The sequence below is a fragment of the Copidosoma floridanum genome, unplaced genomic scaffold (genome assembly GCF_036245765.1).
Source record: "Copidosoma floridanum isolate Cflo_tuat_1 unplaced genomic scaffold, Cflo_Japanese_pri ptg000020l, whole genome shotgun sequence".
Classification (NCBI taxonomy): Eukaryota; Metazoa; Arthropoda; class Insecta; order Hymenoptera; family Encyrtidae; genus Copidosoma; species Copidosoma floridanum.
In genome coordinates, this window is record NW_028321897.1 from 9,181,097 (window position 1) to 9,325,275 (window position 144,179).

Here is a 144,179-nt window from a genome sequence, read left to right on the forward strand (position 1 = left end):
ACTTTGTGTATGACGTTCAAAGATACTGTTTTGTACTTGTATATCAACAAAATTAAACTCAGTAATATTGGGTTTTTACTTGTATTGTATACGAACGTCACATAAAGTATATTAGTATAGTTCTCTTACATTTTAGTTGACTAAACACGTAGCAAATCATTAACGTACTTGATATTAAGATTGTATAAAGTCATAAGTTAATATTAAATACTTTTATTATAATTTTTTACAAGTATAAGGCAGCATTATACTTTATTTAATATACAAAAAATAAATGTTCAGTGACGATTTTCGTAAATAAATACAATTTTTATTTTATTTTTTTTAATTTTTTTTATTCTCTTTTACAATGACAAAATTTTCAGACTCCTAAATGAGTCATACATAACGAGAATCATCACCTTACAAAGCTGATTGTGCACTTTGTGTCCTTTAGAAGTGTTAAATGACAACTAAAGTGAGCTACACACCCTAAACACATGAAGGCAACAAGTACCGCCCCCATCGTGTGTAAGACCATGAAGTTCTGACAAAAGCTTCTCGCAAGGTACATTTCTAAATACGGCGTTTTAGTTAGCAGTTATTTATCGCTCATTAAGTGTTAACAAGTTGATTTCTTTAATTTTTGTAAGATGGGTCACTTACTAGTTCATCTATACTCATTTATCATATTTAATGGAATTTTATTTTATTTTAGAAAAAAATTTCTTACTATATTTTTGTTTTGTTTAGCTGATTTATTTTACAAAAATATTTTGCTAGGGCCTAGCCATAATACATATATAAAAGAAAGCAAATTCGATGTATACATACATGAATAATATCTATAACCATGTATTTGTCACGCTACACACAATTAACAATGCGTAATAGAGAGAATTTTTTTCTTATTTGCGTGCGTAAATACTTGTTTGACGCATGCATGTATAATGAAATTGTAGTTTCCTTTATACGTGAACGCCTGTCGATAAAATGGTCCGTTTACTACGTGTAATATCCAAAAACCAAGATAAGAGAATGCAATCAAGCGTGCATATATAGTACAGACTGCTTTACACTAGGTAAAGAGTATACGGTGCAGGGATTTTTAACGTAGCATGTGTGGCTATATATCTAAGTTTCTAGGCAAGCATCGTCTAAAGTGTGGTGTATAATTAAAGGCTTTATTGCACAGGGAGAGAGAGAGAGATAAAGAGAGAGAGAGAGAGAGAGAAAGAGAATCTTTAATCTATAATTTGGTTCTTTCTTTTCATATTTTGAAGAAGCACAATTATCTGTGCTTACATACTGTAATAATAACTTTCATGTATTTTTGTATTTGTTGAATTGAATTTCAGAATCATTTCACTTCTGCTTAACCCCAAATTCTGAATCGTAACCTTCATTTTTCTGAATCGTACATACTACTTGTATTTACAATTTACTATTTTCTTTTTAATTAGGGTTTGTTTTACAAGAATAATTATAATACTATAATTAGTTACAATTAGAATCGAGCTTTGTTTAGAAAAACTTTCTTTGCTAATAATATTTGTAAGAAAAGTTTTTTGCTACTTTTTTTGATTTTCTTGCTATTCGTCCACGTAAGAAGAATTATGTGCTGATATGATTAGTACTCCAAATCTTCACTTATACTTTTTTCTTTATTTATTCTCTGTATTATAATATTTTTGTTAACTGAGAAAGAATCGCTTCGGTTAGCAGGTCTTGCTTTATTGAAGCAGGACTAAGAACAGAAATCGCTTGGTTGAGCAGATTTAGGATATGAATAGACAGACCGTTTAAGTTAGGAGACCTGAAGTCAAAGTGTATCTGTATGTGTAGTATAAGACATCTGTAATTTTTATGTCTCACTATTATTTAATTCATAATGTTATTTTATTTTTAACTAATAATTTTGATAAGACGGTGAGTGTTTTCTATTCATCTTATGGTATATTTATCAAAGCTTATAACTTTATTCTTACTTTCTTCATATTATAACAAAATACTGCTAATAGTTCCTCCATGCAAAGGAACATTAGATACACGAGTGTACACACTATACCATATGGGGTATTACACGTCATCCTTTAACATGCTTCTTTGAATGGTGTTTATTATTTTTTCAAAAACAGTTATAATAAAACATGTAACAAAAAAACAAATAGTCATTAACTTAATGATCTTTTGCTACAATTTTTGTTAAACAACTACGACTGTCATTTCTTCCTACCTTGGGCTTGGAACAAAAATTTGTGGAACGTAGCCTCACGCTTTTTTACAGGCTCTGAGACTAGGAGACAGTCTAACTATTTGTTTGCTTAATATTAAAGAGAGATGTTAAAGAGAAGTAAGAACAGGGACGATGTAAATATGTCAGTATTAGAAAATATCGTATTGATTTACCCTATTTTTTCCTGGCTTGTAGATTATGTACTCTTCAAGGAACTTATGTAAGCTTTTTATTTTTAAATATCTTTATTCAGATTTTACTGCAAAGAATGTTTGGCCACATATGATAAACTGGTAAGTGACACCTCTTACCAAATCTAAAAAAAAAACAACTTGTTAACACTCTATGAGCGGTGAATAGCTACTAACTAAAACACCGTGAGTAGGAATGTACCTTGTGAAAAGCTTTAGTCAGAATTTATTGGTCTCACATAATATGGGGCCAGTCCTGGCTGACTACGTATTTAGAGTTTGTGGCTCACTTTGGTTGTCACTTAACACTTCTGACAGTCAGGAAGTGCACAGTCAGCTTTGTGAGGTGACAACTTTGGTTAAGTATAACATTTTTAAGAGTCTTAAAATTTTATCATGGTGAAAGGAAAGAAAAAAAAATTAAATAAAAAATGTATTAGTCACTCAACACTTTTTTTTTGTGTAACAGATATGGTATCATACTGCCTTGTACTTGTGAAAAATTACAATCAAATTATTTAATATTGACTTTTGACTTTATATAAACTATATATTAAGTACGTTATTGATTTGCCACATTATGAGTCAACTAAAATATACCTATATATTCAATGTATGCTTCGTTTACAAAACTAGTTAAAACCCAAAATTACTGAGTTTAATTTTGTTAATATGCAAGTACAAAACAGTATACCTTGAACGTCGTACACATCGTGAGCTGCAAAAAAAAAAAAAAATGAGAAAAGAATGACAATTTTTTGACTTTTGTTTTACAACTTTGCTTAGTATAACAATACCTTGTAAAGCTATAATTTTTTTTTTTAATAAAAAGTACTTTTATCGGCTATTAAGATTACACGTGACGTCAGATTAATTGTTACAAATAGTATAAAAAGTATTTATTATATTTTGGTACAATAATGCTTAAGCAGTATGTTATATTTTAAATCCTATCACAAATCACTTTTTTTAACCAAAAAAACTAAAATGTCATATTCTGAGTTTATTTTTGTAGTTACTTATATTTCTTACACAAAAAAATTGTTGCTTATGTTTCCAAGTTCATCAAAGTTTTTTGTAGTATTTTTAGAATTTGATAATACATAAAAGACTTAAATTAGTTTTAAAACACAAAAATAAAGAGATAAACTTTAGTTTAATTTTAGATTCATCAATGTCTGATTATAAAGATATAAACAAAATATAAAGTGATATTAACCTGGAACTATGATCCAGCACGTGTAATGTTTTGATGTGACAAGGCTATTAGCTCACCCAGAGTAATTTGTATTGGTTCCTTATGTTGATAATTAAATCCATAGTTCTAATAATTTTCTAGATAACTAGAAGAGAGAAAAAAAGATGGGGTTGACCTGCTCTTAGTACTTGCAGTGCAAGCATCAATAACTGTGGAGTATCGGAACAGTGAAATAGCGTTTTTTCCATTCGCACGACTTACTTTAGTTTCTACCGTGAATTCGACCTAATTTTTTCTTACTGGCTCTTCTGGACGATAATCTCTGTGATAATCATATTTAACGGTGAAATTGGTTGATGGTTTATTATCCTTAGGTGCAAATGAGTTGCTAATTTATATCACTAAATAAAGGTACAAGGAAATGTGATCAGAGATGCATTTTTAAATGTTTGGAATTGAAGCCTGTTTTTACGACAATCGCACTTGTCAATACTTTAAGTCAGTTAAAATTAATTATAAATCGAAATCATATTTAAATTATTTTATTTACTTAGCACAAAGTTGTTAAAAATGTCTAACGTATACTATTAATCTCGATGAAAATTTTAAATCTCATAATTAATAACTGGCTTTTGGCAGAGTCGCAGAGGATGGACTAAGGGAGTTGGAATCAGAGCTTAACCACCCAGTGCTACAGTTACACTGGTACCACCGTGCTCTATCAACGCTCGTTCTCTTGGCTTTTTTTGGCCGCTTATTCAGCTCTTTCCCTTTCTTAGAAATAGTGGGGAAAATACACTACCCTTCTATGTAAACGCATCAACGTTCAAACGAAAAGTTCTTATATACTATAATAATAAAAACTATTGTAGAAAACACAAGTTTATCTTTTTAGTTTTCATGATAACTATTTTTTAAGCTTAAATGACGTACTTTCTTGTCTAAAATGACAACATTTTTTTACATGACTGAAAATTTATCTTTTGTATCTGCCAGTTGGAGGATAACTCGTCCTACCGTGTTAAAAAAATTTGCTTATATTGTTCACTAATACAGGTGTTTTTCACTTATACCAAGTAAGTTACATCACAAAAACTACTCTAGAAAATTTTATATTTTGCTTGTGTAGCTTAAGGTCGCAAATTTTTATCAACTGTAAAACATAAATGTTGTTATTTGTTATTTCTGAGTTTTAACAAGTATAATTTACGTCAGTTTTTTAAACTTTCTTATTAGTTTATCTTTAATTCTTAAAAAATGTTAATATGTTTAATGATGTACGTGCAAGTAATTATGTATATGTAAATTTTCTCACCACAAGCCGTTGATACGTGTATCGTAAGAAAAATAACGCATAGGCATTGTCCCAATGGTATGAGTCCATTTAGAAGACCAGATATCCAGAACAATATGCCTGTGAATAGAACAGGTTCTATAATTAAGCCAGGAATCTAAAAATAAGATAATAGATTACTTTATTGTTTTAAGACACCAACTTGTTCATCAAAAAAGTATATAGCACTTGAGATGTTATAATTTTAGAGACAAAAAGGGTTAGCAACAACTGCAAATTATATTCATACCGTCAAAATTTCAAAAAATTTTTTTCATTCTGAGGAACAACAGCAAGTACATTAAAAATAACAGTAAGAGTACCAAAAAAATTATTTAATGTCATGGTATTAGTTGCCTTTGGTCTAACATAATATACCGAAGTAGAATTGTAACACATACCACAAAAACTTACGATTAATGCAAGTCTACCATCTGAAATGTGTATGTACGTACGAACTTTAACAAAAAAGTGTTACATTCTGTTCGTGTGCAAATTGTATAACATAACCGTGTGTTAATTCAACAATTTTAGCGTATAATATGTAACTAGTCATTAGAGTTATGATCAGTTCTTTTCGCATTATGTTAACCATTTTCGTTAGAATTCAATAAACTTTTTTTTTTCCTGATCATTTCAATCTTAATAATTTTGTAATAATTACAGGTTCACATTTTTTTTACGCATGTTCAAGCTCAGGTAAGTTATACAAAATGCTGAACTACGCCACAAGAGCTCAGGGATTCAACACCTCACTCCGACATTTATTAATTTTTTTCTGTTTTAGTCATAATATATGTATTTTATTAGTTACATAAATAATCGAAAGCGAATTTTGTAACTAATAGTTTCTTTTGTATTTATATTTATTATAATAATATCATATATATTATTATCATATGTATTTATGACAATTTTTAATTATTAGTGAAAGAATTTATGCATTTCAGATATTAATAACTGATTTTAATGCACAATAAATAAAAAAACACTTTTAACACTATAGATTTACTGCTATTAACACTAAAAACAAATAAAACTTTTTTTATAAATAAATTAATATCATTATGCAATAAATGTTTTTCAACTACTGTAGAAATGGTAATTACTTATCTATAATAATGCTGAAATAATTCATAAAATTTTTTAATAGTTTTCTACACATCGTCCTTAAAATTACACCATTTTATTGACATTCTACTCGTAAACTACTTAATAAATTTAATTCGTGTATTATTAGACTTCAGAAACGTTTATAAAATTTTCCTGAAATATATTGTTAGTAAATTTAATACACATTTTTTTATATTTCATTTAGTGTACTGAAATTATATATACCTTGTTTCTATCAAGAGTTCTACGTTCTCTGTATTGACTTAGATATTCTGAAACACTCTGACAGCGGTAACTAGCGTACACAGCATCGTAATCTAAGTCATAACCGGTTACTAAACAATGTTTTTCATAATTTGTTTTTGAATAAAACTTACAAAGCTTTCGAGACTGTTAAATAATGCCTCTTTAAAATCGATTATCTGGTAACAAGATTTTTGTTATTTTGTATCCCAGAAGTATGAATGTAGCGATCAAAAGACATTATACTTAAGTTATTGCAAAGGATGCAGTTACAGATACATACAAATAAAATCTTTTGTTAGTTACTTACCTTTTATAAGCTTATTAATATTATTACCGTTGCAGTGTAATCCTTGATTTTAATACCACATAAACACATAAAACATGTTATTGTACACCTACTATAAAATACTTTTACATTAAGCAACCACAGCATTTTAGAATTTTCTTGAATGTTAACTTATCAGAAAATTTTAATTTAACAGGAAACAAGTTTTTGATATAATTATAGTTGTCGTTAACAAATATTTAAAAGAACCACAAGCTTTCCGCAAGGGTCTCGTTAATTGGCAGTATATACTTTCAATATTTTGCTGCATATACTTTAGAAAATAATGGTTATGAATTAATTATTAATTTGTGGCTTAGAACACTACTATAAAGCTGCTTTTATCATCAACAGAAGTATAATGTTTACCATACAAAACTTTTTTGATAAGTTCTGCCAGTCCGTACAAGACAAAGAAAAATAAAATCAAGAAATGGTGGAACATAATGATATAGCGATGGCAACATTGGAAAATTTTAAAAAATTTTGAGAAGAATAGATTATTTTAAAGAGTGGTGCGTGTTAGACTAAACGTGTATATTACAATCTTTTTTTCAAAATTTTTTTATATCTTGTTTAGTTGTATTGCTCTGCAGATCCACATTTAAGTTTTTCTTCAAGTTACTTTTTAAGTTTTTTTTTAAGCTCCATATTTTCAACTTCTTTTTTATCATAGATCTTTTCTAATTCATCAGCAGTAAAGAACTTTAGAGGTTATTATTTCATACATTTTAATTGTTGCAAACTAATTAGCATTAAGTACATTAAACTTGCCTTTGTATAAGAAATTACCTCTGTTGCAGAGTATTGTTTATTACCACTAACACTTTCACAGGAACTGCACCTCTCAGAAATGATTCAAAATCCTCTTTTTTTTACAGGAGATCTCAAGTTCTACATTATTGCAGGAAGATAATGCATCTAAAAATATACGATTACAAAATAAATGTATATGCACCTTTCTGTTATAATGAGGATAGCAAAAGAGCTTTCATTGGGGAAAGGATAATGCTGTGAGATGAAAAAACCTCACGTATAGAATGGGCCTTGGAACAGCCTTCTTTACCTCATTCAGTTTCTAAACCAGTAAAACATAACACAAAAAAAAAATTTAAGAGCAAAAGTTGTAAGTTTCATACTATGTATTATACTTTTAACAAATTTTTAATAATAATGAAGTAGGATAAAGGAGAAAAGTTAAGAGAAGAACGCATTAGTAGTTGTTCTTTACGAGTAAGGGCGTTGGTCACGGCCCTTACTACGTATTTTTGTTCATACAATTATTAACGAAAAATTTTTTATCTACTATTTACCCCAATATTAAAGAAAAAAGGATCAGATTAAAATAAAAATATAAGATAATTGAGAAAAAAAAATTCTAAAGTAAAAATAGAAGATAGTTTAATGGAATGGTATTGTAGGCTAAGGTCTAGATGTATATAAATTTATTATAAAACAGTTTTTATTTTTTATCACATTATTTATTTATTGAGAATACATAATAAAATCATTTATAAAAATCAGTAGTATCTGTACTTCCACTTCAGAAAGTAGAAGCAATCAGAAGATCACAAACAAATTTTTTTAGTGTCTTTTCATCAACAAATAAGTCTTACTGATCATCATAATCACCATTACCGTCATGGTTATCATCATCACCGTCATCATCATCATCATTAGTAGTCATTAGTACTATTATCAGTACTTCTCTTATTTTCATTTTTTTTTAATCATTTTTATCATAGTTACAAATACATTTCTTATTGCCATTATTATTGTCATCGTCACTGTTGTTATAAACATCATCATGATAATTTGAATTATTAAAATTAACATCTTAATCATAACTATCATTAATCTTATTTCTATCCTTAGTCTTAATATCATTATCCTTAAAACCATTTTTTTAACAACGTTATGGACAGCATTATTATGAACATTGTCATTATGATTGTCAGTATTGTTGTTATTCATTTAGTAGGTTATACCGTAATTATTATTGTCATTTAGGTTTTTATTTAAATTATTTTAACAAATATTATGTGTATTGTCTGTTTTATGTTTATTATTATTATTATTAGCACCAATATTATTCTTATCATCAATATAATAATCGTCATTATCATTGCAAGCCTTTATGTATTATGATTGTCAGTATTATAGTCATGTCCATTGTTATCATTATCGTTATTGTTATTATTATGATCATCATATTTATCTTTGTCATTACTATTGGCATTTTCTTATTATTATCCTTGTCGTTAGAATTATCGTCAGCATTTTTTTTAATGCCATCATACTACTAATTTTATTATTTTCACCTTTTATATTGTTGTCGTCATTAGCATTTATATTATTATCATTAAAATTTTCACTAATGTTATTATTATCAGCATTATAATTATTATCGTCATAATCATTTTCAACAACATTATTATTGTTACTATTATTATCCTTACCAATATTAGTATGGTTATTTATTTTCTTATGAATATCATGATTATCTTATGATTATTATGATTATCTTGATCGTTACTATTATCTCCATTGATATTATCGCTATCGTTAAAACCATCATTGTTATTGTAATAATTACTGTTAACAGTGACATTATTGGTGTCATCATCATCGTCATTGCTATCGTTTTATTATCATTATAATAAATAGATCGATTATTATCATTACTAATAATATTATCAACATTGTAAGTATTATCATTATAATAAATATCAACACTATCAATATCATCGATATGATCATTATTATTACTATCATCATTATTTTTATCATCATCATCATTATTATTAATATCTTAGAAAATCATATTAACATCATCATATTATCATTATTATTGTTAAAATTATTATTGTATCTAAATCATCATTACCATTACCAATGTTGTCATTTTTCTTGTCATTGTCATCGTTAGCATACTAGTTATTGTCACTACTGGTATCAAATTTAGAACTATTGTTATCTTTACTGCTTGTACCTTTGTTATGATAATAATTTTTTTTTTCGTCACCGTAATCAGTACAATTATCAATTATTAGAGTTATAATATAAGAGAATAATTTTTTAGACATTAACATTATTAAAAATATTATTATCATTATAAAAATTATTATAATCACTATCAATATTACGATCATTAATAATATCATCTTGAGTGTTACTTTTATCTTCCTTGTTGTCGTAATTATTGGTCATTTTTACCGTCATTATCAAAGTTTATTATGACTCTCGTTGTCATAAACACATTTATCATGATTATTATACTGATAATGATAATTACATTTACATTGTTATGATTATTTTTAACTTTATCATTGTCATCATTATAATTTCCATTATTATTACAGCCACTACTATCGCTACTACCATATTTTTGTTATTATTATTATTATTTTTATTATTATCTTAATAATTATTATTATCATTAATACAAGCATCAATAATATATTCATTATTATTAGTTTTTATGTTACTATCATTACTATCATGAACACTTTTTTTGTAATTATAAGCGTTATTTTTTACACGATTTCTGTTATTTTTTGTTCTATTACTAATTTTATCATTTATTATTAATAGCATAAAAAAAAGTATCATTATTATTATTGTCGTCACAATCATTATCATTTTTTTTTAAATCAAAAGTATTGACACTGCTGCTGTTGGCATCAGTGTCATCATTAACGTTATTATTACTTTCATCATCTTCGGTAACGTAATCGTCAATAGCATCGTTATTATTTAAAGTTTTTTTAATGAAAATAACTTTCATCATTATTTTTTTTATTATTATTATTAATTTTAATTATTTGTATCATAATTTTTTTTATTATTGTCTTTATCCACAACTCTATTATCATGTTTATCTTCAATATAATTATCGTCATTATTATCGTTAGCCACTTTTTTTATCATTGTCACTATTATTAATAATATAATTAACATAATTATGATCATAGTCAATATAATCATAATCGTAATCATCATCGTCATCACGATCGAGATTTTTTTGTCCTTATCATCGTTGTAAATCTTTTTGCTCGCATCATCATGATAACCAATATATCAGTAATCTTATAATCATCATTATATGCATTGTTATTGTCACAATTATTAAAAATATAATTATGCTTAATATTATTACTGTTATCATTATCATCATTGTCATAATTATCGTTGTCATAACTGTACCCGTCATTATCATGATGAATATAATTTTTATTTTTATACTTATTATCATCATCATCTGTATTATCATTATTAATACTTTTAATATTGGAAACGTCGTTACTGTCGTCATTGTCATCGTTATCATGTTTATTATCATTACTTAAGCATTATAAACATCATCATAGTCAACGTTTATAACAGTGTCATTATCATTAACATAGTAATCGTCATTATTACTCACGTAGCCAATGTTATTTATATTGCAATTATTATATCTTAACTAACATTTGTTATTATTATTATTATTATTATTATTATCATTAACACTATCTTGACTATAATTATTATCCTCCCTTACATCATAATTATAATAATCTAGGTTTTGGATATCACAAGTGTCATTATCCTAATTATTATTATTATTGTTGTAAACATTATAGTTGTGACCATGAATGTCATTTTTATTGTTATTATTAACATTACTTTTATCGTCTTTATTATCGTCATTATGGTTATTATTATTGTTAACATTATTATTAATACAATCGTTATCATTGTCTCATATATATACATTATTACCGTCATGACTATTATAATTTGTATTATCATTATTCTCATTATCAATTTTATCATCGTTACTATCATGATCATCATCATCATCATCATTATCATCATCATCATCATCATCGTCATCATCATTACAATCATTAGTATTATTTTTTCTATTATCATTATGATTATTAGCATTTTTATTATTATTATAATTATTATTATGATCTAATGATCTGATAATATTAATAATTTATTATTATCACCAGCATCGTCATTTTTCTTCTTATTGTCATCGTCATGTTACAAGTTTTTGTAAATATCAGTATCAATAAATTCATAATTATCGTAATCTTTACTGTTGTCATCGTTGTCATAATCATTTTTTTATTCTGTCATAATTATTGTCCTCATAATTGTCATCAGTATGATTGTAAGTCACAAGACTTTTATCATTCATAATGTTATGTTTAATGTTATACGCATTACCATTGTTATGAATTTTATTATTATTTTCATTTATATTATTACCATATTCCGTTATTATACTTACCTGATTATTGTTATTGTTATTATTATTGTCATTATAAACTATTATTGTTGTTATCAACCCATTTACTATAATAATTGTTGTAAAAGTAACTATTATCAATTACATCGTTATCGTTATTTTTGTCGTTATCATTGACATCATTATCATAACCATTATTATATCAGATATTTCTTTCGCCTGACCATATGGTCGTCATCTTTATAATTATTATTTCTAACATTATAAATAATATAATGGCAGGCATTAACAACATTATTATCATTATTATTATTTATTTTGTTATTTTAACTATCCTTATCACTATGTTTGTATTATCAAACATGATTTTTATTTCTTAATTGTAATAATTAATCCTAGAAATACCATCATCACTCTTAATATCGTCATAATTATGAAAACAACAATTATTCTTCTAATAATTATACTTACTTTTGTTATTATTATAGTAAATAATATCGTCATTATCTTTCTTATTGACTATCTTATGATTTTTATTTTAATGAGAATCATGTATATTATTATTTTTTTTTAATAACCGTTATCAGCATTAATTTTATGTGAATTACCTTAATTTAAAGCGTCATTATTATTGTCGTTAGCTACATTTTTATCATGACTGTCTCCATCATCGTTATTATAATTGTCATCATTATCGTCATTGTCATAGTTATCATTAACATTATAATAATCGTCATTACCAGTGTCATTTTTTTAACATAATTATCGTCAATATCATTGTAAGCATTCTCACTATCGCCATTATATCAACATCCTTATTATTATTATTATCTTTAATGTTATCGTTATTACTATGTAAATAATCGTTATCATTATTATTACAATTATCAATATAATTACCATCGTTATTATTGTCGTCGTCAGAATTATACTCGTCATCATCATTATAATTAAAGTTCTTATTTTAATTTATATTACAACTGTTTGTATCCGTATCATTATCGTCGTCATTGATATTATTTATGTCTTTATCACCGTCATTATCATTGTTATCATTATTAACTTTCTTATAATTATCATCTTTGTGATTATTATTGTCAGCATCATCATCAGTATTACAGTCAATGGTTTTAAGAATGTCATCATCATCGAAATTTTTACCGTCGTCAATATGTTTCTCACCATGGTAATTTTTACTATCATTATTATCTATTGAACGATTATTTTCCTTTTCATTGGTAATATTACTATAATTGTTAACGAAATTGTTATAATAATTACTATCGCAATCATTATCATTATCATCGTCGTCTCAAGCATGGTCGTCATGATAGTGTTCATCAACATCGTGATTAATATTTTTTATTTTTACTATTACTTTTGTCATTTCTTTTATTATTGTCATCATCGTCAATATTTTAGTCGTCACAATTATTGTTGTCGTTATTGTTATCATTATCTTCACTTCTATTGTTTTTATTATCGTTAATATGTTCATAATTGTTATCCACTTTTCGATTATCTATGTAACAACTATTATAATTCTTAATAATCCTATTAACAATACTGTTATAACTATTATCATTATGATTATCAAATTCATCATCATCATCATCATTATCAGCATGATCATCATTATCATTATTATTATCATTATCATTATTATTATCATTATTATTATTATTATTATCATTAGTATCATCATTGTTATTATTATTATTATTATCATCATTATCATCATCATTATCGTTGTTATCATTAACAGCACTATCATTATCATCACTATTTTATAATTATCATTATCATTATCACGATCGTCATCATTATCGGAATAATTATTATCCTTATCATTATTATCATCATCATTATTACGTATATTGTCATCATTCTCGATATCGTCATCGTCACCTTTTTAACTATTGTAATTATCAGTAGTATTTAAATTACATTCATCGTTATTTCAACTGCAGTCATCATCGTCATTCTTACCATTCTTGTTCTTGTCATGATCATTGTCATCGTAATCGTCATTGGTTTAATTTTTAGTCACTAGATTTATATTTTAAATCTTAATAATATCGTCGTTGTCACTCTTATTACTATCATTACTACTATCATTAATAATATTGGTTACATTACCAATAATACCAAAATTATTATTATTATTATAATTATTAATATACCTATTATCTTTATATTCATTATTATTTTTATCATTATCATTATCAGCATTATTATTATCATTACTATTATGATCATCTTTATTACTATCACTATTATTGTTATTATTACCTTTTTTTATTATTATTCTTATTATAATTATCATCATAATAGGAATTATAATTATTATTATTAACATTATTATTATTATTATTATTACCATTATGATCATTATCCTTGTTATCGTCATTGTCACCTATTTAGTTATGGTAAGTATCAGTTTCCTTAAAACCATATTTATTGTTATCTCTTCAGTTGTTGTTATTATTATTATCATTTTCCTTGTTTTTGTCATGGTCATTATCGTCATTGATCTTATTATCATTTACAAGATCTTCATTACTATCCCTAACATTATTGTCATTTTTGATAGTATTTTTATTTTTACCACTATTGTCGATAGCATTAATTACATCAGCATTTATAACACAATAATAATATAAATTAACATTATTTTCGTCTTAAACAGTACTATTATAATTATCATAACTATGAATATCATCCTAATTAATATTATTTTGATTGACATTGCCATAATTACGTACGTAATATTTTCAAATATTATTTTGGTCGTCGTAATCATAATATAATGGTTATTATTTCGGTAGTTTAAGTTATTTAAATTGTTATTATTACTGTCATTATTTCTACGATTATAATTATTATTTTTATATTCTCATCATTTTTATTATCAACATTTTTTTCTTTACATTATTATTTACATTATTATTGTTTACTGTTAGTTATCATTATCATCATTATCTTGTCAACTTCATTATTGTTGATATTGATATCTTTTTATTTTTGTCATTTTTAACATCATTATAGTTAATGTCCTAGTAAACACATATATCATTATTATTACGATTATTATCTTCATTTACTTCGTTACAATTATTTTTATCATTATTATTGTCATCTTCACCATTTTTCTCATTATTACAGCCATGACTATCATCATTACCATAGCCACTATAAGTATAACTATGAATTTTATCATTTACATGATTATTATCATTCGTGTTACCATTATTATTTATATAAGTTATAATATTATTTTCAGAATTATTAGTATTAATGTTATAATTACTAAAATTATTATAGATATTGATGTTATTAATTGATGGGTAAGTATTATGTCAAATTATAATACATTGACCTTTTTCCATCCAAATTGCACTATGTAAACGTCGCACTTATTTTTAGAGTGAAACTTGCTGGAGTGCGAAAAACTTTGTCAATTAAAAATTATGAAGCAGTGAAAAAAGTTATCCGCATCGGCCAGAAGTTGAACCTGGGCCTCCTTTTTGCCGGAAAGGTACGTTAACCAACTTCGCCACCAAAGTGTCGGCGGACACTCTTCTCCACTGCTCTGCTTAGGCGTGTCTTTAGGTTCAACGCCGATTTTAAAGATATTAATGTTATTAACTGATGGGTAAGTATTGTGTCAAATTATTATACATTGACCTCTTTCCATCCAAATTGCGCTATGTAAACGTCGCGCTTATTTATAGAGTGAAACTCGCTGGATTGCAAAAAGCTTAGTCAATTAAAAATTACAAAGCAGTGAAAAAAGTTATCTGCTTCGGCCAGGAGTCAAACCTGGGCCTCCTCATCGCCAGGAAGGTACGTTAACCAACTTTGCTGACGAAGCCTCGGCGGACACCCTTCTCCACTGCTCTGCTTAGGCGTGTCTTTAGGCCGAACGCCGATATTATAAATATTGATGTTATTAATAGATGGGTAATTAAATCATGAGAGACTGTTAAAATAGCGACAATGGCTTGTCCTATAAATATTTAGGTCAAGGATGGGAAGGTAAAAGTAATATCGAATTGCTAAGATCTCATGTATAGAGTAGTATGTTTGTTGTTGAATCCTAATCTTTGCCCTCTACGTGCATGGAGGAAACTTATAATTAATAAAAGAAGATTGACTAAATACGTGAATAAAAATTTTTTCGGAATTCAGAGAGCAGGGAGTAAGGTGGGTTTCAGGTAGTAATAACAAAAACAAAATGGTCCTAGATAAAGTAATATGTGACAAGATGCTTGCTGGAAACTTGCTGACACTTACTTAGCTTGCTGATAAAGGCATTTGTATCGATTTAGACAATTCTTAAATAAATACATTGAACCCATTCTGTACCGAGACGTATTTTTCGATGCCATAGACTTTTTATTGCATAGTGAAGCTAGTGAAAGATGGTGAGAGTACAAGCAACAACAAGTAATGTAAAAAAATTGTAGATTGTTAAATAACAGACAGTGTCTCTACGGTAATGGCCGAGAAGGATCAGAAAGTCAGTACCAATTATGGAAAGAGCTGCCCTATAATGTCCAACAATAGATCTGAAAACGATTGTTTGAATACTGCTCAGAAAAATGAGTTTGAGAAAACCATTGTAGATAACAAAATTAATGATAGTAAAGAACTAATAATTGGTGAGATTTCAGAGGCTTAAGATTTTTTTACATGGAGGTATAAAATATATTTAAAAAAAACAGAGCCATGCTTTGATGCAAAAAATTCGGGCATTTATCAGAGGAATATTTTAAGGCATTTTTAAGAAAGGTTATGATCAAGAAAGATTTGAATAAGTCCGTATTCAATAACTTCGTTGCATTTTGCAAGGTCTGTTACATCACTTAGATCTAAAGATTGCCTTTTACACTAGAAAAAAAAAGGATCCAAGCCACTTGAGATAGTTTACGCTGACACAATGAAACCTCGGCAACTTATCCTAAAAAATACAAATTTATCATAGTATACACTGAGGACTCCTTTATGTTGACAATGGCATATCCTGTAGAAGTGAAAAGTTAAGCTAGAAGTTGTATGGATAAATTTGCAACCAGTGCACGAAATATACTGGGCTTTAAAGAAAGGATGTGTTATTAAAAAGTAACCAAGGCTCAGAGTTTGCAGAAGGTTGAACAGTGGAAATTCTCCAGACATTGAGAGCTGAGTTTTAACCTTAGCCCACCAGATATACGAGTAGTACTGGTTAGCTATACTACTATCAGCTACATTTTTCTAAGATAAGAGTATGGAGAATTTTATGAGACTTCGCATAAAAGATATCATAAAAAATCTGTATGTAGAAATATCTGGGAAAAGGACAAAAAAAACTAAAATAATTATAAGATAGACATAAAACAAGATAAATGGTTCATTAAATTTTGCAAAGATAGTATTCAAGTATTATTAAAAATGAAAAAAAAATAAGGAGTCCAGAGAAAACAAGGATGACCAAAGAAGAATAAAAAGCTTTTTCAAGAAAACTTTAGAGCAATTGACACACAATTAGAATTAATGCATAAAAATTAAGTATGAAAGATTGTAGATAGACCAACTATAAATGTTGAAGGAAGCAAGCTGAACATCATAGATTCTAGATTAGTCCTTAAGAAAATGATAAGCAAAGATGCAAGATGTGAAGTACAAAGCAAAATTAATAATTTGTGGGTTTCAAGATAGAAATAAGTATGACTTGCAAGAGCTATATACTACTGTATTTGATTCAGCTTTTGTGAGATCGGTTATATCAATGATTGAATGATTTAATCTGGAAAGTTATCAACTGGATATCAAGACAGCATTTATGAAAGGTTAATTTAAGCAAGAAATATGTATGGAAATGCCTGAAGGTCAGCTTGACGAAGATAAACTTTGGAAAAATAAAGTACGTAATTTAGAAAAAGCCGTTAATAGACTCAAGATTAGATGAAAGCAATGAAACGAGTGTTTTCGCAAGGCTGCATTAAAACTAGTACTACAAACACACACCAGTGAACCAGTTAGATACAACAAAGAAAGAGAAAATGTGCCATGCAGAAAGGCAGTTGTTAGCTTACTGTATTTGGCAAATACAATGAGACAAGACATTACATACTCTGTGAGAGTGCTGAATAGACATTAAATCTCTTGAACTAAAGATGATTAGAAAATGGTCAAGCAAATATTTCAATATCTGCAACACACCAGATCTCTTGAATCAACTGAAAAGGCTATTAAAATTAATTATTAAAAATTACAACGGGTAGATATCTCCTACGGTTCTATGGGGATACAGTTATTTTGGAAGACAAGAAAACAGAATAACGTAGCCAACTCAACCTGTAAAGTTGAATATAAGACAATGCATGATGCACATCAAGGGTTGATTAAACTGGAGCACTCTTTAAGTTTTATAATGTCCCACACTTTGTTGTCCATGAATATGTGGTATGATAATGAGGCTAGTGAAAAATATATAATCAGATTTCATATAAGGAGAAACTGACAGGTATTCACAAAAAATCGCTGCCGTTGAAAATGCATTATACTCAAATTTGAGTCTAAGATAGTCAAAGTCACGAAATAAAAAGTAATGAAATAAATTTCGAATAAACACAAGTAATGAATTAAATGATAGTGAAATATACATCTTAAATAATAAAATTAATGAATTGGAAACAAACAGACGATGAATATGGGTATGTTAATTATTGCTTCTTTTTGTTTGTTATAGATCGTTGCACCTAATCAAATATGTGATCTAGGAGCCAACAGGATCATAATTCTTATCTACTTATTCACTAAAATTAGTTTACGCAAACCAATGTATCCTTAGTCATTTCATTTAATATTAATTTGTTTAATCAACATACGAATGGTTGGGAGTGTGAGATATATATTTGGTGATCATAAATAAATTTCAGCACATGCAAAGATGCTAGGAAATAAGACTCTGCAACGCTGAATTGCAGCATTGAAAAATGTATAGCTGAGTTTATTCTCGCGTAGTCACTCTGTCGATACAGACTCTTTGCTTTCATATATCTTTATTTGATTTAATCTTGCATTGTTTCAGTTTAGCTAACAGTAGTATTTTTTATGGTTAAAACTTATGATAGCGTATACTAAGAATAGTAATCATAAACGTGTTCGTATTTTGTAATGAAAGAGATAGTGTTGTTCATTCTACTGCCCAATCATGAACTCATACAACTATATTGCTAACATCTACATTATTATAATTATGATAAATATTATAATGATGATAATAATGTTTATAATAATAAATATAATTATCATATTTATTATAATTCTAATAATAATCATCATTATCATTTTATAAGCATTTTTATCTTCATAAACTTTATTCATAATATAAAAATAATAATAATAAACACTATTATCATAACAACTATCATTATCAACGTCCTTTTTATGATGGCTATTATAATGATTATTATTATCAGTATAATTATTATCATAATCATTATAAGCAATAGCATCAACAACAGTATCATTATTAGTATTATGATTATCAGCATTATCATTACCCTCATCGATATGATCATAACTATTATCATTATTATTAGCACTATCAGTATCATTATTAACATCATTACCATTGTCAAAATTAATATAATCGTCATTATTACAGCCATTGTAATAGCTATAAGAAAATCGTCCTCTTTAATAATGTTATTTCCAGTATTGATATTATTTTTTTATAATTGTAGTTATTATCACCGTTATTATAACAACTATCATTATAATTATCATTGTCATCATCATCACTAGTTTATTATCATTTTTATTACTATTATCATTATTCGTATTATTAACAACATTCTAATCGTCGTAGTAAACATAATCATTATCAACATTATCATTATTATTAACATCATGAAGATTCACGTAATCATCATAACTCTCATTATAATAAATCTTATTGTCATTAATATTATCGTCATTGTTATTATCCTGATAAATATTTTTACCATAGTTATCATTTTTATTCGCATCATTATTATCATCATTATTTTCATTATAATCATTAATATCATCAATATAATAGTCGTTATCATTATGGTCAGCATCTTTGTTATTATTATCGTGATTGTCAGTGTCTTTGTTACTGTTATCATGTTCGTCATTGTAATCATTAATATCATTATTGTCACTATCATTAACATTATCATCATCATTATCATTATTACTATCATCATTATGATCATTATCATTATCATTATCGTCATCATCATCATCAACAATATTATTATCATTATCAACATCATCATCGTTGGCATCATCATCGTCATCATTATCATTATCATCAGTATCTTAATCATACTTATCATCATTCTCATCATTATTATAATTATTATCAGTATTATCATCATCATCGTAATCATCACTATTATCATTAACATATTTTTATTTGTATTATTATTGTAATAATTTTAGACATTATTATAACTATCATTATAAACGTCATTATCCTTATAAATACTGTCATTATTATTATTACCATCATAACCGTTATGATCACTATCGTTGTTATCCTTACAAGTTTGAATATTAACAACTTTATAACCTTTGTTCTTTTCTATTGTTATCGTCATTGTCATCAGCGTCGTAATCATCTTAGAAATTGTCAACGCTACCATTATTATTATCATTGTTATTGTAATGGTTGTTATTATTATTATTATCACTATTATTATTATTAATATTCTAGTTATTAACATCATAATTATCATGATTGTCATTATCATAACCGTTGTCCTTATTATCCATATAATTCACATTATTATTATTATTTTAACTACAATTATGATTACCATAGTTATGGTCACATTGATGGTTATGATCATCATTATTATTACTATCGTCATTATTATTATTATCGTCTCCATTATTATTATAATATTATTATTATTATATTATTATTATTATTATAATTGACATCAGTATTATTATTAATGTTATCATGTTCATTATTTCTTTCTTTTCATGCTCAACTTGCACGTTCCACTGTACTGACGAATTCTGTTGTTGTTGACATTCTTTATTTATTATGTTGCTATAGCCTCTGACTATTTTCTCTGTATGTACTTCTGCTTTAGCTGTTGCCTCTATGTATTCCTATCCCTCACTGCATGTATCTGGCTTAAGCACCTTGTTGATAGATATATTGGCCTTGATAACATTCTCTTGTCATATGTCAGAAACTTTTACATTTATAACACTGTCATTTTATATTTGTATGGGATGCACTAGAATAAATTTAACTTTTCTTTCTATCTTTTTCTTTATTAGATTTTTTTTTACTTTTGATTTTACAAATTGCACAGTTCTTTGTTCTTTGGGTATTGTATCTATATAGTCTTTAAAATAGCTACAGTTTGCTGACAATGCTCTTAACATAGATCTTATTTTTTCGCCTTTGGTTAATTTTTTTTTACTAGCCTTAAATTTATTTACTGTTCACTTAAACTCAGCAAAAACTCTTCTACATTTCCAAAGTTTTTCAACTTAACTTGTTATATCTTTTTTCGATTAATTATCTGTCGTGCTATGGGCTTAGTCGTATACATTTTTTAAAAATGTTTCACCATCTCATACGACATCTTGATTTTTCTTATATAATAAAGTTGCCTATTCCACACTGTACTTGTGATAATTGCTCATGCTTTGAAGTCACTTTAACTCCATGTGGCTTCAATTTTTGCGTTTTTTCCTCCTCTGGTAGCTTATTGTTTACATTCTATATTTAAGTAACATCAGCAATCTAAATTTCTAGCTGCTACATTTTTCTCCGTTGAAAACGGGAATTGTAATATCGTCGATTTTCGCTCTGTTGTATTCTCGCTCTTTTATCATTAGTATCATTATCGTCATTATTATTCTTATTTAAACCTAGAAAATTAGGATTCATTTTATTATCATTATCAAAATCCTTTTGATTATCATCACTATCTTAAATATGGTCAGCATCATGATCATCATCATCATTATTGTTGTCATCATGAACGATGTCGTAATTATTGTCAATATATATTCATCATTATGATTATTATCATTACTATCATGATAATCACTATCACCATGGCCAGTGACACTATCATCTTTATTATCATTGTCGTTATTATTTATCAATCATCTCCATAGTCATTGTCATTACTATTCTTATTATAACTATTATTATTATTATGATATTAATTATCATAGTTATCGCTGTCACCACTGTCATCACCTTTGTCGTTTCCGTCAATTTTATCATCATCATCATCATCATCATCATCATCGTCATCATCATCATCATCATCATCATCATCATCATCATCATCATCATCATCATCATCATCATCATCATCATCGTCATCGTCATCGTCATCGTCATCGTCATCATCATCGTCATCGTCATTGTCATCGTCATCGTCATCGTCATCGTCATAGTCATCGTCATCGTCATCGTCATCGTCATCGTCATCGTCATCGTCATCGTCATTGTCATCGTCATCGTCATCGTCATCGTCATCGTCATCGTCATCGTCATCGTCATCGTCATCGTCATCGTCATCGTCATCGTCATTATCATCATAGTCACTATTATTATTATTATTATTATTATTATCATTAGAGTTCCTTTTTTTAGTATCATTCATTTAATTATCGTTATAATTATTAGTATCATTATAATCTTTATTATCAACATTATTACAAGTGCTATGGTTGTTATTAAGATAATTTTTATTATTTTTGTTGTTATCTTTGTCATTATTATAGTCATTATTACTTTTATTATCATAGTCATCGTCACTGTCCTAGTTGTTGTTCTTATTATCGTTATTAATATTGTTTTACAAATCGCTATCGTTATTGTCTTAATCATTGTAAACATAGTCATTATCATGATAATTATCATTGTTGTCTTTGTCATTGTCATCGCCGTTATATAATTATTGTCATCCTTATCACTATCATTATTATCACTTTTTACTATCATTATTATCATATTCATCATTATAATTAACGTTTTTGTTGTTGTTTTCGTCGTTGTCATAGCCATGGTCATTGTTTTGATCATTATTTGCATCACTATCTTAAATATTATTATTATTATTATTATTATTATCATTATTATTATTGTGATAATAATCTTAAACGTCATCTTTATTGTTATCGTCATTATTATCATTATTATTATTAGTATCCTTATCATTGTTGTCATTGTTATTTTTACTGTACTCTCTATGATCATCCTTATCATTAATATAATTTTTATTTTTATCGTTTTTTTTTCTTAGAATTGTAAACGTCACTATTTTTTAAATAATTCACATTTCTATTTTTATCATTATTATTTACTTTGTTATTATTATTATCGTTGTTATGATCATTATTATTATTATTATTATTATCATTATCATTATTATTAATAATATTATTACTATTGTTGTTATTTTTACTTTTATAATTATTATGATGATATTATTATTATTTTTATTATTTTTATGATTATTATCATTATTCCTTTTAAAATTAGAATTGTTTCAGTTTTCACTGTCTTAACCATCTTATCTAAAGATTCGATTAATTTTTTTTTCTATTTGTGTGGTAGCTAGCTTGGTTATAGAAGTTTTATGGAGCTTATCAAATATCACTGTCCTACTTTTTTTTCTTTCGTTTTTTGTTTGCATTACAATTTATCGTAGAGGCTTGGTTATTTTTTTTAAATTCTTACTAAGATCTTTTTTGACTTTCTCTTCCTAATTTTTTTAAATTTCCTTTTTTTCGACGGCTTTTCTTGCCCTCACTAGCTTATATATACAGTTTTTTTTTTTTTGGTCTATGTTGTCACTTTGACATCTTAGAGTAGACTTATTAGTTTTTGCCTTATATCATCCATTGTTTGTAGCAAGACCGTTAAAGCTTTCCTGGTTTTGGACATTTATCATCTTCTTTTTTGTCAATTATAACAAAATCTTATTCATCATAAATTTGACAGCCTTAGCTAAGATCTTTAACGTAAGTATAGAACATTTTTAAATTACCGGGATTATTGGACACATGTTTTCAAATAACGTTATCTTAACATTTTAGTGCTAGAAAACTTATTTTTTTTTTTTCACAAGGTACACTTATACTTGTGCATATGACTGACAGAGATAAAAGCTATAAGTAGTATCGTGTCTACTTATACAGTCAAAAGCTTTTTTATTATCTTGTTTTTTGCATGCGTTATTATCTAAAATTATATTAGAGTCTTGTAGGGTATATTCTGGAAACTGCTTAATGTATACTAATGTTAAGTATTGCACATTTTTTATAGGCCTTAAAAGTTCTTTTAAAAACTTATGTGTAAGTTGGTTTGGTGACTTTAAATACAGATAAATGTTTTTAAGTCTTAGTCCATTAAAATATATAATTAGTGCTCATTAAATGTTGGTATTATAGCAGTTACATGAACTACAGAAAACGCCAGGAACACTCTTAGGTAGTAAGTCACCAGGTCAACTAGAGCAGTTTACTTGTTTCACAACATCATTGAAGCGAAAAGCTTATAGTTTTGCGGATTTCTTCTTAAATTTTTAGTCTTTACTGTACAAAGGTTAGACTACGACTGACTTGTTGCGAATCCTTTGTGATTGCACATTTTAAGACCTGCAAAATATAAATTTTTTTTTTTTAAGTTCGGTCATCATCCAACCTCTGAAAATAATGACTACTTGTGACTAGAGAAAAGATTGTCTTCTAAATAAGATTATAAACATTTTATCCGTTAAACTTCCCACACCAGGTTATCAGTACTGTGGGCCAGGTACAAAGCTTGTGAAACGTCATGCCAGAGGTTATCTAGGTATAAATATACTGGACGAAACTTGCAGACAGATTGACATAACTTTTGGATTGACATAACAACTGGAGATTTAATATTTCAAAAAAAGCATTCACTTTAGCTATCGTGAGTACTATAAGGCTTAAAAATAAATTAGGTATGGATGTAAAAAGTAGAAAAAGATCGTCTACTATCTTGCATATAGTCATTAAGGCTGCATCATGAAAAATAAATACAAAAACAAAGATACAGAAAGGTATTTCTTCAGAGCTTTAAAAGGGCATGTAGTGCAGTTAAAAAAGCTAGTAAAAATAAAATTATTACAATACATCATATCAAACCTCTTCCTGCCTGAAATGGTGGTGTACTACCTCCAATACCCTTATTTTCTGGTTCAAGTGCAACAGGTGCGCTAGCGAATGTTGTAGCTGAAATATTTAACAATATAAATGATAGTAAGGCTAATAAACAGTGGTTTTAGAAACGTCAAAGGCACAATAAGACTATCAAGGCTATCGCACTTTGAAAAGGTCTCATACTTCGACCATATTAAACTGAATTATGTGCCAACTTAAAGCGATATGCAGGAAGTGGTTGAAAACAACGAAAATGTCGATTTAAAAGTATCTGATCGAGCTCCAAGCAACAATGATTCACTTATGTATGCTAAAAAACTGAAAGTTCTCTATTTTCCTTGGGTTTTAATGCGAAACAACTTACTTTTAAATATGCCACAGTATCGTAAGACTGCTTTTATAAATCTTGATGATAAGGATTCACATGGAACTTATTGAGTAGCCTACTCAAATTATGCTGATAATGGTACTTACTTTAAAAACTTTCCCGATTTAAAGCAACCTTTATATTTCAGAATGTACTTCGGAATAAGTAAGATCAACTATAACTATCTAAAGTATTAAGACTTTAGTTTATACATTAAAGTTGTATTTTTCTTGAAATAGCCGTCTCCATAACAATGGCTCTCGGACGAATACAAAAGAGAAAACTTATCGTTGGAGCGCTATTTTCTTGGTATACCGTGGGAATCGAGAAATTTTCCGTACAACACTATAGGAACAATTTTTCGAGAACATTTACATAATGCTAAAAAAGTGTATGTCTCATGGAGGGAACAGTAGTTGGAAAGATTCAAATTCATTGTTTATAATATGACTGATGTAGGCTATCCTCTAACTAAACTGTAGACTGTACACAAAGTTTCTTCTAGATTTGCCTGAGACCATTAAATAGATATAAATTGTATTTGCAAGACTCATATAATATACTTCTAATTTTTAAAATATTACGTTTAACAAAAGATTTTAGTGCTGAAATTTTCTTTCTATTCGATTATAAGCATAAATTTTTTTTTTGAACTCGACACCCGAGAGCAGCAAGTTCAGCAGAAAAACTGCTGTTTGACAACTGTACCTACGTGCTGTTTTCTGCTACTGCGCAGTTATGTGAGCAGAGAAGAGTGGATGTACGAGACTGTCTTGGTCAGATGTAGTAGGAACTCCGTCTACGCAGTAACATGCGCGGTAATAAGTGGAAGTAGTAAGGTAATTAGACTCAATATAGTAGCACTCTCTCCCCAGTCACATTGACTCTCATAGCTCTTAGTGAATCATTAAATAAGGGTCTTCACTGTTTTAAACGACTAGAGCAAAATTTTCTAGTAATTTCAAGTCAATAATTTAAAAAAACAGCTAGTATACAAACATTAAACAACCACGTGCACCGCTGGTAAACAACAAGCTGCCACTAGGAGGCAGTAGACGATCTTACCTGACCCACTATCTTGGCCCTAGGTGCCATGGCGTTGTTGTTACCAGCTTTTTACGTACTAATAAAAAGTTTTTTATCTCTCCTGTTTATTGAACGATTAGTTCAAGACCTTCGTATTCATAAGTTTTGTATTAAGTGCACTGACTAGTTGTTATGAAATATTTAATAACAAAGACTATTTTTTAAACTTTAATCATATAATCAACTGTTTAAAGTATTTTACGTACTCATGCCAATGTTCGAATAATTTTAAGCATAAATAATCAAGCAATGCCGATTTATGTTATAAGAACTATTGAATAGAGGTATTTAATAATAATTTTTTAAATTTTTATCTTAAAAAGTGTGAGTTTTAAAAGGAAATTATTGACATAAAAAGGGACACATTTAGTTTTAACAAGACTGAATTTTTTTTTTACTAATCAATTAAGAAACTTTTACAATTTCTCACCTTGCTCGCGAACTTTAATTCTGTTTTGACTGCTCAGCAAGTTATTGAATGGGACTTCTCAATTATGTAAGCAAATATGAAAGTTAAGTGAAATAAAAAAAGTAGAACTCATCTTGCAAACGATTATAATCGTTGAGAAATGGTTCAAAAAAAATGTTTACAATAGCTTCGACTGCATTTGCTATTACTTAATAAAGTCTTTATGTACAACTGTTATTTACACAAATTATAGAAGAAGTCTTGGTATACTAATAGCTCCAAGAAATCGGGAGTAAAATAGTTTAAAAGCTTAAAATAAACCTGTAAGGATTAATGTACATCATTTATATAAAAAAACTGACAGTTTGTAAGGATGTTAACTGTGACGTGTCGTGCAGACAATCAACGGCTCTTTTTTTTTCTTTTACAATCAACCTTTAAAAGAGCTTATCTATGTATTATAGTCTTTAATCAAAAAGTAGACTTTTATAATTCATATAAAAGTCATTTTTTTCTAACTACTGTATGCCCCCTATGCCTAAAAATGTAGGAGTAAAAAGTCGTAAGACTGAAAAAAATAAAAATTTTTTTAACAAATATGAAATCTTAACTACAAACATAATATGAAATATGCTATCAACTTGTATAAATAGTTCTTAACTAGTTTTTGCACGTAAAAGTTTTTTCTCTACTAGTTTTATAATTCTCCTTTTATACAAGCATCCACTAATATTGTTTTTAACATGCCAGTTTTTAAAACAACTGTCAGTTTGAAGCCTAAATGAAGTGTGTTAAAATAAAAATCTATTGAACCCCCTGATTAAAATATTTGGAAATTAATTTTATGTACTTCTTAGTAATCCAGCAACCAATTTAGTTAAATAAAAGTATGAGATAAATGTAAGTATATTGGAATATTAGAAACATCATTAAGAAAAGTTAACAAACTGAGTAAGAATTGATTATTTATGTATCAAGTCCATTACTTCGTAGACAATAAATTTAAGTTATATGCAGTTACTAAATTTTCAAGTTTTAAACAGTTTTTGAGGCTTGGTGTGTGAATCGCACAGGGGGTGAGGCCCCACTAGTATGTATGTATTACACACGTTCCCGCACACACACACACGTGTGCGCACATAGGCGCGCACACACGTGAAGAAGTTCTTAATATCTGTCTATATAATTATACTAGTGAACTTAAACTTGCTCCACGTGCCATCACTCCACTGAAATTTGTAAATCTGTTGCGGATTCAGTTTAAATATGTATTTTTATAGATTAACATGTATTTTGAGAACTATTTAAAGATAAATTTCAGGATTCACATGCAATTAAAAAAAAAAGATACAAAGTTAAAAAACACAATTACAATTATAAGGCCTTTAATAATAACTTTAAGTACAGGTAACGCATCTTTATTGCCATTAAAATACTGTAAGAAATAGAAATTTTATTCTTGAGTAAATTGCTAATTAAATGAATTCATTTTTTATAACAGAAGTTTTTAAATTATGTCACTTTATCACGTAAATAGCTCAAAAATAATTGTATAAGAATCATAGACATAGTTATCTTTATTTTGGTTTATATCAGTGTAACACAATTTTATAAGTATTTTAATATTTATCTGAATAATATAAGATTCTCTGGAAAAAATTATACTCTGATGTGTAATATCACAACACAATACCATTGTTTTTTAAATATTAAATCATTTGACGTTAAATACTTTTTCCTTCAATTAACTTTCTCGAATTTTGTTTCAACAGCGTTATTGGTATTAATAGAAAGATTCTAGAAGTTATATTAAAAAAATCAACTTAAAGTTGAGCTCTTCAGTTCCGTTAGAGTTTATAAATCATATTTTTTTCAATGTACATGAAGCACTGTTTAGGTTGAAGACAGTGTAGTTAGACGGTAGATTGTTGTCTAATCGTGGTACGCAGGGCTATTGGCGAGGACCAACGTTTAAATACTTAGTATAATCACATACTGTTTTTCTTTCTTAGTATGATATATTATACGTGTATAGTATATTGTTACGTAATTTGTTGTTAACACAATTAACAAAAGTATTAAACAAAAAAAAAATTAATTTAACCTGCCATTGCAAAACCTCACGGTGAAGGAAAGTTTGCTAAAATTTTCTATTCATACAGATTATTTATGTTATAACCTAAAAAATTCCATACAACAGAAATATTTTTAAAAGTTAATATAAACTAGGAGACACACACTTGCAAACTTATCTAGAAAAATACTTCAACAAAGATTAAATAGCTTATTTTCAGGTACAATTTCTTTTTCTGCGTTTATTTTTGCAGTTACGACCTAATTGGTTAAATTACTTACCATGAAGTATAATAAAACTATCATGTTATTTTTTTTATAAAATGTAAATTTATTCAGTTATAAAAAAATTAGAAGATAGTAAAAGGGTAACGTATTGCAAGACTCCAAAATCACTATTTGAAGACAAACAAATTCGACCTTATTAGTTGACTTGATTATAATATACTCGGATGGGGTGGACAAAACTACAAGGAAGATCTAAAGGGGGATTGTCTTCAACTTTTAAAAGTTTTCTTTTGTTAAAATAGTTGTGAGGTGAAGCGAATATTTCCTTACTGCGGAAAGGGGGGTAAGAGGAAAAAATTTGACTTGCAGTGTGAAGGGGGGTCGCATGGCCCTCCAAAATTACTTTATTACATGGAATAATATATCTTTCTATACAATATAGTTTTCAAGGTAAATATGTTATTAACCTTTTCCCACTTCCTCTAACTCTCACCACACCAGAAGTGGCTTAAGGGTGGGACGAACTGGGCACTTGCCCAGGGTGTCAGATAGACAGGGGTGCCAAGTAAGCGACAATGCAAAATATTGAAGTATTGTAAGAACAATTTTTTCTAGTTAAAAACAAAAAATGTGAGTATGAAACTTAAGCTATCATAATGAACTTGCTCACCACTTACATTCTTAAATTTAGCTAACCATATTTTTTTGGAATCAGTAATACTTGAGTATCAATGCTAAACGATTATCGAATGAATATGATTAATATTCCACCGAAATATAACTTTATTTATCTATTAATATCTTTCTTAATAAAAATGTGTTGCGCAACAGTCGATTGAGACAAAGACTTTTTTACAACAATATTAATTAGATTACTACTATATGAGATACTTTATTTCTACGTAATTACATACAAACATACACGCAGATAGACATACTTATTAACAAATCTGTGCGTGGGACATTTCACCTGAACTAAAGCAGAAAAATTTTTCCTTTAAGTTTCAGGGATCAGTAGTACTTCATCAGAACGCTATAATGTTATATTCTTGGATTTTTAAGTAACATCTTAACCGTTAGGCACGGTCACAAATATTAAATTTTTTACTTTGACCGCAACCTTGTAAATTTTAGGAGAAAAATTATGCGGGTCAAAAAGAAACAAAAAGTACGTTTTTGTTAACTTTTTTTCCTAAAATACGATAAAATTATTTAAAATTTTTGTAGGTTGGATTTTAAGCATATTACGGTAGTTTTTGACTTTGAAATCAAAGATTAGGAGAATATACAAAATCTCAATAACTTAGTCTTGTTGTTTTTTTATAAAGTACATACCCAATTGAAAATGAATACGTAGTTTTGTTACGTATTTAAGAACGTATCAAAAATACGTCAGATGAATATGTTGTGTTTGTTCGAAACCATTCATCACCTAGTTGTATCACTCATTTTGCAGTCATGAAGCGTATGTCTACGTTAAAAAAGTTTGACAATATGATAATAACGTGCATGAAAATAATCGTAATGCTAATATAAAATTATAAAAAAAAAAATAATTTTAGAATGTTTATTTTTGTCCCTCACGCTAAGTGCTTCGCACCTTAGGGGCTACTTTCCGTCTACTAGTTACTTTCCGCCTACGGGCAGGAAGGAACATTCTGGCCCTGCTGGACTAAAAGTTTGATTCCACCCTAGGGTGCAAAGTAATTAACGGGCCGCAAGTGTGCCTATGGGTGCACCTCGGGCACAAATATACCACAATTGTACTCTTTGAGCGCGTAAGTGCTACTCTTTGCCCTAAGTAAGAAATACACTGTTCTATATAGAAAGTCGCTGTAATATGCTAATAACCCAACCTACAAATTTGAAATAATTTTATTGTATTTTAAAGTTTGCACACTGAGAAAAGTTGTGTTAGAAAAAGAATTATGACTCCAATAGAAATAACTATATTGAATAGGACAGCTGAGACGTACTCGCCATATTATAAAAATCACCATGTTATGATTACATTAGTATATCCTTAAATTTAAACATCAATAGGCGTGCATATCTATAGATGTTGTGCAAACTTAGTTTCGATCATAGTAGTAACATTTATCAGTGTGGTCAAGTTAAAAAAATCGAAATTTGTGACCGTCATAGACGGCGACCATGTTTGTCAAAAAATTAGACAAAATCGCTAAATAATTTAATCATAAAGTACTAACCATTTCCAAAGTTTGTAGGGCCATGTAGAGCGCCAAACTGGTCGGTTGCCCAGGGTACCAGAATGTCTTAAGCGTCCCCTGCACCGCCCAACCTCACAGCCATCTTAGCTTGCCATCAAAAAATGAAGTTATTTTGTAGTTCTTTCGTTAATTTTAACAAAATAACATTTCACTCTTCCAACCTCACCCAATCTTACTCTCTTAAGCCACCCCTTGCTTTTTCACAGCTTCTTCTTCGCGTTGTTTTTACAATTTCGCAGTTATTTTCTTAACTTTTTTATAAAAACCACCTAGTAACGTTAATAAACACGTATTTACGATACTCTTTCGATTATAATTTAAAAACGTATAAAAAATATTATTTAGCCATAAATTGCTGTACGCATAAAATAAAAAGCAGGGGTAATATATTCCTAGTACTGAGAGTTATATTTTGTCTGACATATCCTTATAACGGAGGAGAATGTTCAAATTCACTCTAGAGCAAAATAAATATCTTTAGTTTATCCTTAAATATAAGATTAATTTCATAGAAACTAAAAGTTAATAGTCAAAAAAGCTTTGATGCAGTGGGGCTTAGTGGTAATACCTGTCAGTGTTCAAATCCTATTAAAACGTTAAATTTATAAATATGTAACCAAGCTCGACTTATTAATTGTGTTCATAAGCTTAAAATAAGCTCTATACTTACAAGACATTATGATAACAGACTCATCCGCTTTATTTCACTGTTTACGTGAAGATTAACTACATTACAACTATTGTTAAGTCTGCGATAGTTATAGTCTCTCTTTTCGATAAATTGCCTACTTTACTTTTACATTGAGTCAAAAGTAATACTTTTCTGCCAATAAAAGTGAACTTCATACAAAGTTGAAACTAGTAGAAGATACGCACGTGTGGCCAATTAGCTTGATATGCTGATCGACAGAAATTGCGTTCTCGATCGTTTCAAGATCGACAACAAAATTGGTAGTAGGCTGATCTTTCAACGACAAATTAGTTACAAATTACACAAAAATCCCGTGGAGCTATATGCGTCCTAGTCGGAGATACTCACGTGTGGCCAGCTAGCTTGATATGCCCATCGGCAGAGATCGCGTATTCACTCGTTTCAAGATCGGCAACAAAATCTGCAGTAAGCTGATCTTTTATCGACAAATTAGAAACAAATAAAAATCAAGCTAAAGTTTTTATCGTTATTTCAGAAGGGGAATGAGTGACAAAATTGCTTCTGACGTGATAAATTAGCGACAAATTGTAGAACTCATTTTTACTCGTTTTCTAGTGCGGCATGAGGCTTTCACCAGCTAGTTTGATATACTTTTAGTACTGTGTAGTCAATTTCATGCAGCTTTCATGTCAAAATCTATGTATATAAGTACAATTAAGTTGGCAGTATTTATGACTGTTGGTGGGCTTAGTTACATACTGTATGCACAACAATACTAAAATAATTTAGTAATAGCAAACAAAATATATTGAGAGTACATTGGTATAGGTAAAAACTTCTTTTTAAATAAAAAATAATGATTGGCATTGGCAAAAAAATGTCAAACTATATTAAAGACATGATAAAGTATTATAATAATGTAAAGTAAAGCAATTATTGATTTCACGTCAATTAGTTAAAATATTCAAATAATACTAATAATGATGATGGATTTTTTTAAATACTATTATTATTTTTATTATAATTATTATTATTATTATTATTGTTACTGATGTTGTTATTATTATTATTATAATAATTGTTATTATTGTTACTAATGTTGTTATTATTATTATTATAATAATTACTATTATTATTATTGTTACTGATATTGTTATTATTATTATTATTATTATTATTATTATTTTTGTTGTTGTTATTATTCCTATTATCATTATTATATCTATTATTATTATGAAATCACGTTGGGAAGTGGCAGGGATTTTTACTTCTAAACTTCGGCCATGACGATTAATGTCCCATGGCCAAGACGTGCTTCTGTTCTTAAGAATTAAATGGGGTATGGACAGGTGTTAGCCTACTGCTTCTCTAACGTAGGTGCCTATATTCTTTCTCAAAGGAAATAATCAGGCTCACTGAAAAGAGCGTGCTTCTTTGTGGGTATGAGTATGGTACTGTGACAGTGAAGCAATGGGTCATAACTAATAAAAAACAACAGTTTGACGATGGGTCAGAAATTTATGTGACTAAATAAAAATGTAACACTCCGGAAAATGTAGAAGAACACCTCGTGGGCAAAGTGTGATTAGAGTTAAAGGAATAAATTTATATATTAAAGAAATTACCGTTGTTTTTTCAGCGTTACAACAGAAAGATTATAAGAACATTTAAGACAGTATAATAATGATGGCTTGTTAGTGTTTGGGAAGTAAGAGTACTTGTTGGAAAGAGCCCGCTAAACAGTAGGTTTAATTAAACTCTGTAAATTAAACTTATTTTAAGACAAGATAGCATAAATCTTTAGTATAAAATTTCTATTTCCAGGTTTTATACCAGGATTATGACTTGGGTAGAGGAGAATAGGTTACATAAACATCAAAGCTGTTTTCAAACGTTGAAATTATTATAATGAATCGTCGTTTTGTTATTTTAAATTATATACGAACAAGATGGTTTGAAAACAATTAATAACAATGTTTATTTCTTGCTAAGAGCACATCAGGTATAAATAAATCCACTGGTTTTAAAATTAAAAAATGGAAAATGTTACCTTTATTATTTCAACGAATAAATCGTATTTATAAATACAAATGATCCTGCAGCTGTGTACGCATCAGCGTCAAAATAAAACCACTAATTTTTTGTATAGTAGGACAAGGAAATGTGTCCTTAAGCAAGCAAGCATCAACGATGAGTAAGCTTACTATTTCTTTACTATTACTTATTATTACGTTTTTTATGCCATCACCCATTGCTGACTAGAAACCTAACAGTTTTTTAATTATCATTTGTTAATAAAATATCTACACAGACAAGCAGAAACAAATCCACTCAAATAAAATTGTTATAATACTTAGATTGCTCATTACTGCTGCTCACTTATTAATGGACGTATTATGTTTGCTTCTTATATTTAAAGTAGCGAGGTAGATAATTACTAATGCTTTTTTATCCTAGAGTATAATTTATTGTTTTTTTATTATGAAATACACATAAGAATCAACGTATGTGGGAGAACACAGTAATATTTTTCTTTCAAAGGCTGATGATGCCCCCCATTCCCTAGTGCTTACCTTCTTAAGGGGACTTGCTACCTCTTTAAAGGTACTAGGGAACTCTAGAAGTTTTGTCTACAAGCAACTAAGCTAGACATGCGATGGGTTTGACTTGAAAGATTAAAAATTTCCGTTAGCGTACAAGCTACACCTTTCGTGCAAATTTAAAAGTATATTTTATCGGATTTCTATCAGCAGTATATCTGGAGTCTTGGACGGACACTTTAATTACAACTATCGGTACTTTTGATTGGCCATTCCAAATCCAACTATTTGACAAAAGCTTGTACAATGATCGTGTTAACGGGAACTTCGAGAATGCGTGCCTGGCGCTTTTCACCTGAAACCACATTATTGGTTATGATACGGGACGGGCTCTACTTCCAGACAGCTGAGCCATCCAAGCCATCTTTCACCTTCTTTGACTAGTAGTACTGTTAACTTGGTACTTAGCCTGTGGGAATAATGCTATTCTGCTACGGTTTTTCAATGAATTACCTAACTGAGCAGTTCAACTTACCCGTGCTATACTTAAGGCAACACATTCCATTTACTTGCAGTATTGCAATTTTCATCATTCAACATTGGCCAAAGGTGAGTAAGATAATTCTTTTTTTTTACTTCCAATTCCTTTTAGACATGGTTTTTGAAAGTGGAAAAGCTCGACCAAAGATTAATGTTTTTCAGAAAAAACCTGCCTTTTTGATGGCAGTGTCACTACTGCAAGCTTTTAACTTTGGTTCTCAGCGTTCTGAAATAATGATACCCCAAGTTACCAAGCAGAGTAACATTACTAAATCGTAGTGTTCTTCAAGGTGACATATACTTTTTGACGGCAATATTGCTGTTAGCTGTGTCTTCAAACTTAACCCTGGCCTGCCACATGAGTGTCGACCAGTAATGACCAAAGCTTGCTTGCCTACGGGCACATCTTTTTACTAAAGAATACTAAAAAGCAGTGGGACTTCGTAACGCCGATGGTTGCTTACTCAAGGTTGTATTGTATTAAATTCTTATACTAAATTAATAATATCACTGACACCTGCTCGCCTAAGAAAAAAGGAATAAGTCAATAATACCGAAAAACAGGTACGTGACTCATCACCGAATATGGCTCGACCAAAGATGTATTTTATTTCTTACTTTCGTATGCAAGATAACAGTTGTGTTTCTCATTATCAAAGCTTGTTGGCTTAAGAAAAGATATTATCAATAAATAAATCAATAAAACAGATTGATCAACAACGATGCTTGCTTACCCGATGATATATTTAGTTTTTTTACTATAATAAGAAACAGATTAGCTTATAATTGCCAGTGTTTACTTGCTTGGAAAAAATTGCTTGTTAAATTACTACACTAAATAACAGTTGGGTTGCTTATCACCAAGGCTTACTCGCCTTAAGGTACATTTTATTAAAAAATGAAGCAAGAAACCGTTGGGTTATACATTGCTGATGAATTCTCACCCAAGTATATATATATTTTTGTACTTTATTAAAAAAAAAACTGGTTACTTATCGTGGTCACTTCACTGAAAAACAGAAAGATTGCTCATGGCTGATCCTTGCTTACCCAAGAATACGCTTTTTTCACTATACTTAAAAACAGTTTGGTTCCTAATAAGTGAGGCTTACTTGCCTTAGAAAAACATTTAATAATAAATTATATTAAAAAAAATAGGTTACTCCTTGCTTAACAAATAAGTTACTCCAAGCTTAACCCAGCTTTCACGAACATATTTTTAACATAATTTTTTGTTTCTTTTATCATGAATCAGTTGGATTTCTAATTGCTGATGCATGCTTGCCTAAAAGAAATAAATTAATTCATAATACTGAAAATTTAGTGGCATATTCTAATCGCTAATGCCTGCTTGCCGTAAAGTACATTTTTTTAGTAATAATACTTCAAAACATTTAGGTTTTTCAACAATGTTGCTTGCTCTTCTGAGGTCATACTTTGTTATGTCTCTAATCTAATTAGTCAAGTTGTTAATTTTCTTATATAACTGCTCACTTAAATATAAATTTCGTTGTCTCATAATAATTAAAAACATTCAATTTGCTAATCACTGATGCTTGCTTGGCGTATGAGAAAATCTTTTAATCAATCAAACTGAGAAACTGGTAGGTGGCTTTTTGCTGATACTTGCTTATCTAAGGATGTATTTGGTATTTTTTCAACCGTACAATGCAGTTAAAGTTCTACTCACTAATGTTTTACACAACAGGCATACTTTATTAATTAACAATTCTCAACATCTGTCAGGTTTCTCAACACCAGTGCTTGCTCACTAAAAATTATATTCTGTCAAACTAACAACCTAAAAAACTATTAGATTTTTAATCACCAAATGCATGCTTGGCTGTAATCACTTTTTATCATTGGATAATTTTATACAACAGTTAGTGTGCTCATTGCTCATCTAAGAATACATTATTGTGTTTTATTTTAAGAAAAGATACTTAAGTTACTTATTACTTGTACTTGGCAACTGGTATATTTTATTGTTAATTAATATTTTTTTAAAAGTCAGGGTCGTATCGATGACACTTCCTCAAGTGAAGGAAGATCTGATTAAAAAACAATGCTGGAAAACGTTTGAGTTGCTAACCACCGATGCTTGCTTATCTAGAGACACATGTAATGAATTTACAATAACTCAAGACTGATGGGTAGTTGACAACCAATGCTTGGTTGCCTTAAGGCACATTTGACGAATTACCAATACTCAATACAGCTGTTTTTCTTGTCACTGATGCTCGTTCGTCTAAGGGCTCATTTCATAACTAAACAATTATCACTATTTTAAATTTTATAAGTGTAGTAAGCATTAATTGCCCTCCTTTTAAATCCGAAACTACTTAGCTAACTTATAACTAATGCTTCTTTTGCCAACTATTGAGTTTTATATGCGAGTAATTGAATTTATAAACATTTTCCATCCAAAACGATATTGTCAAGGCAACTCGACTTTTTCAGTTGAAATTACCGTCTGCAAAAAATTTTCATACTTAGCAATTGAAAAAAAGTGCTACCTTAACCAGGACTGTTAAGGAGGTAGCACTTGTTTTCAATTGCTACGTATGACAATTTTCTACAAACGGAAGCCTTCACTAAAAAAGTCGAGTTGCCTTGGTAATATCGTATTGGATGGAAAATGTCTATAAGTTTAATTACTCGCATTTATTACGTACCCATCGATAAATGAGAGTAAATTCTAATACTCTTACATACCATATTGGATTTTATTATTATAATTTTTTTTCTTTTATGTCACTTGACTCATTTTTTATTAATGCTAACGAAAATGAGAGTTGCTAATATTGTTTTAACTTCATTATACGGTTCGGTTTCTTTCTATATTGTAAGCTTTTTGCTGATTGAACTATCTTATTATATACCGAAAGAAATTTAAATTATTACATCTAAACTTCTGAACAAGAATAGGAGCTCGTAGATTCAATCAACAGGCAAATATACGTAGTTTTTATTTATAAAAAACTAGCCGTCGTTGGCCAAAGGCCTTATTTCCTATGACTTACTGCATACTTCTTATTTTAATCATTGACTCAACGTTGTCGTATTAGGTTTAGATGAATGGTACGTATGTAGTAATGTTAATATGTCATACGCCAAGCTATTATTGACCTACTGCTGGAATTTTAATGCAATGTTTAATGCAGTTGTAAATACACTCGATCATCAACCACTACAAGCTCATCATTATTAGAGTTTTTTTTTTCAGCTATACTTAATACTATTTAAGGTACATAAATGTCAACATCTAGATTTTTTAACAAATAACAAACTCTATTGCGTCTTCTTTCAATACACGCACTTTCAATCTTAACCTTTTTCTGCCTACTATTATTTGATTTTTTTTTTAAATGACCAACCGTTACAACTTTAGATGTATCTATACAAGGTTCTTGTATTTTATTGCTAAATATACGTTAGAAAAACCGAGTTATTCAGAACACGATTACTTAGGACGAGACGAAATAAAAAACATAAATTAATTATTATGTAACAAGAACGTAAATAAATTTCAGGTAGACCATGTTTAACAACAACACAAAAAATGATCTAAGAGCACGTCTAACTATAAGCATCATTGTAGGCTTCTGTTTAGTGCGATTAGTGTTTGATTTTTCAAGTTGAGATGGATCTAATTTGAGATACTCATTACAAAAAAATAAAAAAGAATATTAAAAATTTTAGCAACTAAGGTAGCTTTTGTCTAAAAGTAAAAAAAGATACGTTAGCGAAATAGTGAGCAGTAGCAACTATTTGCGTTACATGACTATGCTGATTTTGGATTTCAGCATTTAACAAAATTCTACTAGCATAGTGACAGTTAATGTAAATGGTTGTTATTAAGAAAAAAGTATCTTTAACAAAAATTAATGAAACATTTTTTAAAAACATTAATATGTTTATTTTTTTTTTTTATAAATATTGATGAGGTCATACTTTGCTTATTTATTTTATATCTTCATACGTCTTTATCAGTACAATCTTATTTTATATTAAATTTAAAAATCGGCATATTAGGGTAAGCCAAGCAAGTACTACTACATGTTCATAATCTACCTTATTTTACCAAACTATTCCGCAAGAACACCTGCAGGAAGATCTGCAGAACATCTTGCAGAATTACTGCGCCTATTTCCTCCAGAAAATTCTACATGATTTTTTTCAAGAAATTCCTTACAGAAGTTGTTAAACATTGCCATTTTAAAACATCTTTTTTTTGCGTGTGATGATGCACTCCTAAATAAGTGACCTTCAAAATTTCCATTAAATTCGGAAATTTGTTACTTGCAATGAAGTGTGTATTCTTTATGACTTATAGTTCATTGTGCTACTTATTGTATTTGTACTTCTCTTTGTATGCTTAATATGTCTTCGAAATAAATAACTCTAATATTATATGATTATAGCAAAGTCTTCGAGCGTCACGCACTACGGTAGTGTTTTGTTGATCAATGTAATAGTGTATAAATAACATACAGTAAAGTAACTGTCAATGTAAATAAGTGAATTATTAACATGTATGTGTCATACTTACGTAAGCTCCTATTTAAGGTTATTTTTAAATGATATAAATACGTAGTTATGATACATTCTGTGATTTCTTATTTTTTATTTCTAAAGAATGCATAGTGTTAAAATTCAGAATCAACAGTTTTCAAAAATACCAAAAAATGCTGTTTTCATTTAAAGTTATGTAACGTATCAAAAAGTAAAAGTTCTGCTTTATAAATCAATAATATTATTTTAATTAAAAAAATATTTTGACGCAACAAAAAAAACTGAAATTTTGTACACAAAGAACGCATTAATAAAAATGTAGTGTGAAGACTATCATATATTTCTAATTATTCCTTAGCGTAAAAAAAATTTTTATATTTTTGTTAACAATTCTGTACCTAACAACCCATACTCTTGGAGTACAAAAAAAATTTATGATGTAGATGTTTCTTGATTAATCACATAAATTAATAAAAAAATTAATTAAAAAAAAGAAGTATTGCTTATAATTTTTTGAGGTTATGATGACTAAAGTTAATACGCTGTTCTCGAACAAATTTTATCTTAACTTATTTTTAATTTCGTTCGAACGAATTTCTTTTATAGAAAATCAAAAATTGTTTGTCTGCAGCTTTTTGGAGTATTTGTGTCATTAAACGTAGTAAAAATTTTAAAATACGCACAGTTCATTCTCTTTTATACTAAAAAATACAGATGGGTTAAGCAAAACTAAGATTGTAAACTGAAATAACTTTGATTGGAATTAAAATAAACAAAAAATCAAAACTCCTGATGATTTTTATAACCTCAAGAAATTTTTTTAAGCTTTCTGAACATTTTCATATTATTTTATAGCCTATGACAACAATCTCCAAAAAAAAGTTCTCATTCTGCTATGTTGAGTTTGAGCACAGTTGATTGTTTCACGAAAAATCGAAAATCTCCCACTGTGTAACGTTAAAAGAAATTAACATGTAGATGTAGAAAGGTTGTATATTTTTATATATATTTAAATTAAAAACTGTTGTTAATAAGTGTTTTTACTCAATTGATTAAATGTTTAAGAATATTGTATATTGTTTTTAATAAAAAATATGTTGGACTATTGACTAGAGATACGATAGGTCACTAAGGGGCATTTACTTTGTGGTGTTTTAGCAGACAGTAATTCTTAGCAAAAAAAGTATCCCTGAGGGACAGCAATAGGACGGTAAATTTTGGAAAGAACACTGCCATTATTCAATTTATTCAAAATGAGCGAGTTTCTTTTTTATAGACAAATCAAGTAATTTTTAGAACAATATGCTGGCTTATGCGTCAAAAAATAGTTAGTGCTTTTTTGCGCAATAAGAACTCTTATTAAGCCACACAGTTAAATTACTCTTATCGGCAAAAAAGTAAAAATATGGGAATTTTCATATAAAATAATTTATGTAATTTTTCATTCCTCTGCATATTCACAGTCCTTCCCAGAATAAGTTGGCTTGTGTTTGACTACATTAGGTAGATGCTGTCCCAGCGTTATCGTTCTACCAGTGGAAAATAGTCCTAACTCTCACAAACTCTCGTATACGTTAGGTAATTGAGGAATAATATATATTGTATGCTATGTTGTATTGCTGTGCGTATGTAACCATACTTAAATCTAGGCTAATAAGGCTGATACAAATAGTAAGGAAAATGTTAGTGTATTATACTTAGAAACATAGATACACTAGGTGTTATTATATCTCAAACCTCAGCTACAACGGATGACAGTCACCTAACTTCTCAATTTTTGGAATAGCACAGAAATGATTTACACAATAATGAAGTGATATCTTTTCTGGTAATTTAATAGATATGATAAAGCTGGGAATAACCGACTACTACAAATGATGTACATTATAAATTCTCAAGTTTATATTTACAGTTTTTTAACAGATTATTGTCTTTTCCTCTTTTTAATTAGCTTATTTTTGTAATGGTCAGTTAGCCACTGCTTGCACGTTTGCAGTCACAAAATCTTACAAGGTTGACTCCAAAAATGATTTTAATGTAACACGAAAGTTACCATAGTAATGATAATATGTAGTCCGGGTCGTAATCTGAAATTCGTGGGAGAAATTATTTGGATAGGATTTTTTCGTATGATCTTACGCAAAATGATCACCTAAAAACGAATTTGCATGTTGCCAGGCTTCAAAGTTGTAGGAAAAATGTTTAAACAAAATTTTTTAAGCAAATCAAAAATATTGTTTATTTGGCCCTGAAAAAAACTTTTTAAGCTATTTTAGACAATTCTAAACAAAAAAGATGTCTCGCAAATTTTCTCTAAAATCAATACTTTTCGAAATATTAATTGTACAAAGTTTAAAAAACTGTGAAAATCGCCACTTTCGTGTATGAAAAACAACAATAAAAATTAAAAATTTTGATGTTGCCAAAGTTCTCAAATATTCTTCAAACATCCGTTGACAAAATCCTAAGGCGTTTCCGGATTTTATTTTATTGCAAACCCTTCATTTTTAATTTACAATCAAGCGTGTGCATCGTTACGGTCGGCCGCTGCTGGCCACGGCTCTCATGCTCCGTCTCTTTCCCACTCACAAGGAGTACACGGAATTTACTGGCGCTCATATTTGATTTTAATGGTAAGTATATTATTCTTCTATAGTAATTGTGGGAATCAAAATAATTATACAATCTTTTATATTGATGAAAAATGAGGTTAACCTAACTGTTGCTACATAAACATACATGTATTCAAATAAAAAAAATTATTTTAAGTTAAGCCTGCACACGCTTAATTGTAAATTAAAAATTAAAGTTTTGCAATAAAATAACATCCGGAAACGCCTTAGAATTTTGTCAAGGGATGTTTGAAGAATATTTGAGAATTTTGGCAACATCAAAATTTCTAATTTTTATTGTTGTTTTTCATACTTGAAAGTGGCGATTTTCACAGTTTTTTAAACTTTGTACAATTAATATCTCGAAAAGTGTTGATTTTAGAGAAAATTTTCAGTAAATTTTTTTTGTTTAGAATAGTCCAAAAAAGCTAAAAAAATTTTTTCCAGAACAAAATAAACAATATTTTTGATTTGTTTGAAAAATTTTGTTTAAACATTTTTCCTACAACTTTGAAGCCTGGCAACATGCAAATTCGTTTTTAGGTGATCATTTTGCGTAAGATCATGCAAAAAAATCCTATCCAAATAATTTCTCTCACGAATTCCAGATTATGACCCGGACCATCAGACCTTGACTCGACGGTACTTTAACTCTAGTTGATCTTTTCCTAATTTGTAAGCAAGTCTACAGTGGCCTGGTTTCTTTGGGCTTTTTTTGCAATGCTTAATCACTTAACCAAGTATAACATTTGCTTAGAATACTCGCTCCTTACACGCAGCTTAATTACTAAATTTAGTCACTCATTTACTTCGAACATGTAACAGGACTCGCTTTTCAACCCTTATGTTTATTTTAAATTTCTCAATAAAAAATAAGGTTAATATCGGTACGTTTCGGGAGTTTTTAAACTGTTGCAATTAAAAAAAAACATGTTAGCTTGGGGATCCAAAAGACTTATAATGGCTAAACCTAATAATTACTGGTAATCGACACAAGCACACTCGTGGTGCAGTAATTAAACAGTAATTATAAGTTAAGCTTGCCAATCTCTTTAATTTTACAGATGGTACAAGTTATTATCAAATTTACGTACAATGATTTTTGTGGAATATACGCAGTAAGAAAGGTTTAAATTATCAATTGCTCACATTCTTCGATGTAGTAGTGCAAATTAAACTTGTTACACGATCAGTTTATAAGATTTTTAGAGATTGCATGCAAAATGTAAAGATATCTTCTTTTTTCAGACATACTCATAAATATACGTCATATGTCTGGCACTGGAGTTGTAGTCTCTAGGGGTTCTGTTTTTTGCAGACGTTACATCACTAAAGCAGAGGGAAATTTTGACCAATAGCCGAATGACAAAAATTTGTCAACAATGGTGCCAAATTTTGCGAGTATCTTAAATGTAATATCCTGTTTTGCTTGTAATATAATAATAACCTATATTGCTTGGTTGGTAACAAAAATTTTTTATGTGAAACCTCTTGTTGCGGGCAGTTAACAGCTTCGTGAGGGAAAAATATGCATGGAAAAGCCTGGTCCACTTCTCTGTTTATGTTAATATTGCCGCCCCACTAGTACCGCAGTCCACATTAGTATGTATTTTAACTCTTACTATATTGTCGTGTACATTATATATATATATGTAGTTGTATTGAAAATTATAGATTACATGTGTTAAAAATTGTCTTAAATCTTGCTGACTCTAAGAATTACACCCCAAGACCTTAGACTGGTAGTTAAGTATTCGAGTAATTGACTATTAGAGGCTGAGAGCTTCCTGCGATGGCTGGTGGAGTAGATTGCGTGTTGAGTTAGTAATATATTAGAAGAAATAAAGAGCTCAAGTAAAAAGTTACGGCACTTTTCTTCGTTGGCTCACAAATATTATGAAAATAATTTAAATAACTAGATGGACGCTAAATAATACAACTAACTTAAGTTAATACCAGCTTCTTACTTGTTGGTCAGCGGTTTCTATAGAAAAGAGGACGAGCTCACATGGTGCTGTTCTATTTAAGCCCTTCGTTAAAAATTTGAGGTAGAAACGGTGGTGAGTCAAGGAGTGGAGGTACATTTTATTAACATGTTTTTGGAAAAAAGGAGCAGTTGCAGGTGTAGGCCAGATGTGAAATTTGGTGGGTTTGGAGTTAGGAAGCGGAAATAGTTGGTGAGCACGTGATCGACCAAACGGACGTTGGTATCGATTTATGGGTGCATCTATTAGGCAACAAACACCATGTGGTGTTTGTTACTCACTGAAGGTAAACGTCACTAGATGTGACACGCCCTTCCTAAGTTCTCACTTGCTGGATAAGTTTTTGCCTCGTTAAACCAGCTCACGTTTTACAGATATATGTTTAACACAATTTAAATATAGCTAGGGTAATATTCGCATAAAATACCGTCTTTACATATAAGTATTACATTAGAAATTAATAGATAACAATTATACTTTTTTTTAAAAATACTGTAAGTGACGTGATGTGTTTTGAGGTATTATTATTTTAAATATTTTTGTATGTATTTATTTATTTATTTATCGTTATTATGAGCATTACTACTATTTTTGCTGTTGTAAAATTTTTTTTTTGATATACCAGCTACAACTGTGCTGAAAATTAACATTTAGGTAACAAATTTGGTTAGCTATCGGAAAGCACTTAATTTTTATTATATTTTTACAGTAGATTGAGATGGTATTAGGTTAATGGAGTAAAAAGGCAGTAATAATGACATTTAGATGGGATGGCAGAAGATAAGTGAGGTACTTATTGCTGGACCACGATGTTAAAGTCAAATTTGTTTTAAGTGTACACATAGTAACGGCAAACATCACTATGTGTGATTCAGTGGTGTACTGATTTGGGGCACTCGAACTGTCATCTTACAATATTGTCTTCTTTATGACTTTGGAAATGATGTATTATGCTTGTTTAACAATCTCTTTAGGCTGTAGTATCGAGGAAACAAATTTTATGTTGCTAAGGAGTTACATGCCAATCGTGACCTTTTTCTTTCAATGAAAACCGCTCTAAAAAACCAGCGTATGTTATACCAGCTGTGCTAATCATGGCTTGCTCTCGTTTACAAGTTTCGGCTTAATCCCATTCAGGGTGTTCTATGAACTTTCTTACTTCACGATGCTGAAGGCCGTTTTTTAATTTTTCAAAGGTTACATTTAATCCTCGCGTTGCTTGGTCTTAATTGGTGATTTTGAAAACGAATTTGGGATTGTCCAGTAATACATATATTACCATATTTTCTATAGAGTTCTTCGAGTATCGCTTGCAAGTGCTGTCCAATACACATATTCGCCTTACACTACAGATGTAAACAGCTGCTTTAAATAAGATTTTTCCTGCTTCCAGCTTTTTTGCGATGGTCGGCCTGTTTGCATGTGTGTGAAGCTGGGTGCGTATGGGTTGGTATATGACAAGTGATAATGAGTAGCCCCCTCAAGTTGGGAGAGTCGTCCTGACTTCTCGTATCTTCTTAGTAATGGTTTTAACGTATCTTCTTTACAAATATCCAGCGCTTAGGATTAGTATTATGGTCCATAGGTCCATAGATGCAACGCTAGATGGATCACAAAAGATTAGGTTCAGGGTAAGTGTGCAAATGGTGATATCTGAAAGTGACGTATAAGTTCTTATGAAAAAGAAAGGGATTTTGGATGGGCTCATGTGTTGCATACATTATTATTCATATATAATAATTCTAGTGCTTTCAACGTGTAATATGCATGTGGGTGTGTAACGTCTGGGAGGTGCAATAGTGCTCCGTCATACATTTGTGCGTGTTCCTTTACATTTTTTGTTTTTGTTTTTATTTTGTGTCAGCAGTGTTCTGCGTATCTTTTGTTTTGTATGTATTGCTTTGAACTCTGTTGCTTTCGTGTTTTTGGGCATTGAATTATTTTGTTTATATTTTCTTGTTTATAGATTTTGTATTTGTTGGTTTGTTTTTTTTGTGTTTCTTTTTTTTTGTGTGTTTAGCGTCTAGCAATTTGTCTATTTTGAAGGTTCTGTTTTTTCATGTTTGTGTTATTTCTTGTTTATTCATTCTGTGCTGTTTCGTGTGATATTTCTTTTTCTTGTTTTTTTTTTTTTTTTTTTTTTTTGGAGTATGTCTATTTGTTAAATTATTTATTCTTTTTATGCATGTATTTATTTAACTGTATTATGTTACTTGTCCTGCAAAAAAGAAAGAAAAACATAAACATTATTCTCCTTGAACTTCTAATTCGGGTAAATAGATGATAGTAGCACTGAGCTCTGGGGTTCCGCTACAGTTCCAACAGTATTGTTGGTTTGCCAGCTCTCTTGCATGGTCTTCCTTTGTACATTCAAAAATGCACATTGTTTAAATGTCCTCAAACATATAATTGATGTGGTGATGGTAACACTGCTTGCATAATCGCCAGACTGGCAATCCAGCTCCTCAATTTCGGCGAGTGCCAAAACTAGTTGAATCGGCAAGGCTGGTCTTTCCTCCCAGATTTTCTGTTTCGAGGAAGGCAGCTTAAGTAATTCCGTAATTGTCAGACACTTGTTGAAAAAAAGCTCCTTAGCATCATTCCTCGAATATCCAGATAGTGGTAATATCTTGCTATACGTGAACCTGTAGCTTTGTCCCTGCCGCATTGCTTTCTCTAATGCAAGGTCTCTGCTCGGTCAATCACGTGCTCACCAACTATTCCTGCTTCCTAACTCCAACCCCACCAAATCTCACATCTAATCTACACCTGCAACTACAGCTTTTTTCTAAAAATATGTTAATAAAATGTACTTCCACTCCTTGACTCACCACCGGCCCTACCACAAATTTTTAACTGAAGGTTTAAATAGAACCGCACCATGTGAGCTCGTCCTCTTTTCTGAAGAAACCGTTGACCAACAAGTAAGAAGCTGGTATTTACTTAAGTAAAATGTATTATTCAGCGTCCATCTAGTGATTTAAATTATTTTTATAATATTTGTGAGCCAATAAAGCAAGGTGCCCTAACTTTTTAATTAAGCTTTTCATTTTTTCTCATATATTACTAGCTCAACACGCAATCTACTCCACTAGCCATCACAGGAAACTGTCAGCCTCTAATCGTCGATTACTTATAAAGGTACTAGTTAATTACTCTTAATACTTCAACTTCATTACGAACACTGCTAAATAGAAACTCATTTGCTCTCCACGCGCTGGACACTGCATTTTAATATTCACGCGCTAAAGTTACGTATAAGAGCTACGTCGTAACAAACACAATGAAAATTTAATACAAATTCTAATATTAGTCTTTTATATTATACAAGCGCAAAATAGAAAGAAAATTAATAAAAAAGGCCTACCCTTATAAATGCAAGAGAAAGAAAGCAGACAATCAACAGCTCTCTTCAGTTCCCATACACTTACAAGTAGTGCCCAAATGCCTTCTTTATTTTTTCTCGAAATATTGTGGTTGTCAAAACAAAAGTCCTTGTTGATAGAAAATTTCTCGCTCTACATGCTAGTATTTTTTTTTCTGTATGTCGAATTGTTACAAAATATAAGCAAAACAAACTGCAAAAACCCCCTTTTAATGTTGTTAAACCACTTAAAAATAATTATAACTATTTTATTAAAAATAAGAGAACTTACTTACAAATACCATTTAAAAAAAACATCCGATTGTTAATTAATTTTTTAATTTATGAGTGTCTCAGTAAGTATTCATAAGTAATAAGAACAGCAGTTGAACTGGCTTGATACGTAGCACAATCAATAAAATACTTGACTACCAATCTAAAGACTTGGGAATCGATTCTTAGAGTCAGCAAGATTTAAAAAAATTTTCAACACATGTATTCTATAATTTTTAATACAGCTCTATATATATGTATATATATATGTACACCACAATATTGTTAGGGTTATTATACATACTTATGTTGACTTGGTGTACTAGTGAGGATAAAGTATAAACATAAACAGAGAAGTGGACTAGACATTCAAACGCATATTTCCCCCTTACCAAGCTGTTAACTGCCCGCTACAGGATGTTTTACATAAGAAATTTTTGTTACCAGCCAAGCAATATAGGTTATTACATTTAAGATACTCGCAAAATTTGGCACTATTGTTGACAAATTTTTTTTATTCGGCTATTGGTCAAAATTTCCCTCTGCTTTAGTGATGTAATGTCTGCAAAAAAAAGAACTCCTGAAGACTACAACCCCAGTGCCAGACATAGGACGTATATTTATGAGTATGTCTGAAAAAAAAAGATATCTTTACAATTTGGATGCAATCTCTAAAAATCTTATAAACTGATCGTGTAACAAGTTTAATTTGCACTACTTTTTCTAAGAATGTGAGCCAATTGCTTATTATCAATTATAATTTTAACGTTTCTTACTGCGTATACTCAACAAAAATTATTGTACATAAATTTGACAATAACTTGTACCATGTGCAGAATTAGAGGGATTGGCAAGCTTAACTTATAACTACTGTTTAATTACTGCACCACGAGTGTGCTTGTGTTGATTACCAGTAATTATTAGGTTTAGCCATTATAACTCTTTTAAATCTCCAACCTAACATGTTTTTTTTGAGTGCAACAGTTAAAAAATTCCTGGAACGTACCGATCTTTACCTTTTTTTTTTATTGAGAGATCTACAAGAGTTAAAGTACCGTCGACTTTGGGTCTGACGTTCAATGCAGACTTATTATTATCATTACTATGATAATTTTCATGTAACATTTAAATCATTGTTGGAGTCAACCTTGTAAGATTTTGCGGCTGCATACGTGCAAGCAGTGGCTAACTGACCATTACAAAAATAAGCTAATTAAAAAGAGAAAAAAACAATAATCTGTAAAAAGACTGTAAATATAAACGCGAAAATTTATAATGTACATTATTTGTAGTAGTCGATTATTCCCAGTTTTATCGAATCTATTAAATCATCAGAAAAGATATCACTTTATTATTGTGTAAATCATGTCTGTGCTATTCTCAAAATTGAGAAGTAAGGTAACTGTCATCTGTTGTAGCTGATGTTTGAAATATAATAACACCTGATGTATTGATGTTACTAAGTATAGTACACTAACAATTCCCTTACTATTTGTCTCAGCCTTATGAGGCTGGATTCAAGTATGGTAACATACGCACAGCAATACAACATAGCATACAATATATAATATTACTCATGTACCTGAGGTATACGAGAGTTTGTTAGTGTTACGACTACTTGTCACTGGTAAAACGATAACGCCGGGAAAGCATCTTTCTAACGTAGTCGAACACAAGCCAACTCGTTCTTGAAAGGACTGTAAGTATGGAGAGAAATGAAAAATTTCATAAATTCTTTTATATGAAAATTCCCATATTTCTACTTTTTGCCGATAAGAATAATATAACTGTGTGGCTTAATAAGAGTTCTTATTTTGCAAAAAAGCACTTATTATTTTTTGTCGCATAAGCCAGCATATTGTTCTAAAAATTACTTGATTTGTCTACAAAAGAGAAACTCGCTCATCTTAAATTAACTTAATAATGGCAGTGTTCTTTTCAGAACTTAGTATCCTACTGCTGTCTTTCAGGGATACTACTTTTGCCAAGAATTGTGGTCTGCGAGAACTACACATCTTCTTTCTACATCTCCATGTTAATTTCTTTTAACGTCACACAGTGGGAGATTTTCGATTTTTCGTGAAACAATCAACTGTGCTTGAACTTAACATAGCAGAGTGATAATTTTTTGCGGGAGATAATGGCCATGGGCTATAAAATAGAGAAAAATTATTGAGAAAGCATAAAAAAAAATTTTTTGAGGTTATAAAAACTATACGGATTATTGATTTTTTTTTTAATTTGCATTCTAATTCAAGTCATTTCAGTTTAAGATCTTAGTTTTGTTGAATCCTTTGGTATTTTTAGTATATAAGAGAATAAACTATGCATATTTTAAAATTTTTACTACGTTTTATGACACAAAACCTCAAAAAAGCTGCAAATAAACAATTTTTGATTTTCAATGAAGGAAATTTGTTAGAAAGAAATCAAGAATAAGTTATTTATAAAATTTGTTTGAGAACTGCGTATTAACTTCAGTCATCATGACTTTGAAAAAGACATGAAGAACACTTTTTTTTTGAATTTATTTTCTTATTAATTTATGTGATTGATTAAGAAATACCTTCATTATAAATTTTCTTTAATCTTTAAAAGTATTGGTTGTTAAGTACAGAATTGTTAACAAAAATAATAAAATTTTCTTTTATGCTAAGGAATAATTAGAAATCAGTGATAATCTCTAAACTACATTTCAATCAATGCGTTCTTTTTACACAAAATCTCAGTTTTTTTCGTTGCGTCAAAATATTTTTTCAATTGAAATAATAATTCTGATTTATAAAGCAGAATTTTTACTATTTGATATGTAACATAATTTTAAAGAAAAACAGTATTTTTTCGTTTTTTTTAAAATGTTGTTTCTGAATTGTAACACTATGCATTCTTTAGAAATGAAAAATAGGAGACCACGGAATGTATCATAACTACGTATTTATACCATTTAAAAATAACCTTGATGAGAAGCTTATGTAATCATGACACATACATGTTAATAATTTACTCATTTACATGGACAGTCACTTTATTGTATGTAATTTATATACTATTACATTTATCAACAAAACACTACTGTAGTACGTGACGCTGGAAAACTTTACTACAATTATATAATGCTAGAGTTATTTATTTCAAAGACATATGAAACATACAAAGAGAAGTACAAATACAGTAAGTAGTACAATGAAGTATAAGTCATTAGGAATACACACTACATTGCACGTAACAAATTTTCGAATTTAATGGAAATTTTGAATGTCACTTATGTAGGGATGCACCACCATTCGCAAAAAAATGATGTTTTAACATGTCAATGTTAACACAACTTTTGTAAACAATGTCTCGATGAAAACCATGTAGAATTTTCTGGAGGGAATAGGGGTAGTAACTTTTCAAGATTCTCTGCAAATTTTTCTGCAGGTGTTTTTGCGGAATAGTTTGGTAAAGTAAGGTAGATTATGAACATGTAGTAGTACATGTAGTATGAACATAAACATGTAGTACTTACTTGGGTTACCCTCATATGATGATTTTCAAATTTAATATTTAATAAGAAAAATTGACTAAAATTTAATATCAAACATAGAATAATACTTAATAACAAAAATGGGAATTGCACTTTGTTTGACTTCATCGAAGTATCTCAGCTTGGGCTACTATATGACAGTAGTGCCAAGTCAAAGCGTCGGCCGATACATGGTGTCAGGTGTATAACACACCACGGCTTCGTTCCCATATGTGCGTTTACTGTACAGATGCTACTACAAGAGCGAGTTATTCGTTACTACAGTGGAGTTAACGCATTGTACATGTTGTCCCACTCTTATTGGTAAGAGCAGTAGCAGCCAAAATAATAGCTGTGGTGGCAATGGTAGCAACATAAACAAAAAGTGTTTACCGTAGCAAAGCCCCTTATAAAAAAATGCATGAATTTTACGCGTCTTTCTCTCTCTGTCTCTTTACCTTTTCCACAACTGAATAATACCTTGATGCTTACAGTAACATCATGAAACGTCTTCACAACTGCTTGCGATCGTTTGTGGTCTGCGCAGTTGCGCATGACTACTTGCGAGTGCTAGTATTTCGTAGTATAAGCTTTCATATGCGTACAACTGCACGCAAGCACTCGCATCTCGTGGCCTGCACAGCGTGACTACTAGCAAGCACTTGCGTTGTTAGCATATGCTCGCAAGCGCCAACACCTCGCAGCCTGCACAGCGTGACTACTTGCAAGCGCCAGCATAATTTAGGTGTATGCAGCGCTCCAAGGGCTCTTGGCTCCAGAAAAAACCCATTGTAGTGCTTGATTAACTTTTTATTTTGTATAAGTAAATTATATACAGATAAGAGGGTGGATAGTTCATATTATCACATTATAAAATAATTTATCGCTAGCTCTCTTACGGCTTTGATGGGTTACTTGGTTATGAGGACCCAGTTGGTGCGTTTGGAGCGCATGAAGCAAAAATGCATGCTCAGGCTAGATGTGCAAGGGGAAGGCAGGAGCATGTTAGGCACTGCGCAAATCACCAAAATCTATCCACATAATGTATACTGTGCGGGCAGAGTAAGGACATTCTGAGCATGGGGCAGCATATGCTGGCGATCGCATAGTAGTCTAGATGTGAGCACTTGCGAGCATATGCTCGTGACTCGAGTGCTTGAAAGTAGTCGCGCTGTGCAGGCTGCGAGATGCGAGCGTTTGTGAGCAGGTTGTACGCATATAAGAGCATGCACTACGCGACACTAGCGCTCGCAAGTAGTCGTGCGCAACTGCGCAGGTCACAAACGATCGCAAGCAGTTGTAAAGATGTTTCACGATGTTGCTGAAAATGTCAAGGTATGATCCGATCGTGAAAAAGAGAAAGAGAAAGATTGAGAGAAGGAAAGACGCGCGAAGTTTATGTATTTTTTTTTATAAGGTACATCGCTACGGTAAACACTTTTTGCTCTTGTCACTACCGTTCCTACCACTGCTATCACTTCAGCGGCTACTGCTTTTACCAATGAGAGTGAGACAGCATATACAATGCGTTTACTCTACTGTAGTAACGAATAACTGGCTGTTATAGTAGTGTCTGTACAGTTAACGCTCATATGGTAACAAAGCCGTTGTGTATTATACACCTTTCACTACGTATTGGCAAACGCTTTGACTTGGCACCGTTGTCATGTAGTAGTCCAAGCTGGGATACTCCTGTACAGTTGAACGAAGTGCAATTTTTATTTTTGGGAGAAAACAAACTATGAGCAGGTTTACTCTTACCCCTTTTGATACGTGCCATTGAAGATATACGGGGGATTGTTCAAGTACGCATTGATACATCCCCACTATAAATTAACTATGACGCTGTGTGCATGGTTTTTTTTATCATTGTAGTTCAGTTCTCGTTCTTTAGAAGCTGTTAAAAGTGACCGTTGGGGTTTGACGACTTTGAGTGGGGAAGTGTGGTTGGAAGAGATCGGAGTCACTCTCGAGTGACTCAAGCCATCCCTTTAAGTCGAACAACGATAATGGCACTGCTTCCGATGTTGTTGACGTTGTCGCTCCGTTCGATTCCTCGGAATTCAACTTACCGGAGAGGTGCGGCGATTGAGCGGTAATTCGTAGAGGCCTTGACGAGTTGGTCGCCAGGTTGACTAGTGGGTGTCTAGTTTTTTTATTGTTTTTTTTTTTTTTCTAAGGTTCAAGGGAAATAAAGGTATAAACAACTGTCTTATATTGGTACAGTGATGTTTATTGAATATGTACTTAACTATCACTATTTCAAGTCAAGTGAGTGGCTTAAGAGGTATACATTACACGTATTTGCATATTTCAGATCAAACCCAATCAGTCGTCACACAGTCCATCTTATATACTTTACGTCGCTTTCTTACTTGCGATTTTCGCTAAAAACAAGTGGTCGCCACCTGGTGAGCGATAGGTGGTACTATCAAGTACTAAGTTGGAAGTCAAAGCTGCGCGCGAAATTTCAAAATTGAAATTTATGTAGAAACAATCGAATTTAAGAAAAATAATCATTTTAATATACAATAATTAATAAAATAATGCCCCAGATAGTAACAAATTCCACCGTTTTGGAGAGTTTATAATAATTTTGAGTAAGCAGTGGTAGAGGTACAGGAGTCAGAAAAATTATTACTCTCGATGTAAATTTTAGCGGTCATTCAGTCATCCATTCTCGATTGACAAAGGTCCGCGGTTTCATGCACACTCACACTCCCACTACTTTGTTCAGTGTCTTTTTATTATGAATATATATTTTCACTCCACTTCACTTATGATTTCGTGGATGCAAGTTGTAACGTTGGTTTGGCCCATCAGAGCCTCTGGGTGGTGGTACTGAGACGTCACCTTATTCTTCTGAATTGCTTCGGGATGGTCTAGTGGACTTATCTGCTCTGCTTATCTTGCTAGCATTGGTTGTCGTGATCTCCTGGTTAGATCTTGAAGAAGACTGTGGGTCGGTGGTGTGCTGAGGAGTTGTCGATGCTGGCCGGTTGAAGTGTGCATTCGGACGTTGGTGGCGATCGATGGCCTCCGTGTGGGTGAGTTTGAGTTGAGAAACGTGAAGTTTCGTGGTAGCTCGACCCATAGAGATTAGGTAGATATCCCCTGCCATATGAGCCGTGTTAGGATAGGGACCTTCGCATTTTTGCGTGAAGCTGGCGCAAAACTGTTCTGGAGCCCTCGAGAGTGGGTGGTTACGTATGTAGACCAAGGTACCTGGTGGGTAGATAGAACTGGGTTGACCAGTCGAGTAGTGTGGCCTCTGTTACTGCTCTTGATGCTCTATGGCATCAATATACCCCTTTTGTAGGAGTTGCTCTGCCAATTGACGGGTTCTCCATTCCTCTGGTCGAGAGGTATCATGACCCAACAGCAATTAGGCCGGAGATGCCCCGGTGGTGGCGTTGCGATAATTTTTTAATTGGTATAATACTCTCAGTAAGTGTACGTCTCTCAGTCGTGTAGTTTGTTGCGGGATTGCCCATTCAAATGTAGATAAAGGCCCTTCTTAATCTTCTGGTTTCGGCGCTCCGTAGGGTTGGCTCGAGGATGATAAATGGGAGTAGTCCAATGTTGAATTTCCCAACGCATACAAGCGTCTTGCCAGTATTGACAGATGAATTGTCGACAATTGTCCGTTAGGATGACTCGAAGATATCCCCACCAACCGAAAACTTAATCCTCCAGGAGCTGGGTAAGCCAGGGTGCCTCCGAACAACCCAGAGGAAAGGCCTGACCCATTGACTGAAGAGATCCGTGACAACCAGTATGAAACGTCGTCCCCTAGAGCTCTTTGGATATGGACCCATTAGATCAATGGCTATGATCTCGCATGGGTGTTTGGGCTGATGTGGTCAGATGGTACCTCGAGCAGTGATTGCTCTTTTATAGTATGCGCACAGCCTACGTTCCTGGACATATTTCTTGATTTCGGCGATCATCCCAGGCCAATAGTGGTAACTTTTGATACTGTGAGCTGTTTCCTTCATTCCTGAATGTCCCGCGTGGTGAGTGTCGTGAAACTCATAGAGCACTTGGGGTACCATGCTCTGGGGCACATAGACCTTCCAACTTGAGTCCTTCGTTGTTCACTGCCATATCAAGTCGTCGACGAGTCCATGACAAGCCAAAAACTGGGTATCTGATGGTGAGAGAGTTGGGCTCTCTGCTGCCTGGATAATCTTGTGACCAAATTCAAGGCAATACGCGTGCTGGAGCTGCGCATCTTTAACTTCATTTAGTAATCAAGGTGTTTCGACCATGCAACAGATGGGTATAGTTGGTGTTTCCCGGAATTTGTTGGAGGCAGTATTCGGTCCACATTGTCTAGATTATCCGGCTCCTCTTCTACCGGATTCCATGCGAGAAAGTCCGCTAGCTGGTTTTCTCGGTCTGGACAGTGTTTGATGATGGGATTGTACTCCTTAAGGAGAATAGACCATCACTTCAATTTATCTCGAGTTTCCTTAGCCATGCGTAGCCAAGTGAGGCCCTTGTTATCCGTTCGCAAGGTAAATTGATCCTCCAGAAAGGGTCGATATTTCTTAATAGCCCAAACCATAGCTAAGCACTCTTGCTCATTGCTATGATATTTTGCGTCACATGGATTGAACTTGGCGCCAGCATAACTGATGATACTACGCTGTCCATCGGGTCTGATCTGATATCAGACGGCTCCCATTCCACGAGCGCTAGCGTCTGTCTGCAAGACATATGGCCAACCCTCATGTGGTCGAGCCAATTGTAGAGGATTCGAGAGTTCTTTTTTGAGCCGCTCCATGGCTTCTTGAGCTTCTGGTGTCCATTAGTATGACCGTTTTTTGCTAATGAGATTTAAGAGAGGCGCTGTTATTTCGGAATAACGAGGAACGTATTCCTGGAGCCATCCACTTGTGCCAAGGAAGGACTGCAGCTGTTTTCGAGTTTTTAGTACTGGTAAACTGCATAGCTTCTCGACATGCTTGGGTATGGCTTTGTTCCCCTCGTACGTGACTTGATGTCCTAGGTATGTTAACTTCGAAATCCCGAAGATACGTTTTCTGATGGCTACTGTGAGTCCGTGGATTTGGAACTTCTCTAAGACAAAAGCGATATGTCTGACGTGTTCTTCCTGTGTTTTGGAATAGACACTGATATCGTCCAGGTAGACAAGACAGAGCCTCCCCAGGTATCCAGTACGGACTTCCTGACTCATTAACCCTTAGAAGATTCCAGGTTCTCCTTTCAGCCTGAATGGCATAACTTGGAATTGGTAGCAACCACCAGTGTGTGTGGAAAAAGCTGTATATTGCATAGACTCAGCTGCCATCGCTATTTGCCAGTAGCCGCTTTTGAGATCAAACTTTGAGAACCAGATAGCTCTATCTACATCCTTTATGGCGTGATTTATGTGGGGTATCCGTTGAGAGGTCTCTTCGGTAATTGAATTTAGCCGACTATAATCCACACAGAATCGTATGGTGCCATCTTTTTTGGGTGTCAAGACGACAGGGGAGCTATATAATGAGAAGGATGGCTCGATGATGCCACCAGCTAGCATTTCTTAAACTTGCTTCTCGATGAGTTCCTTGCGCTTGTCTGAGCAAAGATATGGTGCTAACCAGAAAGGTTGGTGTGGTCTGACCTGGATCTCGTGTTGTATGGTGCGACTTTGACGTAACTTTCCCGTCAAAGGTTCAAAGACTTCTGCGTGTCCTTGCAACAGTTTAAAGAGGCCAGAACGTTCTCCTTTAGTTAATCCACGTTGAACCTGATCTAAGTTTAGAGCTGTTTGCTAATTCTCCCGAGATGGGCGTGACACAAATGAGATAATTATTCGTTGGCTACTTCCAAAGTATAGCACTTCTCTTGTCAAATCTAAGATAGATTTCTCCGTGTAGATTGTTGTTAGACCTAGGACCATTTGATGTTGTAGATCTGGTGCTACGAGGAAGCTAAATTTGAATGACTTTCTCTGAATCCGTAGGTGAAGACAAACACTGCCGGAGATCCTGAGAGTTGCATTACCACAGGTAAAGTCACACTGTTGAGTGTAGTGTGTGATCTTCTCCTGTCCCGAAAGTAGTGAGGGATGTACAAAATTGTCGGTAGATGCTTGGTCGACCAGAGCAGCTATTTCTCGCTGACCCAGTCCAACCATAATTTCTTGTAGTAGTTGGCGGGACATGCTGGTGACATTTATTGCCAGCGTCTCTCTGGAGTGCCTGTTGTTAGCTTTCCTGACACTCCAGTTTCGCTTCCTGGGTGAGTTGAGACTCAAACAATTCGAATGGGACAGTCCTTTTGGAGGTGGTAATTGGGACAGAAGTGGTTCTTGGGTAGCCAAGGGTTTGGGTTGGCTCCAGTAGAGGTAGTCACTGGGGTTTGCTTGGCGTCCCTATCAGACCTTTTCCCCCGTGTTTTCGTGAGGTCTTCTTCGACTAATTCTAACTGGACTGCCATAGTGAGAAGATCCACGTAGATCTTGAATGTATGGCTTCGGAGTAACTGACGAATAGATGGACGAATGAGCTCGACGACCATGGTGATTATTACTTCTTTCTTGGCTGCACGATTAATTCTTTTAAACAGAAGGTACTTCTCCCGCAGAAATGTTGCTACTGGTTTCTTTTCGGTTTGATGTTTGGAATATAGATCGGAAAGTAGTTATCTCTGGATCGCCGGACTATCGAAGCGTGCCCGAAAAAGCTCCCCAAATTGTTTAAAAGTGAAAGACAAATATTTATAAAACCTGTAACCATTTTTCGGCATCGCCTTGCAGCCCCTTCGTTGCAACCAAAGTCTGTTGGGTATCCAGGGAGCGATGAACCTTTAAATAGAGTTTACATTGGGCGAGAAAGACCTTCGGGTCTTTATGGTTTCAAGCTCTATATGTAGGTAGCTCGGGTAACTGCTCCTGAGCCCTTTGCAGAAGTTTAGCTAGTAGCTCCTTAAGGCCGGTAGTGTCTGTGGCAGGCATTGTATAGTGTAATTTTTGTTTCTTTGTTTTTTTCTTTTTGTGCGCCTTTAGGTGTTTCTATTCACCTAGAAGGAGCTTTGCTTGATGGCGAGTTAGGCGTTTAACAGTCGACAGCGCTGTTGGACTCGGTGACTCGTGGGCACATTGCTTGTGAGTACCCCTCAGCAGCACCTGAGAGTTCTTGGGGGATGGCTTCACGTCGAGCGCCAAATTGTTAAAAGTGGCCGTTGGGGTTTGACGACTTTAAGTGGGGAAGCGGGGTTGGAAGAGATCAGAGTCACTCCCGAGTGACTCAAGCCGTCCCTTTAAGTCCAATAATGATGGTGGCCCTGCTTCCTATATTGTTGGCGTTGTGGCTCCGTTTGATTTTTCGGAATCCAACTTATCAGAATGGTGGGGTGATTGAGCGGTAATTCGTAGAGGCCTCGATGAGTTGGTCACCAGGTTGACTAGTGGGTGTCTAGTTTCTTTTTTTTTTAAGGTTCGAGGGAAAAGAAGGTATAGACAAGTGTTTTATATTGTAACAGTGATGTTTATTGAATATGTACTTAACTATTACTATTTTAAGTCAAGTGAGTGGCTTAAGAGATGTACATTACACGTATTTGCATATTTTGGATCGATCCCAATCAGTCGTCACACAGTCCGTCTTATATACTTTATGTCGCTTTCTTACTTGCGATTTTGGCTAAAGACTAGTGGTCGCCACCTGGCGAGCGATAGGTGGTAATATTAAGTACTAAGTTGGAAGTCGGAGCTGCGCGCATAATTTCAAAATTGAAATTAATGTAGAAACGATTTTATTTAAGAGAAATAATTATTTTAATTTACTATAATTAATAAAATAATGCCCCAGATGGTGACAAAGCTTTGGCTTAAAGGGCTTCTTTGCAGCAGGAGCCGATGCTTTTACTTGTTTTTTAGCATGTATATTGCTAAGTTTCTTTGGATATGGTCCTTAGCAGCTGTTGCAGCTCTCTTTTTGTGCAGGTGAGTGAAGGTATATCAACATCGATTTGGTTTTGAGATAATGCGTCTGCGTTAACGTCCTGGAAGCCTGCTGTATATATTGTATTGAATTAGAAATAAGCGAGTTTAAGTCACCAGCCTGTAACTTAAGAGCATGGGTCTCTCATCAAATTGAGCCATACAAGGGGCCAATGATTGGTCACTTATATGAACTTTTTTCTGTACGTGTTGACTCTAAATTTCTCTATGCATTATATTAAGGTTTGGGCTTTGTTAACCAACGTACAGTAGTTGCTTTCACTTCTGGAGAAGTTGCGGGTTATGAAAGTGATAAGCTTGTTTTTTTCAATTTTTATTGTAAGAATACCCTCTGTATAGCGTAGCATTAAGTTTTTGTTGTGAGTACAAACATTTTTTTAAGGTTTTGGTTAATTAAAATTGGAGGAAAGCATAATTTATCCGTTAGAAATCTGAATGCTGTTTGAGCTTCCTTGTTGCACACAAACTCCTGATCTTTTTTTAGCAGCATCTCCAAGGGTTTTGCTATTTTGTCGAAGTTAACTACAAATCTACGGTAGTAGCCCACTAACCCTATAATTTGTTGAACGTTTTTTCAATTTTTGAATCAAGAAAATTTTTTAACTGCCTCTATTTTTTTAAAATCAGGTTCTAGTACTTTTCTGCTCACTATGTGACCAAGATAATTTATTTTTTGTTCTAAAATTCACTTTTTCCAAGCTGCAAGACTGAATTTGCTTCTCTTAGTTGCTCCAAACTATAAATGATAATTTTACAGTATTCATCAAATTCTTTGAAGTGAATGCATACATTATCGAAGAAAAAAACTGCTTCTTTCATGTTTAGAACTAAGGCAGCTTCAAGCGCTAAGAATATCGGTGTGCTTGTTTTCAACCAAAAATGGCATCTTTTGAAGTAAAAAATTCCTAGATCGCACATAAAGGCAGTTTTATGACTTTTTTTTCTGTTATTTTGATTTGGTTATAACCAGCTTTCAAATCGAAGACTGTAAAACAATAAGATGCGCCGATTTCCTCTACAATGTCTGCTATGTTGCGTATGGGATGATTGTAGTCGGGTATCACTCATTTAGTTTTCTCAAGTCTATGACGACTCTGTATTTTTTTATCCGTCAGGTCCCAATGTTTTTGGCATGCAGAAAACAGTCACCACGTAGGCTTCTTACGGAAGGCTCAAAAACTTTGTTCTCAAGCATTTCTTTGCGGTAACTGTTTATTTTTTCCCATAGGACTAGAGGTTGCTGGAAAGGCATAATTTTAGTGGGAATACTAGTTATTGCTGGAATGTTTAGCTCCATGAGGACCATAGCAGGTAAATTTTCACCTTTGAGGTAAAATCTGTCAGCATTTTTTCCTACTTTGTTATTAACAAAACCTGAAATAATTTTCTTTGACAGTTGTTGAAGGGTAACACTGAAGAAAAATGGAGACCGAGACTTGCTGTTTTAAGAATTTTTTGAAATCCGCAATTACGCTACAATAGATCTTATCTTTTAAGTGTTGCATCTATAAAAGCTAGCTATTGCATTATTTACAATTAAAATAAAAGACACTTCGTCGTTATAGTTTTGTAATGACGTCAGTTCAATGTGATTGGTCTCTCACACTCTATCTCTCACATAAACATCGTGAAACAACCGTAAAAACCTCCATCAAATAGTTTTATTTAAAGTACAAGCATCATGTTTGTACAGCTACTCTTTAAATATCTTCGAGAGAATCTTATTTTGAATCGATTTGTTCAAATTGTGTGCACCAGAAGATGCTATTTCATGTTGCAGATAAGAATATTGTTTTTTTAGCGTATTCGTTATTGATTTTATAAGCGTAGCCTGTTTTTAACACCACTTGACTTTGCAGTAAATGATTATTCTACGTATTAATTGTTGTAAGACTCAATATAGTGTACTAATTTTTTAAAGGTTATAAAAATTATCGTTTCCAAACATTTCTTTGACTTTGTTAAGGGACTTTATATTACTGGTCCCACCCCCAACAGCGAGCTTGAACTGTAGTGGTACACGATTTGCAAAAGGTTTGTGCTTCCCACGAGCTCCTGAGAAGTGATTATTTACTTCTTTGTATATATAAATTATCGTACCTACACCTTTAAACTTAAAATTATTTTTGCATCCTTTTAAATGTTTTAAAAGAAAAATGGATCTCTGTTGGTACACTTTAGGTACAGTAGTAACAATCGTTTTGTGATTCATTTTGTACTTGTTGGTAGTAGAAATATCTTTAACCTTGTGTTCTGCAATAGGTATTAGCTCACGCCTTTAATCAATAAAGAATTGATGTCTGTGTAAACTTTTTAAGTAATTCTTTAAGTCATTGTACTCATAACTCATATGAATTAGAATCTGAAACTCGTTTTATCGAGTCGTCTAACCAACTTAAGTTATCTCTGACGGTCTGCGGGGTTTGCATAACATTTTAAGTGTAACAATTATTTGCGGCTATAAGGAGTGAGGTCATGGGGTTTACGTCCGTAGTGCTGAGCTGATCTTTAGAAAGTATTATTATTTGTATCCCATTGTAAAATCTAATATTTTTTACAATTTCTTGATAGCACTTTACCTAGAATAAATTATGATATAAAAGGTAAGAAATTGTTACCTTTTTTTGCTATAATTTTCCTTTTTCGTGTCACGAATTAAAGACCTTCCTTTTCACAATGAATTGTCTTAAAGCACTTCCAAGCACTTAAACACCCTTTTTGACTGTTTTTCAGAAAACTACATCTTCAAGAATATTTAAAAGACTGACACCAGCCGTCAATTTACTTTTCATCTTCTTTTCTTATTAATGCAACTTTCTATTCTCTGTTAAGGACGTTCGGTAGTGATTGAATTTTCCAACGAATTTTTCTGAAATTTTGACCAGACGTTTTTATTGTTGTTACAATAAACCAGTCAAAATTTAAAGAGGTTCCTCTGTTTCGTTTTCGAGATATTGAATTTCAAAGTTAAGTCATTTTAACACTGTCGCTTATGGGAGAACTGACTAAATCACAGTTTTAAGCAAATTGGGCCAGTGAATTTGGCCAATTTTTTTATATGTTACAGATAATGTTATTAATTTGATGTATACCAAGTTTTGCGACGATCGTCTGATTCGTTTATAAATAAAAAATTAAATAAAAGCTCGACCGAAACGCAACGGCAACGTCGCAAGTGGCGGGAAATTCAAAATGTTCCAGGATGTTGATCAGTAAATATCTCAATATTATTGTAGATATTTATGCATTCACGCATAAAATACAAGCTTACGTGTGTGCGTGAGTGTATGTACAGAACGCCCACCCCTTCCCATAAAAAACAATAAATGTTAATAACTCGCTATTTATTTTTTTTTTTAATTTCAAATTTATTATTTCTTCTTAAGATACAATTTTTTTGCACATTACAAAATCACATGCTCATAGTTTGAATCACTCATCTTAGAAATCATCCTACTTATCTGACATCCCATGCTGTATGAGACTTGTCAAGTCATTTAAAAATTTAAGTATTTTATTTACACTGGTAGCTCTTTTGATTAAAGGGCTTTGCCCATTTATTAGAAACGATCTTAAACCATCATTACCTTCCATAAATTTATCAACAATAATATTAAAATCTACTTTATTTTGACTTAGATTTTTAATCACTGTTTTGGGAATGATAGACGACATGGGGGAACAAGTCTTTCTAATTACTCATTTATTCATTTTCACTACACTTTTATAATAAATCAGTAACAAATACTTACAGCTTTATCACAAAAACATCGATACACGAACGCTGTCGTAACCGACGCAGCACGCAGCAGACGAGCAGACAGTGTAGAGTGTGCAGAGACACCTGATGCGTGTACATGAACACTCACACATTTAAGACCCGTACGACGTTGCCAAATCTTCATTCATCGCTGGTTTCCCCTCACCGCGCAAATGTTTCCCCCCGCTAACACTACCGAACGTCCTTAAGATGAGTAAGAGCTTCTAAAATTGCAATGTACTTTCTCTCAAACAGAGCGCCACGAGACTTGTTTACGCGATGAGGGGCTTGTTTAAAACGCCTGTTTCTCTATATTAAAAGCTTCAAAGTCAAAAGAAAATTGAGAGCTGAGCGTTACTGCTTACTTATTTATCTGTAAATAAAACCCAGATACGTAAATGCACTCGTAGCATGTTTTAAGTAAAAAGCTACTTCCATGGGTAAATGGAGCAAACAGGTAATGAAAAAATATTACCCGTCTGTGCATCCAACGATGCAAGTGATCGACTCGTATACTTTTTTTACTTACAAGATAGTTATAGTACCTTATCTGGATTCTGCAAGATTCAAGTACCGAATGGCTAAGTTGGTTAAAGGTTTCACTTGTATGAAACTATTAATTTAGTTTTAACTCTTCGGGACTACCATATTATTATGAGAACGAAATTTCTTTTTTTGCGTTATGTGTCCTAGGTGCATGGGGGCTAGACAGAAAAAAGTGTAAAAAGACTGTTCCAACTCCGCTATAGTAATACAGCCATGTCTAAAGCTATATACAATTCCACATACAGCTCTCTCTCTTTGCATGGGCGCGCACCGAAGGACTCGATGGCCCTCTTTGGTTTGGCCTTCTTCGGTTGAACTCGGCCAGTAGCTTCTGCTACCCATGCCGCGTACCGTCGGCACTATACCTACACTTTTACTGGGACCACTATTAGTATATACATATAGCTTGACTCAACGTATAATGTATTAGTCTCTTTCTGCTTCTCACACTCTGCGCTATTCCACATATTGCACTGGCTGTAAAGGTAGTTGTTTAATTCATTGCCCAAAAACGAGGAAAACTAGACAATCTTGTGTTTTTCAATATAAAAAAATTGGTCAATTCTCTTCAAAATTTTCCGAAAGTATTCGTTTGGTCTGAGTTACAACTTTGTTTCGTTTATTTTTTTAAAAATAAAAAGTTAGTTGACAAATATTTATTTAGTTTTTCGCTTCTATCTCCGCTTCTCACACTTTTATTGTAACTTTACAAACGTCAATCTTTTTATCACCAAAATTTCTAACAAATAAAAATCTTAAAATTTATTATTTATTGTTATAACATACTCATGGTAACAGAAGGTAAAAAAAAAATTTTTCAACCAAAAAACTTTCGATTGGCGTAGGAAAAAACACTATCATGTCAACTGAAAAGTAGCACATATATAACGTTGCATGATAAGAAGCTATTTTTAAATTTACAAAATAATTATAAGTCTTTTGTTAATTGTTTTTTTAAAATCATACTTTCAATTGATACATTAAACTTAATTGTTGATTGTTAAGAATATTTGTGCTGTTGTGGTGATACAGTCACAGTTCATATTTTTATTTTTTTCTGATATTGTCAGACATAAGCGATCACTAAGCAAAATTTATTACTTAAATTGAACCTGATACATACTCAAAATCACTGATTTACTTAGTCGAAGACATACAGAAGAAGTAATTAATAATTCTTTAATTTTTATTATCACTGATACCATCCACAAGAACTTGTTAACTAGATGAAGGATGTTGTGAACTTTAATGTCTTAAATTCTAGACAGTGTTAGGATATGCAAGACCATCCTGCAATGCTCCATTTAGATATGAAGTCCTAATGAATAATTTTTTTTACAAACATGCTCCATGCAGTGCACAGAATAACTGTTTATCTTTAAAATGTTTTAGCATGTGTATTAGACATATTGGTAAAGCAAATTTTTTTTTATTTTCAATGCACTATAAGCGACTTTTGAATTTGCGATAAATCATGAACCTCACATTCTAATGTCAATTTTATGAATTTGGCTTCATCACTACCATGTGTATTATTTTTTTCAAGATTTTAATTAAGGATAATAATGTAATATTTTAAATTAGTCATTGTGATATCACCTTCAAACAACTCTATCCTGTTAACTTATAGCAAGCGGTAATTTTATGTTTTTTTACATTATAAGGTTAATCTTTAAGTGAGTGGGGTGGTTTATTTAACCAATAATTAATAATATTTGCTTGTAAGATTATCACTGCGACTTTTTTGGTATAAATTGCCTCTCAGAGTCATAAGACATTATATATCTACAACAAAGTCCATGATGGTGAATCACTTCTATCTCTTGAAACAATTATGTTTGAAAAAGATTTTTAGTTGCTGGAGAATCGATTAGCCATAAACGTTTTTACTGACAAAATAAGCAATTTTTCTCTCTCGTCCTCTCTCTCAAGGAGAGGGGTTTTCTTTTTTATAGTACCCTTTTATTTCTTGCCACTAGCCCATATTATGACATACTGAGTAACAAGCAGGTTGCAATATGCATTTATAATATTGTTATACTGGATGCAGAGACATCTGCCAAATACGTTACAGAAATTTATTAATTGTACAGATATAAGATAAGCTGTGTTAGAATAACTTACATACAAACCTTTTTATGTAACAGCTCCTTCGTATTTTTTTTCTCTCTCTCTCTGTCTTTCTGTCGCTTTCCTTTATCTTAACAAGATCTTAAAAAAATATTTTGAAAATAATTATATAATAAGTAAAAAAGATTTAAAAAAAGTGACTTACCTTTTATAATTATAGCCCTTATCATTTTTTGTTTTACAGAGTTCTTATATAATACGTATATGCTTTGGACTAAAATTTTTATTGATAAAAGTAATAAATCGGAAAAAAAGTAAATGGTTTAAACTTTGATAAGCATAAAACTGATAATTTGAGAATTTTTTACCCAATTTCTTAACATTGTTTAGTTTACAATATGCCAATATATAACATTTAACATCATTTTTAAAATATGTTTAGTTTCTGTCTTTCATATGTGCATTCGAACAGACGCACACCAGTTATTTTGACAGCTCTCAACTTGCATGGCTACTACAAAAAGTCTATTTTTAGTAGACTTACAATCAGCCTATGGATTTTTCTTTCTCTTTACGATGTTCTTAGCAATATTGACTTAACAATCACTAAACTGAGAAGATGTATCTCCTGGAATACTTGACTTAAACTCCGCTTTTACATTAATACTTTGAGCCGGTGCCAGAGAGTGTTGACCATTGACATCGCGTACCATCAAAGTGTGATCACTATTGTGGTTTTGCCTTCTCTCTATTCTGTCTGGTCACCTGCTGTTTTGCGTGAGCATCAAATCTTGTTGCTTCCCCTTGCGGATGGCTCGGGTAAGTTAGGGCAGCTTGGGTCTGCAGTGATCATATAGCTTCCGTCCTCTTTAACTCTATCTGTGTCTTGTAGGCACCTTACTTATGACATCTTTTAGTGACTTACTGAAAGCTTAGCAGCTTTTGCTATTTGCTCCATGTTTGTTTGCTTCTGTTCCACAAGCGAAACATGGGCCTCGTCCTTGCAATATTATTTTCGGTAATTACATCTGCAACATCAAAAGCATAGCTTTAGCTAGTCCTTTTGTTGCAGTTTTGGGCAATGTGTCCTTACCTCAACTGGTAGCATCTGAGTGCATCAACTCATCTCCTTACTTAAATGCTTGTAAAGCCTATTAACAACTTCCTTGTTCCTTCTATAGTTCTTGCATTGGTCTCTTCAGGGTTTACGAGAGTGACTCTGCCCTCTTGAGTTAGCTCGTAGTATCGTCACTGTTTTTATTTATAAAAAGCAACCATGGATCCTGCTTAACACAAATTTAACGCTAACTCTCTCGTTATTCAAATCAAGAATTAAGATTTCAAGTGTCATCCTATCTCCATTTTATTTAAATTATGTCAATAACTTTCGAGGTAAAGAAATATCATAATTGAATTGTCATTGCTTCCTCTATATTAAGTAGTAATTTCACTCGCTATTTATTTGAATAAAATAGTATTCTTTATTTCTAAAGAATATACAAAACACAATTACAAACATCTAGTTATGGTATTAGAGAGAGCAAATACGCTACACTTGTTACGCTGCTAAAAAGCAAGAACATAAAACGGCCAGGCGAAAATTTTTATGAGGCGAGAATTCTTTATAATATTATAAATACGGCGCGTCTACCTTGAAACTGATTTTAAGATACAAACCCGCTTCTTAAGTTTTATAAATATAAATTTTTATAATTTTTATATTAGCTAAACTCGGCAAAGCCGGCACATGCACGCGTCTTTTTTAAATCGAGAACAAAGCTCGCTCGCGAGAAAAACAACTGCCCGTCATAAAGTGATCGCATCGGCAATGCTTCGCAGACTGGAACTCTGGCATCCATGATTTGCATAGTAACGAGAGAATAAAGAAGGGGGAAAGGCCAAAAGACGGCACCGCCGACTTTTTGCCTTCTCCCACCTTTGGTGCAATATACATATAAAGGAATAGATTGACTATTACGTGAAGCGGAGGCCAACGCGGTAAGTCTCTCCATAGTTTTTGCTTTTATAAATTACTGCTGTCTTGCAGTTAGCCAAAAACACGTTTCTCTGAGAAAGCGGGAAGTGTCATTCTCTTTTATTATAATTTTTCAATGCATAGCCCAAAATATTTCATCGCCTGGTTTCGCATATAGCAACAAAATGTTAAATGTTTAAGTTTTGCATCTAACAAATTATCTTAGTCCTTCTGGTCTTAGCTATACTGCAGCCCAAGGGTTTTCCTGTCTTTTACTACTTTCACTTTAAAATTAAAATTACCTTTTTTAGTCACAGTCATTCATATGACAATGCTCTCAGCCTATTTCAGCTTGAAATTAGTTCTCGTCTTTGTTAGGACCTCACCTTAGCTCTGTTCTTCCTTGACGAGAAGTCTCTCCTTCCTTTTTCTGGCAATATTTTTTGCCACTCTCACTGCCGTTGACTCTTGTCAAAGGGATAGGCTATTCATTTTTTCGGGGTCTTTTACCTTTTTTTTTTAATGAAGAATTGAAAGTCTCCTTTGGAGCTTCTAAAATTCTGTTCTGCTTACAAGTCCACACGCTTTTTTCAAATTTAGATAAAATAGAGCGTGTAATTCTTTTTTTTTTTTTTTTATCTGTTTTCATTTTTTATCAGACTATCATCGGTTTGTTCTAGAAAATTTTCCATCTTATTTTTTGTCTCTTAACAGCTATCCTTAAACTTATGCAATAGGTTAAATGCATCTTTTCTACTTTTTTTAACAACATGGCTTGTCCTGTATGTACGTCATTGTTGTTTGTTTCAGCAAGTATTTAATTACTTTTTCAACCTTAACAAAAATGAGATCCCTCTTTTTTTTGCTACGTGGTCAGTTCTGATCTTAAATTTCTAGTATATTTCAGATCCATCTCGGTACTGTTGCAGAAAAAGCTGGAAGCAATAACGTCCCTCGCTAAGCTTTTAGTGCTTAGCAGCCTGTCTTGCCTATAGTTGGAGAGAAATGTGAAGTTTCTCTCTGAGTATTTTTTATCAGAGGTTGTCTCTTAACTTACATTCTGGATGTCTTTGTGGCCTTTTCTAGAATCCATAAGGCCAACACCAGTTACCTGGAATTTCACGAGGTGAAAACTGATGGCAGGTTCTTTCAGAAAGGAAATTGCCTGGGGTACTGACTTTCTATTAGCGTCACCCATTGTAGGTTTTATCTGGAAAACTACCCAAGACTTTCTAAAAGGTTTTCTTCTTGGCTTTTTAGTCTACAAAAAATTAATTTATTTCGTTTTAACCACCCACAGGCACAAGGTCCAATCACCACCGTGAACCAGAACCATACACCCGGAAAGGGTCTCCTCCATCTGCCACTCGAAGAAACGTGCCTTAACGCTGACTACCTTATTCCAGGGACAAAAACATCTGTTACCTTGTTTGTATCTACTATGAATAAAGTATTAGCAATCTTAATATTCTTGAACTCCTAAATTGTATCGTTATTCTCTTTTGAACGTCTATCAAAAGGTTGAAAAGCATACACATTTAGAATACATTTTCTGAAAACGTTAAAATACATTTCTAATTCAATACGTCAAATCCATTGTTTGAAATATATTTTTTTCAGTAAATGGCTCGTTATTACACTGCTCTTCATTAAAATGTCAAACATTATGAAACATAATTCTTGTTTCAAACATAGTCTTGTTTCAAAGTCGTAATAACTTAAACAATTTTTTTAGATAATCCTGTTTGCTTTTTTTCTCAGAAATCGGTTGCGAAGAGCGTTATACTCGTGTACACTTTTTTATTTTTTGTAGGATTTATTTTCGCATTCGTGTTTCTGTTAATCTAAGTTCATAAGTTTATCACATGATTTAAAAATTTTAATAACATAACACATACGCTTTCTCATTTTTTAATAACTTCTTATTTGTGCAAGTAACCTTATTCTATAATGGTTATGATAAAATTGATCTCCGTAAAATCTTCTCCTACAATCCATACACGCTTTGATTACTATATTCTCACTGTTACTACATGTTCGTGACTCTGTTGATTTGCACTTCGCGCCAGCTACCCTCTCGCCCCCTCAGCCGCTTACCTGAGGCACGGCATACTGCCTTGGCTGCTGTTCAACGTTAAGGCTTAAGAGTGAAAGAAAAATCCTAAGTTAAGTGAGCATGGCTGCTATTTTATCTTTGACTCAACAATATTGTCTTCCGGTACTCATTTTTTATTGTAAGCTCTGCTGGACTTAGCAGCCACGCATCAGCATCCTGTATAGATCATTAATTTTTTTCAATAACTAACCAGTAAATCAAACATCGGTCTTTCGAGCTAAATTAAGTTGATCAGAACGTGCAGCTAAAGATAGGTTACTTCGATGCTTCCGTTCACCTAGGGACAGCCAGAACTGCGTCATCTTGTTTGCAATGTAAGTTAGTTGTTTGCATGTGGGACAAAACTTCTGCGTCCGAGAACGCATCAAGAAATTTGAGCCTTTACTATACGTGATACAGTTACACAAGGTCCTGCCACGTAAAGAAAATTGCTAGGTTAGGAGAGAATGTGGCGCTGATTGCAATTAATGCAATCGTAGAGAGCTCCACTAAGTAACGAGCAATGTGATTTCATGTAAGTCCTCGGGTGACGCCCTGAGAGGAAACGATCAGGAAATCTGTCATGCAGTTTGTGTCATAAAACTCAAGCCCAAACGCAATTACCCAGCTTAGACTGTCGTTTGTATAATGTGTGATAAGGCTCTGCTTAGAAGACGAGTGTCAAATCTAACGTGAGATTTCTTTAAGCTTAACAAAGGGTGGTCAGACACTTGCTACGCAGCAAGCTCTTTTCAAGGTGCTCAAACAGATTTGGTCAGACTTAGGGCTGCACGAGAGCAAAACAAAGCAATATTTGTTAAACTATTGTAATAATCTCCAGAAATCTTGTTAGATCACCTTTCAGTTTGGTCTTGACAAGCACTATCTTGGTCTTGTCTTAATCTTGTGTCAAACTCTTGGTTTCAGTTTCACCTCAAGAATAAGTAATAAAAAATAATTTTCACTTTAATTTCAAGATAGTTTTACTGAAATGCCTTGATTTTTAAAATTATTTTAAATTATTAAGTTTCTGATCCAAGAAGCAAATACTATCGTCTTACTAAAAGTATCGCCGTTCTATTAAATTCTGCATACTAACGTATCATTTGTCGTCTCATACAGTTTTTTGCACCATTCTTTGTTCTTTTTATAGAAGAAGGCTCACGTATTACGTTTTCCATACTTGACTATTTTAAAATCCTTCTTTTAATTTTTTGTGCAATCACTCCAATCAAAAGTATTTAAAAAATGTTTTTTGTATGTGAGGAGATATTCTCAGTGTTCTTGCGTGTTATGTACCTGCTAATAACGTTTATTTTCTGAAAGCTCATCAGTTACGACTTATATAAGAACTTCTTTCAAAATCGATAAAATAAAAACACTAGTTCCTTTTAACTTATGGGCTAAAAGTTCTTTTAAGTTTGAAATTTGTCAAATTAATTCATAAAGTGTTAAGCTTTTTATTTAATTATTAATAATTCCGTTTATTTTACTTCTTGGATTTTTTTAAATTATCAATCTCATTATATGAAAATATTTAAGAAATAATTAAGTAACTAATTTTGTCAAAATGTAATGTAACATTATGAATAATTTTATAGAATTAATCATGAACACGTATTCTTTGTACTTATTGATTCTAAAAAAATTAATTTATTTATTAAATGTCCTTATTTTTTCGGTTTAAGCAATTTGTTATTTATTTCATTTCTTGATAGTGTTACGTACGATAGCATATAGCTATGCGTGCGTGTGCGTGCCTCTGCTGGCTTAAGCCTGAAAGGTAGGGAAATAGAGAAGAGAGATAATAGGAGAGGTAGAGAGAAGGGACAGGGGAGATCAGCGAGAGACGCGAGAGGGTAAGGACGAAGTCCACGAAACGATAATACATGCACAACTTACCTCAATGATAAGTAATTCTAATTAAGCATAAGTAACAACAAGTCACGCTTCTATTTATTCCCGCACCGAGAATTCCACGTAACAGCTGGTGTCAGAAGTGGGATACAGATAGAATTTTTACGGTCCATCGCGTGCGCGGAAATCACTTAGTCTCGCGAAACAGAAAAAAAAAAAAAATTTTAATTATTTTTTGTCGACTTAATTAACGTAATAAATAAAAAAAAAAAAAATGAAAAGGATGTATCTCTCGTTGCAAAGAAAAAAAAAACAGTGTCTAAAGTGCCAGACGCCAAATTCAGCGTGTCAAGTGCCACAATATAAGGGAAATTGAAAAAGTAGAGGAGAACAGGAAGATATAATCGGAAAAATCTTCGATACTGCAAGGATACCAGACAAGGAAAAACTGCATATTAAGCCAGTGGACCAACATACCAGGACACTAGAGGCAGCTGCCATTCACTCAACCCGGAAAAATACAGACAAAGAGAAGAAAACATGGTACGCCAAGCCTGGACTACAGCCGCAGAACATGGGATACACGGCCCAGGGGAAGGTAACAACGAGCGAAAGCAGAAGCTGAGCAACTCCAGGAAGGATCAAAGAAGGGACCCATAAGTATGCACGGGATTATCGTCACGCTGACCATCGTCACGGCGATCTGGTAAGTAAATTTTCGTTACTCGTATATACTTTACTCATAACCCCCGAGGGAAATACGCACCAAAAAGAAAAAACCTAAGTATCGATATAATTTCTAAATTGCAATATCCTAAAACCTTAGCAGCAACCCACAATTGCATGCACACGCATATAACCGATACAAACGACAAACACCCCATATAAAATTTTTTAAATTAGTTAATAAATACAAGGAGTAGCCAACCGAAAACAAAAACGAAAAAAAAGACTATCGACTAACACTCGAAAGAGCGCGCGTATCTATCAGGTTAACACAAAGCACACAGAAACGACGGTGTTTGACGATTAGAAAAATATATATACGAACTAGAAAAGCACAAGACGAACTACAGAAAAAAAAGAGACTAAAGAGCAACACTATGATTGACGTAGAAACAAATGATACACTGGGAAGGGGAGTACAGGAAGCCGTGAGGTACACAGATATACACAAAACAGGACCAATTGACACAGATGACGAAGTAATACAAATTAATCTCGAAGATGATCCGGAAACATGGACAGAGTGGCAGAAGGCCAGAAAAAAACAAAAGCTTTTTATGATGAAAATGTTAAGGAAACTAACGCCAAGCATAAAACGCAGACAGTTTTTTCATAGACAGGGAATGAGCGATAACGAAACTGATGCTCCATCCAACACAGAAACACATAGACCCCCCGTATTTAAAAAAATTAACTTCATATACCGAACGTAAAAATGCGACAACTGACATGAATCGACGAGTCCCTAATCCACATAGCGATAAAACACAAGCCAAACACGACATTAATTTACACGATATAATAAGAGAAGCAGCAGCACAAGCGGTGCAATAATATTCAAATCAAATACCTACACCTACACAACCAAAACATCCATTATTACAACAGACATACGGAGAAGTTACACGGCGTCAAGCACAAATGCGAACCCCAGTAGCTCAAGGTGAGCAAGAAATCGGAAACAACGGCATCACCCACAATACAAACCACAACAATAATTATGATAGACAGAACACAGCGGCACCACTTTATTCTGTAGGAGAACACGAGTTAGGTTGGGCAAATAGGAATTACTTAAACGCCCCAGACCGATTTACAGTACCCCCACATTATACAGGAAATCCTAATTACGAACGCCCAATTCAGAATATGCTGTCGTCACTAAGTCACCTAGCCGCAAACATACCGATATTTGAAAGCGATTCTGGTAAACTACCCCTTTTCGAACAAATGGTAAGAGTGGTATCGTGGACAGTAAGCCCCGTATATAAAAATTTTTTTATAGGCTTACTAGTGAATAAGTTGAAAGAAGCAGCCGCTTAGTTTATACTGTGCCTGGCACAGTCTTATCTGTAGATAAATTCTTGGTAGAATTGAAAAATAGATACAGCAGCATCGGAAGCGTCGACACGTTATTAGCAAAATTAAAAGTAGTGAAACAGTACAGAGGGGAATTAGTGGAGGAATACAGCAGGCGTATTCAAAAATCATACTATACAATAATAACCCTATACGATTCAGACACGACACTATCACTTGGGCAACGACACGCATTGAAGAAGAGTGCTGAAAAAGAAGCTATAAAGCAATATACGTACGGGATACAATCACCTTACATTTACAGGGTAACATGCCTTAACCCGAAAACGTTAGGCGAAGCTATAGTAGCCACGCTGAAAATGGAAAGCGACTTAAGCCTACGAGAAATAATGCCAGCACGAATACCGAGCGAGAGCAGAAACAAGAGATACGGACGATCGTGCGAGCAGCCATGAGCAGGCAGAAGTACGTGGCTCAACAGATAAAAATAAAATAACAGGGGACTATCAATATTGCTCATATTGCAATGAATACGGGGAGCATGCCACAAAAGTATGTATGAAATTAGTAGCGGATGCAGCAAATAAGAGAATTCAAAACCAAGACATAGAAGCGAATGATCCACCAGTGCAGGTATCACAAGATAAACAAAACCTAAGGGATAAAAATTGCGCTCACTGCAAGCGCAGGGGGCACTATACAAGCGAATGCCGCACACTAGTAAGAGACGCAGAGAATGGAAGAATAAATTGGAGCGACGGACGCGAACAATTTAACAATGACAACAGGGAAAATACGGAAGAAAATTTTAACTACCAGAATAATTAAAATCCCCCCCCCCTTATACGTATAGCCAAAACTTTAACAACGATTAAAGAAGGAACCCCTATAACAATACAGGCGGCAACAGATATAATAACTACAACAAAAACGCTGATTACTCATGAAATAATAATAACAATTACAACAACCAGTGCGGTAACTACAATAATTATAGAGGAAATTATAATTATAACAGAAATTATAATAGGGATGAAAATTATAACGACAGAGAACCTCTGAATAGAACAAATGATGCACCTGATGAAAAAATATACACGCGTAGCACGGAACATTTAAACTCGCAGGGCGCTCGTCGTGCTCCCCAAGCGCCGAGCGGGTCCCAAGAATAGAGAAGAAGATAGAGCATAAAAACGAAACAGAGTCAGCTAAAGGAGAGGAGCAAGTAGAGTCAAATAAAATACGAATTGGAGGTAAAGATAGCGAAATATCACGCAAAGAAAAGTATACGAAAAATGAAACAATTCAAGTATTGCTAGAAACAGACTCCGAACAGGCTCCTTAAACGGCTGAGAATGCTCACAATAAAAAAAGAATTAATACAGAATTATTAACTAGTAGCCCTTTAGCTTGTTAAGAAAAAAATCCATGAAAGCATGAACCTACCTTTCCACAATGTTAATATATCGAGTACTGGAAGCACACCACCATCACTAATATTAGGCAGCAATCAGTTGTAATCTCATAGCACAAAATTTTACGCGGATACTGGTGCTGAAGTATCAATTATAAAAGAATGCTGTCTCACTACAGACACGCATATAGAGAGCAGAGAAAAATTCCTAATAACTGGCGTCACACACGGAGCACGCTGCACGTTAGGGACAACTTAAATACCTCTTAACGGTATAATAACGAATCTGCACGTAGTCCCCGATACCTTTCCGATAGAAATGGAAGGCATTATTTGCTGGGACGCTTTTAAGTTGTATAATGGGCTCATAAGCGCCAAAAGAAATTATGAATTGAAAGACATCAGAATCCCATTAATAAAACCAGAATATTTTAAAATCCCCGCGAAATCGAGGAAAATAATATTTGCGCGTATAAAAGATGAGAGAAGCCACGTACAAGTCTGCTGGGTCCCTCTACAAAATATAAAGGAGGGAATCTTATTTGGAAATTTTATAGGAGAGAATAAAAACTTAAAGATATATGCAGAAATAATAAGCATAACAGACAAACAAATTGACGTGCCAGTACCAGAAGCAAATGTTTTCAAATGTAAAACCATACAAGGGGCGGGACCATTCAGCATCGCTTGGGACGACGCTAAAGGGTTAAACGAAGCCATGATTGGGCTTTTTAACACTAAAAATTCAGACGGAAAGGTGAAAAACAATGAAATTAAAAAAAAAAAAAATGCCGTAAGCGGTAAAAGTAATGATGATATAAAGAACAACATCGAAAATTTCAAAGATATTAAGAAATCGGATATTGCGGCTCGAGTAAGAAAAATAATGAAAATCGTCGATACATCTGGCTGCAACATGGAAGAATTAAACCACATCCAGAGCCTCATAGAGTACAATCCGTTCGTGTTTGGCCTTGACGGTGAGCCACTAAAGGCTATAAACTTACTTAAGCATCGAATAACAATGGCAACAGAGAAGCCAATAGTGGCCAAAAGGGTACGCTATCCAATCAAACAAAAAGGACAGATGCAAGTAGAAATAGATAGGCTACTCCAGCAACAAATAATTGAGCCATCGACATCCCCATATGACTCAAATATGTGGATTGTCCCGAAAAACGTGGGACCAAACGAAGAAAAACGCTGGAGGGTAGTAACAGATTTCCGGCTATTGAACGAAATAACAGTCAGTACGTGCTATCCACTGCTATTCCAAAATAAAATTTTGGAAAATTTAGCAGCTGCAAAATATATAACCTTGGTAGATCTAAAGAGCGGGTTTTTCCAAGTAGAGATTCACGAGGAGGACGCTTATAAAACTGCATTCTCAGAACCAAACGGACATTACTAATATAAACGAATGCCGATGGGATGCATAGACTCGCCAAGTACATTCATGCGAGTGATAACACTGGCACTAGCAGGCTTACAAGGATGGGAGATAGAGGTATATATGGATGATATCATGGTATTCGCAGAAAACTTGGAACAACACGAGATAATATTCAAAAGGCTCTTAAAATAGCTAGCCGATGCAAACCTCACAATAGAGCCAAAAAAATGCCAATTTCTTCGAAAAGAAGCGAAAGTGCTCGGTCATATTGTAGGCGACGGCCAGATTAAAGCAAATCTGGAAAAAATTGAAGCAGTAAAAAGTTTTCCTAAACCAACAAATGCGAGAAAAATGAAATGATTTCTTGGGTTGGCGGGGTACTATCGACGCTTCATCAAGGATTACGCAAAAATAGCCCAACCTCTCTCAAAGCTTACAAGAAAACAGCCGAATTTAAATGGGAAGAGGAACAAGAACATGCATTTATGAAACTTAATAACGCTCTGTGCAGTAAGCCAGTGCTGAGGGCTCCAGATATAAACGAACCCTCTATCGTAACAACTGACGCATCCGACTACGCTATCGGAGCATTTTTGAGCCAGGGAGAAATAGGCAAGGATCACTCTTGCGAATATGCATCCAGATGCTTGAAGGGCAGTGAATTACGATATCCGATATACGACAAGGAATTATTGGCGATAGTGTACGCCAAGGAGCAGTTCAGGCCATATTTGTTTGGTCGTAAATTTACAGTCATAACTGACCATGAACCACTCTAACATTATCACACATTAAAGTAACCGGACTTAAGATTTACAAGATTGAAGGCAGAACTCCGTAAATATGAGTTCGATATTGTTTATGGACCTGGACAGAAAAATAAAGCACCGGATGCTCTTTCTCGCAATCTAGTACTCAAAGAAGGGGAAGAAAACCCAGAATTACCAAACCGGAAACGAGGGAAAGTATAATAATAACAAAGGTCAAATTACTAATTTAAGGTTAATATTTAATGAATCAACCAATCGATTCCGAGTAAAAGTCTCAATCGACGTTGAGAAGAAAGACATCAAAGGAAAAGAAGGCATAAGAATCAATGTATGGGAAAGTGATAGCACACCGACCGCAATGAATGAAGAAGAGGATGCAAAGATTCGAGTATCGAGGACCCAATGTGCAGAACCTTACAGACAGCTAATAATGATCGATGTCCCTAGAGCCGGAAGTTGTCTGTTCCATTGCCTTAAACTTTTGTACGGATTGACAGAATCAACAGACAAGCTCAAAAAAATTCTACGTGGGTAAGAGTAAATAAATAAATGTAAGGAGCCAAAAGGAATCAAACAAATAATTTATAATAGCTATGGATTTGGTGACCGAGAATGTGCTTTTATTTTTTCACAAGAATATGAAGCAAACATATGTACACACCTCCAAGTATCACCTGATGAGATAGTATACCAACAATTCATGGGGGAAAAGACGCAGAATTTAAACACATGCATCTCAGAAACCAACACTATCAAGCCCTCGTAGAAGGAACTAGCGGCGATCACTCACCCAAATACAATAATGAGAATCAAAACGACGAGTCCGATACCCAGAAACCTCGAGATGACACAGAAGAAAATTTTGAAGGAGATAGCAACGATCAAACCGTTAACAAACAAGACGAAGAGAACGATGAAAAGGACGCGTGAGATACGGAGAACGAGGAAAAGATTAAGAAAGAGGAAGGAGTGTGGGAGCCCAACAAACAGCGCATATACCCCCAATAGTTTGGCATTGAAACCAGCAATAATTTGACAGAAAGGTATCAAGTAAAACCTAAGTGGCGTACCGACACAAGGGCAATAATTGTTTAAGCAACTAAAACAAAGAAAAAAAAAAGCAAAATTAATGAGCGCAGTAAGACCTTGACCCTCGACATCCTTGACACACAAAAAAAAAAAAAAAAAAAAAAAAGTATGAAACTGACAATTATATTAATTTTTATCAAATGCGAGAATAAACTGTTTAATAACCCTGTATAGTGAATATGTACATAAATAATAAGCAAACTGTAATGAAGCGATCATGTAATATAAGTAACTAAGCGAATTCTAGATTAAATTTTTTGTAAAAGGGAAGCGTGCAAATAATAAACAAAAAAATGTATACACATAAAATACAGCGAATTAAACCAATAGAAGAAATAGGGATGGAGCGCTTTTAACCACCCTCTTTGCTCTAACCGGAAAATGCTATACAACACGAACAACATAACACAGACGTACACATCAAAAAGAAAATCGCCGCTGAGGACGTCAGCGTCGCGGCCTTGGACGTGTTGCGTACGATAGCATATAGCTATGCGTGCGTGCGCCTCTGCTGGCTTGGGCCTGAAAGGAAGGGGAATAGAGAAGAGAGGTAATAGGAGCGGTAGAGAGAAGGGACGGGGGAGATCAGCTAGAGACGCGAGAGGGTAAGGACAATGTCTGCGAGACGATAATACACGCACAACTTCCCTCAATGATAAGTAATTCTAATAAAGCATGAGTAACAACAAGTCACACTTCTATTTATTCTCGCATCGAGAATCCCACGTAACAATAGCGTACACAGAAATTAACAAGAATATTGTTAGGACCAATATTCTTGAGAACATAATCTTGGTATTGTCTTGAAATTTCAAATTGTATGTCGTCTTGAATATTGTCTTAGAAAACAAAACAAGATGAGACAATTTCAAGAGTACTCTTAAAATATCATGCAGCCTTAGTCAGACTTTAAACTGAATTATTTCCGAGGAATGTTATGCCTAAAGCGACTCTCAGATCACGCTTCATTGGCTCCAATCGTCAGTGCCCACCTACAACTCGTTTATTGACAATTACGTGGCTCATATCTAATATCTGCTGCCCTCCTACTTGTGAAAACACGTTCTAACTGACTCGAATCCTGTGGACGTAGCATCCCAGAGAATAGACCAGTCCACACTGAAGCATACGTGCATCTAGTCAGACAGCTTACTATAGCTTGCAGGCCCTTCAGACTCACGGTCGGCTGACGTTGCCGAGCCTTCCAGCTTCTCCGGCTTAGACCCCGAAAAGAGTACCCACACCTGTTGTACTATTCAACGAAACGTCTCAGACATCCTGAAGAAGTTCTCGGATCTGGGCCTTCTGCTGCGCTTCGCCGCTTGGTAACGTAGATAAATTCGCTGTCAGCTGCATCAGAATTTGGCTTCCACCCTGATACCCTCGATCACCGCCGAGCTGTGCGACACATACCTTATGTAAGTCCGCCTCAGCGAACTGCGGTCCTACTCTTCCAAGATAGAAACTTTGCAGCAAAAAAAGGCCATTTTACTGAAAAACCTTCACTCCAGACTATTGATCTAATTATTTTCGGCGACGTTATCCGTGTTGGCAGTCAGCTGAGGCATCAGCCTTAAGCTTTAATAATCAATTTTCTTCTATCCTCGACGATCGATGTGATCTGGTTTGATTGATTATTCATTGGGCCTACGCACAAGCACTACACGAAGTCCTCTGTGTCACCAGCGCAAACGCCGTTCGTAAAGCATGGATTGTTGTCAGACGGTGGCGTTTGACGAGTTTTTTTAAAGGGTGCGTTGACTGCGCGCGGCTTTAGGCATGACCTGCCACGCAAGACATGGCACTCTGCTGGCTGCACTTGTCACACCCGCTCTACCCTCATCTTATACCAGTGATAATGATGCAGGCCCGTTTAACATCTTGTTGGCAAAGGGCCAAGGCATCCGCACGAGCAAAGGATACATCGTGGTTTTTGTATGTATACCTATTAAGGCTGTACACCCCGAGTTAGCTGGCAAGTCGTCAACCGAGTAATTTCTGGGAGCCTTCACAAGACTGTGCACGAGACGAGGGTGACCGGCAATGATTTGGAGCAACAACGCCACCTGCTTCTACACCACAGCCCAAAAACTTCGCAACGATTAACAGGACGCTGAGCTGTATTAAAAACACGTTGCTGGTGCTCTTGCTAACCAAGAAATTAAGTAGTAATTCATTCCACCCTGGGCCACTTATTTTGGTGGACTGTATGAGGCTTGCGTAAAGTCTGTAAAGCGTCATCTGCGTCGTGTCATTAGTCCGCGATACTTCACCTACGAAAAGATCTCCACCGTCCTTTCCAGCATCGAGGCAACCTTCAATAGCCATTCCCTTATCTCTTTAACATCCTCACTCCTAGGCATTTTCTTGTCAGCGGTCAACTAAACTTCATCATCGACTCTGCTCCTTGACCTAAGGAGCTGGATCGACGAATTTACTTGAGTCTTGTTCGTAGCATTCAAGATCAGTTTTAAAACTGTTGGAGTCGTAAATACCTGAACACACTCTAGCAATGACCAAAGTAGAAAACCCCACGCCACAATTCTCAGGTTGATAACGTCGTTGCTGTAGTAGACGCTACTCTCCTTTATTTAAGCGGCTCTTGGCCACTGAGTCACATAGTCTCGATCTAGTCTGGGTCCAGTGAGCTTGTTCCATAGCCACCGTTCTGACATATACAGGGAAATATCTTCATGCTATCAGCAAGCTTTTCCTACTGCCAGTTCGCCATTCAAACTGTGACGACGCCGATCCCACGGACTTAAGCGCTGAATGTTTATCTATCCCGGCAGGTGGAAGCTGAAACGGCTGCCACTTTATCTTTAACTCGACAGCATTGTCCCCGTGTATTTATTTCGTGTTGTGAGCTCTGCTTAATTAAGCTGCCTTGCATCAGTGTCCTGTATCGATCATTCTTTCTTTTTAATAAATAACCAGTAAGTTAAACAGATTTATTCTATGCAGGGCAAACCAATTTATAAATATGTTCTCACAATTGTTTGTAATTTTATTTCTCGCTACACATAAAAGTACATTGACCTAACGGCTTTTGAGTTTTAAATAAAATTATTTATCTGCATTTAAGAACAACACATAATGTTCATAAATAATGTGCGATATTATGCTTTATCGACAGTACCGATATGTATCAAAGCTGTATTTTTGCCCAAAAACTCATATTGAAATGCACAATCGGAAATACCGTGCCACTCGTCATATCTTAAGAATCTGAAAAATGTAGACAGAACAAACCTATCCACGTTATTCAAATTCATTTAATACAATCGCATTAACCTTACTACCTAACTTGTTTGTTTTTTATTCTCAGTTCTTATTTTACACCATTCTTATGCGGAGCTATCAAGGAATCTTCTTTTGTTACAACTTTACCGCTTACAAGTTTTTTTGCTAATTAAAGATTATCGTGGTTAATAATACATTAAATCCTTTTTGACCTAATCCATTTAATTCATCTTCTGGTGCATGCTACCTTTCAGGGAGTTTGAGATGCGTAACTTTAACTAAGACAGATGTCATGATTTCGATAATGTATTTACTTTGTTCGTTTTTTTGACACAACCTCCAGATATTTTCAAAACTTATTGAAATAATAAGTTTGTAATAAAGACCCTCTGATTCTTCGGTTAATACGTCTGAGTGCAAGCCTTTCTCTTAAAAATAAATACTAGAGGAGTTTTTTTTTTATAACAGTTATAAGTTTATAAAAAGTATTGTTTACCCTTTTTTATGTGTTTGCCATATTTTTTGGGTAGTAATTTAGAATTTCATTGCACGACAAGTTGCTTTTGACAATTAGAAAATTTTTTCTTACAACTTTTTGAGGTGGTATATTTAGTACCTTATAGTATGTCTGGATTATCCTTGGTCTGTACTGTGACGCTTGCAATGACTTTTTGTCTTGATACTAGTGATAACAAAGATTATGCTTCTGCGATTCTTTAAAAGTAGCCAGTTAATCCTATTAGATCCATTGGATCGATCTACAAAATCAAAAATAGTTGTAGTAAGAATGTAATAGAGAGCTTACGAAAAATATAAACAAAAACCAGTGGACAGTTAGGGCTTGGGCAGCCAAGTAAAAAGTTATACTTTTATAAAATGATATGGCAGACAATATTATTAAAAATACTAATATGTTGTAAGAAACAAGACTGTGTACAAAAGTGGTGCAATTATCGTTAGGAACAGTATGCTTACGTAAGTTGGGTGTGGCTTCAATGAATATTAAATGTCTAATAAGTTAACGATTATAAACAATATATTACGGTACAATACAACAAAAATAATATATAGGCTGACACAGTATAAGACTGTGAGCTTTCATCGAAACTTCCAGTGATTTTAGAACAATTTCCTATTGCTTACGCTGATTTTGTCTGTAACGTCACGCTTACATCTATCACAGACGATCTTACACTTATTTCTCGTTCACATTTAGTACCCAAAATATAACTGTATACAGAAAATGAAGAAAATTATCCTGTAGTATAGCTATCTTAAATAGCGTTGTGTTACATACCAGGGAACATCTCTCCAGTACGTTTATTATACATAGGTTTTTAACAGATATTATTTAAACGGCCAACATTTATAAAAATAGCTTAAAAAATACCCACTAAAATTGCAGCTTGTTTGACTGTGACATTATTTTATATATTTTACATTGAAAAAAATTGACATTTAACATGTAACCTTTTGAAAAAATAACGTTGAAAGGCAGGGCACTATGCACTTGAGCCCATCTACTGATAAGAATGACAGGAAAAAGTGGCAGTTGAGCCCAACTAATTGACAAAATAAGTTGCAATTGAGCCCACCAAAAGATGAAAGTATCTAGATGAATTTGATGTGTAATAATGTAAGTAAACATTAAATATAAAATCATCTATTTATTTGGGTACCCACACTCTTTTGACTAGCTACAATTTCCTTTAAAAAAATACTTTTAATACTGTAATACAATTACATGTGATTATTATATTATTAAATTTATTACAAATTAGAGTCGCTAATGCAATATTAGGCCTTATTTATTTTAATACACAATTTACCAAGAGTCTGGATTTTTCTTGTCCACGATTGCGTGACGTGAAATCGGCATCCTTCTATAGTCACTGCAAGCCATACGTTTCGAGCAGCATTATGTATACTAACTTCTAAATCCAGGAGAATGCGTACGGGATCAAATTACAACTGAAGATACTTGCACTTCTTGATGATGTGATTGAAAGTGGTCTTATACGTGCACTGTTCTTTATCTGGTAATAGACAAAACACTACAGGAATGTATTTGCCGTGCGAGATGACATGTATTGTAAACAGTAGCAGGAAAAACTTCGCAGCGTACTTGAATGTCCCATCCATGTATAAATTTTTCGTTTTCCAATTTGTTTTGTCTAATGCGGTGTGTACTTCTTGTAAATTTTTAGGTAAGGTCGGCAAAAGCGACTGTCGACTTTGCCACATATTATACTTAATATTTTGTAAATCCTCTGGCTCTAACGGCTCTTTAATGGAATCAGGCACTGTTTTACCTCAAATCGCAGATCGAAGAATTTTCGTAGGTCTCGTAGAAATATCATCACACACTTTATTTTTGCACGAATTCGAAAGGAATTGTACATGGAGATTTTTGTCGGGCTCGTGATCATGCGATCCTGACGTTTTGAAAAGTGTTTCACCGGTAACATCTGTGAGTATTGCCATTTTACAAAAGTTTTTTGTGCATTGCCATTTCTGTCCAGTTTTAAGTAGGCATGCTCTTTTAAATTTATACTTATTAAACACTAACAGTGGCTTTCCTTTACTACTTAGCATTATAATCAACGACATGATAGACACAATACGATGTTCATTCACGCGACGTCAATACGCAACTGATTTTATTTACGAACAATGGTAATTTGGTCGCGCATTCGTTCTGTGATTCAACTAAGGTGCGTAACTATTTATTCTCTGTATAACTTTGATTGTACATTCATATATGTACACATGTAGGTATACATTAATCTTAGTAACGGCCCTGATGTAAAACGAGTATCTATAAAAAAGATAATATTACGTTTCGACGGACTCAACTGTAACAATCATCTGGTTTCAAGGGATGTGCAGAAAAGATCGTTATAATGCGCTCAACTACGACATTTTTAATCAGATGAGCTCAAGTGCAATCGGCCCTAATGGCATTTACATGCTTTAAAGGAATCTTCCAATTTTTGGGATACAAAATATTACTTTTAGATGAACCTATCGAATTTTTAGATAGAACCACAAGTTGTCTTTCAATTAAATAAAAAAAAAAGATAAAGTATGCGTAAAATCATGTATGTGAGTACATCCACATGAGTTTTTGAAAATTTTTAAAAAATATTAAAAATTGTGTGAGGAATCATTTATTTATTTAAACAGTAATAAATAATTAACAAGTTAGTAAATGCTTATAATTTTTTGAGACAGGTACTTACAAAATATATTTCATAAAATAAATTATTTGCTTATTAAATTCATAATCATACTAAATAATTAATAAGCAGTAAATAAAAATTTTCATTAAAGAAAAGCAGCGAACTGTACCACAAAATAAAGTCATTGAGATTCTTATGTCAGGCACGCTCATAGCAGAGTCGTTTATTGGTGCAGAAGGTTTTTTTTTTTTTTTTTTCTCTAGAAATTGGTTAAAAGCAAAGCTGAAAAAAATTCCAATTGTGTGGTCTGGTTTGAAGGGATAATGTTGTGTGGTGTGGTGCTATGACATGTGACGTAGTACTGGGGACCGGATGTACGTCAAGAGGGGTGGGGTTGGTTCTCTGCATAATATTTTGAAACACACATTGTTTAAAAGTTAAAATGAATAACACAAAAAAAAAAATTTACGAAGATTTTTTAATTCACCATGAGACATTTTTCTTCTTGTAAAAAAAATCTACTTCCGACGTACAATCATTCAAGGGTTCTTCCTACTTTCTTTTAAGCGTACCGTTAACGTTAAGAAGATATCCAGAAGCTCTTAAACAAGTTTTGGCAACTAAAAAAGTATTTTATTTAATCTCTTTTGATGATGCGAAGTTTTGTAAGTATGAAAAAATTTGTAAGATTATAATGTTCGGCGGAAGACACTCTACCCTTACTTGGCTGGCTGTAGGTCTTTGAATTAGGTATAGAGGGTACAACGTGACCATCTGTACCCCCACTAGGTCAGTGATAGAGAGCTTTTGCAATACTTCTATGAGCTTATTAATAGTCGAGCATACAGGTAGAACATCACTAGCCCCCTTTTCAGTATACACTTTATGCACATCTTCCAAAACGGTAGTCAGGTATCGCGTGCAAGAACAGACAACCACAAACAAAGTTATAATTATGGATTCTGCGATGTTTTTTTTTTTTTTTTTTTACGTGAAGAAAACAAAGGAAAAAGGTGTATTATGTAATTTTAAAATAACATTGTAAACTAGGAATAATATTGTAATAAATTGCTTAAGAGACTAAGTATTAAAAATATAATTTTTTTGACTTGACTTACCAAAAAAAAGTGTTGGCAATATTTATAAATCGAAAGAAAAGTTATGATAAGAAATTAGAACAGAACAATGAATTGTATTAAAGGAAAAAAAAAAAATAAAAAAAATTGGACTCTGATTGGAATTAAACCCCAAATCGCAAAACATTGTTACTAGCGGCATAAGCCATAGCCATCTCAGCTATTTAAACTTCGGTCATTACATAATCCAAAATCACATGGGTTTATAAATAAGAAAGTCCGAAGCTTGCCCCTACAGTTCACAGTGGTTATTATAAGTGGAAAACAAAATTTATATTTAAGGTGTTTATAGTCATACTGTCAATCTTAAGAAGTATTTTGAGCTAAATGGTTTTTCAACGTACTTACTTAAATATACCATACTTTAAAAAAATTCAAAGTACAGTAAGAATCAACAAATGAATGCCTTGAAAGTCTAAGCTTACAATTGTGTAAAGATTTATTTATATGATTTAATTTTCAAAAAGTAATATCGCTAGCCTCTCTCAAACTTTCATGTGTTATGAAGAATTGTAAAATATAAGAATATATTTTTTATCTTATAAATATACGAATAAGTGTAGTGAAAAAGACTCGTTGCTTGCTTTCGCTATGATATATGCGGTAATATAGCTGTATAGCTGTAGTTGGCATTTCCACTTCTCTCTCAGTAGACACATACTTAGTATACCCCTTTCACGTGTCTCCAAGGTATGGGCCAACATGCCTATTTCCACGTGACTCCATAGGCACACACTCGGCATACCCCCTCCTCACTTCTCAAATAATAAAAAGATGTGTGCATGGTTTGGCTTCTTGGCCATAATGGGGCACTCAAAACAGGGCCAAAAAGAAACCTCGCACCGTAGCATTGCAGTTAACAATCTCTCTACTAATCTCTAGCAAAAAAGCTAGTTAACAAAAGTAAGGGGATTATAGTGATTAAATTGACTGTTTTATTAGAAAGTAAGACTCTGGAGAGTAGAATTATGTATTAAATTTCGAAAAGCTGACGAAAGAACTGAGCTCTACGGAAAAATGTTAATGAAAATTTTTAGTATGCAATTTATAATTTCTTTCAAACACAAAATTTTGACATAGAGTTATTCACATACTGTTAATAAATAGCTTTAAATGACACAAATACATTTTCATGTCATTTCACGTCAACTGTCCTAGCGAGATCCACGAGCACCAAAACATATACTTTTTAACTCGCGATTGCGGTATTATAAATTACTGAGAAAAAATAATGAAAACATAGGATCAACATGTTTTTCCCTTAGCTTTTTGGTGATGCAATTGGTTTTTTTAAAAAATGTCGATTTAACCTAGGAAAAATACAAAATGTGTTTTTTCTCAAAAATGGCATTTTTAATATTTTTTTAGCTATTGCCAATCAAAAGAGCAGGATTTTTTACGTCGGTAAGGTAATTTTCAGAGAGTACTTTTTTTATTTTAGCGAGATATTAAATGACAAATTTGGTCGCAACGACCCAGCGGCAGTGGCTGCTTATCTCGCGCGATGGTATGCTATGTACATATTTCGCCACGCGAACATGGTTAGATTGCGTTGTTTTGATTCAACGTTTCGATGAACGGTTGGATCGCATACTTTTCTTGTTAAGTGCATTTGTAAATAAAGTGGTTTCTATTGACACATAAGTTAAGAGGAATCGACGGATTGATAGTTTACTTGAATGGAGCAGTATTTGAGTTGTGTATTATATTTATTGCTTGTTTTTGAGGTTTTCTTAACTGGTAACCAAACACGTTATTATCCATGCAGAAGATGAAATGTGAGCTAATGATTTTACTTGCTGATCGTTACTTCACTGCAACGCTTATGAAGGATATTTTGTAGATAGTTTCTAATATTTTAATTCGATTCTTTTTACGTCGGTGAGGCCTAACTTAGAGTGAAATTGAAGTACGTCGTCGTGTCTACTCAATTGAAGAATTGTATGCTTCTTGCTTGCTTTGACAATGGCTTTCTTGTCTCGGTGCTGTCATCCCTTAGGGTTGTCCAATCACAGCAGTATATTCAAGAATTTGTTAAAGTTTCCAACTAATTTTTGAGAGACATACCCTGCTGTTTGTGATGGATCAAAAATTTGTACAAAGTGCAGATTTTTGATTTACAAATTGAAATCTTAAAATTCTGATTCCCGTCCCAAAAACAAAAAAGCAAAAATTAAAGCAATTTGAGATGAAAGCTACCATAAAACTGGTGTCACCCTAGATCAAATCAAAGGAAAGTTTGCTTTTTCATGTAGTAGAGATGAAAGAATTTTGTTACTTACTCTGTCTCCGAGATTCTGGAGCAGTAATGACATGATTAGGAAATTTAACTGTACAGAACGAGGAGCAAGGCAAGCTACAACTTTATTATCTGAAAACGGCATATTAACAGCTCCCAAAAAAAATTGAGACAAAGTACTTCCTCTCGAAACGGAGAATTTAGTTAAAAATTTTTATGCACGTAATGATGTGAGTCGACTTATGCCTGGCTTTAAGTATTTTATTTCTGTGAAACAAGAAGATGGTAAAAAGATTCACGTACACAAAAGATTGTTATTTGGTGGTTTAAATGATTAATTTCTACAGTTTAAAAAAGAACATGAAAAAATCGAGATCGGTTTTACTAAATTTACTTTGCATCAACCCGTTCACAGCATTCTAGCTGGAAGCAACGGAACGCATACGATTTGTGTTTGCGTACACCATGAAAATGTTAAATTGATGTTGGAAGGGGCTGACGTATCTGAATTAACAAAGCTTAGCAAATTAGAATTAAACAACTACCTTGATTGCATTGCAGCCCTAGTATGTGATAATCCGTCAGATGAATGCTACACGAGAGAGTGTCTTGATTGCCCGAATACAGCTCAACTAAAAAATAATTTAATTCAAGTATTTAATGACAACGATATTTGTAAAGTAAGATTCCAGAACTGCTTTCAAACTGATCGGGGTAATATAGCATCACAAACGCTAAATGCTCACGAATCCACTGCTTTACTCTGTAAACAGTTAATGAAGTTGAAAACCGATGATCATTTCTCAAAAAAACAATCACAGTATTTTTAAAACCTCAAAAGTAACTTGGACGATGGCCAATTTATCGTGTGTTGTGATTTCGCAGAGAACTACGCGTTCTTTGTACAAAACTCGACCCAATCGTTTTATTGGAGCAACAATCAGGCAACTGTATTTACGATAGTTATTTATCATGAAGAAAGAGATGAAGTAAAACATAAAAGTAGTGTCAATTATTTAAAGAAGAACTTTAATCAGAAAAAAATTTTTTACTTCGCCAATGGAGCTAGCCAACATTTTAGAAACAAAAAAAAATTTACAAAATCTTTAATACCAAGAAACAGACTTCGGTATAGCAGCTGAATAGCATTTATTTGCCACTGCACATAGCAAAGGTGCTTGTAATGGCATTGGAGCAAACCTAAAACGAGGCACGAGAAAAGCCAATTTTCAGTTGATGTCAGAAAAGCACATTACTTCTGCTAAAGTTTTATACGATTGGGCAAAAAGTCACTAAAAAAAAACTGAAATTTTTTTTAGTGCAAAATCAGATTATAAAGCAATTTCATTATTTTTAAAAAGTATGCTTAAAAAACGCAAAGCTATCCCAGGGACATTAAATTATCTCGCAATTATTCCCATTGATAGCAAATATTTAATGCAAAAAAATACATCTTTAGCCACAAAATACCAAAATTTCCATAAAGTGAAGAAAGAAGATCCTAAAGCGACGAGTATTGAGAAGGAAAAATGTATATCACCGAAGAAAAAAACCTAATGACTATTATAAACATTATGTGAGAAATATAATTACAAAGTTATCAAACGGTGGAGAAAACTTATTGCAATGTAATTATAAACGATGTAGATGGTTTATTTAATCTCTCTGTCAGTTTTGGATTGATAACTACATTTTCAGTACTTTTGTTTTGTTAAATTCGATTGTGGTTTATTCTTTCTTAATAGCAATTCATAAAAATAACATAATAATTCATTTAATTACTTATTTTGCTGTGTATTAAAAGTCAAATCAGAACAGCGCAACCTAACCATACTCACTTGGCGATATATATACATAGCATACCATCGCGCGAGTTGAGCAGCCACTGCCGCTGGGTCGTTGCGACCAAATTTGTCATTTAATATCTCGCTAAAATAAAAAAAGTTCTCTCTGAAAATTACCTTACCGACGTAAAAAATCCTGCTCTTTTGATTGGCAATAGCTAAAAAAATATTAAAAATGCCATTTTTGAGAAAAAACACATTTTGTATTTTTCCTAGGTTAAATCGACATTTTTTAAAAAAACCAATTGCATCACCAAAAAGCTAAGGGAAAAACATGTTGATCCTATGTTTTCATTATTTTTTCTCAGTAATTTATAATACCGCAATCGCGAGTTAAAAAGTATATGTTTTGGTGCTCGTGGATCTCGCTAGGACAGTTGACGTGAAATGACATGAAAATGTATTTGTGTCATTTAAAGCTATTTATAAACAGTATGTGGTTAACTCTATGTCAAAATTTTGTATTTAAAAGAAATTGTAAATTGCAGACTAAAAATTTTCGTTAACATTTTTCCGTAGAGCTCAGTTCTTTCGTTAGTTTTTGCTAATTTAATACATAATTTAACTCTCCATAATCTTACTTTCTAATAAAACCATCAATTTAATCACTATAATCCCCTTACTTTTGTTAACTAACGCTTCTGCTAAAGATTAGTAGGGAGATTGTTGACTGCATTGCTACGGTGCGAGGTTTCTTTTTGGCCCTGTTTCGAGCGCCTCGTCATGGCCAAGAAGCCAAACCATGCACACAAAATAATATTTTGCAAGCTATTTTAAAAATGTTTAAATGACCTTTAATTCATAGCAATATTGTTTGGTAGTAAAAGTAATACGACTCCTTACCTTTAACCGGCGTCTTGGCTTTGTGAATTGAAAGGTATGAGTTTTGAAATGTCTATTTGCCGTGTGCATCAATTGAAAATTACGCCACCTGTAGGGAAAAAATTGTCGATGCCAACTAGTAAAAATACATAGAATTTAATGGGCAATAATCTTTAACAAGCATTTATTCCAACAGTAATGTATATTTAACAGCTGACGTAATTGTTTGTGTGGGCTGCTTATACTTTAGAGCCAAGAAACACCTGTTAAATTGAAACTTGATGAATGAAGTTATTATTGTATGGGCACGTTATGCGTGGGGGTGAATCAACGATTTTAGATTTTGACCTTGAAAAAAAGTGTGCCGAAAGAGGATTTTGCTTGATTTTCTCCCTTCACCCCGACCCTTGTGACGTATTTCTGGTTCCCTCTACACTACATGATGCCACAATAGATTACCACGCCACACATTTTAAATTTCATAAATTATTACTTCTTTTAACCAATTGTAAAAAAAAAAAAAAAAAACAGTTTTGAAAAAGATTTTAACAACCAACCTCTTATTTTCTGGCCATGGCCCTTACCTACTCTACAATGAGCAAGCCCAACATAGGAATATCAATGACTTCGTAGTATTTTACCGTTTGTAACTCATTTTTCACAGTAATTCTTGTTTGATGTACATCAATTTTTTTGGTTTGGTTATAAACTAAATAAGTAGGCGATTAACTTGATAAAATAATTTTTTATTTAGTGTTTTTTTTTAAGTCTAGGTATTATGTATATTTCATCAGAGCACCCTTATAATTAATTAATAAATATTTATTAGTTCGTATTTTATTTGTTATCTTTATAATAAATGAAAGTTTTTTTATAAAGTTCATTCACATTTTTTTAAAATTTTTAAAAACTGTGAGAAAATGTTTGTACTGTATAAATATAATAATTATATTTTATTCTATTTCGTTCTTTAAAAAATTTTTCATTCATGATTCAAGTAACTTTTTGATACAAGAATGCTCTTCACATAGTTTGTGGGGTAAAGTTCAGATAAATGACAGGAACACTATTGTGTAGAGTAAAGCTAGCAATTCTTTTTTTTATGTAAATGGACTTATACACATATTTTTACGCACACCTTGTATTGTTTTTCAGAATCTATTTAAAATTTAGTTTGTGGGTCTATTTAAAATTTCGATGGATTAAAAAAAAAATTTTTTTTTTGTGCCCAATACTAAAAAAATTCCTACAAATCATATGAATAAGATTAAATGTAATTTTATTGTATAGTAACATGTTGAACATGCATTTTAATTAATGTATTATACACAAAATAATTATACAGTCAAACGAGCTGCAATGTTCGTAGGTATTTTTTATGCTTTTTCAATACACCTTTGACGGTTGAATAATATCAGTTTAAAAAACCAATGTTTGATAAACGTCTTCAAGGGACATTCATTGGCATGTAATACTACCCTATTAAAAAAAACTATATAACAGGATGATTTTTCTCAATTTTCTGCATACAATTATATTTTGGATATTAAATATGGACAAAAAATAAGTGTGTCATCGTACGTGATGGATGTAGGCGTGACGTTACATATGTAATCAGCGTATGCAGTAGGAAATTGTTCTGAAATCATCGAAAGATTAAATGAAAGCTGAAAGTCTTTACTATGCCAGTCTGTATATTATTTCTATTATATTGCACCGAATATATTGTTTATAATCGTCAACTTATTAGACATTGAAATATTCATTGAAGCCACATGCAACTAACGTAGGCATTCTCTTTTAAACGATAGTTGTGCCATTTTTGTACACAATTTCGTTTAATACGACGTAAATTTATATTTTTAATTATATTATCTGCCATATAGTTTTATAGAAGTATAGCCATTTATTTGGGTACCTAAGCATTCACTGTCTACTGGTTTTTGTTTATATTTTTTGTAAGTTTTGTACTACATTCTAATTGAAACTATTTTTGATTTTGTAGATGAAGCAAAAAGGATAAAATTGCTACATTCAGAGAATCGCAGAAGCATTACTAACCTTATCATCACTAGTATCAAGTCAAAAAAGGCATTGCAAGCGTCGCCGTACAGACCAAGGATAACCCAGACATCTTATAAGGTACAAAATATAGCACCTTAGAAAACGGTAAGGAAAATTTTTTCAACTGTTAAAAGCAACTTGTCGTGCTGTAAAATTCTAAATAACTAACCCAAAAAATACAACGAACACATAAAAGTAGGTTAACATAACTTTTCATAAACTTATAACTGTTATAAAAAAAATTACTCCTTAAGTATCTATCCAGGAGGAAAAGGCTTGCACCCAGACAAGTTAACCGAAGGACCAGAGGGTATTTATTACAAACTTTAAGTTACTTAAATCAAACTTAAACTTAAAGGTTGCATGCACCATATAATGTATTTAATAAATTAGGTTAAAAAAAATTCAATGTATGGTTAATCTCGATAATCATTGATTAGTAAGAGCACTTGTGAGTGGTAAAGTTGTGACCAAGAAAGATTCCTTGACTGCTTCGCATACAAATGGTGTAAAATGAGAACTGAAAAAAAAGAAAAAGTTAGGTTGATAAATTAATGCAAGTGTATCAAATAGATTTGAGTAACGTAAATAGGTTTGTTCTATATTTTTCAGATTCTAAAGATATTACAAGTGGCACGATAATTGCAATCATATTTTAAAATATAAGTTTTTTGGCAAAAATACAGCTTTTATATATAACAACGCTATCGATAAAGCAGGATATTGCACATTGTTTACAAACATCATATGTCATAGTTAAATGCAGCTTAATACTTTAATTAAAAATTTAAAATCCGTTCGATCAATTTATTTTTTTGTGTTGTGTAAAATGAAATTACAAATGAGTGGGTGAACATATTTATGAATTTATTTGCCCTGCATGCGTCACGCGAGGACTCACATAAAATCACATTGCTCGTTACTTGGTGCAGCTCTGTACAATTGCATCGCATGCAATCAGGGCCCACATTCTCTCCTCGGCTCGCAAAATTCTTCACATGGCATGACTTTGTCTGACTGCATCACAGACAGCAAAGGCTTAATTTTCTCGATGCGTTCTCGAATGCAGAAGTTTTGTCTCACGTGCGAACGACTTACTTACATTGCAAATAGGACTAACCAGAACTGCATTATCCTATTTGCAATGTGAGTAAGTCGTTCGCACGTGAGACAAAACTTCTGCATTCGAGAACGCATCGAGAAAATTAAGCCTTTGCTGTCTGTGATGCAGTCAGACAAAGTCATGCCATGTGAAGAATTTTGCGAGCCGAGGAGAGAATGTGGGCCCTGATTGCATGCGATGCAATTGTACAGAGCTGCACCAAGTAACGAGCAATGTGATTTTATGTGAGTCCTCGCGTGACGCATGCAGGGCAAATAAATTCATAAATATGTTTACCCACTTGTTTGTAATTTCATTTTACACAACACAAAAAAATAAATTGATCTAACGGATTTTAAACTTTTAATTAAAGTATTAACCTGCATTTAACTATGACACATGATGTTTGTAAACAATGTGCAATATCCTGCTTTATCGATAGCGTTGTTATATATAAAAGCTGTATTTTTGCCAAAAAACTTATATTTTAAAATATGATTGCAATTATCGTGCCACTTGTAATATCTTTAGAATCTGAAAAATATAGACGGCACAAACCTATTTACGTTACTCAAATCTATTTGATACACTTGCATTAATTTATCAACCTAACTTTTTCTTTTTTTTCAGTTCTCATTTTACACCATTTGTATGCGAAGCAGTCGAGGAAAATTTGAAAAAAATCCAGGGTTAAGTTATTTCACGAGTTTAAATAATGCTTAAGCTTATTCTGGGGTGAATTTGGTAAGAGAACAAATACAGGCTCTATACTATTTGTAAGTAATGGAGATCTTAATAAGTATTTACCTTCCACTCAATTATTTTTAGGAGAACTAACCTATAAGTTAGAGGAGTATAAAAAAATTTTTTGTTAAAATGTTTGTTTTATGGGCATTAAAATTTTACGGTTACTATTTGCAGTCCTTGTCTGGCAAGTCATACGAGACTTGTAGAGTTAAAGGTATGTTTCCTAATTTAAATAACTTTTTTGTCATGATTTTTGATTACATATCTTTCGTGTTTGATAAAAAATTTAATTGGGATTCTTAAAACCTAAGGAACTTATAATATATTTTGTTTTTAATCGTTATTTTAGTATGTGGTTTGAGGTTTCACGAATTGTTACTTATGGATTGGTGTTAATGTGTCATACGCTCATTTAAGGTTTAGCGATTACTTGAACTTCTATTTCATGTACAATACAGCTATAAAGTATTTTATTTTTTTTTTTTTATGTTATGTTCTCCTCAAGAGCCTTATTATACGTTATTTGATTATTTTTTCTCAGTATTTGAATCATTTATCATATCTTAAATAATGTTTCTATTAACCAAGATTGTTAAGGTTTAAATATTTAAATTTAAAAAAATTATTTAATTAACAAACAAGTAATTCGCTACTCAATGTTTTAATGAGCTTGATAATGCCTAAAGTAACTAATAACTGCAAATGACATAAATTATAAGCCTTTAAGTTCAAATTTACAGTGCTTTAACCATTGAGAATTTTTCTCAACTTAACTTACTTCTTTGATAGTCAGTTACTCGCTGCTTGCAAAACCACAGTTGTGTGATCCAACACGATTGACCGTAACAATGATTCTAATTTCACACTAGAGTTAAGATAATGATGATAATAAGGTTACTGCTTTTAACGTCAAAATCTAAGTCAACGGTACTTCTTTTCTGATTCCTCTTTGATTCATTTTTCAGATAAGTCTACAGTGGCCTGGTTTGCTCGAGATTCTCTCACACAGCTTAGTCACCTAACTGAGTCTTACATTCGCTTAAAATAGACACTTGTAACACACAGATTTTTTACCAAATTAAGTCGTACATTTACTTCAAAGACGCAATTTAACTTACTTTATGAACTTTATAGAAATTACAGAGCATTTAATAAAAGAAACAAGGGAAATCTTGGTATGTTTAAGCAGTTCATTTACCCTTGCATTGAAAAAGGACACGTCAGGTTGAGAATCTGAAAAACCAATCAGAACACAACCTAAGTAATCTTAATTGATATGAGACAGTCGTTAAGCAATCCTTACTAAGCGGTTGATTCTTAAAACTGCTATTTTATTGTATTTCAATTTTCTGAATATTATTATTTTTGATAATATTACAAAACAGCTCGACGGGTTAGCTAAAGCTATCACGCCGCTGCATTTATTTAATCTTAATAACGTGTTAGCGGCTACTAAGTGCTGTAATAGTATACATATTTATATCTATATGTATGTCTATAGTATACATTTATATTACATTACTTAATATGAGCTCTCGGTTCTGTGAGCTACAAGACAAGATAAAAATAAAGGACGGAAGACCCTCACAGAAGCGGAATGTGTGTGAAGTATAACTGAGAGTGTGTACAAGAGGGAGAAAAGAAATGTAGAGAAGCTCGCTATGCGTCTTCAACGTATCAAGGGCTGGGTTGTCGTGTCAACGACTTAGTTTTTGAAACCTTTAACTATTTACTAAAAATGATGACAATATTCAAATAATAATAATGATAATAATATCAATAATAATGATGAAAATAATAATAATTATAATTATAATAATAATAGTAAAATTATTAAGTCATAATAATAATAATTAAATTAGTAACAATCATCATAACGGTAACAGTAACGATAATGATTACTATTTTTCTAATATTGTAATGAACTTTTGTATGACCATTGCTCTCCCGGAAACTATTACAACCATTTTTTATTTTTTAAGAATAAGCCGTATACTTATTGCCTTAACTTGCCTACCAAAAAAATCAAGATCCTAATTTTTACTACATGAAACAAGTTTATTTATAGACACATTCATCTTTATTGACTATGTGTATTTTTTTGTTTTAATTCACAATTAAAAGTATTTGGTAGCTTAATAATCTATGATTCTTAAACAACAAATAAAATAATTGTTAGGCAAAACCCTAATTTATTCTGTTGATATTAAATGCGTAAATAGAAACTTTTAACTTATACAATCTATGTAAAAGTCACATTACTACATTTATACAACTGATATCAGAATCACGCTCATGTAGAAACTGATTGCAACTAAAAACTCACTCACTTTATACTGGTGGCAGAATTCTTGCACTGGTTACAACAAAAACCATTTCTGGTAAAATTATCAGTTTCTGCCATTCTGGACAAAGGGCACTGCTAAAATACCATTCCACCATTAAACCCCTCGAGTCCATAAAAATAAGACGTGGAATAACTATTTGTAGCTCAAAGTTCTGACGTCAATTCCGTAGTATTGTAGGGTGGTTTTACAATCCAATTTGAACTAAAGTTACAGTCGACACCCACTACTGAGATTTCTTCTGGTAAAAGATCACTATTTTTATCGTTAAATGCTCAAATATCTACGATAAAACAAACTTTTTCAATGGTTTTTTGTGAGCAGCCATGTCTACTGTTTTGAATGGTACTCGGCACACTGATTGTTCAACGAAAGATTAGAGACTACGAGGTGAGGAACAAAAAGGTTTGTAACAGTGCTTCAGAAGTGGTAGTGAATATGAGAAGCACAGTGCTGGGGGTAGTGGTACTAGTGGTGGTGCCAGGGAGGTGATAAAATGAGAGAAAAAAAAGTCTTTTTAGGTGTTAAAATTTACAACTATATGGCGATTCAAGTCTATTTCTGACATGTTGTCAAATTCTAAGTAAAGAACGCAATCTATCGTTTTTGTCAAAGGCCTCTCAAAACGTACTTTTACTCTGACAGTAACATTTTTTACTAAATTCTAATTACCTGCAAAGTGCTTGGACAAGTCTGGTGTGAGATCAAATGCAAAAAAGTTAATATTCTTTTTAATACCCTTTTGGATAATCTTTTCTGTGTATGTTATTTCCCTCGTTCGAATAATGTATTCTGGAGCCATAAAATAACGTATGACCAGCTTCAACGTAAATAGATCCACTTTCTGTAAAAGAACGTTGTAATGGTTTGCTTGGACCATCAACGTATAATGACAAAAAATGATGAGAGTGATTTTGGAAATTAAAGGAGTTAAGTTTTCTGTCCCCGTTAAAAGCTTTAATGCCGACAAAGCCTTGTATAATTCTTTTCAGTGATTGGCCAAGAATAACGTTTTCTAAATAGTTGCTTGTAATTCCACTGTGCATAGTAGAAGATTTAACTTCCCCACGGGTGATTGGATATTATGCGGTAGTACTTGCTAAAGTCTTTGCATGTGCAATCAAAACTGTGGAGCTTACTTTTACTCGTCGTACAAGAAGTGTTGCTTCGATAATACTAACTGAATAATTTCTTGTAGATGCATCCATCAAACAAAATGTATCCTTCGAACGAGCCAGACGTAGACAAACTTTGACACCGTTTAATTAAAGTTTGTCTTGATTAACCACGTCTCAATACAAATGGCCTATCATGTGCATTGTCATACTATCCTTTATATACTTTTAATGTTTTGCGAGAGGTATATTTTTCTTTGATCCGGGTAGTTCATACATCCCACCAGCTTCATCAGTTTCCCAAAGACTTGTGGACAAGTGAGAAGTTTTTGCTGCAGGTCCGTAATTAAACAGTGTTTTGATGTAGGCTCTGTACGGGTCAGCATTGTTAGAAGGGGTCACTAGCTTTTGATTGAAATAAACGTCAACTTGATTGAATATAGAGTGTAAGAAACTGTTTATTAAAGCCACATACGCATCTGTATCCTTGTCACAAGGTATACATTTTATAATAACTCTCAGCATTGTGTAAGCAAGGTTCAAATAATCCTCATTTTGAGAGTTCATGACAAACTCTATCAGACTTTCGTCAGTTAGTGATGAAACAGGTTTATAATAAACCCATTCATTTATCTCTAACGCTGTCTGAGTAAGCAGAAAAAGAAAATCCAACTCACTCTTGAGACGTGGATCGGTGTGGCTATGCAAAAAAGGCATTAATAATATTGAACTAAAAATATAGGTTACTCTAAATTTTTTTTACTTTTTTTAAAGTTAACACACTTAATTTTTAAGCTATTCTTTTATCTCCTCTGGTCTTACTTTATTTGACAACACTTTTCTTTCGTCCACGTTTTGTCACTTTATATGTTTTCTTTTTAGCACAAGTCGTAAAGATGTTCACATATATTAGAGTAAATAAAAAGTTGATCAGGCACTGCTCTTGACATGCTTGCTGGCTGTTTACCATGAATTAAGTGATCATTTCTTATTTCTGCATGATATTTTCCGATACAAATTATTTCTTCTTGGAATCCTAAAATGCGTTGTACTGCGTTTCATAACCAAGGTAATTTTCTACCCTTATCTACTTAAAAACGTTTCATTAAAAATGAAAACACTGTTTTTTTTTCTGAGGTGGATACACAAATAAATACGAATTCACCGTTCTTGTTAAACATTAACTTACGCTAATATTCTTCATTTTCAAAGACACATTACATTTACTTATTATTTACTGTTTCACATAAGCTATTTATCGAGTCATATGTGCCATGTTGAGAACGACATTCTGTTTTATCCTCAGGAGCACTGAGTAAAGTGTCCTCTCGAGTGACATGTAAAATAGTTCAGGGTACGTAAATCTTGGAAATTCCAACCTCCCATTTTCCATAGAGCACGATTTTATTTCGTAATTAAGTAGAAAAATTTGTTGTAGCATTATAAAAAAGATATTTTATACTGCTGTTGCTTGGCAAAGTTATCATGAAATCGTTATGAACCATCTCTCCAGTCTCTTTCAAAAATCTATGTATTAAACTTTTCTGGATAATACATTCAACTAACAAAATATTGTTTGTCTCTTCCCTTTCATTTAATTAAATTTTTTTTTTATTTTAGGCTCCTCATCTAATACTTGCTCTTTAGCGACTTGGCTCCGCTCCTCGGGGTAAAAAAATCCATCAATACTTTCACCATCCAAATCGTGCAAATAATATGTGTATAAATTCTGTCTTTTGGAAATACCGATAATTTTAAATATTTCTTCACTCCAGGATTCTATGGCACCTCTTTCGAATACGTTTTTCTCGCGACTGATACGCACGTAGTCTTTAACTTCATACTTTTATTCAGCTTGACGATCTGACGATGTTTTGCCTTCATGTTCGTGATTTTACTAAATTTTTTCTTGCAACGTGCGCGTTATGTATGGTTACTGTACTGGGTGCTAGCTTAACTGTGAAGTCGGATGAATTGTTGTACCTATAAATTAAATCTTGTAGTACATCAATGTAGCGGTGTGTATTTTTATATGTAAAATATCTGTACATACGTTTCTTGAGTATTGGTATAAAACGTTCTAATACAGCTGTTTTAAAGTCAGGGTCATTCAAAATCCGAAATTTTGATTCATTATGCTTTAACAACCTTGAGAACTCGCTTCCTAAAAATTCTTTTCCTGGTTCTGTTTTGACTGTTTTTGGAAATCGACAATGTCTATTATTAAGAATTTTTTTGAAAGGTAACTTCACGGCAATTTTTATCACGTAATGGTTGAGCCCATACAAATTTATTTAAAACATCTATTACAACAAAAATGTACGACATACTGCTATTGTTGTTTTTGATAGATATTAATTGAATGAGATCAGCCTCCCACAAGTCATCTAAATCATTGACATCGTAAGAAAGGAGTGGAACCTTACGTTGAATAGTTTTGTGTAACGCGTGAGCGTTTTGTCCCTTCAAACATTCCTTTGTTTTACCTAATGAAACATTTTTATTTAATCTCATTAGGTTTCTACCACCAGTAAAACCAGCCTCATGACTGGGTGTAAGGTATTATTTTTTCAACGCGTCTATTTTTCCAAAATCTAAGCCACTGTCCTCCTCCTACTTCTCCTCCCTTTGCAAAAGTGTAGATTTATTGGATGGACTTTTGATGTCACTTTTAATAATTTTATTCTCTTTAATAGTAGTTTCCCCAAATGATAGATGTGCTTCACTGCTGTCTTTACTCGACAATTCATGGGTAATATCAAAATAGTCACAGTCTATCTTTTCTCTCAAGTTGAATAATTTTTGACAAGTATTTGATAAAGTCTCGACTCGATTGACGTTACAAATCTCCCACAGGTCATTATTTTCTACAAACTTTCGAGGAGTAACGAACTTGCGCAACATATTACCAAAATTTTTCTACCCACAGATTTGACTATTTTTCTGCTTCTTGCCACATCATTTATTAGGGGAATAATATTAGAACCTTGTATTTTTATACCATTAATGGTCACGACACCCTCACCATTCGAACTAATTTAGTTATTCTTTTTTTGATAATTTAAAAGTACTTCTTACTTCTTTGATATGTTTCAGGTATGGTTTTCAAAATCATATCATCACTTATTCGATCATGTGCATCTGTATCATATTTTTTCTCCTAATTTTCCGTTCATACGTATTAATTTCTTTGTTCGTCTATGAAATAAAAGTGCCTTAGTAAGACTCTTAAATATTCTTTGGATTTTTAACGTTTGTCGTTGAATGCATTGGAGTCCAGAACTTGTTTCATTTTATCATCTGAACGATCTAGTTGTATTCAACAGTTTATGTAGACTGTAAAACTCGGTGAAATAAAAAATCGTCAGTAGCAGTGGAAGCTTGTATAACAGCTTCATAGAGGGGTTTCATATTTTTACGGTGTATTTTTTCTAGCTGTTCTTTCAAAATTGAAACCATTTTTTTGGCTTTCTTTATTTTAAATTTTTTTATTTTATAAAACTCTTATTAATATTGCACTTAACACCACTTGAAGTATAAAAGGTGAGAAACCATTACCTTCTTGTACAATAATTTTCCTTTTATTGCAAGAATCTTAACTGTTGCAGCCTCCTTCTTTCTCATTTGTTTTCTTCTTCTTAGAAAGTACTTTCCTTAACACATTTGTAAATTTTTCAAGTTTTGATTTTTGTAATTTTTTGAAAGGAACAACACCTTTCAGTACATTTAGAACACACTCGCAAGTACAATGAGTTAATTTTTTATCAGCTTTTTTTATAATGCAACACGCTGATCTTTATTTAAATGCTCGAGAGCTTCCAATATTTTCATATGTTTTTTTTTTTCAAACGCTATCTTTGAAGAAAACGGGGAGTTTGAGGACCTATGACTATTTCGACGACCAAAGTGTTAACCTGTCATCTGTTGTAATGCAGATGCTTCCATCGTACAAACAAAACTGAAAATACAAACTCACTAACACTATTTTAAATAAAATTTCATTTTTTACGTTAGGCAATGTAAGTATGGCTACTGGGTACGTATTTTGATAAATATACATACCGATACTCATCATCAGGAAACGTGCACGTATGAAATCTAAACTCGTCCAGTGTATCCTACTTATAATTAATCATTAAATACTACTTTAATCGTTGCATCCTGATAGGTGTCTTGTACAAATTGAAGATTTTCGGGAGAAATTTGTCTTGCCAAGCGTTATATTTAAGCACGATCATGAGGATATTTAAACAAAACAATATACGAAGCATTGAAACTTATATCACGCGAATGAGTAGAGTTGTGAGAAATATTTCGAGTTATAAGCATAACACTTATGTTTTTATGATGACTCCCTTTTGTGGACAAATCGACAACAACATTGTTTGATGATTAATGCACTTAATCATCGATGATAAGTAATTTCTTACGTTAAAAATGGTTTGAATAATGTTTGGGCTTTGGTAGTCCTTCGCGAAATTCAATTTGTTGACCATTTTTAAAAAAATTTTTACTTTCATTACTATCCTACCACTCTGCAGAGTAAAACAAAATTCAATTTAATCGTACTCTTGATAATTCATTGATAAAATTTAAGAATCTTATGACGAAAACGGTTTTACCGCACGCTGTAGAACCACAAATCATACTTGTCCATGGATGCTGCCACGCGTATCCATTGCGTCATGTGAGCTAAGCATGCGTGTTAGTATAACCGACGTTATAAAAGCGTATCAATTTACAAATTATAAAAACAGATACATCCATTAGTAACAGCGGTGGCGGCAGTGGTGGCGGCGGTAACGGTATAGCTGATTCACCACGGAGAGTCGAGCTGACCTTGAGAGCGCGCACGTTTTATGTAGCTGCATCCCTCTAGCTAAGGATCATTATCTCTCTTCCTATCCTACTTTCTTCTAGCTTGACTAAGCAGAGGGATCTTTTATCTAACGCTTTTCTTACTAGGTCAGTCTAAAATCTGAAAAGTGCGCTATATGTGTTTTTATGTTTTTCCTTTTTTGAAGATTTTATACTTACGAGTTTAAAGGGTATATTGATTGGTCTATTGATGAAGGATCGATTGCTCTCTTAAATAAAATATGACGTCTCTTCGAAACACAAGACAACGTGACAGTGAAAATTTCTTTTATCCACCATATTTGTTCCCTATTTATTTAGTTAACAAAGATCCTAAATATAAAGTTTTGGACTTGGAAATACAAGAATATTACGGTGAAAATAGTCTGACATTATTTGTCAAAAGTCATCAACCTGAAAAAAAGGAACAGACATATCTTTTTTTACAAAAGTTAAGACAAATAGATTTGAAGGTTAGTATAATTAATGTAATGTTGTGTTTAATATTATTTTAATAATGCAAAAAATTTTTGTTCTTACAGCCTCACATGCATGTAGCAATAAATATCAATAATAAATGAAGACGTTGTATACAATTTCACACGTTTTATCTTTGATACGTGTTAGGACGTCGTGTGTGTTGGTTCTTCTTATCATAAAGTTTCGTGTAACTATAACGTTATTTTTTTTTCTTTATTCTCATAATTGCTTTTATTTAAAAATTTTGTTTTATAGAGGCAATCATATAAAAAATTAAGTTTTAACGTATTTTCGTAGTTGATACGAATATCTTTTACTTTAAATATGTCATGCGTCTCACTGGTTGGGACACGTACACGATAACCATAAAACTTTGATCCTCCAGATGCAAAAGTTTTTATAATACAACCGTCTCCTTACTCCTGCAATTCATCTGTTAGTTGGCCTAATAATGATCCTGTTGGCCGTCAATATTCCTCAGGATCTTTAGTGTTAGTTCTAAAAATAATCGAGTCAGGGTCGTAATATAACACTTTTTTGCCTAAATCTTCTAAAGAGGAATAAAATTTTAATCGTGCTTGAGCTGTGGTGTAAGCAGCTATAGCTAAATTTGTACAGGGGGACGAAAGTGCCGCTCTATGTGACGTACATAACATTATTATTTTTTGGAGGACAATTTTCAACATGAATTTCCTTAACAAATAACAGCTTTAATGAAGATTTGAAATTATTTACAATAGTCATTTTTGGAGGATTTCTGCGTTGAGAAAATTAACCCCAAAAATCATTTAAACACAACTTCGCTACAGATCGCAAGCCAGCATTTAAAAAAAATTGTAATTTCTATTCAGTTTTATTTTTTCTGTGTTTTCGTTACAAACAATAGAATTTATTTATTCTGTTTCTGTTTCTACATTGGTTGGCCAACCGCTTACCTCTTGTTTGATTTTTTAAAAAGTATCTGTATATTTAGTAAGCAGACCACCACTCCGCGAAACGGGGTCATACTGAGCAATTTCGAACTGCCAAATTACATTAATTCAAATAAGTTTGTACCCAAATTTTAAAGCTTTTTTTATTTTATTAGAAACACAAGTTTCTTTTATTATCTGCTCATTTATATCGTGACAACATCCTCACATACTTTCTCCATACACGTCCTGCATAGATCGAAAAAGTAGTCTTCCATGCATTTTTGTGGGAAGTACGGAATGAAACAGATTAAGTGGTTGTAAGATCACGCATTTTATCGAATCCTCGACGTTATTGTTAAAATTTTCAACATTAATTCCTGTTCAAATAATTTTATGATTTTGAAAGAAAATTTTTCTGTCGCACATATGTATGGGTATAAGGAACATACGTTCATATAACTTATTTTTTGATTTTCTTGAGCATCATATCGCGTAACAGGATTTCCCGTACGACCCCCATGAAAAGGGTCTCTTGGGTTTAAGGTATTATTTTGTGCTATCAGGTGATTTCCGACAAAGTTAAAAAGTTCTTGATTTTTTTCCAAATATCGGTCGAAATCACATTCCCACCTGTCAATTACACTGTAGCCATATTCTTTCATTCTCGAGGTCATTTAAGTGTTTTTTCATAACGCTCTGAATAGCTTTCTAAATTTGTTAGTTTCTTCGTTCGCTTGTCGGGGTAACAACGTGGACACCCGTAAAAATGAAAACCGTGAGATTAAAAAACCGTAACCTTAGAATTTTTTTCTCTGACTAAAGGTTTTAAAAAACCATCGACTACTGGTCCTTCTAATAATCAATATTCCAATGAATGTCCTGCATCGACTATTTTGATATTTTTAATTTTTCTCTCACATAGTAACCATTTAATCTTTTTTTTTTTTAATTGACCCGCACCTGTATATCCGTTTTCTGGAAAAGTACCTTTTGTATCGTTTTTTCAAAAATTCTTTCTAAATTCAACTGAGCAAGCGCTTGCAATCGTTCCGCTTTCTACAAAAGGATCAACGTTTGTGACTTGTAGAAAAATTTTTCTAAAAGCTGTACACGTCTAACACAATATTTTAACATCTTGTACGCAATATATAACCTTATCCTTCTGCATATTGAATTTTTTTTTTCCCTGATAATTTGTTCATACAAAAGTACAAACTCTTAACAGTCTTTTGAGCTCATTCATTCTGGTAAAAAAAAATTCAATCGCTGGATACGGTCCTTTGTAATTGAAACTCTATTTGCTCGAAAAAAGATAAGGAAAATACCCTTTTTTAAAATCATCCGTCAAGTTAAAGGTTTTCGGTAACTCTGCTAATTTCATTGGTCAATAATTAAGACTTTTGATGAATTTAATTTTTCCAATGGTCATTTGTGTATTTTGTTCGTTTAAAATGACGTTAGGAGTTTTGTTTTTGGAAACAAAATGTTTAAAAATAAATAAAGCGTTAAATGATTTCAAATGGTGTGCTATACAAATAAAAAAAGAAAATGTTTTACTTTTTTCTCGCACAGCAAAGTCTCAATCTCTCACGTGACTCAAAATCGAAAAAAATGAAGCACCTTTTTTTGTAATTTTTCTCTTTTACAGCTTGAATTATATACAATTCATTTGAATCATGAACGGTTTTAACACTATCCATAGTTTCTTTTTTCAGACTCGTGTTTTCCTTCTGCGAAGTTATAAAATTTTACACAAAAGCTATACTTTATTAAGGTATCGCATACAGATCTGTTGACTACCCAATGTGTTTCTCTTCGCACGTATGACCCAGAACGCTTATGGTTTTTAAAAAATTTTTTGCTATAAAAAGTACGCCTAAAGTCATCACATTTTAGTTTTTCCATTTCGGAAGTATTTATATTCGGAAGTGAATGATTAAATATTCGTCTGTATGTTTTATTACACGGTAAACAGAAAAACATATTTGTTCTGATTGCTAAAAAGTTTAAAATTGAATCATAATGTTTAATATTATTGTAATATATTATGTTGATAAATAAACCGTATTTTAATAAAATATTTTTCGGCCCGTTATCAATTAAAGCCATGCCAGTTCTAAAGTGTTTGTAGTCAAAAACGCCAATGGCTATGTTTTTCCGTGAACAATATTTTTGAAACCTTACAATTTCTAGATATCCAAAAGCATATGTATCTTTTTTATCTATATCACGATCCCTTAATAGTTCTAGAGCTTTTTGTTTTTGCTCTTTTTCATTTTTAATACCTTAACGCTGTTTCTCATATTTGACAGTATTATTTCCATTTGTATAAACCTGGCCACAAATAAGAGCCTTCGCTGGTCAAAAATTATTATTATTTTAAATACTTAATACTCCTTTCTTTCTCATATTTTTCATCATATCTACGGAGGCACTCAACCCTTTAGGCACTTGTACGTATGTTACGTCAACAATTATATTTTGTAAAACATTAAAAATTCTCTGACTCTGTTCAATCCTTTCAAACAGTTTTTAAAAATCTTTGGCCGTAAGTATATAAAGAGGTCTGTTATATAAGCCTACAGCACCGTCTATCAATCCATCTGATTCTAAAGACACTCCTACTTAATTATTAAGTTGGGAATAACGGTTTTTAATAATATCTACGAATTCTTTTATCATGGAAGCTAACCAACCATTTATTCTACCTAGCGTTACTTAATTTTCATTCGGAGGTAACATCTTCAATGTAATCAGACGCCCTGTAAATCTAAACGCCTTAATATATTTTTCTGCATAGCTTCTTATAATAGTAAATTTCTTACCTCTTAGTCCATGATCCTCTAAAACAACTGTTTCTACGTGTATGTTTGTAATACGACCACCTTTATGCACAAGAGAACAATCACAGTTACACCTGCAGCTCATTTTTCTATTTACTTCACTTGTTTTCAGTGTCGTTTATGGTTTTTGGTGCTGCTGCTCTTATTTCTAAGGCTGTTGTTGTTACTGTTATTGTTACTGAGGTTGTTGTTATTGCTGCTGCTGTTGTTGAGACAGTTGTTCTTCTATTTCTTTTTGTGGAACACTTGGCTCTCAATCAGTCAGCTCTGCCAAAATAAAAAAGTTTTTCCTTTCTATTTTTACAATCAACTACACTTATAATGGTTTATTGAATGACAAAATTCATTCACCTCTATTTGCTCCAAGATAACAAATTTTTTTTTGCATTCCCGATGGACCCCCCATTAAATCTTCATCGTTCTAGGTACTTTTTTTCTGTTTCCAATGACGTGTGTAGAAGTCATTGGAAATAGTGTCAGTGATGGCAAAAAAAAAAGTTATTTTCCTTGGCTATCGTATTTACTGAAATGAGCAACAATAAAATTATATGAAAAAAAATGTAAAAATTACTCTAATTTGATATCTTACAATTTAGTTACTTATTTTTTCGTAGTGATTAAGCAATGCCTGCAAACAGCCACGGTTCTGTGAGTTGAATGGTAAGCTTTTGGCTACCACAACCACAGCAATGCCGCTATTTTTTATACAAATCTCATACAATACACTTACTTCATTGTTAGAAACAAGCCCTTGGAGTAACTTCCACAGCATATCTTTAAATTCTTGCACTAATGCATTTGGTAGCACCTTATTATAACAAAGCACTGGGTATTCCAATTTAATTGCGTCATGAATTGCGAATCCATACATAACATACTACAGTACTACTTACTTTTAGTCTTAAGTTCCCCACCAACTCTGTATCTTCTCCTCTTTTACCCTAGTCTAGAGAAAAACGCATGGAGTGGGGAGAATACAAATAACATAAATAGCGAGTGAAGCTAGTCCCTTGATTTTCGTACATTTTTTTAAAGAGCTTGTAAAAATTTTACTTTGGCTCGAACGAAAGCCACGCACGTGTATTTCCAAAAGCTCTGCATTTTTCCTGTTTCACCATACCCATGAGAAAAATGCTAAGATAGGAGTATATGACAATCACACAAATATTAAGTAAAGCCTGTTCCTTGATTTTCGTAGAGTTTTTAATGATTTTTCGAGAGCTCGTAAAAATTTGACTTTGACTCGGAAGAAACCTGCAGACACTTGTTTCATAGAGTAATGTTTTACCTTTTACAACTCTAAAGTAAAAACTGATATGTGATGACTATTGAAACAATTAGAGGGCTTGTTTTTTGTTTAGGTATACGTTCTAGCTTTTCTATGGTTTCTGTACGCAACGGCAACATCCTACAGCTTATGACTTTAGGTCCCAACAACTAACAGTTTCCATGCAACTATCCCTTTAACGAAAAACGTTGGATAGTTAAAGAGGGTAGAAAGAGGAACAGATAGAGAGAGAAAAAGAGAGAGGAAAAGAAAAGAGCGTAAGATCTGATAAACAGTCAGTTCCATTTTTTTCACTACTTGATTCTACTTTAGTACTATGTCAGCAGTTAATGAACCGATACTTTGACACAACCCCTAGCAGTCGTAAATGATGTATTTTATTATCGCTAGTGTTCAGTGCTAAAGTGATGACTAGTACAAGAAAATTCTTCTAACGTTTGAAAATAGCGACGGCAGCTGTTGTTTCAAGACGTAAAAGGGATGCATTTGTTTGAAATGAAAACTTCTACAAGTCCCATGAAAACGAAAACACTGATCCCACATCTTGTTCTAGCCTAAATGTACTAATTACTACATATGCTTTTAACAAATCTTGTACAAAAAGGATTTCAGTTGGATTGTAGTATGATTTTGACAAACAAATGTTTGAACCTTTGATTCTTTCATCAAGGAATAAAATCACAAAAGGATTAAATCATAGTTTAAAAATGTGGAGTAAAATGTAAGAGTATTTTGCAGTTATCTCAGATTGTTTCAATAATACAACTACTAAAGTATTTCATTAAGTATATTTAAGTGACATTAAAATGTTGTTTACCACATCTTGTAGAACCAAATCTATTATATTTGATTTTTACTAGGACAACAATTAGCAAGATAAGTGTGAAAAAAAAAGCCATACGGTACTACAGTAGTGATGCAGAAACCAACTTTTTGTGGACTCGTGTGTGTGTGTGTGTGTGGATGAAATACTTTATCGTATTAAACATGTTACAATATCAGTCGATTTTAAAAATTTAACTACTGAGGAAATAATTCTATTGCTGAAAAATACTGATACAGTAAAAAAATTGATAATTTAGTGATGGAAGGTGTTGTCAAGAAAAATGCAGGTCATGTTAAAGAAATTGTAAAAGAAGAGTTTCAGTCTTCTAATGACAGCGTATTCTTGCAACATTATTTTGAGATTGTTTTTTTGAAGTTAACAAAGATGTTTGTAAAAATATTTGTAAAGAAAGTAAGGTTTAAGTTGTGGCATGAATAATTTTTACGTGCAGGAAGATATAAATGAAAGTCCTAAGACTTTTAACTTGGATATGTCTTATTTTTACTTTTTCATGTTTTATTTTTTTTTTCAAGTCTAGTTACTCTGATACAAGCGCACAGAACTGCCGCCCATAAACATAAATTTTTCTAACTCCTCTGACTTCCCTTCCCTTCAATCTTCGTTTTCTACCCCCTCATAATTTGAGCCATACCACATCACATTACATATGTTTTTTTATTCCTTACTCTCCTTTATATATTCGAATTCTCCTCGTAACTAAGAAATTTTGTAGCTCTTTGACTACCATATCTCCCATAACTTCTTTTATTCACTTGACACAGCTTATCTTATCTTTCATCCCTTTTTCTTTCGGTTAGAAAACATATAGCCCTTCCCCCCTCACAGTGTTCTATCACTTTAGAAAACAGGTTCTCTCACAAAAACCGTAAAACAAGAAAAAGCTCTCTTAGTCTTCTGAGATCCTGATTTTCTTACCCTACAACTAGGTCTGTTGCTAGAAGATAATAACTTCTAGTTAGGAGCTTAGGACATCCGGTCTGCATCAACACCCCTCACAAACATACCTCTCATATAGACCTTCTATCCTGATACTTTAGCGCTACTTTTCCTCCTGCATCAATACAAAAAAATAAAAAATAGAGCGCGCGGTGGCTCGGTCGGCTAGGTCGTGGATTGGCACGCGGGAGACCGTGGTTCAATTCCCGGCCAGTGCGACTTTTACGGGCAAAGTACCTCTGTGCCTTTCACATGTGCTTTTTCACCACGCAATGCTCCTCGAGGAGGGTTTAGGCGACCTTCTCGCAGCATCATTGCCTAATTCCCCCTACCCCCCTCCTGTAATGGGAGGCCTCCCATCCCTCTTCCCTTCCTTCTCCCAAGTGCTAAGTGCCCATAGTAGTGCCCTTATTAAAAAGGAGCCGGACGTAGAGCACTATAATATAAAGAAAAAAAAAAAAAAAAAAAAAAAAAAAAATAATCTCATATCTTGGACCCCACCTTTCGCAGATATTAAAGATAAAAGGAAGACAGGATCACTCCAGATGTCCTATGTTTGTATCTTTCTATCCCTAACTCCAAGACCTCACCAGATTTTAAAAATCATGCCACTCTTCAAGGGCCCCAAAATCCTTCAGCTAGGGACCCCTCTCCTCTCCCTCCTCCAACAGCACGACCAAACACTCACCCCGAGCCCAACTACCGGAGCCGTATGGTGACGTCAGAGGTGTCTGGAAATTACTCACCCTTACTACTGACTTCAGTCAGGGCAATCACAGAAGTGCTGTGACCGATGTTAAATATAAGACGATACATTTTTTGAAAGCTATGACATCAGCTCAATGTTCACCACGAATCCTTTACTTTAGAAGAAAATATTTTAATGTTAGTTACTCGTGTGACTTCAACTTCAAATTTGTTACAGATACGATGAAAATTTAAGAAAAAGTTAACTCAATCACCCACTCAGCAATGCAATAAGTTTTCAAACCAACGTGTCGTTACATGTTGATAAGTCACGTGAGCCGTTCGTAAGCAATGGTGGTAGTCATGGTAAGAAAAACTTGATTAGTCATTGATTCGACAACATGAGCTGAATCGTCACGTTAGCTACTTTTGATATGTAAGGCAACACATTAGTCGTATGAGTCATACTTATTGTAAACATTTTGAGGGTATTATTCAGTTCTACGAGTGATAACCACAAAACTGTAATTGAGTAACACAACATACATTTTATTACGGTAGTAGTCAGCGATATATGTCACTAAACTTCCATATCATCGTCGTCTTTAAAAACTTACAAGATCACACGAAAATGCATATTTCAACACAAGTGCGTCCTGAGAATCGTTAGTTCTTGCAAGAAGCGTATTGAAACGCTGCGTAGCAACCATTTTGCTTCTACTTCCTAAACCTCAAGCAAAATAAATCAGGAAACTGTTGATTTTGAGCACGTATTTATCTATACAATAAGCATGTGTACGTATCCTTGGCTAATAAACGGATAAAAGAAACCAACACGGTAATTAACGTTCCAATTACATTGTTCTTATGGCATTAAAGTAAAATCCATGGTTTAGTTGAAAAAACGTCATCGCTTAGACAGCTCTATGTCATCTTGACGCTAAACAACAAGAAACCTTGTTTTGTAAAACTGATATGACGGTTATTAACTAAGTAAGTTTGTACCTGCATGCTAAACCTTCACAAAGAAAATATTTCGAAAATAGTGGTGAATAAAAATGCTTGTGCAGACAGGCCAATGTTCTCAGAAAACTTGTGAATGCAAAAACTTATATCTTCTGAAAAAACTAATCCTTGAACAGAAAAAAAGCTTTCACTTTTTTTGTTACACCTAATTCGTAAGATATTGTTGTTGATGCTGTAACAAACGTGTGGCAAGCAAGAAAACCATATTCTTCTACCTTAAGAAAAATTGGACTAACTGAAAAACGCAATTTTTAACGATAGTTGGAAATCTGTGAGAACAATGAATGCCATGATAAGTCAGCTTGATAAACAAATAAGCGAATTTTTAAATTATTTTCATACTAACAGAATAAAAGAAATACTGATAAATATTTTCACAAGATATACACGTTATGGGATTGGTTATTGAATAAAACTGCCATGCCAACATAATCGCAGAGAATGGCAAGGCATTACAAGAGAACACTTCTTTAGACAATGACGTCAACAAGGATGAAGAGAAGCTTGAAACGAAGGGTGGACATAATGCTTAGGTAATTAAAAACGCACAGAAAAAGTTTTGTCAAAAAACTGCAGTTATCTTACGACGATTCTGCTCTAGTGGCAATATGAAGCGAGCTAATTTATACTGTCATTATAAGTGGCACTAACACACCACAGAACTGTCAATCTGGTAAGCGATGCCTTAAGAGATACCGTAGGGGGGGGGCGTGATTAGTTTGCAGAGATGATTTGCATGACAAATATCTTACAAAAGACCGAGGTGATAAAAGAGAGGTTAGATTTGAGGAGGAGAAAAAAAACAGTTTTCTTGACACTTTACTTGACTTTTTACTGTTTCAGATGCATATATTTAGATACAAATATTGCTGTTCTTAATCAAAGCTCTTATAGTGTATTAGCTCAGTTATATAGGCATAAATCTTGGGAATATTGGGAAAATCATGTCACTTGCACGATCCAGCCAACGCTACGAAGACTAACGGCCAATGTCTAAGAGCCGATTACGCATTTGCTTATTTCTTTTTGCTCAAGCTTGTTGAAGAAGCACTGTTTAATGAGCAAACAGCTACAACTTAATAGTGTTAATTTCTTAACACCATACTGTACGTACATCAAGATAGCACTATAGACGTTCTTTGGATGCATAAAGAGAGCAATTGGATCAAAATCTAGAAACAAGAAAAACTAAATAATGCATGATATTTTGCAAAAAATTTTTCACAGAGTAGCACGACTAACTGCAGTTGCAGTTCGTTAAAAATTTGTGAGTGCTGTGAAAAAACAATTTTTGTGATCAAACGTTCTCAGTTGACTAGAGAGTCCAAATGCCGAAACTTGACAGTCTCATCAAAAATCACTTTTCTAAACGAAGTTATAACGTAGGTAACTACGACGGTGTGTACGAAGCTTTTTAAATAGACTTTAAAAAAAAGCCTAAAGAACTTACAATGACAGCTAAAATTATGTTCTTGTTGTCGTCGATGTCATCAGCAAATACACCTGGGTAAAACTAATTGAGAGTCAGACATTAAAAAAATTGTCATAGTTTGTTAACATTCTTTTTTAAGTAGTGACAATCGTACGTCAATGTTTCTCGGAACAGATAAACGCAAATAGTTCATACAGGCAAACAATTGCATGAAGCATTCATCGTTAAAGATGGTGCCTACTGACGTGACTTTGCACAATGTACTGCAGAGAAACACAAATGTAAAGCAACGATATAGCTAACATATACATAAGAATTCAAAATAGAGCATTGCAGATTTTGTTCGGATGAATAAGAAGAAGAGTATCTTCTCTAGACGTAACGAAAAGTCGTAGACGTAAGAGTTGTTTAAAGTTATCCGTATGCTTGCACGCACTAAAGTCTAGTATATTTTTTTAGAAATTTGGCTGGTTAAAACATTAGAGGGGTCTTTGACAGGAAAGAGTAAAGCATAGTGCAAGAACAATAAAACTAGAACTTCTTCAAGGTTAATATGATTTTAAATAGTTGAAGTAACGAACGTTCTTAAAAAAAATTTCGTAGCTCAAAATGGTGTCCATAAATATTAAATCCTTTATTAAAAAATTAAAAGATATAAAACAAAGAAAGAGTTTATCGTAGAATTTGCTATGAACAGTCGTACGTTATATTACCCTATTAATAATTTTACATATAGTGCAACCATATTACATTAATAAATTAGTTTGAAGCTTTAGTTTTTTTTGCTGTAAAAAAGTTAAACTATTTTTTTTAAACTTTGTAAAACACTTTGTGACATCAAAATAAATGTCATATTAAGGATGCTGTGTTAAATCTAAAGAAATAATAACAAACGTAAGGTTATTTATTAATTTTAGAGTTAAGAGATTCCACAACTATGTTTCTATAAAATGACGCAATTTTATGTATACAGTTGCATACGTGCTCTTTTATCAAATCTTTGCATTTTACAGTATCTTTGCACACAGCATTTTTCATCCACAATCACTCAATCTGACCTAGGTAGTGTTATATCTCTAATAGTTTATTTCATAATATGAGGTTTTTCAAAATTAAGAAAAGCTTTACACATATTGCAACCATTTTTTCTAAGTATAATAGGGGCCCACAAAAAAAAGTTTCTAAATTGGGCATGTAAAACATGTTTTCTTACGTGTTTTTTAAAGCTCAATTTAGATCCAAGGTTAAAATGGAAATTCTCGCAGAATAATTTCATGTGAATTTTGGTGTCTAGTCAGAAAATTTAGAAAATCAGTCTAAAACACCTCATCCATCATGTTAAAATGCTTAATTTGCAAGTAATCACAAATATCTTATTTTTTGGTGTACAAAAGGAGCAGACTCTAAATAAATTAACAAAACGAGTAAGAAGAATATGAAAAATTGTGACAACCCTAATGCCCCAGTAGGCTGTAAACTTACACATTAATATATGTGATTCAGTTTTCCAATCGCTTACGTATCTTTTCATCCTCAAAAGATCTGCGTAAGAGATTTCTTTTATGTTTCTTACTTCTCTTTTCATTTGTTCTCCTTTTTAACGTCCAGCAAAAGTTAATCATTATATCATAATCATTCCACTGTCATAAATACTATCTCCTTATATTTTGGTAAAATCTTCAACCTTGCTATTTGCAGATATTTCCAAGATTTTCTGGGAAAGAGTCGTGGTGTGCGTCAAGGAAACGTAACTACAGGCTCATTAGACGTCCTTATTCTTGGAAACTCTCTATCATATTTTTCAGTAGTAGTAACTGAAGTCTTATCTATCAATAGAGTATTGGTGTGTGATCTATTAAATACACCTCGTGAAACTCAAGCATCCAATAACTCACGGTAGGCCTTCTTAATATATCCAAAGCATTACTAGTTTATGTGTAGAGCCTTAGAAAACTATTTCATCAATCTTTATTTAACATATAAAGCAAGCAGAAAGTTTTTACTCCACCTAACTAATGGCTACTTTGCATCATTTCTTGAACTACGCTGTAAAAATGTTCTAGGTATCCATACTTTTTTATCTTTATGGTTTTGTCAATCTCAGCTATACTATCAATACGAGAAACATGGATACTTTCTCATTCCTAACTGTTGACTCATGATCTTTGATAAAATTTTGAAATCCCCGCAAATCAACCATTTGTGATCTGCATAATTAAGTTGTCTCATTACTATTTCTATATTTCTATATTATTCTTTTAGTACAGTAGAGTGAGCAACTGAAATTGGAGCAAATTTGGTATATTGGCAAGATTTGCTGGATAAACAGATCAAACTTCATTCTTTTCATGGAGAGACTTGTTACACTTCCAAGGCCTAAGATCTTACGTAATTTTTTGGTCAATCACAAAAGATATATGTTTTCACTGCATACTGGCTTAGAGCATATTTATATAAACATAAATTTGAAATTTGGTATAAGAAATTTATAAATTCCCTTTATTTTTAAATATGTTTCTTTTACAACAGACGAACTGTTAAGTCATACTATACATTATTCATACAAATACTAGTTTTTTTTTCAGGAAAACCAATGGTGTTAATGGGGTGGAGTTCATAAATATTGATTTGGTCAATAAGGTACTAAAAAAAAATGAGAATTCGGCTCAGCTCATACGCATAAAATTGCAGTAGTCTTGTACGTTATATGCATCAGGCGTTATGCTCTGACTCATGACCTGAATAATGTATATAAAAACAGCAACTTTTCTATCTAAAAAGAAGAATAGTAATGTATACATGAAACACAAATGTAATACATATTTGTATACTATCCATTGCAGGCTCAGTACGCGAACTTAAAGATTTTCACTTGTATTTAGAGGGTTAATCAAAAGCTATAGAAAACAAAAATATAGAATTATTGAGAATATCCAGAAAGGGTAAAATAACTGACAATTTGCTCAGAGAATTCTTGCCAAAAGAAATTTACGAAGAACTCAGTCATGTAAACATTTATATTACTGTATATTTTAGCAAATGTGCTCATTCATGAAACGAAAAAGAAGAATGAAAAAAAAAGACAACAAAAATAAACAGAATGCCACAACAGTCTTTTTAGTGGCCATAGAGTAATAAATAACACTTATAGAACAATATAAAAATTGTAATACTGGAAAGGTATAAGAAAAAATATCAAAAGTTTTTTACGAAAATGGATAATTTACCAAGAACAAAAACTTTTCTCAAAAATAGCCTGCAATATTGTAGGACCATTTACAACCACATCTGAAAATAAACATATATTATATACACAATTTTTATTTTTAAAACACTGTGGGGCAGTAGCTATACTGAACATCAAAGCTATCACAGTTACAGACTCTCTGGCAAGATACTTCATAGCATTGTATAGAGCACCAAAGAGACTCTGCTACAATAAAAAGAGTTTTCAAAATAATATACTGACAACTTTAGCCCAAATTTCTAGTTTCAACCTCAAGACCACTACACTTCACCATCATGAGTCTAACAGTTGACTAAAACGTGGCCATGCTATACTTGCAAGTTTTCTTAAAACAAAAGCAACAACTAAACAGGGCTGGAGCGACGTTTCGTTTTTTATTATAGATGAATACAAAACATTACTGCATGTAGCTTCTGGACTTACACCATATGAATTAATACGCGGCAGAAAAGCAAGCCCACCAAACCTATATCACACTGAAAATGTAATGCAGTCTTATAATAGTTATCTTGTGATTAAATCCACTGTTAAAGGGACATGCATATAAAGGTCATAAGATTATTAAATGTTAACACAAGCGTAAATAAAATTTCAATAATCGTGCTGGACCTTTGAATTTAAAAAATAGAATAAAAGTTTACCCAAATAAGTAATCGTTAAAAGAAAATTAGACAAATATTACAATGGAGTTTTTAAAGTCGCTTATATAAATAAATATAATAAGACGGTAACACTTAAATTAAAAAATAGAAGAATAGTTATCAAACATTTAACTAAAGTAAAATACTATTACACATAAGATTGCCCTCGTATTTCCGGAATCTCAACAAATTAACAAGATGATTCTTAGACTTCTTAGTTTTCGATGTCATTCATTACAACAAAAGAACTCTTAGCATATTCAATGGACCACACTCCTTTAAAAAGCTATGATGAAAATCAAGAAATTTCCTAACATTTCTGTTCTAACAGTTTGAGTACTGCTGTAGGACAAGCAGATATTGTCAAGTTTCTTTGCTCTGGGAAGCAATAGTGTTTTATAGATGTGTCCCACTGCTTATCACTTGAATGAAAAAGTGTATGGGGTATACTACCATGCGTTTTTTCTTTCTTCTTTCTTTTTTTCTGGCTTCTTTATAACCTTTTTGTTGAACAGTAAAAATATGAGATTCGTTCTATATGGTATAGACATTGTCTCCTACTACTGTAGATGCAGCTTTGAAGCGTCTTACAGGTGATTTTGATTTCATCCGAAAGTTTTTTTTTTTTATAGAATTTTCAGAGTCATTAGAACAGTCTACTAGAACATAAGATAAAAGTTTTTTAATCCTTAAAAATTGCTTTAATTAACAGTGGTTTGTTATTTCCAATTATTTCTATTGTCTTATTCGCTCTGGTGGTATGTAATAACCTGAATATCAGAATGGGTAAGCAGGATTTGTATCTTGCAAGCTATAAGTTAAAGGATATTCTTCATCATTATTTCTATTGGGATTAGTTTTTATAGCATCTTCATGGGTTAATCTGACAACAGTGGATTGCAGCTTTAGATTTTGTTTTATTTTAGCAACTATTTTATACTCTGATGTACTTTATTAATCAGTTTAAACTTAAATCCTTCTGATTTTCAGGGTGCAGTTCTTATTTTTTTATTTAGTAAATTTTTGGCAAATAATAAATGTGCTGATGGATTAAGTACTTCTTCAAAGTCACTGGCTCCAGTAATAGCTTCTTGTTGTAACTCATTATCTGTTGTGGTTGAAACAGATAATTGACTTGGTCAAGCGTGCAAGAGGCTGGAATGTTAAGATTTATCTTTTTGGAGGATCAGTGCTTGCTGGTTCTCTTTATCATCCAATATATCTAGAATTTATGTATTATGAGATTCCGAAGTGGCCGTTGGTCTGTCAGGAAAAGATGAACTTCGTTTTTCTTGAGCTCAGCACTTTAGTTACCTTTTAGCTATTGATGGTCAAGTGAGATCTTCTTGCCCCCCTCCTATTCCTGGTAGTATGATAAGAGGATTATTTTTAGAGCCCCTTCTCCTCCCTCTCGTTGCCTGCTCCAGTGTAGTAGTAGATTCGAGCTCATTTGAGCTCTAAATGTGTACATCACTGACTCTATTAGCATGTGTATTAGATGTTTTTGTCAGTTACGAGAGTTTTAAAATAGATTTTAAAGGTAGTATACGGGACTGTTGTGTTTATCATTACTAGACTTGCAGTTAGAACTTGACCTGTTAAAGTTACTACTGCTTATGTTGCTGTTAGATGTTAAAATTTTGCTAACTCTTTTACGCCCCCATCAAAATTCATGTAGTTTTTTACGTTATAGAGTGTCAGCATTTGAGTTCAAATGTCCGGATTTGTACTAATAGGTGTACACAAAAAAAAAGTGGTACGCCTGCTGCTCACACAGCAGTTTTAGTACTAGTTAACTAGTTCGCTCGTGTGTTAGGCAGAGGAACAACTAGCGTTTTCATATCAACGCTTGAAAGTCAATTATAGTACAGCAGTAGCCCTAGTCATGTGATAAGGTAGATAAACTTGTTTATAGTACGTTATGTATTCTAAGTTTGCGTTCTGAGCCTGCAATAGATGAAATAGAAGTATGTACTACATTTTTATTTCATGTATAGATGACCAATTTTTTTTTAATATAGAAAGGTTATTGTTTTTATATACATTATATGTGTTAAGGGGCAGTACACAACGCCTGATGGGTGTAACGTACGAGACTGTTGCAGTTTGAAGCGTATAAGCTAAGCCAAATTCTCACGATTTTTACTACTTTATTATTTAAATTGACACTTCATCAATACCATACAATTGAGAGCATTTGTTTTTATGGAAAAAACTAGAGTATGTATACATGATGTATTGTACGACCTTATGGTTTATGTGTGTTAAAACAAAGATATTTTAAAAAAGAAATAATTTATATACTTCTGAAATTCACTTCTGTAAGAATGATCAAGTGAGATTTCGTCACTGCTGTAAAAAAAATTATTTAATTTAATAAGTGTACGTAATAATTTTTATATTAATTATGTAAAAATTAGCTTTGCACACTATTTCACACAAGTTGCATAATGTACTTTGAAATTAGTTTAATATTTACCTTTACTTTATTTTACTTTTAAATACGAAATTATACACATTAAACAATCGCAGCGTGTTATGTATGTATATAGATAGTTATATACTTGAAAGTTCACAGTGCCCTTCAGGGAAAAAACGTACTTGACGTCACGTTACAATACTAATGTAAGAGATGACTGTCCGTCCTGTACGCTTTTTTGTCAGAGGCGTCAATTACACACATGCATAGTTGTGATTCAAATAAATAAAGCTTAGCTTATAGTTCTTTATTAATAATATTGTGCATTTAAGTACATTTAAAGCACTACATACTTATAGCCTTAGCTCGACATATATATGAGTGGCAATTAGAACCCAAAAAACGTCAACAGCACACATAGCTCATGTAAATTTTAATGAGGTGGCGGTTTCTACAATCCTCGACCCAAGGCTAGCCTATGCTTCGCCTTACTCCTACTCAACCAGTGTTTGGATCCCAAAACAAGAGCAGCTAGCGTACCTCTGCGCCTAGCACCAATGGCACATATTTATAGCTTATCGTTAGGACCAGAGAATAAGACAGCTGGCGTGCCACTCTAGGGCGTTTTCCATTTTATAGTCTACGGATACGACCAGCTCTGCCAAAGAGTGAAGCGCGTGTTTGGCGGCTGTTATTGCTCAACACCTTTTTTTAGTAGTGGAGTAATTTCTTACACATTTATCAAGAGTGCAGGATATATAGGCTACAGAATAATTTTTTCCTTGTCTTTCTTGACTTCAAACAGCACCTAGAGCTTAGTTGGATGCGTCGATACTAAGAATCAATGTTTTGTCGAGATCGACATATGCAAGTACCAGGGCTTCACAGAGGGCTGATTCAATTTTTGAAAGCTTGCTTTCTAAATTGTAGTCAAATCGAATTTTTGACTTTTCCGTAATAATAGGGTTTAAGGTTTTGCTATTCATAGTGTCTATTCGCACCAACACGCACCGTATATCCACGTAATTACTTGATTATAGTGGGTACGCATGGGCAGTGGGCAACTCTACTGTTCGATACTTATAGGGTCCAAGTTGATTTTTTTCCCGAGTGAGTGAAGCGAGTAAGGTGCATGCGTGTACGTGGATATAAGGTGCGAATAGACACAGCGTTTGCTATTTCAGCATAATCTTAAAGGAATCGTCTATAGTATTCTGTGAGTCCTGAGAATTCTCGAATTTTCACATAATTTGTTGGTATTGAGAAAACTTTATCTGCTTTAAGTTTAATGGCATCGGTTTTTACTCCGTAACCACGTATCTCATGTCCTTAATATGTAATTTCAGGAGTTAAAAAGTCGCATTTGTCTAACTGTACTTCTAAACTAGCATTTAATAGTCTATTAAATAATTTTCTTCCTTTTCTTTAATGTCTTCCAAAGTTTGAGCACATATCATGATACTATCTAAAAATATGAGTAGTTTTATGCCTTGTTATCCCAATCATACAGAATTCATGAGTCTTTGAAATGTAGCTGGTGCATTGCATAATCCAAATAGCAAACCTGTTTACTCTCAATGTCTGTATGAAGTACTAGAAGCTGTGTTGTAGTGATCTTCTGAAAAAACTTCAATTCGATGAAATCCATTAGCTACATCAAATACTAAAAAAAAATTTAACCTAATAGGTTGCTTTAATATCTTTGTAAAGTTAGACAATGAGTGAGCATTAGGAATAGCTTTAGCAATGAACTTTTTGTCATCTACCACGTGACAGTGTCTCTTTCCTCCGTTGGCACACATATTTGTTAGGATAATTCACAGGGGACTATTGTATAAGCTAGAAGCGTACCCTTACGGGTAAGTACACTTATATATATACGTACATATGTGCATAAATATGCATATGCATACGTTGATGCGTTCTGCTGTACTGCATTTTTTGAGTTCAGTACTCATATTCTCATGTATCCTTAAATCGGTATTTTTATCAATACATGTAATATACCCTTCTTGTATTATATTAAGCTAAAAATAGCTAAAATAATTAGTTAAATAATTGTTGAAAATATTATTAAAAGCACGCTTTATAATTTACCAAAAAAAAGATCCAATAGTACAAAATTTTAGATTTTTTTATTTCTGTACATAACAGAAAGTTGCTATCAGCAATATTCCGAAAGAGAAGCATATTACATCTCAAGAAGATGTTTCAAGTGGTCTTGAAACTGTCTTTTTGTATTTTAATAATTAGACCAGTGGAAGAGCAGCTAGAGTAAACGAAAAGTAAACTCCTTAAACTAATATTTAACGTGCAATTCTTATGTATAATACTTATCACAATTTTAAATACTATGTATACTCAACCGTACATTAGTCTTTATTCATGCTAATATTATCTATAAGTTCATGAACATTATTTTATTTACTCGTATATTTTCTGGTTGTATCAAGCAGTGCAAGTCTACATTCTTCGTTGCTTATTATCACAATTCTTCCTATAAATAGAACGGGACTCATAGGATTTCTTATAAGTATCAAGGCTATGATGCTATAACAAAACCTGGCTTATTTTTCAGCAAAAAATGAATTCCCTTGCATTCTTGTCTTACTAATGTTTTTTTTTTTTTGTGATGAAATGTAAAAAATGTGATATTTATCAAATATATTTAAAGCTGCTGTCCCTAATGTTATGATATTTAAAGAAGTTAATCCAATAAGAGCAGTAATAAATATATTTTTGTAGCATTGACGTTAGCTCTCGTATCTATGATGAAAATGTCTTCAATTTTATTTAATTGTGAAATTGTAAGTCTAACTGTCAGTGCATTGCCAATGTTTCTTGCAACAGACACTTGGGTGATCGCACAAATTGGTTTGTCAGTGAATACTAATTGAGGTCTTTGCTCACTACTGCGTCTGTGTGACGAGTACCGTTTCCGTCTAAAGGATGGCCTGGCTAAGGAGAATTTGGTCTGAAACTTTTTTGATTTATTATAAGGATTGAACCATAAGTGAAGCTAGTGCCATTTAGTAATTCTCATGGTATCTAAACGTTTTTGCAAGTACAGGAGTAATCACCCATAGGACAAGCAGCCAAGTAACTAAATATTAACTGCAGTCAGCTTGTGTAAAAGGGGCAATTCAAATAGGCTTATAATTGATTTTGGTGTTGTATTGCTTGTGCGGGGCCGAAATTTCGATGATTTTTCCACGAATCGTTCAACTGTTAATAAGATTCCATTTCATTCAATTTTTACAATAGTATTACATGTGAGTTAGTGGAGTCATTATTTTCATTTTGAAGAGCTATTTGTGATACTATTTTTTTGTCTAAATTAAACGTAGTCAGGAAAATTTTCATGTCGTTAGGGTTCTAATTATAAGATATGATATCGTAATTGTACATGTTGGGATCGTTGTATTCAACTTATTGTATATTGTTCTGGTTGGGCTAAAAATATGGAAAAATGTCATGTTTGTTTTGTAGTTAAACTGATACATTTTTTTTTGCTGTAAAAAGTAATTGCTAAGCAAGGCAAATGTAAGAATTAAGAGCATGATAAGAACCAGTGGCCTGGTTTGCTTCAGCTTTTCTCACACAGCTTAGTCACTGAACTAAGTCACTGAACTAAGTCTTACATTTGGTTGGTTGACAGGAACGCTTTAAACACGTAGCTTAATTACTGAACAAAGGCTTACATCCACTTACAGATATAACAGAACTCACTCTCTAACTTTTATAATTATTTTGAAGCACTTCATGAAAAAAAAGCAAATATTGTTATGTGCGAGGATTTTTTATACTTTTTTATTTAAGGAGAACGCGTCATATTGGGGATCTGAATGATTGATAAGAGCTTAACCTTATTACCCTTGATCGATACGAGCACAGTCGGGGTGCAATAATTACATAGAAATTAGAGGTCAAAACTGCTAATTTCTTGCATTTTACATAAAGTACAAGTTGCTGTCAAAATTGTGTATGATATTTCTTGTTAACATACGCAGTAAAAAATGTTTAAATTGTTAATAACTTACATTCTTAGACGTACCACTGCAAAATAATGTTGTAAGATGAGTGCTTCATGTAAGATTATTAGAGATTTCACGCATAATTCAAGTTATACAACGGTAGCTTGTTTCAAAGAAGCAGGTATATTGCTCGATGTTCAGAGATTGCTAAGCTTTTGCTTTTGATAATTAAAAATTGAAACTCTGTGTTTCGAAGTGATAAGTATAAAGTTCATGTCATGGGATGTCACTTTCTCAAAATTTGACAAAGAGGAAGTCAAAAGTTTTCAACAAGTCATTAAATAGTATACTGAAGATGACAGGTATCTCAAAGAATAACAATTTTAAATAGTTGCCTTAAGCAGAGTGTTTGATCTTGATAACTCTCTTATATAATGTGCATTATAAATGGTAAGATATTATTTTTTTAAAAAAAGAGTTAAAGTGCGTAGAATGTGTGCAAAAGTGATAAAGAATGTTACACAGCACTGATTTGCAGTAATGCTTCCAGACAGTTACTCCTTTCAATGATGCTTCATATTCATCTGATAAAATGTAAGAATATTTCTGATGATTATCCAAACAATTTTATATCTGGAAAGTCTGAGCAAGCTGAACAACAAGTGATGTTTTCTTTTTGAAGCAGATTTTTTATTAGAAGTTCGAAATCTTGGCTTCAGAAGTAAATTTCTAAAAACCAACGGAATTTGCAACATGGTTACGTGTTCTCTTTTTCTTTCTTTTAGCAGCTGTGAATTCTACCTGTTTATTAACAGTACAGTACTGCTGTACATAAGAAAGATGTCTCTATTCATGGAACATGATAATTCATGTATTTGGTATGCAACGTATTCAATTAAAAAATTGCGGTTAAGTCATATTTTATTCGTGTTCATCAATTCACAAGAAAAGTTTTATTGTGCATACGATAACTGACCTATTTAAATCACATAAATAGTGGCAAAGTCAAACATAGTCTATCGTTAGAAGTATACACATGATGGTACCAAATGTTAACGAGTAATTTATACAATTCTTGTAAACAAATGAACGTTAAAATTAATTTTGTTAAATACATTTGTTAACAACACAAGACTTTTACTATCTTGAAAGATTACTTTTAATCTATGTTGCTAAAAACGATTTGTAAATAGGAACATTATAAACTAATTATAAAAGAGCAGGTCCAGTGTTGAATAATTATGTACAGTTGAGTCTTATAATCTTTTTATAAACAAAATTATATTACAATGGGAAACATAATAAAAAATAAAAACAATATTAGTTAACTTAAAGCGTACTAGTAATACCACAATTTCCACTATAAGAGCTTACAGTTAAGATAAGACAATAAAAAACACAAGTATGATAAGATTTGTAATCATAAAAGAGACATTTACCTTACTAAACGTCATCCATACACATTTCTCTTAGAGCCTCTTCTACTAACTGTATATTTTCTCAATTTTATTTCTTTTTACTTTTTTGCAGCAAACAATGGTTACTTACATATTTGACAATGAATTGTTGGACATTTGTCCCAGAAATATGTATGTATGAGTGTGTGGGTGGGTGGGTGCGTTGGTGCACACGTAAGCTTTTCAATGTATATGTATGTGTGTATCTAAAAACGTTGTTACTACAATTAGTGTCAGATCATGTTTTACTGCCACATACATGAGGCAGCTTCCCCTTTGTAAAGTGTCCCCAGATCCCTCAAGCTTATTTTGTTCGCGAGTCAGTTTGATTTATGATGTGTAAGACACAGCAGAACTTTTCTAGTAGTTGTTTATGTTGATAATCATAGTTCACGCCTGACTAAAGCATTAAGTGATTTCTGCCATGATACACTGATAGAGTTAATTAGACTTGTACTAAATGCCACATGCATAAACAATTTAAAATGTCAAATTGTATGGAAAAGTTGAAATTATTAAATCTATAAGTAAATCCAGAGTTTTAATACTGTTTATAGAAAATAAGGGTGAGAAGTTGGAGAGAGCTATTAAATTTAAAAGGTAGTGAGCCAGCCGATGCACTATTAAATAATTACTTTTATCCAAGTGTTGACGCTGACAATGAATCTCAAAGCAACCTCCAGGTTGACCTTATTGAGCCTACAGTCTGAGAAAATATTGCAACTAAAGCTATTCTTGTGTCTGAAGAGGTTTTTGATGATATGATAGCAGATTGTATTGTAGTATGTTAAAGAATAATTTTAATGCTTATTGATCATTAAAAGTTTTAATATGACTCTTGAGAGTCTGACCATTAAAAGCTATACAAGGAAGATTTGTACATTTATCATTGTGTAAGTTAGTGCGTATGTAGATAGTAGCACTTTAAAAACCATCCATGCTTTTTGAATATCAAGGGTATACGAAGTCCAAGTCAAAAGTAAAATCCATAGACAAAAGACGTTTTTTATACATTTCTAGTTCAAAACTTTGTATTTCAAAATGCTTTAAAATGTGTGTAGAATGATAAGAACCCTTATTATACACTCTTATTTATAAAATACAAGCATCAGTTTTATTTAAATTTATTGTTATTAAAAGTAGAGCTTTTTTATTAATTGTTTGCGACGTAAAATTAACTTTTTAACAGTTACAACATTTATAACAAGTCTTTTCATTATTATTTTTTGTGTATTCATGATTGTTAAGAAGACATATTTAATAAAGAATTTTCGTGAATTTTTCAAACTTTTACTTTTCCTTATCTTCTTTAGTTGTTAGCTCTGTCTCACTATCTTATTGTTTATACTAGCTGTTCTCCTCTATAATTGGTAACTATTTTTAATAACTTTTTTCAATTGTCTTTTTTTTTATTTTATCTATTTTATACAGATCTTTGTGACCTTTTCACACTCTTCGTATTTTCAGTAACGTCTTTTTTCCCTACACTCTAACTTTGTCTCATGCTGGTTGATAGATAAATGATGGTGACAGAGTTCTGCATCAAGGTTTATTGCTTTACCCTTTTTGCTAAGTAGATAAGTTTATTGATGTCTCTACTCATTGGACTGTACAAAACAAAACGATCGTCTTTAATCAAGCAATAAGCTGACGTGTCCGTAAAGAGGTTATCCTAACATTTAAATTGTAAACGCACATCTACAAGGAAACTTATTGACAAATTATTTTGCTTGAATGAATTAACTACAATTAAGGATGTAAGATCGTTGCCATGATATAAACTCTGAAAATTAGTATACATGCTACTAATTATTTATAATTTTAAAATAAAGATTACCATAAGAGTAATAATGTTAATTTAAATAGAGACTTACTATTTTTATAGCACAGTAATCATACTTGTGATATGGCTTTTCAGTCTTACTAAACATTTTGATTTTTAATGTGCTTCAATGGTGTAGGTAAGAGTTAATATTCCTATAGCTTTAAAGTACAAAAACTAATCAGTTTCAATTGGATTTTTTGCCAATAATTAAGCAGATAAATACTATAAAAATTGAACATTACTGCAAGGGCATAAGCCATTAAAGCATTAGAATCACTATTTAATGCTCTTTTTAAATTATTGGTAGCTTACTAGCATTTTCAACTTAAAAAGATAATACTCAAATAATACTTAAAAAAACTGCGTTTTAGTCGTTCCTTGATCTCGTAAGTAAAAGCTTATGTATGACTTTGACAATTATCTTATATAAGTCCTTAGCCATACCTGAAATTATGCTGAGGATTATAAGTAGAATAAAAGAGCTATTTTCCGTTAGACTTAATGCATGAGTTTCTGTGCAACATGCTCAATATGTCATAATAAGCTCTCATTTTCCATTAACTTATTTTTATTTGGGTTGTTAGACTTATTTTTTTAGACTTTCTTATTTTAATAGCATTCATTACACACCTTATTAGTTTTAACTTATGATAGATAGATTTTCTTACAAATTTAGTTTTCGCAGAGGCTGTACTACAAATTGATTAAAATAATTTTCCATAAATATGTAACAACCTGCAAGATGGTTATAGGCATAGGTCTTGATATTGAGTTAATGTACGGATCTTATTGCTGTGTCTATAAGTTATAAGTACGCGTAAATGCGTAGAGTTTCTACTATTCATGACACAACAAAAGAAAAATATGCAAGTTTTTTTTATCCACAGACTTTTTTATTTTCTATCTTCAATTTTTTTAACTCAACTTTTTATAGCATAAATTGCCTGTTCTCAAGACATATTTACAGTATGACAGTCTGTCATGAATTGACAGTCACTGAATCGCATGTTTAACATCTTATACAACTTTTACTGTTATTAACGATCCTAATCACGATAAAAACTTTGTATGTAACCCAATGGGTATGACTTTTCCATGGAAATTTACTAAATGACCGTACTGATGGACAATATATGGTTGTATATAGTTGATAATGCGTCATATAACTGGTGAATAAATATTTTGTTACGGCTCTTTCATAATTAAAAAACCATTGGGTATGAAAGAGAAAAATTTGTTAATCGTATAAGCTTTTTCTTCATTCAATGTTCAGTCGCAATATAACACGTTACTCACAACTTAAAGCTTAGAAATGGCCAGAGGAATAGTTATTGCTTTCATTACTACTTTTTATTTTAAATCCTGAGCGTTTTCAAAATTAAACGTTTTCATGGGTTAGTTGTCTTTTTTGTTCATGTTTTACCCGTGTGACTGCTCATCGTTGACTGACTACAAAAATGCGCTTCAAACTACTTAAATAGATTTTCTTGTTAAATACGATCTTTATTACAATAAGCGTTTTGTATGTCACCTTATAGTTATGAATTCTCAATGAATATCGACTAAATGACATGCTCAATATAGAAAGCCTAGTTATATACAGTTGACCATGGGTCTATCAATTAAAAGATAGACAATTTTTGAGTATCCTTCGATAGTATTATAGCCTAGAAGTAGAACTGGACAGAATTTCTGAATCGTATGAACTTTTTTCCGAATTTATAGGCTCCAATAATGCTATTACACCTAACTCTTTATTCGTAAACTTTGAGAATAGCTACAGGTAACTCTGAGTTATAAGTAGTGATTTCTTTTAGAGCTCGTTAAGTAAAACCGTCAATATGACCTATAGAACCTCTTGCTTTTAAATAATTCAAATCAGTGTTGGTAATATTACTGCAAAGTGTATGGTTGTTTTGTTTGATGTTTAAAGCTTTATCGTTAGGTTGTTGTGCGTCCACTGAAATTTTGTAACTGCTTTTGGGAAGTTAACACTCAATCAACTTTGTAATATTTATTTGTACGTTTGTCAATATTTAGATTTTAATTAAACAAAGACACAAAACTTCATAGGTGACTAATATTCTGGTTTTAATACACAAAAAGGTCCAGAAAAATCTATTGTCAATGTTTTTTCTATGACTGCTGAAAAGCAAATAAATGATTTTTTGCCATAACATTACCTAATTCACTTTTTAAGAAAAATTTTAAGCATAACTAAGTACAATGACGAAAATCATAATCTTATTATTTCACATGGTTATGCTAAGTATTATTATTAACTTTTAAATTTAGCACTATATCAATAAGTGGCAGTAAGACTAACTGTTACCTTAGAGACGTAGGTCTAAACTTGACTGACAGCAAGAAGTTTTTATTATTCGTAGTTTATTTTTATTGTAAGTTTGCATTTTTACCCCTGTTAGCATTTCCACGCATTTCCACGCACTTACACTTTCATTTCTTACTTTAACCCTTTATGTATAGCTAACACTTAAGGAATCTTAACTCTGGTGCTGACTACAAAGCTTCTTTCCCATTCTTTTCTAGAAGTCGCTAGCCTCATCTTGTAACATGTTTCTATACCTTCAGATAAGCCATGTTTAAGGTATATTGACGTGTCGTGCCCTTATGGTGTCACCTAGTACTCTCAAATCTCTCATGACTGCAGTGTCTCCAGCCACATAATAGATTATAGTCTCCTGTAGGTTGCTATGAACTGATAGATGAAAAAAAGTAAGACTGGTGCACTCGTTCTTAATTTTCTCTTCTTGAAGATTTGCTAATAAGTCTTCTCTGTCCCCCTGCTCAGTGCCTACTCATAGCGAAGACTTCACCATCCATTTCGGTCCCCTATCCCTGTTATACTACCAAGCTATTATGCAGCTTCATCAAATAATAAAAGCAATGGCTATTGCTGTTTTATATAATTTTTTTTTAAATACCCTGACGACATTTCTCTCCTCTTTGGGTAGGAGCCTTTTCAAGTCAAAAAGATTATTTTGTTCGAAGATTCAAACAACGTCAGTACCCAACGAGGGCACATAGTCGACCAGTCAGTAATCAAAAACTGGTCGACTATGTGCCCTCGTTGGGTACTGACGTTGTTTGAATCTTCGAACAAAATAATCTGTTTGACTTGAAAAGGCTCCTACCCAAAGAGGAGAGAAATGTCGTCAGGGAATATAATAAAAAATCATATACAACAGCAATAGCCATTCGTTTTATTATTTGATGAATTTCGTCTTGCTCGCTGTTTTTGGAGTCATAAACATCATATTATACAGCTTGTTTTTCTTTCAACTAAATACACATACACACATACACACCTTTTTTCCTGGTTTAATACAATTTGTAACAGACACTATGATAACAATTATCATTTCTGATGACCACTTTACCAAATAGTAGGAACAAATTTCTATCACTCTACACCATCATACTAAAATATTCACATGTGGTAGCACCCAATAGTACAACTTATATTTCTTAAATTACTTCAAATCACTGGCTTTGATTTTTTGTTTTCCTCTCTTTCATAATCACATAAAACATAACAAAAAGACAAACTTACGTACATAGGGCCTTAATACTTAGCTATAGGCATTACAGTTTGTATCTAGTCAAGTTTTAGTGTTTAGAGACAAAAGTGAAAAAAAACCTCTGTCATACTATATTGATCACAATACAATTTTAAGAAATTCGTAAACGTATGCTAATTTAATACTACTAGTTCATATAATAGAAGCTGTATTAAGCCCTGCTAGTGTGATCTAGTACTAGCATGGTTATAGGAGAGCAGAATCGGAAAAGTGTTAGGTAGGTCGGAACAATAGTATGAGGTAAGCCAAAAATCCTGTGCTCACTGAATTAGACCAGTGAGCCAGAAATTACTTATGCGGTACCATGAAGTGGGTCAGAACCATAGTCTAATAGCACAAGGTGAGCTATAACTGCTTCTGATTCAAGCCCAGCAGAGTACATCAAAATCATGAGATTTAGCTCGGCCAATAGCACTAGATGAGGCAAAAATTTGTGTATTATTATAGATACTTTCAGTGTCTCTAAAACAGTAATATACTTGAATTTTATTCAGGACACCAAGGTTGATCTTGTTTAGAGTAAAAATTTTGAAAAACTTAAAACTAATTATTTTTATTATCTTAGTAAAATTAAAAGAATTTCCGAAAACTCCGAAGAACTAAATAAGTCTGGTAGTCCAGATAGCAGTTTTCGTATCAAAATGGTCCTGCTAGGATGGCCTCGTACTCACAGATGTAAAGGAGGGAGTAGGATTCTGTTATGTCAAAAGAAAATAATAGTATAAGATAAGCCAGAACAATAGGCTTAGAATCATTTTCTTCAATATCATGAGGTGAGTCACAATAAGTAGCAGTTCTGGCTTAATAGAGATTAGTTCGATTTAACGTTACAAAGAAAGCTTATTATTTTTTTTAGATGGTAAAATTATAATTTCTACTAAAATTGTATTCCTTTTTTAAGTACGAAGCTTATAGTACAACAATGGCTATTGTTAAGGCTATCATTTTTCGTAAAATAAGTTTTTCTTTATTTTAGAATCTACGCAAGTATGTAAGGCGAGCTCTAAGCTCCATTAAACAATTGTAAGATTTAAATGTAACTACTTACCAAAGATATAACTTTCGCTACGTAGTAAAGCTGAACAGAGTACATTCCTGAGTTAAACTCTCTTGTTAGTAACGGCATTTCCTGTGGTATTATTGAAAGAGTACTATACATAGGAAAAAAGGTATTTTCTGATACAAGTATAAATATTAGACCTTGGATAGCTTGAATGCCTAACTGATTCATTTCCAAGCTGCCAAAAAAACATAATCCAGCTACCGCAGCAACAATCTAAAGAAGCAGAAAAAATTATTATTTTCTAACACATGAAAGAATCATTATATCTCCAACATAAGTAAAATTTATAAAACATATCTTTAGAATGTCTGTATTGTTTTGTAAACGGTTACCAAAAAAAAGGAAGACTAATAGAGTCTAGCCAATAGAGGACTAAGGACGCACTAGAATATAAAGTAAGCAATAGCACATCATATGCTTGTTTTACATACGTAGTATTAAAAGCCAAATTCTTAAATTTAAACATTGTGCATCAGCAAAGAGTTAAGTATATAATAAATACTTTATACTACAACGTTAATTTACGCTGTGTCACTGTTATGTCATATAAAACTACTACAGTTCTATAACTTATTAAGTCACTTAGCATTAAGATCCTTAGTTTTTTTTTATAGATATACTTTAATTTTGAAGTAAAGTTAGTATATAAACAACAACTTAAAACTGTCAACTTAAATATGTCTTCCTTAAGAAACTTTGAGAAGCTTGTTGTTAATGCATTTATATTGGGAGTGTGGGAAAATAATTCAATTTTTTTCAATAAGGTGAAAAAATAACGTCAAAATAATTTGAACTTCTCAATTTTCCCCACCATCTTTTAATGTGTATTTCTCTACGTAAGCTCCAAGAAAATGCTGTAAGAACCTAAATATGGTATCCTATAAGGTATAAAAAAAATGAGGTTAGCAATGTATCAGTAAAAAGCCGTTTTGCCATTGTTTTCTCTATCAGTATCAAATTGGATAAAAAGCAAAAAATACGTTAAAATCATGAAACAAATCTTCTTGTGATTATTAAATCACATATTTAACAGTAACTAAATGGTACAACCAGTTAAGAAGTGGTGATTTAAGTTTGAAAGACCATGAACCTGGACGTCATCTAGAGCAATGTGTAGGCAATAATTTGCAAGCTTTGCTGAATGAGCATTGGTATCAAAGTCAATAACAATTAGCAGAAGTGCTTTCAGTGAGCCCAACAAAAATTACAAGATATTTGTGAGCAATGGGAAGAATTGCAAAGGCACAAAAGTGTGTTTCACACAAGTTAAGTAAAACAAACGAGCGAGTCAATAGTTGTCATTCCTTCCTCGAAAAAAATCAGAAGAAGTCGTTTTTTATGAAAATTATAACAGGAGATTGAATAATTGTGACAGTCTCAAGATAAAAAATCTTGTGTCGATATTGAACAATACTCCACGTAAATTGTAAACCGCAAAAATTCTATAAAGAGGGTTATGCTTTGGGTTTAGTAGGATTTAAAAAGAATTTACTATAATGAGCTGCTACAACTAAAGCAAGCATTTACAGTTAAAATTTGATGTCAACAATTAAACCAGTCTAGTACCATGTGTAATATTAAATGTCTGTTTACTAGCGATGGACTTTATTAAGTAAAATTGTTGCATGAGAAGCAAGCCAGATCACACATAGTGAGACTCGGCTGAAAAGTTTTGCGGTACCCTTTAAACTCTACAGACCTCTCGCTAACTAATGACACATATTTCAGACTTATAAACAACTGTTTTTACGGTGTACTCTTTGACACATTTGAAAAAGTGTGAACGGACGTTAATAGTTTCTGTGCATTGAAAAATCAAAGATTCTTTTGTAAGTCAGCGTCAGAAGGTGTTGGACAATGATGGAGAATACTTAATTAACTAAGCGGAAAGTGGTTTTTTGTATAAATGAGACTTAAAAATTTCTTTTAAAATGTTACATTATTTTTGCACATTCCAACTATTTTTTAATTCTTACCAATTGCAAGCCACTTTATTATAGAAGATAAACATACAGCTTTACTTAAGAAACAAGATAATTAAAAAATAAGGATCGTTTTTACTAGAAGCAGCCTGTGTTAAAAGTACTGCTTATGTTCCTTATTCTTCAGAAGGAGCAAAACAATAATGCAGCGTCCTTCCAGTTTTTTAAAATAGATTCAACGAACTATTTGTTCATCGTAGCCTAACATCTTAAAAGTCAGAAATAGAACAAAAATAAATGATGTTTTGTGTGAGCTGTGTTACAATTTTTTTGTTTTAGGTAATTCAACTTAACAGAAAGGTTTCCGTTGTAAAGTAAATCTTATTACTAATTAATTACGTAGTGCTGAGTAAGCAGGGCTAGTATACTAAGTTCACTTATACATTTCAGGCAGATATAAAAATTTCTTCTTGATATCTTTATGAAGCATGGTAGTAACTGTAAAATAAATATTACGCAAAAAATCAAGCGTTTTTAAACGACAAGAAATAGAAATTACCAGAAACAATCGTCAGGTATTACAACTTTTACCTTCAGCCAAAAATAAAACGTGTCAGTGTATGATTGGTAGTTCTTCTTTGTTTTATCTCTACATACATGTGTATCATGTTACAATAGCATACCTGGTGATGGGTGGAATTTTATTTCTACTAAGTAATATCTTATGCTAGTTTTTCGTTTCGTGATGTTGTCTCTGTCAATAATTTACTAAACGTCATTTTTATAAAAAAGGAAAAGCTAGAAACACTTTTTTCTCACAAGGAATACGTACTACCTGATTTTATCTAGATAAACTGAAATATCAAGAAAAAAAGTGAAAAATCAAGTAACGCATATTTTTTTAAATATCTCATCTCTCATTTTTGGCTTTTGATTATAAACTAGTCTCCTCATGTAAGGGCTTGATTTATTTCCAAAAGCGCTTAAAATGAATGTCTACTATCATTTTTTTCATAGAATAGCTAGCTGTGAAAGAAAAATTATTATAAAACTGTAAAATGAAGGCTACCTTTCTGATGAGTAAGTAAGCTTTAATTATCTGCACACTACCCTAAATAATGAGGTGTTATATTTAATCTATTTTGTCTATATCTGCAGCATCATTATGAGTTGTGCGTTGGAAGTCCTCTATTTCTCGTCTATTAGGTTATCCCTTACTACACTCATCATCTTTTGATATCAGGAACAACAGAATTGTTAAACTGAGGAAGTGACAACGCGGCCTTATTTTGTCTACATATATAGACAATTCACTACGTTTTAAAGGACACATTTACATAAACTTAAAAAGGACTAACCAAAACCCTGTTATTAACTTACACCTCCTATTGCCCTTATCCTTTAATCAGCCACTTTCATTTTCACTGTTTATGCGAAGAATAAGGCCGTGTGATTACTTTATTAGTCATACAGCTCTGTTGTTCCTGATACGTATTCGTTGGTCTCCTAGTCAAAATGAAATTTTTTCGTTTGGTCATTGTCCTCTCATGAACAGTATACTCATGTTTCAGTTATTCTATACTTAGTATCAAATTTTTTTTTTTTGTTACTGTTGACGCAATGGTAGGGCTTTTTTTACTAAAACTAAAAAACAGGGTCACGTGATCGTCTATTTCATGTAAATAAGTGTTTTTTAAGATAGTGAGTCATGCTGCAAGGTGTTAACGTCAAAATGCCAGAGTCATGGAATCCAGTGTCATCAAAATGAGTGAAGATCTCGTTTCGCTCATGACAAATTAATCATGATCTTGGCACTATATACGAGCTTGTAGTCTTTTATCAAGTTCTTTGATAGTATGTTGGATGTTGATGTTGGTACTAATAATACGATTTTCTACTTAACTGTAACATCGTCTTGTCAAAAACGTTTTGAAAAACAAGTAAACCATGGCTGCATGGTATATTTAGGAAATACCTTAATGTGTGCTCATAAGACAGTGATGCTTTGTATTAGTTCCAAAAATACTGTAGAGAATAATTTTAATTACCTATATGAAAAGGTGTAAGTTTGGTTTTCATTAAATAACATAACCCACTTCTGTTTTCTGCATATTTACGTCATAGGTATGTTGTACAAAAAAGATTTAACCGTTCGTCTAGTACGTGTGGTCCAAAGTGGTTTATGCAAACATTGTTCATGTAAACTCCAGAATTTGATTTTGACATAGCAGGCGTGTTATCAAAGATTCTACAAAATTGATAGTTAACAAGGTCAAGAGAGACCTTGACTAAAACTTATTATAATCCATGATATTCATTACGTATACTTGGAAAAAATGCAAATTGGTTCTTGTCGAGTAAGAAGATTAGTCGATTTTGCAGGAGATTGAAAAGGCTTTTTTTTAAGAACCAAGAGGTTTGTGGCACGTACCGAAGAAAAAATCCGTAATCAATTTTGTCACAAAGCCTTTACGACCGAGTGATACGAACTTTTTTTCTTACAAAGAATGTAGGCGTATGAAAGTTGCAAAAGTGCCTCATATAGAAAACCGTATATCTTGTTCCAGGGGTACAAAGAAAAAAATCACGACCAAAAAGTAAGATTTTTGTACGTTGAAGACAAAGATGTAAACAATCTTAAAATTACTAAGGGCACAAAGTACAATTTTGTTCCTGTAGGGACATATTCGGTTGAAAATAATTTTAAGGGCCAGAAGTGTCTCCTGAGAGCACTAAAGCCTTGCCACAGTTTGTACTCATGGTAGATAAGAAAAATTATTTTAAAAAATGATTTGGTTTATTAGTTTTGTCCGTAAATAAGGATAAATAACTAGGTACAAAAGTAATTATAGGTACAAAATAATTAGATTTCTTATTCACAACTCTTTATAAGTTTACGGACTAGTGAGAATGCATGGAGGCTTTGACTAGCAATTAAACGTTTGATATTATGAGGTGAATAAAATTGTATTTGATACAGTTTTTTCAACATGATATTTTTTTGCACGGTGTATAGAGAGCCCGACCATATAACATCGGTTAAGACATGTGTTTCATGGCTACATTTACACTTCGGACTAGTAAGACTGTTTTTGTAAAATAAAGATTTAGCAATGCTATGACGATAAAAACGCATTTTGTTTAAAGTGACAATGTCAGAAGAAAACAGATTCAATTCTTAAAACCACAGAGTCCTTTTAAAAGTCTGAAACAGTTTAAAGTGAGTCTTGCCTCTAAAGCTGCCTTCGAATCCGTTTTTTTTAATGACCGTTCAGAAAAGCCTTAAGTTAAATGATTTATAAAGATTACTAAGATTAAGGTGGTCTACATTAGGAGACAGGACAAAACTGGCAGCTTCATAGATGAAATCAACTAATTTTTTTCCAGGTGTACCAAGTTGAGCTGGGATCTACATAAGTTTTACGAGGTTAGTTGGATTATTTGTAGTATGCTTGTGCCGTTTGAGTTTGATTTTATAGATGAGGTGGTTGGTTTTAATAGCATGTTTAGAAGAGAAAAGACTAGTTAAGGAGCTTAAGAATTCACTGAATATTATGAAGTTCCTATTGGTTTTAGAGAGTATAAAATCAAAGGCAGAGTTAATTACAATTAGTTCAGCAGATTATATAGAAAAGACAGGACAGATGCTCTTAGCATTAACTATTTCGAATGTATCGCATATGCAGACGAAGCCTACCTATTACTAACAAATTAGTTTGCTTCTATCAGTCCCCTCATACAGCAGTGGACAGAGAAAAGTGCATTGAAAAACGTCTCTAGGATAACTATTCGTAGTCTATTCTTCAGGAGTATTCTGAAGAGCTTGCAAACAAAAAATGTAAGAGAAATAGCTCTGAGGCCATTGTCGTAGGGTTTTTTGATAAAGTGTACGAAATTTTCTCTCCCAGAATTTGGGAAGATACCCTTCGTGTTTATTTTGTTCAATACATATTAAGAAAAAGTTTTGCATTCGGTCTTGGTACAGCCAGGACTCGTTTTACAGATAAGGTTTTCAACAAAGGCTTTAAGGCTATACTTTTTTTGAATTGAGAAGTCTTTTACGGAAGGCACACTGTATCTTATAGGTAATCAGGTTTTTAAATCTAAAGTAAGGAGATATTCCTTAAAGGCCACAGTTTGTCGTCTTCAAGCACAGTCCGTACTCCACATCCCATCATGGTACAAAATTAATGTGCTTGCGTTTGGAGGAGAATCCCCTTTAAAGTATGTTACTTCTGAAGAGAAGCAGTTACTCTCATGAGAAAGGAGGTTTAAATAGGACTTACATCACTGCATTTACCCTGTGCCATACTGTGTGTACAGAACTAAGGTAAAAGGCTTTTTTTCATATAAATTTTTTAACAGTAAACTTGAAAGAGATGGGGAAGTGATCGAATTTCCATTTAGATTCAGTGTTGTGAATATCTAATAAAGATTGGATCTGTAGTAGGATCGAAGATTTATGTACGTTTAAAAACTGAAATTTTGTAAGTACAGACCATAAGACTCAATAGCAGCTTCTAGCAAAGTGCCATCCACGTCAGTGTTCTTGATATAATTTTTTGCATGAAAATCACTGACCAAGATAAAACAGTGGTTATGGTCAATGCAGCGTACAAACCTATTTTCATTTAGCCTGGATTAAAGTAAGATCTGAAGGCTCATAGCATTATAACTTAATATGAGAAACATTATTACTTACATGAAATGCGCACATTTCCACACAGTAACGTTAAGTTTTAGTTAAGATTAACTAGAATTTCTTTGAAAGCGACATCTTTGCAAAAGGAAGCAATTACACCACTATTATGAGCATACACTCGATATTTTCTATAAGTATTAAAGCGATAACTATTATAAACTTGATTTTGTTTTAACCGGAATTTAATAATGTCAATTTCATAAGAAGTTTTTTTTAATGAATGCATTTTGTTTGAAGTGCTTATGGCATTAAAAAAAATTGTTTAAAGTTTGTTATTGTTTAAGCATAAATTTAAGAGAAATATCCAGCGAATAAGTAAAATGAGAAGTCTTAAAGCAAGTTTTTTATCAAGCTTAGTCTTTAAAGTATTTAGTATGCTCTTCTTGTTAGTTTTAGAATTGCTTTCTATGGTGGAGGTTGGGCCTTCGTCGGTTAGATTCTGGAAAAAAATAATATTAATGATCTTTTGTTAAAATGCTGCAATGTGGCAGTTCTGCCGCAAGTTGCAAGTTCACTTCTGGTCTTATGTCAATCAATTTGTGGGAACGACTAAGGCTGACTTTATTTTGATAAATGGTGTGCAGGTGATGTATCAACCCTAGAGTGTATTTTGAATGAATTTGATGGGTAGTATTGCGTTGATGGTGCTATTAAAAGGTAAAATCGTGGTTGAAGCTTCTCACTTTGCCGTTGCTTAGATAGTTCTGGCAATTATCTTTAAACTCCTTGTACCAGTTAACGTAAGGAGGTCTCGTTCTGGTTCAGTTATTGTTTACGAAGTTTAAGACACTTTGCTGAAGAGGTTGCCTTGGTTAAAAATTTGTAGCATTAAGTTTCCTGTTATTATTTACAGCTTGGAAGTAGAAGGTTGGCTCTTCAGAATCATGTTTATAGTAAGAATCGTTCAGTGTTTAAAATCTATAAGCATACTAAAAGTACCGATTATTTTTTCTGTTGGGAAGAGGTGCTAACGACTCCTTCGTTAAGAAAAGGTACTGTTAGCAGTGATTGACTAAGACTAGTCTTCCGCCGTCATCATAAGATTATTTTTCCATGGCTATAATTTGTGGGAGGTATCTTTCTCTTATCATTACAGGACTAAGCAGCTTAAGCGTTTGATTCCAAGAGATTGACATGTATTCTTGTGTTCATTTGCACCATGGTTTTAACCCGTGGGCTCAGAAGCGAATTAAGTTAAATTTTGCCATGGCACATAGCAGAAACAGCAGAATCAAGAAGTAACAACATAGGCTTGCACTTCATAAGAAATATCATCTACTTTGTCTAACAATACGGTTGTAAGAAATATTAAAAAAATGACAGCATTTTGCTAATCCTCAGGGTTTTATAAAAGTTTTTGGCGTTTTAAGAATCTAAAAAAAACTTGAATTATTCCGGCAGATTTAAAAGTTATATAATAAACTCCACACTTCATGTTAATAATGTTGCTTATTTCATATCCACATAGTTTAGAAGTAGATCCATTACAAGGTTTTTTGCTGCACATGAAAACTCCATATAAGCCTTTGCTGTTAGATGAGTAGTAATTTTTTGTCCGTCCAGATGCACGCTCGTACAATTTGTCTTATGTGGACTAAGCATTGTTACTAGAAAAGTTTGATAGAAGCAGCTGTTCTGACACTTGTTTTTCTGCTTTTTTTCCTGCTTACAGTTTTTGCCTTTTCAGTTTGTTTTGTTTATGTGTGAGGATAACCAGTTCTATTTAAGTATACTTTGGAATTTTGTTTCATGCACTCTGAGGAGAGCTGTCTGTATTTATTAAGTTGCCTGTCATATTTTAACGTAGCCTAAAGTAGGACACCCAGGGACAAGTGCAAGACTCTTTGTTTTGTGATACTTGCTTACATTGTGTGAGATAAGCACTTTTATTAGAGCTTAGAACACAATGGTACTCATTAGTAAGGTGCACAAAGCGCAAAAAAAGGTACATAACACAAATTATTTGACACAGAAGAGAGTATTTAGGCTGGTAGGAGTAGTGTGTACCAAAAAATAAAGCTTCATTTTAACTCACTCATTCTATAATATTATAATAATTTTTTATCGTATTAGAGAGACTGACGTCGTTGTGTATCACTCTTCTCTCTCTCTCTCTTTAAATCTCTCTCTCTCTCTCTATCTCTCTATCTCTCTCTCTCTCTCTCTCTCTCTCTCTCTCTATATATATATATACATATTTATTACAAATTTTCATAATAATGCTATTTTAATGTAAATATGTTATAGAAGGCTCCATATCGCTTAACTTGCCCATCCTATATAGCCCTACCCTACATTTAACCACAAGTAACAATGTACTAAAGAGATGCTTTGTCATAGGGTTATCACGGAAAACTCACGCCCATGGTGATTTTACACCTCCTCAATTAACTAACGAATTTCGTTAGCATACTTTATTATAGGATAAGAGGGGCAAATTCACCATCTTAATCTTTATTAAAAAATAGAATTTCGTCGGATATCTAGCATTTTTATATTTGTCGACACCTCACCTACACAGTAAGATAACTTTAACTTACTTTCTTTCGATTTTATCAGTTTTTGTCTGAAAGATAAAAAAAAAATTGATTATAAATAAAAACTTGAAAGGTAGTTGACGAAGAAGAAAGTCTAAATAGTATACCAAATTACATTTCGCAAAAATTCTTTTATGGAGTATGTGTAGTATTTTTAATTTACTTCACACAACTCTTTGTGAATGATGATAGCACAAAGCATGCAAAGATCAGCTTACAATTAATTGTTGTTGTGTTAAAAGTATTGCTAAAATAATAAGAATTTTTATGTTTAAAAATATCATCTTAAACTTTAACACGTAGTAAATTTGGTAAAATTACTACGCATAATATGTATACATAAATATATGTATGTATTCCTATACTATAAGGTTATCCAGGTGAGGCATTTCATAAAATTTTCCCACAGCCTCCACAGACCCTCATTCATCTCCACCACTTCCCCACTGCCCCTCCTCACAAAATGAGGTAAACACCCGTCAGTTTCTCTATTAACTGGCCACATCGCAGTTTTATCTCAAAATCCCCACAGCCCCCACAGACACCCCACACCCCTACAAATTTTTCGTGGCCCCCCACTAACCCCCACACTATTTTTGGAAAACCTGACAGGGATGATACAGCGCGTCCACAGTCTTTCTCAGACCTTAAAGTGTATACAGACGTGTACGTATCGTATATAAATTTACCTATTATTTTTAATCTGCTGTATTATTTAATCACTTTAAAACTAAGCTGTCTTATCGATATGATTTATCTCATCGTTAATAAGAAATAAGAAAACATAATTGATGTATTGGGGGTCGTTGCGTAAGGCGTCATTATAATTATATAATAAATCATAATGTTATATGTTATATCATATAATTAACTGAGTAGGGCATTCAAAGCCACGTTTTTGCATTTTGTTCTCGTAACTCTTTTACTTTCTACTTAATACTTCACGAATTTGGTAATTCGCAATCATGTACTGTTACATAAGCCGTCAGGAGTACAAAAACTTCAAATAAACGCTACTATTGTACCTATTTAAAATTTATACTCATAAGGTGGCAAGCCTTGACTAACATTGTTTAACATTTTTACGTAAGAATTTGTATGAGTATTATCATCTGATTCATTAACATCTTTATTGGTTACATTATCGATGCTGTATGCCAAATATAGCATGTCGATCCAATAGTATTTCCTTTATTATTTTAAGGAAAAAATGTAGGATTGAGTACATACGACGGACAAAAATTTTGAACTATATCTTACCTTGCTTTAATATTACTTACATAGAACTTCTTAGCGACCAGATAGTTAAGTTTTTTAACCGATACCCTATGATGGAAGATTAACACAAGAATTGTTTTTGCATGCATATATTATTATTGAAAGAAATAGCATAACTTTTTTTGCAATAACCTAAAAATTATAAGGAATAAATGTTATGAAGTATTAAAGGTACAACTCCTGATAATATACTAAATTTAACTGTTAGATTATTTCATCTACAATTTAAAATTATTTTAGACGATCTTACTTAATACCATATTTTAGAAAAAGTTATTGCTAACGTTTAGGCCATTAAATTTTGAAAAATGGGATCACCTTTTTCTCATATTATTGGAACATTGCATATAAACAATAAATTATTTACTACAACAGGTACCTAAATTGAAAAAGAAGTGATAATAGAGAAAGTTTTAGTAGATAATTCAATGGTAGTACCATACAATTTATTTTTATTAACGAAATATAGTTGCCACATAAATGTTGAGTATTGTGCAACCATTTCAAAGTATAAAGTATATTTTTGATTATGTTCATAAAAGAGAAAATAGTGCATAACGTCAAATAAGAAAAACAGATACGAGTAAAAAAAAACGATGTAGAAAGGACTCCGCACAAATCCTTATGTTTTGAGATCCCAGTCGATTTGGCTCAAATTTTAATATGTTGTATGAAATTTTTTTTAACAAAAGTTCTCAAATGCAAAAACTTAAATAATGTACGGATTTTGAGAAAATAATTAATAAAGGCTTCATTTAGATCACGGTTAGTTTGACAGGCGCCGCAGTAGAGTAAACATATATTACGCCCGATGTACACGATTATGTATGAATGACACGTGCATACATATATACTACACATCTGATAATAGCAGCCGCCAACATGCATAACCTCATGTGGCCTCGAGACGGTTGTACAAGAATAATTGTATTTAAGAATCTCGTGTACATACGTGCATCCTCATAGCCCGAAGTAACAGTGCAACCGTTGAGCCACTTCTATTTGCTCTGCTTCGCAAGAAAAGTGCCGCACTCTCCTATACTACTGCGAAGAAGCCGCCGTCCTTTTTTAACCCGGCCTTGAATCGTGAGTGCAATATTTTTATTTTAATAACACCGCAATTTTCAGATCCTGAACGCGCCGTATAAAAAATGCACTTACATCACGAATCAACTTGTACTACTTACTTTATCTTTTTAAGATGTAACTAGTATTACTTACAAGCTTACTTTGTATGCATCTGTTATCAATTGTAATATACTAAGATACTCGCGTTCCGAGGACACGCTGTGCAAGTGCAAAGCCACTCTCTCCGGGTCCTGGCCACGATATATTTATGAAAACACCACCCTCTATTCATCCTGAGTCCACTACCTTCTTCTGGTTCTGAACCATCTCCGCAGCAGCAGTGTTAGCTCATACGCTGCCATCTCCTAATCCTGCTTTCCCAGTTTGACCGCCGCCCTTGATGCCACCACCTTCTGGTTCAAGTGCAAAAGTGGCATTGGTGGTATGCATGTGGCCTCCTAGTTGCATTAATGTATGTAATATAATATTTATTGAAAATATTACATCCCTAAATAAAATATCGTTCTACAAGCAGGTAGACAGTGCAAATGCCGCTCCTATTTTATCCTCCATCCGTAACGACAATACGAGCACGCAAGCTGCTTCTTTTCCATCGCATTTTCTCTGCAGCCATGCTAACACGTACGCTACTTATTTATCATGATGTACAAGTGACTATAAATGCTCTCACGTAGCATGATTATTGTACGGCAAGACGATAATTACGAATAATATGACTCCAGAATGTTTTTGCCAATCACTCCTAAATACTTTCATACTTTTTTTTAAATGTAGGCAGTATGTACGGATTGTGGACAGGTGAGCAGAAAACACGAATGTATAACAATTTTAGTGAAAGCTCAGG